The 120,569-nt window shown below is 37.0% G+C and overlaps 6 protein-coding genes across 10 annotated transcripts in view; 5 read left to right on the top strand and 1 right to left on the bottom strand.

Annotated features, from left to right (window-relative positions):
• inpp5l (inositol polyphosphate-5-phosphatase L) overlaps positions 1 to 12 on the top strand; it is a 26,279-nt gene extending 26,267 nt beyond the window's left edge. The window contains exon 16 of the mRNA XM_026244119.1: positions 1 to 12. This exon is cut by the window's left edge and continues 2,542 nt beyond it. The gene's annotated coding sequence lies outside the window, so the exon portion shown is untranslated.
• A 2,163-nt stretch (positions 13 to 2,175) lies between these two features.
• On the bottom strand, positions 2,176 to 4,537 carry nkx6.3 (NK6 homeobox 3). The gene is made up of 3 exons (XM_026244053.1): positions 3,931 to 4,537; positions 2,860 to 3,029; positions 2,176 to 2,633 (listed from the first exon to the last, which is right to left on the bottom strand). Exons 1-3 carry the CDS (start codon positions 4,346 to 4,348, stop codon positions 2,403 to 2,405), a joined length of 819 nt encoding a protein of 272 aa, XP_026099838.1. The 5' UTR covers positions 4,349 to 4,537; the 3' UTR covers positions 2,176 to 2,402.
• Positions 4,538 to 9,709: 5,172 nt separating this feature from the next.
• LOC113070715 (uncharacterized) lies at positions 9,710 to 13,442 on the top strand. Its single transcript, XM_026244120.1, has 10 exons — positions 9,710 to 10,175; positions 10,274 to 10,402; positions 10,523 to 10,645; positions 10,753 to 10,991; positions 11,159 to 11,302; positions 11,617 to 11,831; positions 11,939 to 12,206; positions 12,293 to 12,453; positions 12,648 to 12,886; positions 12,996 to 13,442. The coding sequence occupies exons 1-10, from the start codon at positions 9,716 to 9,718 to the stop codon at positions 13,259 to 13,261; spliced, it is 2,244 nt and encodes a 747-aa protein (XP_026099905.1). The 5' UTR covers positions 9,710 to 9,715; the 3' UTR covers positions 13,262 to 13,442.
• Positions 13,443 to 17,018: 3,576 nt separating this feature from the next.
• Positions 17,019 to 21,674, top strand: LOC113070716 (E3 ubiquitin-protein ligase NEURL3). Its single transcript, XM_026244121.1, has 4 exons — positions 17,019 to 17,100; positions 19,817 to 20,317; positions 21,051 to 21,203; positions 21,291 to 21,674. The coding sequence occupies exons 1-4, from the start codon at positions 17,082 to 17,084 to the stop codon at positions 21,494 to 21,496; spliced, it is 879 nt and encodes a 292-aa protein (XP_026099906.1). The 5' UTR covers positions 17,019 to 17,081; the 3' UTR covers positions 21,497 to 21,674.
• A 1,075-nt stretch (positions 21,675 to 22,749) lies between these two features.
• LOC113070717 (vinexin-like) lies at positions 22,750 to 64,075 on the top strand. 4 transcript variants are annotated; one of them, XM_026244125.1, is made up of 22 exons: positions 29,068 to 29,589; positions 45,155 to 45,217; positions 46,040 to 46,237; positions 46,853 to 46,928; positions 47,145 to 47,284; positions 47,991 to 48,054; positions 49,286 to 49,309; positions 49,506 to 49,587; positions 49,783 to 49,876; positions 52,645 to 52,719; positions 52,904 to 53,008; positions 55,159 to 55,214; positions 57,187 to 57,248; positions 58,023 to 58,075; positions 58,171 to 58,217; positions 58,459 to 58,573; positions 58,650 to 58,775; positions 60,407 to 60,508; positions 60,854 to 60,904; positions 61,804 to 61,898; positions 62,215 to 62,321; positions 62,698 to 64,075. In XM_026244125.1, the coding sequence occupies exons 2-22, from the start codon at positions 45,206 to 45,208 to the stop codon at positions 62,757 to 62,759; spliced, it is 1,746 nt and encodes a 581-aa protein (XP_026099910.1). In that variant the 5' UTR covers positions 29,068 to 29,589; positions 45,155 to 45,205; the 3' UTR covers positions 62,760 to 64,075. The 4 variants fall into 4 exon arrangements, with proteins under 4 accessions (XP_026099908.1, XP_026099909.1, XP_026099910.1 ...); XM_026244123.1 differs by lacking the exon at positions 29,068 to 29,589 and adding an exon at positions 22,750 to 22,868 and having other exon boundaries at positions 60,407 to 60,904; XM_026244124.1 differs by lacking the exon at positions 29,068 to 29,589 and adding an exon at positions 25,885 to 25,964 and having other exon boundaries at positions 60,407 to 60,904.
• A 360-nt stretch (positions 64,076 to 64,435) lies between these two features.
• LOC113070718 (PDZ and LIM domain protein 2-like) lies at positions 64,436 to 117,849 on the top strand. Of its 2 annotated transcripts, none has more exons than XM_026244126.1 (10): positions 64,436 to 64,734; positions 80,359 to 80,487; positions 84,344 to 84,495; positions 88,121 to 88,184; positions 89,671 to 89,819; positions 91,684 to 91,756; positions 111,739 to 111,857; positions 114,743 to 114,882; positions 115,144 to 115,255; positions 116,641 to 117,849. In XM_026244126.1, the coding sequence occupies exons 2-10, from the start codon at positions 80,392 to 80,394 to the stop codon at positions 116,831 to 116,833; spliced, it is 1,098 nt and encodes a 365-aa protein (XP_026099911.1). In that variant the 5' UTR covers positions 64,436 to 64,734; positions 80,359 to 80,391; the 3' UTR covers positions 116,834 to 117,849. The 2 variants fall into 2 exon arrangements, with proteins under 2 accessions (XP_026099911.1, XP_026099912.1); XM_026244127.1 differs by lacking the exon at positions 64,436 to 64,734 and adding an exon at positions 69,304 to 69,385.
• The last annotated feature ends 2,720 nt before the right edge of the window (positions 117,850 to 120,569 follow it).

Consider the following 120,569-nt stretch of genomic DNA (forward strand, 5'->3'; position numbering starts at 1 on the left):
TTCATCAACTGAGAAGTCGTGTTGTTTGTTAGCCTAACAGATACATTAATAGTGTGTAATATCTACTTATTAAAACTAAAATATTTAAATTATGTTATTGTGTATTTTAAGTCTGATATATAGACCATAAAAGCAATTTGAGTTCTGATTTTATTTATTGATATTTTAGTAAATGCATGAAAACATACACAACTGTTCAACACGTTTGGGGTCGGGAGTTGAAAAAACATTTCTGAAGGAAGATTTGTATATGATATTTTAAACGTTGCAACAGGTGTTAAAATTAGCATCACTGAGAGGATCCTGTTTGGTCAATTGTTTCACATTGACTCACATTAATTGATCAATCCAAAGTCATTATCATTATGAGTCCATTAAACTGAGGCGTTTAGTTAAGACATCCATAACACACACACACACACACACTCACAGCCGCCCACCATCTGCTCTCTGATTTTAATAAAAGGATCTGAGATCTGACTAATGTCTGTCTGTAGACATCTGATCTCAGAGGAGCCATTAGTTAAGAGAGATGCATCAAACTGACAAAGACTTTATACGGAGCGCTGCTGATTTGCTGAAGAATTATCAGATATGGTTTATTAAGCATTATCTTGACACGTAGCTTCCTATTAAATGTGATAAAGACAAAAATGTGGGTAGTGGCTTTATTTATTACTGTAAACTTCATTGAACATATGGACGATATTTTCACAAGTTTGGGTTCGGTAAGATTTAAAAAAATTTTTTGAAAGACATCTCTAATGCTAACCAAAGCTGCATTTATTGAATCAATAATACAATAAAAACAGTACTATCATGAAATATTATTCAAATTTTACTCTATTTAAATATATCTTAAAATGTAATCTTTATTTATTGCAGGTTAAACATTACAGACATTCGCTTAAAATAACAAACTATCCTTAAAATTTCATTTATTTATTTATGTATTTATATCTTAACTTTTTTTTTTTAAACAACTGTATGATGTTAAAAAGAGGGCAAACTCACAGACTCAACATTCAAAACAGTGATTTATTTTGAATTTTCAACATAATTCATTTACAGATCATATACATTAGATTATATGCCTTTAAGAAGTTAACATTTGACTGTATTTGCTATTTAAAACTGAATTTATTTAATTATTCTGGAGAATATCTACCCTGTATTCAAGAGTTGTTCAAAATCAATAAATAATATCTCTTTGCAGTGCACACGGCATAATTGAAAACATGCTGTTTTATTATTAAACCTGATCTGATTCTCAACCCCTACTTGATTCATGTGCTGAGAGAGCTTCAGGTTAGTTTACTTCACTCACACAACATGAGATGCTTGTTAACAACAGCTGACGTGATGCTAAACAAGACATGCCTGTCTGTGAACTCTGGCTGTGGATATTGCTGGACGAATTGTGCCATTGTAAGGACTAACAAACAGACATCATTTCATAACCAAATAGAAATGCTAATAATAGAAAACTTTGGAAGAAAAGGAGTGTACATCTACAGTATCAAATAAAATGACATAAAGAGAGTATGCAGATTGTTCACTATTGATGTATGTATGTATGTATCTGCTTGCATTTACGGCATCTGCTCGTTATTCCTAGTTTTATGAGCATTTCTGATGCATTTTATCCCTAAATAAGTTTGAACAATATTAAATTCAAAGACAAATGGGTAACACTTTTTATGAAGCCTTTAAATATTGCAACGTTTCCTTAAAATTGATTCATAATGCCTTGTAATACAATCTACTGTCAATTGTGTGTTCTTGTAAATAAGTGTTCCACAATAATAAATTAAAGGTTTATTGATAGTTATGTATTTAGAGAATATACTGCAATCCAATCATTATATATATATATATATATATATATATATATATATATATATATATATATATATTTAAATACAAATGAACACAACCAATAGTTCAATATTTAAAAAAATTACAATAATCATAATCTCTAAAATATGTGTTTTCTCTTTTTATTTTCTTATGGGGCAATTAGTCTCAATAAATGTAGGCTATAGCTTAGAATACGAATTGCATACATTTATTAATATCTTCATCCCAAACATTTTGTAGTTTGTAACCTTTTTATTTTGCCATTTCATAAATTGTATTGTAGCTCAATTTTTTCTTTCTTTTTTTTTTTTTACTGTTTACATTTGTACTAGTAAAACACCAGTGGGCTTTTTAATGGCATGGTTAACTTTTGTCATCCTTTCTGCATCTTCTTCCTATGCAAAAATGGTGGAAACGTGAAATCGACTTCATAGAAAGTGTTACCGAGATCGGTTCGCCTCTATATTACTGTGTGTGTAGTTCGAGGCCTCTCGTCTGTTTATGTAGCGCGTGTGTCGCTCGTGATTGAGCGCGAGCTCTCCTCAGATGTGATGCGGTCCCAGGCGCAGGACGGAGAAAGCTCTGCGGTGTTTGCGCAGCAGCTGTCGGATCTTCTCGTCGTCCGTGTCGGGGTCCAGCGGTTTGTTGTACTCCTCGTCCTCCACCTCGTTTTCCGAGCCGTCTCCTCCGCTCTCCCCGCGCGAGGCCTGTGTGGAGCTGGGCTCGGTCGCGCTCTTCTTCCGCCACTTTGTGCGCCGGTTCTGGAACCACACCTGAGAGGAAACACAAACACGCACGTGCTGTGAACACTCATCACAGATCATCAAAATAAACACATTCATTCTTATCATAAAGTGTTTAAATGTCAGTAATGTAGACAGAACCTGCTTGTGTTTAGCTTTCTAACTACTGTAGCAAAGTTAGGATGCTTCAATTAATAAGTTAACCTTGTATGTTTTATATTGAATAGTGCTCAAATGCATTAGTATGTTATCTTACTTTAACTTGTGACTCGGTCATGCCGAGTGAGTATGCCAGTCTGGCTCTCTCTGGTCCTGCCAGGTACTTGGTCTGCTCGAAGGTTTTCTCCAGAGCGAAGATCTGGTGTCCACTGAACGTGGGTCTGGTGTGCTTCTTCTTCCCCACAGTCTCAGTGTGATGCCCGCCGTCTACAGAGAACACACACACACACACACCTGGGCATCACAGATACACCTGCATCTGCTGACACTTTCATCTCAGCTTCTGTGCTTTATTTATAACTCTGTGAGAAATGACTCCAAGAACCAGTTTTTACAGTAGATGATGCATAAACTGGTCAAATGGAAACATAATTAAATATTATAATGTATATTGACATTTACATTTTATGTTGGAAACAGTTTGTTTAAAATGTGTCAGCTGAAACTAGATGAAAAAGAAGAATCACATGAAACTTTCTTATCATGAAAGAAACACCAGGAATTATACTGAATAATTTAAAGTTTTATTTTTCATAGTTATCAAATTTGTATGAAAAATGTTAAATTTTAGCATATTTATTATATTGTATACATATAATTATTTTAATATATTTAAAGATAATTTTAATATCATTTTTTTTTGCATTTAAAGCTTAAAATAATTAACTGTTCAAAAAGATTCATTGAATGATTAAACTCTTCTTTTCAAATGAATTTAAACCACAAACAGCCAATTTTATATAATAATATCACACTGATTTATTAATTTTAATATATATATTTTTTTTTACATTTTTGCTGAATGTAACAAATAACTAACTCTTTGGATTTTGTTATTATTAAATTATCACATTATATATTTTATTTACTGATAAACAGTAAACTTTCATTTAACTTTACATCATATACAGTCAATTTTATGTGCACTAATAATATCACACTGACTGTACTGATATTCTGATTTAAATACAATCTTAATTGGAAAACGTAATGTTTTTTCTTCTGTTTGCTATTCTTACTGATAAAAGATAAATGTACTAAATTAGTATAGTGAAAGTCAATGTGTTGGTGATGCTCCAAATCAAATGCACTTATTTCTCAGACTTACTGTTGGGACACTGTTGTCTGGCTCCTCTCCACTCGTACCCTCCGTCCACCCAGCAGCTGCTGCCTTTACCCTTCAGACCCGAACATTCGACTCCGGGTTTAGAGAAACTGTTCAGTCCCGATGGGGCGTAATCCCGGTTATAATACACCCCTGGACTGGGCACGGCTGTCCCGAAGCCACTCATGGAGGGGTACCCGGACAGCAGCGCAGGGGTTCCCGGGCCGCCCACCATGGACCGACTCAGGATGTCGCTGATGCCATGCGGCGTGCCGGCCTGGAGCTGAGAGCTGATGTGGGCCGGGCTGAGCTTGTAGAAGGAGTTGGGAATGGAGTACTGGCACACCGGGGCCTTGATGTCTGAGGGGAACTGGTTCAAGCTGTTGTTGAAGAGGAAGGACCCTGAAATATTGGACTCCATGGACACCAGTCTGCACTTCTTCTGCTTCAAAAGACGATGATGATGGTGATTCAAGACCAAAGTCCTGACATCAAGTACTCCGAAGGGTCTAGTCCGAGTTCACCCTAACCTGATAACTTTCTGTTTGATAATCTGGAGTATTTCCACATCACCCCCGAGATGTCTCAAAGATCAGGTAAGAGTCTGTGTTTTTATTTCCTCTTCTCGACTCTTTAACTAGTCCATAATGGATCTCCAAAGTGAACACTCTCACTTTCACAGACAAATGTCCCACCACTGGCTCTCTGGTTGCAGGTCATAAATAAGATGTACCTTAGACCGCTGTGGCACTTTCTTCATAATGATGGACAGAATTAGAATGGCCTGCCTTGATTGGTTGAGCACTCAATGTGCCCGTCTCTTCATTGGTCTGTTCGCAGCAGGACAGCGTTTGATTGGCTGTCAACAGATTAATAGTTTTTTAAAAAGTCTGGGTAATAAGTTGCTTTTTAATGGGGCGTCTGCCGTGGCTGTGCAGGGGCAGCTAGTAAGCTCAACACAAGGAAATGGGATTTTTGTCATCTTGTATGGTCAATGGGAATGTATTTACAATGTCTTTTCCTACATTATGATTGTAGCATTTTGGAAGATCAGCTTTGCCATTTATTAAAACCAGAAGAACAAGTGCAAGATCTCCATCTCTCTTGCCTAATTCCTCAAAATTGTCAACAAATAGCCAACAAAGGTCTGGGAAAACATCTAAGGTTTAATCTAATTTCATTAGAGGTGGTTGTTTGCCAATTTATTATCTGTGCACTTAAAAGTAACAAGTGCACAAAGATAATGTAATGATTAGAATAGTAGGATGCAATATGTCACGAAGGATCGACAGAAATGAAAAGTTATTGTGTCTGACCTTAGACATTGCCCTTGAGTCTCTGGTCTTAGATTGTTTGATATTCTGTCCAGCACATGAAGGGGTTTTACAATTGCAGGTTGTTCAGTGCTATCGATTATGTCTAGGTTCATGCATAATTTTTTTTTTTTTTTTTTTAAACAAGCATTCACCAGTGCTGTTGGGCAGATTTTTTTCTATGAGGAATGAAAAATATTAATGCATTAGAATATGTTTTCCTTAATAATAATAATAATAATAATAATCACAAAGACATGACTTGAAGGTGTTATTGAAATGTATGACCTTTACTTTGAAATGAAAAGTTGAAATCTTTATCTGATGTATAAATAGGTTTAAATGGTAAAATAAAAATATAGCCAAAAAAGAGATTTTTGTTATGCTTAGTAAAAATAACTAATTAATATATATATATATATATATATATATATATATATATATATATATATATATATATATATATATATATATATATATTTATATATATATATATATATATATATATATATATATTTAAACATATTTGATGGTTGCTGTGATGCATTAATTATTAATAACAATTTAACAACATTTACATGTTCATTGTTCTCTGATGTTGGTCAGGTGACATGAAAAACAGTCACATGCAGGAAAACAATTCAAATCTGCAATATGTTTTAGTAAGTGTTTTGTTTTAATTGTATTTAGTTTTTTTATTTTAATATTACATTTTTAAGATTTGATTCATTATTAGCTTTTCATCAGCTCACGAACCACTTGCAGTTACCTCACAAACCCAAGTTGGAGAAACCCTGCTATAATGCATTGAAATATATAGGTTTCATAAAGGAAACCACCAGCGTTAAATTACAAAGTTCCCTAATTGTGTTTTATTGTTTGGCCTGTTTTAACCTGATTCCCTCTGTAGAGGGCGATAGATGATAGTCTTGATGTCAGAGATCAACAATCTCCTTATTACAAACCTATTGACAATCCCTTATTCAGTGCAAGACACAAGGACCTAGCATGAGTAATGCAAGTGTGTAATTAAATAAACCACTACAGTTGTAAAGTAATGTGTCCTAACACCAGTAGGCTAATATGTGCTTTTATTTCATGTCTTGCTGTTCTGTTTCATCACTGGCAGATGCCATATGCAAAGATGAATCTAAAATCGGGTCGTCAATGCTTAATAAACAACTGCCAGTCTGTCATCAGCAGACAAATCAAGCTGCTAAACTTGTCTAAACTTGAATTTGTCTTTGTGTTAAGATACATTCATAGAAAGAGATGTAATCGAATCAAATGAAACCAGTCTCTCTGTTCACTTTTAGGCTTTATATCATAATAATATGTAGTTTTACATAAACTCAGGAGAAAGGGACATATAGTTAAAACAGTTACATTGTTGTTAACAGGTGACAGTATCTCTCATTTCTTCTGATCAGTGTGCTTCTTCAACTAAGCACTATCTATTCATCTGGGCTTTCTGTGGGGGATTTATAGTTTTGGAAAGTACTGGATTTTTACACACACACACACACACACACACTGACAAGTGTTTGTAGAAAGCTGTTGCAACTTCTGTCAAATGAATGACAGGGTTAAAGTTCCAGCAGAGCCTGGATTTCCACAGATTGTGTGTGAACATGTCCATTATTCTGCAGAAAGGAATGAAATGAGTGTTGAAAGTAGATGATAACTCTACACTTTTTGATATCCTTTGGTGGACATGTAGAAAGCACGGCAAGAATTCCACTTGTGTGTAAATCTGTTAAACACTGCAATTAGTGTCTGTGTAAGCTGACACTTGGTGACTGCATACTGCACAAAACCATATGCAATGATAAAGCTTTCTGCAAAAACGGCATTATGCACACACGGCATTTATTTCAGCTAGTGGTGCCTGAATATTTGACAATTTTAATGCAGTTTTGTGTAAATGTGTCTTAATGATTGACCGAATGCGTGCAAAAAACAAATATTTGAAAAATATTTATATCAAAAAAATATCACAAACAATTGTGACTTTATAATGTGACATCCTGTTCATCCTTCAAGCTTGAAATGGAGGTTCAGAAGCTCAATGCATTGTGGGTTAGTGTACCACAGTCTGCTCAGGTTGTATATTTTGGGTATTCCATGTATATTGAATTTTAAAATACAAAAATAAAATAGGTACTGAGCTTTTATGCTCATATTAAGTCCACAGCAATTATTTATATAGTAAAAATATAGTTAGCTATATTTGATTTGGTTTGTTGACAGCAGGTAGATCTTCTCCCTCATGCCAGGCATGTTTTATCTTTGTTGATCAGTTTCCGCGTGTTTCATCAGCCTTGTTGATCCATTGCATTGTTTCGCAGGAGAAAGAAGCGATTATGTGATAACAATGAAAACATTCTACAGAACCTATGCTACAGAACATGAATTAGTTTCTTATTCAGTTCAGATTTCTTTTCTTTTTTTTCTTTTAATTTTTTTTTATATATATATATATATATATATATATATATATATTTTTTTTACAGATTTTATTATTGTGTCAAGTTCTTGTGATTTATGCATATTATTGTCTAAAAGGTTATAAAACTAAACAGATGTTGAAAGAAAACAAGTCAAATTCTTTTGAGATGTCATCATACTTTTGCTTTCGTTATGACAGTATTCTTGCCACATACATTACACATACTGTTCAGAAAACAAAACAGGGATGGGCTCTGCATGGATCTCAGGAGGTTTTTAAATGACGACCTGCTATTTCTAGGTTTGTTATGATTTCAGAGAAAAGTAGTTGTTGCTTGAAACCCTGAAACATCAAAAGAATAATACAATGTTTGAGATCTTTGTTTTCTTAAAAACCAGTCATGGCACTATTCAGCACATGCCTTGTTCTCATCAGTAATCCAAAGTTTGTCTTTCTTTAAGCTATCAATTGTAGCTTTATTTAGAAATTGTTTTGATCTGCAAAACAAAAATGATCTTACTGGTTAATCAAAAGCTGACTGTCTTTGTTATTCTCAAGCATACATTGTATCTTGAAGCATTACAGCAAATAGCAAAAAATGGTCAGTAAAGTACATTTACAAGAATTTAACCCCTTTACACTTTTGTTCATTATTTGAAACTGTGTCCCAAACAATATTACACAAATAATATACCGCTGATATAACCAAAATCATGTTGTTTTAATAATTCATGCAATTAAAAAAGGTTTTAGAGCTGTAAGAAGTGCATTTATTAATAAATGACTAGGTTATAGTGTTGTATTATAGCCATAAATTGAATCATCAACTAGAAACAAGGTGCTTTCCAGTCAGAAGCAGATATGCATGTTTTCTCTAAAGATTTTGAGATTATAAAAAATATGCATGTCTGTCTACATTTCCCAGAAATGTACACAGATGAACTAGAGATTAATCTGAGTTCTTTAAAGTCAGTCCATATGTCTTCTGCATTCCATTCCAGCTTTTTCTTGAACTTTAAAATAGCATATTTACTAGTGTAAGGGAACGTTTGTGTTTATTTATTTATTTATCCATCCTTTATTTTTCAAGGAAGGTCCCATTGAGATTATAAAAAAATTTTTTGGCCAAGATGGCCATAACAAAATTTCCCAAAAACACACAGACACAAAACACATTATAAACAGACAATACAAAACAACAATCATAAATCCACAGATTAATTAAAATAATTACACGAGTCATTTCACACATTTCTAAAAAAAAAAAATATGGAAAGAAGGAATTATTTCCAAGGGAGTGATGGCTTGAACTTTGAAGATCTGGTGGTATAATTTCCCACATGAGAATAAAAGACTTAAAATTTAATTTTAAACAGTCATATATTTTGCTTCGTTTTGCATTTAAATCCAATTTCAGTATTCAAAAAATAAACGGAAGAAAAAGTAAAAAAAAAAAAAATTTTAGATTTATGTTTCAGATTTAAATATACAAATAATATTTAACATTTGGATTTAAATTGAAGATTTAAACAATAAATACATCTAAATTGAATCAGTTAAATGTGATGTGATGATCTCAAACGTTTTTAGGAGATTCTCTTGCTCCATCTAATTTCACACAGGCACATTTCTTAGAAAAAGAAACTTAAAGAAACCGCATTTGGGAAACAATTGTTGTAATGCAATTAGTTGTATGGAAAATCCAGAAACATCAGTCAGCCTGTAATTTCCCTCACTCTGCTCCACCTGCATGCAAGCTCATCCCCTTTTCCTTTCTCTGAACCTCACGAGTGCAACTAGTCAAACAGGCTTTTGTGCTCTGCGGCACTCTACTTGGATCTTAAAAGCCAGAGTCACAAATCAGTCTCAGCTGTGTTTACCATAGCAACTTTTGCTGGATTTCATGAAGCAAACCAACAATGAGTGAGTATAATCGGTCATACTAACATAAAGGTGCCTCATATAATGTAGGTTCATTGGTTTGTCAGACTCACTGTAATATTAATTTGTATATTGTCTTGGTCCGATGACTTTCAATAAGGACCTGACAGGCCGAAATGTGACCCTCAGCCAAGGAGGACAACTCGCGTCCAGAGACACCTCGTCCTTTCTGAACGGTTTGGTGTTTCTCAGCCGCACTGTTAAAGTGGAAGAAAAGCTGTGTGTGCATATTGAGGACTGCACCTCGCAGTGGGATGGAGCTCTTCGTGTGGGTTTCACCAACATCTGCCCACAAAGAAACAATTTACCAGCTACTTCAATACCAGACCTCAGGGACGCACAGGGATACTGTGTTGTGCCAGTACCTGAGGACTTGTCTAGGTGCGGTGTACAGATTCAGTTTTGGATAAACTATGCAGGCATGGTTATTGTGCAAGAGATAGGTGGGGAGAAATATTACCTCAAAGCAAAAGGACTTAACCTGAATAATCCGCTTTGGGTTTTCATTGATCTGTACGGGAGCACAAGCGCCGTCCGCCTTCTGAGTAAGTGTGAGAAAATAACTCATTTCAGTTGTCTGAACTGCTACTTGAATATGTTAAAATGCATAGAATCTTTTGTAAAACTGTTGAATGTGCTGTAGGATCAAGGAGGGGCAGTCGAACCTCATGCCCAGTTTGTCCTGAAGACAGTAGTTCTGGCATCAACTGGCCAGCAAGAGCGGTCGAGCGACAAACATCAGAGGAAGAGCATAGTAATAACCAAAAAGCAGGTGAGAATGGTTTCTTAAGACACTAACTTCAAAAAAGAATCATCTATTAAACGACTTTCATCTCTGTAGTTTTAGTATCTAGTGGAGTGTTATCATTGACCTTGATTCCATTATCCTTAGAATCCAGAAAGGTCCAGAAAACATCATCTTACTGGAAACCGAGTCTCTTTCTCGTACAATATGCCAATCAGACGACCATCCCAAGCCCCAGAAAAAGTTCAGAACTCACAAGAGCTGGTTTAGGTACATTATCAGGCTCCTTTCAGCCTAAAATACATCACCAGCAATGACAGTTCTCTATAGTATAATCAACACCAATTTGAACGTTTTTCTGTGTTTGCTTTTTTTAGGCATATCTGTTCAGGAGTCAAGAGGGGTGGATCTAAACTGGACTTGGCGAGAGCTGAATCTCTTCATTTGCTCCAGATATCCTTTGGTCGACCTGGATGCGATTGGTTTCCATTTTGCAAAGACTGATAAACGTGGACGACTTTGCAGATTACATTCAGACACTCTCAAGAAACTAAAAAAGGAGCTGGCTGACAACATACTTTATATAGTTCCTCAGACAGACATTATTCTAAATGAGGTAAAGTAGGAAATTCTCATTTAATTATTAACAAATAATTAATAAACTAAGGTGAATTTTTAAGCATGACTGTTCTTTGAAGGCACTTTTTTTTTGCACCTGAACCTGCTAGTTGACAATTACTTGACAAGACCAAACAATTAAACTGCGCTATTAATTGTTCACAGATGACCACCAACACAAGATCATCAGTCATGTATGCAAATGCTTTCTCACCATCACGTTCTCCTCCACCTGTTCCTGCACAACAGAGACACCGTCTGACTTCAACCAGCAGCTTTCTGTCAGATTCAAGCCGAAACTCTTCAATGGTAATGCTATTTATTATGATGTGCTTTCATATTATTTTACACAGAAATACACACAAGTTTTACATACACCTTAAACTGGTGTACAGCATTGACATTTAGATTGGTAAGAAAGCATAAGGCATTATTTATGTCTTGTCTAGTTACTGTTCCTGTAGCTCAAGTGGTAGAGCATTGCGGTAACAAGCGCAAGGTTACGGGTTTGAATCCCAGGGAACACATGTTAGGAAAATTGTTAGACTGAGTGTCATGTAAGTTACTTTGGATAAAAGCGTCTGCTAAATGCATAAATTTAATTTAGTTTATCTCTTCAACAGGAGGACATGGACTTTATCTCTTTGCTCAGAGAGTTTCAGCACATGCATCTCAGTGGCAGTGAGAATGTTTCAGTTTTGGTTTCTCGTAACAAGGTGCTGCAGAGTGCTAAAGATTCTGTTTCCAACTCTAATTTCCCTTGGACCAAAACCCCTCTCGTGACGTTTAATGGCGAGGGAGCTCTTGACTGTGGAGGTCCACGGAGAGAGTTTTTCAGGTATTCCTCATACAAAGACGAATACATATTCTTCTTTTCTGACATATGAAACATGCTCTGTATGTCACAGTTTGACATCTGTTGTTTCTCCTGTACCCCTGCCTCAGAATCCTGATGATGGAGGTGCAGAGCTCTCTGGGCATCTTTGAGGGGCAGCCTGGACACCTGTTCTTCACCTATGACCAGATGGCGCTGGAGGAACACAAGTATGAGTTGGCGGGGAAGCTGATTGCGTGGTCTGTGGCTCATGGCGGGCCAGGACTCAAATCTCTTGACCCCTGCCTGTACCAGCTGATGTGCACCCAGGAATGTCAACTGGTAGACTTTGACTGGCACCTTATACCAGATGCTGACATTCAGGACAAACTGCAAAAGGTTTCCATCCATTTCTTCATTAATCTATTCATCTCCACCGTTCTTTAACTGCAAGACCTCTAATCATTTTATCTTTCTTTCTTTAGATTACATCATGCAAAACAACGGCAGATCTCCAGAGGCTGCAGACAGAGCTGGGCGACTGGATCTGTGATTGTGGTTTCCTTGGAATATACAGACATGGAATTTCCATCCGAGATGTTCCGAAGATTTACTCCTTTGCAGTTCGACACTACATATATCTAAGGTATATATAACATAATTTTTTCTTATTTTCTAGATGAAATGATAAAAATAACTATGTTTTTGTCAAAGTAACACTCATTTGACAGTTAGTTCTTGTCCTCTAGACGATCTGATTGTTTGAGCTAATAGGCCTATTTAGTAATGTGTTATTTAAATTCAAGAATGGGCATTTAACAACATGTGTTATTTTTACAGAACATCAAATATGATTCATCAGTTCACACAGGGACTGAATGCTTATGGACAGTTCTGGGATATGGTGAGAACTCATTGGGTTGAGTTTCTACCCATCTTTACCAACATGCATGAGCCCCTTTCCAAAATCACATTCAGAGACTTATTCCAAATCCACTGGAGTAAATCAGGGACCAAGAACAAGGAGGCTGAGGAAGAGACTATACACTACTGGGAACTGGTGCTTCAGATGATTGAAGGTGAGGTAACTAGTGAATGAACTGTGAAATTAATTGTAAATATTTGTCCATAAGTGTGCTTGCAATTGACAGTTCATTTGGAGTTAAGCTTATCATTTTCCCTCAACAGATAAAAAACCAAAAGGTCCGGAAAATGACTTGCATTTTGAGGAAATATTGGCTTTCATAACCGGAGCAGATGAAGTCCCGCCACTTGGGTTCTCCCATAAGCCCAGCATTCACTTCTACCAGCCAGAGCAGCGTGGATGCCGTCTACCATATGCTAACACGTGCATGATGGGATTGTTCCTGCCCAGGGTCGTAAAAGATGAAGTGGAACTTTACAGGATGCTCCTGAGATCAATCAGAGACTCCGCTGTTTTTGGGAGAACATAAACCTATATATAATTCTCCATTATAATGGGCATGGTCACATCCATAATATATAGTTACATATGTTTATAAGCTTTATTTAATAATTTATTCTAATATTTCATTACATAAGAAACACTTACTTTCAGTTATTTGTATATTCTGTATATTTTGACATAAAGATGCCAGATAAATTTTTTTTATAGTTGAAAAAAAAACTATTACTTTTTTTATTATGATTTTCATACAACTAAGTCATCTTGAATAAACTGTGAAATAAATAAACTGAGTGTTTCTCTGGTATGGGTGGGGAGGAGATTAAAGATAAAAGAACGATTCAACAAATCAACATTGATTTCATACAGTGTTAACATAATAATATAATAACCATAAGTCTATAAAACATTTCAAGCAGAAAAAAACAATGTTCCGTCAAACTGTAAGATATGTACGTGTACGTGAACAAATCAACACGTGATTTACTGCATTTCGATCCTCAATAAACTTTCGACGTTCCTGATAACTTTCAGTTCGCTGCATACTAGTCACGTTGCATTTTACGACTATTTGCAGATCGAAGAGAATAGGACCTGTCAATCTTTATTCTGTAAACCAGTTTTACCCAACAAACCTGTGCAGTAACACTGTCTACCGTTTTTTGAGCAGTGGTTTTGCTTTTTTTTCTTACCATGTCTAAAGAGGAGATGCTTCAGTAGCCGAATAAACTACTTTTGCAAGGAAACGGCTTATTGCTCGCTAATCCTCAATGTGTTTCCCATTAAAAATCTTCATTTTGGAATTAACTACTTATGATATTTAAAAAAGTGTTTTGTTAGAGAAGTCGATGATGACTGTCAAGGCTGTAATGTGATTGGTTTACGTAGCACACGTGATCCATGTTGACGCTTATGTTTTCTGCGGCTACTGGGCATGCGCACATCGATATAGCTTATTTTTTGTAACACTGTACAACAATAATTATTATTTTTTGATCATTGTAAGGGGTAGGTTTAGGGTTTGGGTAGGTGTAGACGTTAATAAATCACAATCTAATAGGTAGAACATTAATTTCCTTGTTCGTCTCCGGTCGGAGCTGTATGCCTCCCAGCCTTAACAGTAACCCGCGGCGCTTTCTCTTAAAAGGCAGTCTATTCCATGAAGCTCATTCTGTAGGAAAATTACTGACTTGAGATCTAATGACTCACATAAATCCGTTTTCACTCTTTCAAGGGCTCACGAGATAAGTAAACTATTCATTTTGATAAACCATCACATGACTTCCCTGAAATGCCTGAAGAATTGCAATAAAAGAAAGACGAGCTTTTAGAAACTGATTTTATGTCAACCACAGCTCTAGACTAATTAAGAATAGAGTTAGTCTTATTAATATTTTGATATTTCAATAAGGCATATACTTATATGACAATTAGGCTATAGGTTTTAAATTAAAACAACATCCTATTCAACTGCAGAATGCACACTCAAAATGCATGAAACTTTTCTCACATTCGTGAACTGAGCTTCTGTTAATAGCCGAGTAAATTTATTTACTCATGGAGCTTATCTTTGTAGATAAGCTTCACAGATAAATACAATCTGTATATTTTATGGACAACATCAATAAATTTTAATAGGTAGGCTAATTTTCACAACATCATTCACATCTTCTGAAGTGAAACTAACACATGATTGCATATAATGATAAAGAAACATTAGAAGGCATCCATTCTGTTGACTCGCACGGCACAGTAGTTTTACTGACAGACGTGCCCTTGACCTGTAGCAACTTGATTGCAAAGCTCTAAAGCAGTTCTGTTCTCAATGAGCTAAATTAGAAATGCTTTGTGTGTGTGTGTGTGTGTTTGTTATATATATATATATATATATATATATATATATATATATATATATATATATATATATATATATATATATATATATATATAAAATCCCCCAAAAGCCAAGTCTTGTGAGATGTTCACGATAAGCATTGGTTATCAAAACTGGTGAACCAGTACCAGGGACATGGGTGCCCAAAGCAGGGAGTTAAGGCTAACCTGTCTACTCTGATCACACAGAAGATACTGTAGCTGTAGATAGCTGAAAAACAGGAATGGTTTGTGGAACATGACAAATAGTTCAAAGTATTGCCTTGGCCTCCAAATCCCTCAGATCTCAACCCGATTGAGCATCTATGGCAGGTGCTGGACCAAAACATCCAGTCCATGGATGTGTCACCTCTCAACTGGCAGGACCTGCTGCTAATGGTTTTGGTGCAAGGATGCAGTGCATCGACATATAAGAGCTGTTCTGGCAGCATGAGGGGGATGTACAACATATAACGCAGGTGGGTTTAATATTGTGACTGATCCATGTATGTGCACTGAGCTTTTAATAAAAAATAATAATAATATTGCTGTTAATACAGAACTGATCTTCTCTTTGTTGCTATAGTTTTTACTGTCCAGTAAAGGCTGCAGAGATCTGATGCATATATTTAGACACAACAGTATATCAGTGAAGTCTGATTTTGGCAGATGGAGTCTCTGCATCCCAAATGTGTTCAATAGGAGTTCAGGTTTGGGTTTGGGCAAGCTCTTTCCTACCAACTTCGGTCCACCTAAATTGTTATGCACAATTCTACACTTGGTTTTGTGCACCTGATAGTAAAGGGTGTAAATGGAATGTTCATTAAGTATTTAATTTATGCGTGACAGTTTCAAGTTTCTGCCCGAGGAAACTGATACCACATGACAAAAAAATTGCAATCATTTTTTGTGAGGAGGAACTTAAATAAAAATTAATTTAAACAAAACAAGTAGAAAGGCAAAATCACTGTTAATTATACACTACTAAACAATCTTTCATTTTATGAGCCTTCTCAATACCATGTTTTATTTGACTAGTTTTTATGTATTACCTGATAAATTCTTGTATTTAACAAATACTTTCAGAACTAACTTACTGTGAATACATCATAATGCAGCATAAACTTTAATGTAAGCTTGAATAAAAAAAAAAAATAGATATTTTAATAATTTCTAGATTTACCCTTTGAAATAATTACATAACAAATGGTTATAGTTGTCATAAAACGAGTGAATGACTGAATGAGCATATCATAAATGTACTTTATTAACTTTGACACAAACACTCAAACTGAAAGTGAAATAATAATACAGTGTGTTGACTGCTTATGCAAGCAGCTTTAAACCCAGCAATCATCAAAACACAAAGTGGCCTATCTTATTACCTTTAGACACAGCAAATATGCTTACTTTTACAAAACAGCTCGATAACTCATTGAAATCGAAAAAGTGAAAGTTCACACAGAATTTAAACAAAAAGAGTTTTACTCATTGCTTGACAAATGTAATGTTAACTGAGTATTCTTGAATTTCAAGAATTGACAGAATTTCTGCAATGATAGTAAGGAAAGCACAACAGTTTCTTAAATTACAAAAATCAAAGATGGATTAAACAAACAAACAAACAAAATAAATAAATAAATAAAAAGAGGAAAAGTGAAAGCACTAAATGAATCACCCAACTGCTTTCTTTTGTTTTCCAGTTTGTATGGACAAAAACATATGGCAAAAATTTTTTATGACTAGTAGAAAAGTCCAACAGCTGTCAATTGTCTTGCCGACGAACGGAGTCTTCCCCAAGGTAACTTCCTAGGCTCCGCCCCCAATCGTCCCCTCCTCTATCATCATCCTATCAGGAGAAATGTTCAGCATTAAACCACAACACCTGCTTATAAAACCAATATTCCTCTTCCACTTATATACAAAAAAACAGAGCTACAGAAGAAGACATATTAAGAGCTGTCTAAGAAAACAAGATGACAGAGAAGAAGAAAGGTAAGATGATGAAAGTTGCAAATGGAAACTTAATATATCTTATAGAAAAAGGAGATGTCAATTTGAAAGAGGGTTAAATTTGTATTTGAACATTTTAACTAGCAAGTTAAAATGTATTTTATAAAAAAAATATATATATATATATATATATATATATATATATATATATATATACAGTGGCGTAGCCAGGGGAGGGGCCATGGGGGCACTGGCCCCTCCTGAAAACTGATTGGCCCCCCAGTGTGCCCCCACCCTTCTACTTGTCTGTCACTCACAAATTCAAATTATAATCTTTCAGTTTAGTAAATAACTCATGATTGCGTCGCGATGCTTCTCAACGAGAACCAAGAATAGCGAGCTGCTGTTTTCCAACGAAAAAAGCACCTATTTTAAATAGCTTATGTTTTTCGATTAGTGAGTTATTGCAGTGCAAGAAGTGTTTGGTACTAACGTTAACGTCTTTCGGTGTTAGACAGACCAGGTTCGATGACGATGTTATCTCCTAGAGTAGACCAAGATGCTAATCATTATATTTACTATGCTCCTCTGATGCTGAATGTAAAAGGGGTTTACTGCGTTACGATTTAGCCTACTTTTTTTTTCGGCCGAACGCGCCGATATAGGCAACAACGCAATTTAAAGCAATGGTTTAAAAAAAACTATAATAGCAATTCTAATAAAGTCATTACTGAATCATGCAGTCGATTAGCGACTTTTTTCACTCAAGTGAGGTGACGAAACAAATCGTATGATGTTTATCTAACGCTCCACACTTGAGACTTTTTTTTTAAAGTCTATATGCGTGAGACACATGCAAAAACATCGTTTTTTTTTACTGGTCAATTTTGAGATTTGGGGCTGTTTGTCTTCAGTAACATGCCTTCTTTCAGACTTGTGGTGAAAAAAAGTCCAAAATAAACATATAGGTCTTTATTTTTCTACACCTTTAGTCTATTTGCGTCTGTAGATTCCTAATAAATTCAGTTGCCGTTCTAAATCACCATGGTGCTCCGCGATTGCTGTCTGCACCCTGGAAAGCTCTCTCTCCCTCCCTTCACAGAAGTTATTGACAAAACGTCATTTGATGACACCCAGAAACATTCTCAAAAAAATCATACATAATTATTTAATGCATGATTAAACAGCAAAATAAATAACTAATACTAAAATAACACTGGACTAATTAAGCTATTCTAAACTGTTTTATAAGATCCACATATTTTACATGTTAAATTAAAGCTACCTTTTTGAACAAGGAGCTTTCTAACAAAGTATGGATATATGATATTTTTAAATCAATATGCTCAAGATTAATTAGCCTTGACATAAGTAGATTTTGTTTATTCATCAATGCAAATTTACTGCAACTGCTGCTATGCAAATTGAATGGGATGTGGATAATAAACAAAAACATATAATGAAATTATATTAAATTTATATTAGTTATATTAATTAATTGTGTATTTATTTCTATGAATTATTAATGTTATTCTGCATTTATATAAATAAGGCTATTATATATATATTATATAAGGCTATTATAAATAAATTATATTATTATTATTTGTGAGTTGTACACTATTCATACATTGGATAATTTTATTTATTACAGTTTTTCTTTCACTTTTGTAAAGTGAAAAGTTAATACAAATTGTATTAGATTTTTTTTTAATTTAGAGCAGTGAATAACTGCTATTAAAATATAATAGGGTATCACTGTTTATTACTGATTTTAAAGGTTACTGAACTCTTGAAATGATTTGGATATACAGTTCAAACAACACAAGATTGGCCCCTCTGTATTAATCGTGGCCCCTCTTGTGCCCCCCAGTTGAAAAAATCCTAGAATCGCCCCTGTATATATATATATATATAACAATGTTAACAAACCAGAATTTAAAATAATGCATTCAATTTAATCTAATGCATTAATTTATATTATATATAAATTAATTATATTATTAATTAATTATTATTATATTATAGTGTAAATATCTAACTTTTATTTGCCGTGGAATTTTGGAGTGTATTTATTTAGGTAATATTTATTTTAGTTTAGTTTATTTTAAGTAAGTTTTGCGTTTATAATATTTCCGATTATACGTGTGATGTGATCTGAATGTGATGCAGAAGGTAACTTTCCGAATATAATGATTTAGACAGTAGGCGGCCTCTAGTGGCTATAAACATAGTGAGTTGGCCAGCAGCAAGTTCCACGAATCGGTTCGTTCGAACCATTCGTTTCAAAGAATCAACTCAATTAATATAATTAATATACCGTTATTGTATTAACAAGAGTATTTATTGACATTTTATGTGCCTTAGTTCAGGTCGTTCCAGACGTGATTCTTGTCAATAAGAACGTAAATATATTTAGCATTTACATCAAATAAACACTACAAAATGTGATTTTTAATCTTTTGGCTGACTCTATTTAATGTGTGTAAAACTGTCACTTCGTAAATATGTCAAATAAGTCTTAGACCGAATTTGTTGTAAATTCATTGTGGATTGACCATAGACTGTGGCATTGACGGATCTATTAGATTCTTGAGTCGTTTGAACCGCTTCAGCTCAAAAGATTGATTCCCGAATCAGACGCGCGGGAAAGTCCCGCGTTAACCACCGAAGTCCCAAAAGAGATGAATCAAAAGAGAGAGCCACGCCGCTTTAATGAATCTCTAATGCCAGATTTCTATCTTTACTTTTCTTCCAGAGAAAGAAAGGTGTGTGTGTCACACGCGGAGGAGCCTGGATGCGATTTCTTTCCACTCAGACGTGAGAGGTCGTCTGATAACGCTGAGTGACGGAGGCCGCCGGGTGACGAGGGACGTGACTTCATTCTGTCACGGACTGACGTTCAGCGCGCGGCCGGTGGAGAGAGCGGAGAAGGTGCGCCTGCGGGTCGAGCGCTCTGACGGAGTCTGGCACGGAGCACTGCGGGTGGGATTTGCTCATGTTCCCCCCGAGGACACACTTCTACCCCCTCTGGCCATCCCAGACCTGACCGACTCTCCTCTGTACGCGGCGGTGTTAGTTCCCGAGCACTTATGTCGCCCCGGCTCAGAGCTTCAGTTCTGGCTGAAGAAGAACGGCAGTCTGAGGATTCGATGTTCCAAGGGAAGAACACACACGGTACCGACAACCCTGAAGCCCGAGTGGCCCTTCTGGGCGATGATCGACGTGTACGGGCAGACCACGGCTGTCACGATGCTGGGTGAGGATTCAGATCTGTCCTGTTCTGAGGCGGTTAAAGGGATACTTCACCCAAAAATAAAAATTCGGTCAATATTTACCCAGCCTCAAGAGTTTCTTTCTTATGTTAAACTCAAAAGAAGATATTTTGAAGAATATCTGGGGAACCCAAACAGTTGACGGTAGCCATTGACTTCCAATTTATGAAAAAGAAAAGCAAAATAAACCCATACAGGTGTGAAACAACTTGTGAGCAAATAAATGACAGAAGTTTCTTTTTTGGATGAACTATCCCTTCAACACACACACACACACACACACACACACACACACACACACACACACAGACAGGTCTGGTTTTATTATCCTTGTGGGGTATATTCTATCTCCCCCAACACCTAAGTAGTACATAACAAATGGTTATAGTTGTCATAAAATTAGTGAATGACTGAATGAGCATATCATAAATGTATTAACCTTGACTCAAACACTCAAACTGAAAGTGAAATAATACAGTATGTTGACTGAAAAAAAAAAACCCACTGGTATCTTAAATGCACATTGACATTGATCTAAAAATAATTTTTTAGAATCATATTTTTCCTCTCAGTGATTTCATGGATACATTGTGGCCTCTATTTTGAAAACCCCCGACCTAAACTACACCTAAGCCTCATCATAAATATAAGCTTGGTTGTTGATTTTTTTTTGTTGTTTTTGCCTAACCGTATATGATCTGTTTATTTGTGTAATAGGCTCCAAAAAGAAGCGCTGGATCTTCACCAGTAAGTCCTGTCCTGCTCACACACACATCAAACTCACTGAAAATAAAGGAACGCAGGAAGGAGAGAGACACGTGAGCTTGCTGGAACAGAGAAACCTGAGAAACCATCAGCTTGATAACACGGGTAAGAATCAGACCAGCACACGGCAGCTATATTATGGTCTAACACACATACATGCAGCACCTAAACTCATCTCTTTCCCTGCTTTAGATCATGAAGCTTCAGACTGTGAGGAGTGTGTGGTGTGTTACAGTGATGTGGCAAACTGTCGTCTGAGCTGCGGTCATAAATGTGTCTGTACTCCGTGTGGGATGAGGGTTCACATGATGTTTGGGACCTGTCCTCTGTGCCGTCAGCCCTTGAGCAGTCCCATGAGTGTCCATCCCAGTTCAACTAACAGCCATATTGTTTGTTGAATGTATATTGAATGTATTTTAATTCCATAAGTGCAGCTGAAATGTACAGATCTGTCACTGCACTGTGTAGATGTTGTATTTTTTTGTACACTCATTTAAGTCTCTTACGATTAAATTCACAGAGCGATGATATATTTGTATTCAGAATCATATTGATTATCTATTTTTAAATGTATGTTTATACATATGCTGAGGTTTTCTAAATCTGTAATGTAAATAATATGCTGTATGTCATGTAAATGTGTATGTAAATGTTTTTAATTTTGTATTAAATACATTTTATGTGAACAGTTTCTTTGATTTATTTTAGGTCTTGCGCTACTGCACTTTTCCGCCAGGTGTCAGTATTGAAGAGGAAAACAAACTCAGCAGCAGCAAAACAACAACAACAACAACAAAAACTTAAGAAACTATCATTGATAGTTTGTTTATTAAATGTTTCCCGATGGTCATGCTCGGTGTTCATCTTACTGCAGGGCTGCAGAGAAAGTCTAAATTTAAAAGTGTTTGTGTTTTTCCTCTACAATATAGTTTAAATAGGAGAAGAAGAATCACGTATTTGGGCTTGAGAAATGCAGTGTGTACTAATAAGTGAAAGTGCTACATTTGGTTTAGTTGATTTGCGTAGATGGCTGCCTGTTTGATATTAAAGTCTAGATGTTAAGACCATAGTATACATAAGATTTCAGGGAATATTGAGAAATGCAGAAGAAAATAAATGCTTATTTTGATGCTAATTTCTGAAATGGTAATACATAATAATAAAACCATTCAAAATAGTACCGGGGCTAGTTGTCACAAAGGGTTTTTGAGTTAAAATTGAGTTAAAAGTTAAAATTTGTTGCATTTCTGTAGCCGTGGTTTTGTATATTTATTTGAAACAACTAGTTCAGAATTCTCTTAAATTAATGATATTTGTTAATTCTGTCCTCCAAATGTTTAACATTTTGTTGAGTTTAGACTGGAGCAGGTTAAATGATTAAATGCACAAAGTCTAATGCAGATCTTTGGTGTTTTTCTTCCTTGTATCTGCAGTGGGCAACAAGTCCAATGAGTTGGCCATCAGCATTTAATCATATACACTCCAGAAACTAAGTTATAAGGGTGGGAAAATAATAAAAACAGGGGGAGCAGAGAGGGAGAGTGAGTGGGACATGACCTTTGGTTGTTGATGACTGTTAAATATTTATTTTGGACAGCAGAACAGAGCCCGAGGAAGACAAAAAGAAGTGAGGGAGGGTTTACTTAGACACTGAGTCAAAGCAGAGTGCCTCAGGGAGAGGGACAGAGAATCACACACAGAGAGCTGAAGATTGCAGCTCAGTCTGATGAAGAAAACAAACATCCTGTTCAACAGCAGATGTGCAGCGCGGTACGTGTCCTCGGGTCACTATTAAACACTGTCTGGGCTGTTCTGTATGTCTTACAGTAGTTTATAATGTACTTTACTATTCAAAAGTTTGGAATCAGTTTGTACAGGTGCTTCTCAATAATTTAGAATGTCAAAAAAAGTTCATTTATTTCAGTAATTCATCTCAAATTCTGAAACACGTGTATTCAATACATTCAATGCACACAGACTGTAGGACCTTGGTTTCCAAATGAAATACAAAACATGCTCTTATCTAAAAAGAGTACTTTGGATCACCTGGCAACAGTCCAGTTCTTCTTCTCCTTAGCCCAGGTAAGACGCCTCTGACGTTGTCTGTGGTTCAGGAGTGGCTTAAAAAGAGGAATACGAAAACTGTAGCCAAATTCCTTGACACTTCTGTGTTTGGTGGCTCTTGATGCCTTGACCCCAGCCTCAGTCTATTCCTTGTGAAGTTCACTCAAATTCTTGAATTGCTTTTGCTCGACATTCCTCATAAAGCTTCGGTTCTCTCGGTTGGTTGTGTATCTTTTTCTTCCACACTTTTTCCTTCCACTCAACTTTCTGTTAACATGCTTGGATACAGCACTCTGTAAACAGCCAGCTTCTTTGGCAATGAATGTTTGTGGCTTAACCTCTTTGTGAAAGGTATAAATGATTGTCTTCTGGACATCTGTCAGATCAGCAGTCTTCCCCATGAGTGTGTAGCCTAGTGAACCAAACTGAGAGACCATTTTGAAGGCTCAGGAAACCTTTGCAGGTGTTTTGAGTTGATTAGCTGATTGCCATATCACCATATTCTAATTTGTTGAGGTGAATTGGTGGGTTTTTGTTAAATGTAAGCCAAAATCATCACAATAAAAAGAACCAAAGACTTAAACTACTTCAGTCTGTGTGCATTAAATTGATTTAATTCACGAGTTTCACAATTTGAGGTGAATTACTGAAATAAATGAACTTTTCCACAACATTCTAATTTATTGAGAAGCACCTGTAAGTGTGAAACATTTATTTGGTAATTTCATTATCCAAGCATGCATAAGATTTATCAAAATAAAAATATATATATATATATTTGTTTCAATGGCATCTGCCTGAGAGTCTTCTCTTGACTGTTACAAATGAAGCTGGTGTTTTTGGTTTGTGCTGTTCAATGAAGCGTCCAGCGCTGAGCACCAGTGGAGTCTGTTCCTCAAAATAAAGACCCTGACGTGCTCCCCATCTTCTTCTTGTGCATCTGGGCCATCCACAAGCTGGCTGGATTCAGTTTGCTTTCTTTCTCAAGACAGTCATGCAGCCTTTGTCTATGAAAGATGAAAAAACATATTGTTTGGTCATTTATAAAAATATAGTCAAAATCTAACAAGAACACATACAGTGACCTGCAAGAAATGCAAGTATAATCATAATTGATCACCTAAAAATGAGTTAATTAAGCAGTGCAATCAGTTTTATATGATAATAATAAGAAAAGTTTTTGAAGTACCAAATCAGCACATTGTTATTATAATATTGTTTTTGTATGATAATGTAAGAGGTTTTCCTAGTTGACTTGAATAATAGCTGCTCCATTCCAACTTTTGAATGGTAATGTATTTAAAGTAATTGAGCATCTTGAATGACTCTTCATTTATATGAATGATTGTTTTTTTGACCCAGTCAGCCGTTAATTGCCTGTTATTGGGAGATATGAGGAAGAGGGTGGTGTGTGTACATAGGGATAAATAATCTTGTTTACGTCAAACCACCTTTACCTGGAATTAAACTGATAAAGGATTCTTCAGCAGCGTGCAGTACTTTTTATAATAATGTTTTATCTAACAGATCACTGGACAAAAACGACTTAAAGAATTATTACCAACAAGTCCACGGGTTTCTCAGGAAGTGGCACGGTCTGTGTTTTAGCAGTTTGACCTCAATTTTAAAGTTAACCTCAACTCTGTCCTCGGTTTTTCAAAACTAGCTCTTCAACAGAGGCTTGTTTTAATATCTCTGTATGAGCTGATTACTTTTTTTACATAATTGTCTGTAGTATGTCAGTGCTGGTCTAAACAGTATATAGTCTTTAGTCAGGGTTATACCATATTTACACTCACCGGTCACTTTATTAAAGGGGACATCGGATGCCCATTTCCCACAAGTTCTTTAGGGTGTTCATGAAATGTCTGCAAAATACTTTGGTTAAAATTCCTCAGTGGTCATATAAAACAACACCCTTAAATATGCTTATATGGGACAGTCTGTCAGGCATTTTAAAATGCATTAAATTCATTGAATATATCTGACTCATTCATGAATCTAACATCACCACTTCAAGGAAAACAGGCGGATGCCAAGATTTGTCTTTGCAACCTTAGACAGTAATTTTAGGTTGATGTTGATGTGGAGTGCCCAATCTTTGCCGGTCAGCCCAGTTTGAGTATCCTTTCATTTAATGCACACAAGGGCCTCTGAACCTCATTGCCTGTGGAAACAGTCAGAATGTGTGCTGTGTTTGAGTGGGACATCTCATGCTCCAGCAGAGGGCACATCTCAAATTCAATGTACGTGTGTTGCTTTGTTACTGACAGTATGACTGGACCGAAGGAAGCAAGTTTCCAACCTGTGATTGTTTGAATGACCGGTAGAGCAGACATGAAGAATTGAGATGATAGAAGGTCAGACACAGAGAAAAAGAGCATCTGTCCTCTAATGAACAATGAACTGATGTATTTGCAGATCAAACAGGCCATCTGTGTGTGTGGGAAGGGAAATGCACTCATTTGTTCTTTTGATTTTAACACAAGAGGGTTTTTCTCCTCCGCCTGCATGGGACCGTCTATTATTTCCAGCTGTGCATGTGTGTGTGTGTGTGTGTGTGTGTGTGTGTGTGTGTGAGTATGGGATGGAAACTATTACAGAGCTTTGGACTCGTTAGGCACAGAGAGTTTTATGTATGATCCTGGCTTGCCCAGAATGGGATATTACACACAGCCAGAGTAACACACACACACACACACACACACACACAAAGGCTGAGTCACAGAATCACAGTACATTGCAAACGTCCTCCCAGCAGAAACAGAACCGCTGCTCATTCCAGAGAAAAGTCTCCTCACGGTAAATACCCATCTTGTAGATCTCTTCAAACTTCATGACTCTCTTTTACTTAACTGTATGCTTCTGTTCTCCACTGCTGCTCTCTTTCATGTTGGTTTGAAAAAGTGATTTTGAACATGAATATATATATATATATATATATATATATATATATATATATATATATATATATATATATTGCTGTAACATTTGTGGAGATGCATGCTGGGTCTCAGACTGTGAGGGTTTTTCAGGGTGTGAAATGCCAAATCCAGATACTTCAAGTTCAAGTCCACTTTCAGTGCTTGTGTGAATGAAAGAGAACTGATTTTTTTATTTATGTATCTTAGGCCTGAGCCTGATCTGCTAGATTCCTGTCAAACACTGTTTCCCATGTGCCTGCTTGACAATTTATTCCTAGTCATTTATTCCTACAGTAGACACAGTCAGTCAGTAGCTTTTAGTGCCATTTATTCTAGGAAAATCACAATAGTTGTTCAATATTTGAGTACTTTTAAAAATGGTTTGTTTGTGTGTGTGTGTGTGTGTGTGTGTGTGTGTTTACTACTACAAAGTTCAGAAATGATTTTATTTTTGCCTCTAAATTGGAAACTTTCAATTGAAGATAGTCAGTGGCAGAACGATAAAAGACGCAGAAAGAATCACACATCTTTATATGTGCATGTCGGCAGCTGAATTTACTGTTTAAAAGATAAAATCAAAATACGTAAATAAATAGTAATTAAATAAATATGTGCCAGCAAACAACTTTGCAGCAGAACCATTTGTTATATATACTGAAAATAGAGCATCTAGAGTTTGTTCTTTGTTCTTCTGGCAGTTCACACACACACACACACACACACACACACACACACACACACACACACACACACACACACACACACACACACACACACACACACACACACATGCATTTCTTGCTCTTGTGTTTTGTATGCTGCTATTTTATTTACAGAAGCTCATCTGTGTTTCAGAACCTTCAAGCGTTGAGGTCAAAGACTCTGCATCCCTATAAAAACTATTTTTTATTGAGTGTTATATATCAGATCTATAACAGTGCAGTCTGGGTCTTGTCAAGAGTAAATATTTACCATTGTGGTAAACCTAGCTTCCTCTTACGCAACACTGAGTCACGCCAGTCGTGTTCAGCAGTGCTTAGCTGCCATTCACAGTATCCATTGAGCCGCTGGTTACATTTAGTCAGGACTGGAGCAACTTGTTTATGCTATAATGCTATAAAAAGATTAAAAAACTGGCAACCCTCCAGCAGTAAAGACCCCTGGTTTAAAGAAACCTGTACATTTGATGTGCTTTCTTACTCTTTGTTTGGTCATAACGTATCTTTAGAACAGAACTGAACTTTGTCCAACAGAATAAAAAGAGAAAGAGAGAAATAATGAAGAGATTGATGAGGTTCTTTCAGTCCAGTAATCATCAAACTGGCAGACACAGATATCTGCTCGCTGCTGGAGACAGAAGTGCATGCCTCCACTCCTAGTTCATCATTCACTCTCCATTTATTTCTCTTTTCTCAGTCTCACACACTCCACTTTCAGAGCAGTGTAAGAACAGTGTGTTCTGCTCTCCTTTCGTCTGGTTGCACATCATGCTTTCACATCAAGCTGTAAATATATTTTCTCCTCTCCTCTGTTTTGCAATAGTCTGTTTGCTGTTTGGCAAAAATGCTTCATTGCAGACACACCAACACACACACACACACACACACACACAAACACAGGTATACTCATGAACTGTGACAAAAAGAGTTCATAAATCATAACATCAGCTCAAAATGAATAGCATAGTTTATCGTCTCATTGTTATTTCTGGTTGATCATGCCAAATTGTAGCTTACATAAAACTTAAGTCTTGTAAATCAGAGCATCAGTACTTTGCACTGTATAATGATCATCCATAATCACAACCTTTAGCACAGTTCATAAGACATGAAAGGACGTAACATTTGGATGTAGTCAATTCCAAATCGATAAGGTTAACAGCTGTAAAATTTTGATTATGAGCAACAACATGATTTTATCTGTTTTGAAATGATTTTATTGCTATGTTTATGTTAGAATCGTTTGCATTCTAAACTTTTGTAGATAGTGGTTTATCAAAGCTGACTTATCTGCAAGGTATATTCATGCATTATATATAATCATCACATAAAATGATTATTTTATACAATTATTTTTGATATATTTTTAAATAACGAATTATTTTTAGCATTCAGCAGGGAAGGTTATTTTTTTTTTAAGTCACAGTAAATACTTTGACATTGTCACAAAATATTTCTACTTCAAATAGACATAGATGTATTTTTATAGCCTTTTATTCAGCAAAGAATCTAATTTCTGTTTCAACACTTGATAATAATAATAGTTTTTTCCTGAGCAGTAAATCAGAATCAGAATATGAGAACGATTTCTGAAAGATCATGTGACACTGAAGACTGGAGAAAATACAGCTTTGCATCACTGGAATAAATTACAGTTTACAATATTTTCACATATATTTTCACTTATTTTAAATTGTAATAATATTTCACAGTTTTACTGATTTTACTGTATTTTTGGTCAAATAAATGTAGCCTAGGTGAGTGCATTCAGGCTATACAATTTTTTTTTTCTAACGTGCTCCCCTGGGAATTGAACCAACAACCTTTTGTGCTGCTAAAGCAATGCTAAATATATATATATGAATATATGAAAATACCCTAAAAATCACGGAATTTAAGCTTTATGGTACCTTTTTTCAATTAACAGTATATATTTATTAATTATACATAGGCAAGTAAATGATTGCAGAAATTTCATTTTTTGGGTGATCTGTCCCTTTAAGGATAAACACTTCAGGGGCTTTGTGAAATCTCAAGGGCCAGTAGTTTGAGACCCCTGCTTTAAATCTTACACTTTCTTGACAGATCTCAGAATAGGACCTTTCTCAATTCAAGTCCTCTGTTTATTAGTCAGTGATTTGTTGTTAAAGAAGTTCTCAAGCCTAAAGTCACGTTCAGTCCTTCTCTGCTTGCCCATGTAAAGCCAGACACGCATAAGCAGTGGCTCGTAGAAAAACAGTGGGGTGGGAACTCATGGAGGACAGAGTGAAATGAGAGGAGGGACGTCAGGAGGTAGATGAGGTTTAGTCTTTGAATTCGTCAGCCGTTAACCCTGTGCTGTGAAATATCACCTTATGGGCACAAAAGGCTGACTGCCTTTTCAAATGCCCTTTAGTTAAGGCAGCCAAAAGTGACAGTCTGCACACAGTCTGTACCTCACCATAGCAACCCTTGTCAAGCAGGAAGTCCTGCAGTGGTGGAGCGAGTAAGAGAGAGAGAGAGAGGGAGCGAGTGAGAGAGAGAGAGAGAGAGAGATAGAGAGAGTGCATGTGTCTGTCAGTAAGTGAGGGGGACTTAACAGAGGTGAAGCAGACGGGAGCTAAAACCAGTGTAGAGAGAAAAAACTGACTGAAAGCAGATAGAGAGAGGGAAGAAAGTACAGAAAGAACAGGCTAGACCTGAAAGGTTGTTTTATACAAAGCAGACCAAGGAGCACTTTGGGAATTGTGTGTGTTGTCTTGGGAAATCTGTGCGTGGCTGCGCTGTCACACACCACACAAACCGGTGAGTTGATTTTTTTCCCCATCTGAGAGACTATTACTGTAAAACAGTCAAATGTTCACGTAAACCGACTCATTTATTCATGCAGTTATTTAGTTTGGCAGGGTTGTGTTAAAGCGGTAGCCCACAGTCCGTCTGAAGCTGATTCTTAACTCTCTTTGAAGGATTAAGGGTCTTTGGTGGGATTTGGGGAGTTTTCAAAGCAGCGGGAAAGAGCATAAACACTGCAGAAAAGCCAAAATCTGGAGTCCCATGTGGTGTTCTGCTTTCTTATTTCTATGTTTACATTAAAGGTAATTTGGTTTTGAGTGTCAGGACTTCATTGAAACAGCTGGATGTTGTTTTGCCTGTACTAAATGTACCTGTTTAGAGTGATGAGTTTTGTTTGACATTTGATTATTATAGTCTGACCTCAAATTCATTTCATTCATGTACAGAGGGTGTTACTTTATGATTTAAGGCATTACATTTTAGGCCTTTTAAGTGATGTTGACTAGGGATGTATCAATAAGGAGGGCTAAAAGGGGAGCTTATAAAATATAGACTATACTATTTTGAAAAATAAAGTATTAAAATAAAAGGAATTACATTCTTATAATGTACACTTTAAAAACTGCATTATCATTCTGAGATGTATTTTAAAAATCAACCTTAAAGTGTCATGAAAAGGAAATTCACTGTAAATTCATCTTATCATGAAAGATTAATCTATGCATGTTTAATTACTTTTTTAAAACATTTATGAATTCAAATCAAAATTTCATAACTGGATCTTCCAGTGTAACAACAAACTTTTCTTCTTTAATAATGTAGTCTGCATAAGCCGCCCCTTTCCTTACAATTGACTGCAAAGTCACATCCGATGCAGAGTCCACACCCTAATTTTTTCTTCACTAATGCAATGTGTTTATGCTGTTTAAGAAAAAATATATATATATTTTCCACATAATGTACATTATTGTTGCTCCTCTATACCCCTACTTTCTGAAACGCGTTGATTTTTACAAAGCTCATCATTCTGAAAAGCGAGGTGTGCTGTGATTGGCCAGCTGTCCAGTGGATTGTGATTGGCCCGAATGCCTCAGGCGTGTAATGGAAATGTTACTCCCCTTAACATATTGTGATGCCATGTGTCCCAGTGCAACCAGACAAATTGTTTAAATATGAAAACATACTTACAGGTTGTGAGTCAGAACAGGAAACAACATCCAATATCGGCCGATACTGATAAACTAGAAAAAAACGTACATAACATAACATAACTGATATTATGGTACCAATATACTTTGTGTCCCATAGATTTATGAAATATGATATGATATCAAGATAGCAAGCTAATATTAAGACTATTTGGTATAATAAGAGGTCAAACTGCTCACATATTCCCATAGCTAATGCTAATTAGGTTTAGAGTTAGTGGTTTTCCCAGAGTGCTCTTCTAGGCAATGACAGACAGCTTAATCTCATTGAATATGACTTGCATTTTTACACGTCTGTCTGGGTGTTTCCCACCGTTGTAAGGCAAATGAGAGCAGACTTCATTGTCAGCTCCAATAGTGTGTGTTTCAGTGACAAAAGCATGGAGGAGGTCAGTGTGTGACAGACCAAAGGCTCTCCTGTCAGGACCATCAGAAAGACCTCAGCAGCACACACTGATCTCTCTGAGAACATCTCACATGGTACGTGTGTGCTTGAGTGCTTTAGTGCCCATTACATAAGCATGACATATTATGGGGACCCTCATGGTATGGTGCATTTTCCAGCTTCTTATCTACAATGCATATACATAAGGGTACAAAAAGGTCATTTTCTTTACACAGAGATGTCTTGCTGATTAAAATCCTCTTTAATAGGTTCATACAGGTGTTTCAATACCTCCACGCTTTGTAGAGTGTTGTTGATTTTTGAGGGTATATGTAGAGGAGCATATTTTGGCTCATGGATATCAAATTGTTTGTGGGATCCATACCCTCTGAGCGATGGACGACCATACATGGTGATCAGATGGACCTGCTGCTGATGTGTGTATCATGTAATAATGGGAAATTGTAAACAGATGCACAGCAGAGCCTTGTATGGGGACCGCTAGCATTCATCAAAAGGCTGAGCTCAACAGACATGTGAAAGAGAGAGGGAGAGATGAGAGAAGTTAGCAGTGGAACAGATGACAGGGATTTCGAAGGAATTATTGAACTTTGCTTTGCTGTTTTTGTTATTTTTAATTTAAAAATACATTCTCTTATTCCACTATAACATGCAGAGACAACTATAAGAAAGCCAGATTCCACTGTAAATTGGAGTTTAAGAAATCTTTCTCAAAAAATCACCTTAGCGTTTGATGCACAGGTGTTTGTCCTCCATCTGTGGTGTGGATTATCTCAGCTCAGCCAATGAATTGAGTTAGGGGCGGGGCTACCTATTTGTTCAACCAATGGTAGTGGGGGGTGTTCAGGAAACCAGTAAAAAAAAAAACAACATTATTTTTGCAAGTATTTTTCATTATTTTCATGCATATATCATATGATACTTTGTTTATATACTTCAATTTTGATGCAAATGCTAGTGAATGCGTGTAGATGAATGCTTTGCCTTACAAACTATAATTTGATAGCATGCATGAACACAGGAGCTTGACAAATGCGCTAGAAAGATACATTTCTGACCAGTGTCTGTGCTATTTCTCTCTAGAAGTTATGACTGATGAAATCTCTTTAAATCTCCTCAAACAAACACTCGTCAATCTGTTGTTGTTGCGTCTCCAGTAGTTTGTTGTAGCAGTTGTTCCAACGCTATCTCACGACCAATTCGTACGTATTTTACGAGGTGACTTATTCGTACGATTTTATAGGACCCCAGTGACGGTTAGGTTTAGGGGCGGGGTTAGGTGTAGGTGATTTGTACAAATTCATACGAATTGTGCAAATTGTAAAATACGTACGATTTGCCAACAATCGTATGGATTTGTACGAGTGTGGTCGTACGAATTTGTGCGAATAAGCCACCTTGTGAAAAATGTACGAATTGCCGTGAGATCGGGTTGGTTGTTCTGTATCATCTGTTTCTTTTTTTAAGTGTGAAACAAAAAGCTGGGCCAGTGTTTCCATCTTGTAGACAAACTAATTAGTGCAAAAAAGGTCAAGGCACACTTGGAAGCTGCATGAGTGTGCATGCATGATTAGAAAAATTCAATAGACAATTGGGACCAAAGACTTGGATGCTATGTTTTCATGCTGCTGTTTTCATCAGTGGTTGATGTCACACAGTGTGTGACTGTTTTTACCCAAGATCTCACTGGGATCACATCATCTAGTTAGACAAGCAAAAATGTTAAAGGACTGTAAAAACCATACAGTGTGGCCCTCGAGTAAGTGATGCTAACTAGACATGATTTCAAATCTTTTGGCTCAGTCTGAACTTATACTTAGTCTATCTACTCGCTTTTATCTCTTTTGTTTTTATATTTTTAATGCTTTAACAGCACAGAAACAGAAAGGTTTCTCAGCCATTTACCTTTATTTGAAAAACAAAATGGCAAAAGATGAATGTGATTCGTTCAGATGTTATCAGACAATGGAGAGATTTGCTATGTATGAGGATTAATGCAAAATATTCACATTTTCCTTTATGACATACAGTAAAAAAATATATTTTAATTAATATGTAATTCAATTGAATACATTGTTCATTCACCAAAACAACTTAGGGTGTTGAATTTAATTTGTTGCAGATAAAATATCAAACAAAATATCATCTGCAAATGGCTTTTAACCTTCTGTCCTAATGTTTTTCCTATAAAATGCAAAGACATTGATATCTATTTAAGTTTGTGTTAAGTGTCCAAATAGTTTTTGGGGCCATGTGTTCAAAATACTGATTATATAAAGGATGTGAATTTGTGTAAACATATACACTGAAGGAGGCACAGTTAATTACTTATCTTAAAAAGTATACTTACCCTATCTGCTGATATATTTATGTAAACTACATGATGGAGTGGTCATCTTCTCCAGAGCAACAAGAAAACTGCCCACGCTCAGGACATTTTCCAAATGCCTTTGTGAAAATAAATGGAGTTGCAGGACAGTCGTCTCGCTGGGGAATAGTGTGCAAATGCTCTTACTGGACAGTTGGGATTCACCAATATGGTAAAACATGTGTTGAGTTTGAGACACATGGCCTATACATGGCTTCATTGAGTCTGTTAATAATTGAACGGACACTTTTAAAGACTCCAAAGAGGTTATACATGTCTGCAAATTCAGTGTGATCCCTCACTTTCCCATAAAAACAATAAAGAATGGTGATTGTTTGGCCATAGTCACCATCACCTGGGTATTGAGGTGAAAATATGACCAAATGAAGAGTAAGATTTCAGGAATCCTATCTGGATCTTTTGAGTGTCATAGTCACAGCAGATTCATGAATCAAATCTGTTTATTCATTTCCGTGTGTTTTTCCCTCACTTGTATCTCATCTGATTCATTGAAGGGTTTCTCACACTGAAGAATGAATTTGCTATTGTTATAGAGGTCATCTGGCCAAATTTGACTATTATTGTCTGTGGATTTTGACACAGGAACAATGAAATCTTGACAGTACAGTTCTGTCTTCGGCTCAACTATTGTGGCTATTGATAAAAACTCTGTGCGTAGTTGAACCCATCCTGAAAAGAAGAACCGTTTAGCCTCAAACTGACCTGTGCCTCTTTTGACCTTTGATCTTTGGACAATGATGTCACGATCCAAACCGCTGTCAACAAGACAAATGAATCACCATTCCACTCCTTCCCTGATAATAATGCCGTGGCTTGCTTGCTCAACATGCTTTACTGAAAATAATAATATTCTTAATCAGTATTTCCCCAGTGAAATATATCTAAACATCCTCAAGAGATTTTAAGATGGCTTAACAAGCAAAATTATGCAAAGATTTTTTTGCTAATTATTACAGTGCAATTAAGTATAATGTGACTTTTAGACATTAATATTATATTATTTTAATGTACTTTTTTTTAAATATACGTTTATAATTTGAAATAAAGTTCTAAAATATTGTGCAACAGTATATATATACTGTAAATAGATATCATTAATAATCAGGATCAGGGTCTTTGCTAACCTATCAAGTATTCTCTTGTTCGTAGATGAGTTGAAACAAATAGTTTGAAACACGCAGGCCTTGGTGACTATAAACTAATAACAGATTGTCTTTATCTTATCGAATGCAGTCATGTGTATGTGTTCATGTGTGTGCTAAAACAAACTGTCACTTCACAGCTGTCACAAGCATCGTTGCTCTAGCAGTCATTATCTTTGAGGAATGATGTGTATCCTACAGTATATTCAGTTCACACTGCCCAAAAACTCATGATGTCTTGATAACAAATAAATTGGCATATTTAAAGGTGCCATATGCAGAAATTGAGGTAAAAATATCCATAACATGACCTACACGCATCAAAAGAATGAGAAGAAATAAAGGCGATGATGTCATTAAAAAAATGTCAAGTTATAGTGCTGCAGAGATATCAACCTTAATTAGCATTAGCATTACTAGCCCCGGCCCGGCAGGTGTTGTAATACCAGTTTCGGCCGTGGCAGGCGGTATGCGGGCAACATAACCACCAGCCAACCTGCAACGAATACACGAATAACTCGCAGGGCTTGTGGACGTGTACTTGAACCTGATGTCAATCGTTTGGAAAGTACAGCCCACTACTTTCAGTTCAGGGAATAGAGCGGAAGGATAGCTGAAGCCCTTGAAAAGAGACCAACACCCGCTACAGGGAAACAACCGCGCTCGGAAACACAAATCAAATCCGATAAGAATACCAGAGTAAACATCGGCACTGCTTTTAATCGCTGGAGACAACTGATTGACCTGAAAGACATGAGGCTCGACTCCGAACTTGCAAGTTAGATGCTGTTAGTATTTCGCTAGAAGTTTGTTTTATATGTTTGTGTATTTGTTTTCGGGAAGTTATACCATAGAAATGTATCGAAGGCTGTTCGATAAACGTGCTAATGTTAGTGATGGCTAACCGTAGCTGCGTTTGATAATTAGCTAGCTATAACTTAACTTTACCCATTTTATTATATAGGGCTGTGCATGTCTTTACTCATTTACATCTCATCAGTAAAGACGCTCCTGTAATTAGGAGTATATCTCCAGTACGTGTGTTCAGATCAGGATTGCCAGCTTTTCACAACAAATTCTGCCCAGTTGCTTCTCAAAACTAGCCCAATCCCGCTTCCAGAAGGTTCCCCGATAAAACATTGCTTCCCGGGGTTAAAATATAGGTTTTTTAGCAGGGTTGCCTTGGTATAATTCGCATTTTAGGGGCTAAATATCACGTTATTTGTATTGGGGTCATGGGGACATGAAAAACAACCTCCACAGACTTGGCAACACTGGTTGGCATTTACTACACAGAGCCGTAATTCACTGACAATCTACACAACATCGATGTTAAAATCGCAGGCGATTCTTTGTCGATTTTGAAAACGATTTTGTGTTAGTTGTCAGTAGACTAAGGCTCTGTGCAGTTACTGCCGCTCCACCTGAACCAGTGTTGCCAAGTCTGCGGTTGTTTTTCATGTCCCCGGTTTGAAGCAATCCCAATACCAATAACGTGATATTTAGCCCCTAAAATGCTAATTTTACCAGGGAAACCCTTCCCAAAAATTTATATTTTAACCCCGGGAAGCAATTTTTATCGGGAAACCTCCCGGAAACGCGATTGGGCTAGTTTTGGACTAACTTAGTTTTAAGAAGCAACTGGGCAGGATTTGTTGTGAAAACCTGGCAACCCTGATCTGAATGCACATGCTGGAGATATACTTCTAACTACAGGAGCGTCTTTACTGATGAGAGGTGCATGAAAATCGCATTCGATTTTTTGCACAGCCCTATTATCATAACTAACCTGCTCTGTCTAGTCTGTTGGTCTCCGTGTCCTCTTTGCTTCGTGGTTTTTCTGTGCGTGAAAAAATTGATGTGTGGCATGAAAGAGTGTGAAAAGAGTCAACTGCGTGTGTCTCACGGTGAATGCTTGAGAGTTGGCACATTAGTTCTCAAGCAGAATAAAGAACAGGTTGATTATTGCTGTTTAGCGTTTGTATTAATGTATGATGTGTCCCTGTTTGCCTACAGGGACATAAAAAATAAATTAAAAGTGATACGTGGACCAAGGTGTCTGAGATTGTTCATTTTAAGTAAAGGATCCTAATATTTCGTCCACAACAATATTTAATGAGGTTATAACTCCTTGTGGTTAGTCTGCACGAGATCAACAAGCTTGTTTGCTTTGCGGCCGCTTTAAATACAAAATAAGCATTCAATCTATCGTCGTGAGCAGAGCGGCAAGAACGATTTTTGACGCTCTAGACGCCGGCGGTGTGAACGCACAGTTAGGCTTCAGCTATGGCTGTAGTGTTGTTGTGAAAGTAGGGGCGGAGCATAGAGACTGTGCCGTTTCTCGTTTGTTACTCTAGAGTAGACCAATTCACTTTATTGAGGCATACTGCCCCCATCTGTTATGGAATGTGGAGTATGACTTGATTTTTTTTGCCAAACATTACAGATGGCACCTTTAAACACTTACAGCTAAAATTGTGGCCAAAGAGCATCTCTATTAACTTATAAAACCCAGCATAAAACATGTGACTCAGTGTTATGAAAGAGCTGTTCTCATTTGTTTGAGTTGTAGTGCACTCTTTCCGTTCTGAAGTCACTGGATCTGCTGAGTGGACAGGTGGAGCTCATTCACTAATGTTTCACAGGTCAATCACTCATGCCAGAGGCTACAGAACTGCTGACGGTGCCCTAAAAGAATTGGTTCAACCAGAAATGTCATCATTTACTCGTCCTCATGTTGTTCCAAACCTAAAGTATTGGTTTCTTTCATGAGACACAAAAGGAGAATATACTTCAACATGCAGTTACAATTAATGGGGTCTGAAGCTTCCGAGCACCATGAAAGCATCATAAATGTGGTCCATATAACTCATGCACTCTATTCCAAGTCAAACTATCGTTTTATGTGTTATGCATTGATAATCTTGTCCTCAGTGAGCTGTTAACAATGAAAAGATCCAACTCAAAAGAATGACTTGAACTTGTGATAGAATCATATTCCACCAGTAAACCTTATATATAGTGCGTGAGCCATATGAACTACTTTTATGGATATGCTATGGTCATTTTGGAGCTTGACAGCCCCCATTCTCATCACTTTTAAAATACTGAAAAAAAAGACAAGGATAATCATCAAAAAGTCACTGGGCCCTATTTTAACGATCTGAAACGCAAGTGTTAAAGCGCGAAGCGCAAGTAAGTTTGTGGGCGGGTCTCGGCGCTGTTGCTATTTTCCCGGCGGGATAAATGGCTCTTGCGCCCGGCGCAAATCTAAAGTGGGTTGGTCTGAAGTAGCTTCATTATTCATAGGTGTGGTTTGGGCGTATCGTGAAATAAACCAATCAGAGCGTCATCCAACATTCCCTTTAAAAGCAGGTGCGCAAGTTCCATTATGGATTGCTATTATTATGGCGTATTTACATTATGGCGGTTCACAGCCGAGGAGACTGATGTTCTTGTAAGAGCAGTGAAAGACAGAGAAGTTGTGTTGTATGGGGATGGGAGAATAATTAGCCTGAATAATTTGTAAGCTAGATTTATGCCTATTTTTTCACATCTTCGTGGCACACCACAATGATTTCCGTCATCTCATGTGTTAATATTTTTTTAGTGTAACAATTTATGATTTGCAAAAATAACTGTTGCATCTGTGTAGATTACATGAGCAAAGTGTATGCGCGTTGTGCACGCTATACATTATGGTCAAGCATGCGCCCTTAAAATAGCATAATGAACAACGCGCAACGCGCCACTGACTTTAGACTAGGTTTTTTCTGGTCAGTGGCGCAATTGTTTAATGGAACAGCAAAATAGCACCAGGGATTGTTTGCGCCGGAACACGCCTCCTTTTTTGCGCTGAACCGCCCAGGGAGCGCAAGTTCATTCACTAGTTTAGCGACGTGCTTCTGTGGAGGGAAAAGCGCGCTTTGCGCAGGTGCAAAATAGGAATGACACATGCGTCGGTGTACAAAGTCAATTGCGCTGGGTGCAAGATAGGGCCCACTTTTTGGCATGCGGGTGACAACATGAGATAACCTTTGTTTCTGTGTGAACTATCTCTGTATAGTTTATTGTGGAAAATATGATTTCACTTTTCTACAAGTCTTGGATTATGAGCATGTGGATAGTTTGCAGTGCTATTTAAAAAAAAAGAAAGGCCATAAAAGAAAGACATAATATTGTGATTGGGTTGTTAAATTGTTATCTCTAAAATAAAACCAGCTGACAGCAGATGGAAACATCAGTGGATGTGACACAGGAAACGTTTCAGCGATGGTGTCATTGGGAGTATGCACTGGAAAAAAATTGTAACAGCTAAATCAGAAATATCACTGAATCAACCTAAATACATTTATTGATGCCAACAAAACTACATTTTATGGGTTCAGTCAAGTAGAAATAGCTCTTTTAGGTAACAATCGCAAGTTAGCAGAAGTCAGAGGAGGATGTGAATGGATGCTGTTGTGTCAGAGCTCGTCATGGGTCAGAATGAACCCAGATTTGTTGTTATTACACAACATAGATGAATCATAACATTTCAGGGCTATTGCAGGCTGTGGGTTTAGCAGCACAAGTTTTTGATGAAACTAACTATTAAAAACAATCTGACTAAAGCAACACAAGCCTGAATAAGGCATCACTAGAGCTAGATTTATCATGGACATGTGCTAGCGATTCGACTGCAGTAATTAACTTACCGACCCCTGCAGTCTACCAGACATTCATTAAGCAGAGTTTGTGTCCTAATCAAACGGTTTACTCCTCACAGATGGTATGCGTGTTCTCTGCTTGGAGCTAAAGGCCGTAATGCTTTATAATGTTGGTGCCGGAACTCTTAGCGGCTTATAAAAAGCAGAACCCTGATTAAATGTTAATGTTTTTGCATTTACATCTTACAGATTTCCTGCATGCCTGTTCTTATAAAACCAGGTGAAATGCAGATAAGAACTAGATGCAGAGCAGAGTAACAGTGCTTTAACATTTTAGATTGCGCTTTTCCTATGAAGCATGCCAAAGTTTAGCCTGAGAGCAAAGCTTTGGTCTACTTATGTGTAGTTGCAGCCTAAAAGACGTATTTAATTCCCTTCAAGTTGTACCAAATTTGTTCTTGCTTCTGAAGAACACAAAAGACGATATTTAGAATGTTGCAGCTGTTTAAACAATGAGGTTCTAAAACATAACTGAACCCACTGAATTTTATTTGCTGGACAAAATAAATAAATAAATAAATGAATAAAATCACATCTTTTGTATTCAAAAAGTTAGTCGTACTGGTTTGGAATGATATAAGGGTGAGTAAATCATGACAGAATTGTCTTTTTTGGGTGAACTATGCCTATAAATAGACATTCACACACTGTTCAAAGAGTCTTGCACAGTACAGGCTTTCTGAAATCAGAAGCTCCATTCTGATTGGCTGATGTATAGTTTTCCTGGAAGGCAGAATGGAATAGTGTTTATGTAGCACTGAGATCCACTTTACTGTGTATTGTGATTTGATGGCCCTTTCCTGACTTAGTGGACGATTATGTCTGTTTATCTTTAATGGATAAAGGTTTTTTTAGACTTTGAATGCCCGAACTTTGAGTAGATCTTCCACAGTAAATTCTCTGCAGGTGACAAAGACATGGCGCAATAATGGAGGTTCAAAGACGTTCTCAGATATTGCAGGACAGGCCAGCTGTCCCATCTTGTGCATGCCAGTGACCTGTCGGATATCACTGCCAAGTTTACAGGGTCCTCCGCAGGGACATTCCTCATCCCACTCATCCACATCATCCCATTACCTCCCCCTTTCTCAGTTCATACCGGCTCTTCAGGCAAATACATTCCAGAATTGTGTATTGTATACAAATATGCATTGATATGCATGGTTTCTTGAGCAGCAAATCAGCATATCAGACTGATTTCTGAAGGATCATGTGACACTGAAGACCCTGATGTAGTACTGTAGGTGTTATCCTATAGAGCTTCTGATGCAATTTTAGGATGTAAACACCATCGAACACAGTACTGTGTGTCCCAGACAAAAACGGAGTGCAAATCAGGTCTGCTATCCTGCTGTCAGAAGAATGCAACATTTTTGAGTTTTGTAATCTGCAAAAATTGCTTGGAGCGCTCAAAACAAACAGCAGTAATGATGAATGTGTTCTGAGGAGGAATCCGAGCATATTTCACCATCCGATCTCTGAGAGAGACGCGACCGTATTAGGCTGTGTTTCAGGAGTCTTCTCTATTCCTGAGAGAATGCTGTCGGGTGCTGTGCTCTCTCTCTCTCTCTCTCTCTCTCTCTCTCTCTCTCTCTCTCTCTTTCACACTGCTCATTTAGATAATAATGGTCTAAGGAGCCAACAACATTGCCGTCCAGTCTACAATCTCTTCACTCGCACGTCAAGGCATAAATGTTTTGATTTAGAGATTTGTTGTTTCAGAATGCCATCTTTTAAGACAGTAAGTCAGTGGATTAATTAGTCTTTAGGAAACCCTGTATAATTAGAAGTTTTTTTATTGACCTGAACCTAATCAGATGTTTTTCTCAGGGGGAACGTAGATTAGAAATGTTCTTGTGTCCAAAAACAACTGGACCAGTGGTTCTCAACCTGGGAAATCATCAGTGAATCCTGAATTATTTTTCATCATGGTTTCCACAACAATATTAAGCAGCAAATCTGAATCCAACACTGATAAAAATGTGAAATGTTTCTTGTGCTTCAAATCAGCATATTAAAATGATTTCTGAAAGATCATGTGACATTGAAGACTGGGAAACTCAGCTTTGCATCACAGACCAATAAATCTACAATTCAAAAGAATGAGTCCGTAAGATAGTTTGACTTTAGTTCAGCAAGGATGCATTCAAATTATAAAAATGGACAATAATACAGTACATACATTTAAATTTAAATATTTAAAATAAACAATAAACGTACATTAATTTAATGCAAAAATAAATGTTTGAATAGTAGAGTTTTAGAGTGCAAACTGTCTGAATTAAAAATAATAACAAAAATGGCCACTGTGACCCATCCCTAGTTTTGAATGGTGCAGGATGTCCACTGACAGGTTTGTACACATGTATAATTACACACACACACCACTCTCTTTGTTTCCTTTATACATGTCGAGACATACAGTGCAGTAAATCAACACTCCTTCACTCTCAGTTGTACCATTTCCGAACTGGCTTTCGAGTATTATGGGTCTTTCTCTTATTTTGACTAAAGAACTCTTGATATATGACTTCACAAAGCATGCCAGTCTACAACAAAAGCTTTTCATATTTATGCATGCAAAAATAGGCTAAAGGTTGTGCGTGTGTTTCGTCATTGTAAAGTGAACGAATGAATGGCTTTAGTGTTTGATTCAAAGTACTGAAATCTTTACCGTTTTACAAACTGAATTAAATTGACTGCTGAATAGAATGAACATGAATGATTTGTTTGTAACATTTTGACATGTCAAATACATACTAAATGATTCTAAACATTTACAGATGATGAATGGTCTCAACTTTAGATTGGATACTGCAGAAAAATGAACAAATGATCAATAAATGATTTGTAAAGATGTGTAAGTAGGGTGAAGTCAGGTCATTCGGGACACTTTTTTTTCAGATGACTGCTCATAAAGTTACTTATGATTAATAAACGTTTATAAATATTTAGAAATGGTGAAAGTCTCAACTTTAGATTGGGTACTGCAAAAACATTAAAAAAATAATTAATAAATGCACTGTAAAAAATTTCTTGTTGTTTTTACAAAAACTTTTTGGCAGCTGTGGTTGCCAGAATAATTTTGTAAAAATACAGAAAACTGTAAACACATTTACGTCAAAAACTGTTAATTTTACAATATAAAGCTGTAATTTACAAACAAGAAAATGTGAATATAAACCAGTAAATTCAACAACACACAAAATTAAATCTGTTTTGTACCTTGAAAATACTGACAACCACCATAATAATAAAGATGGTACTGTATAAGAGAAAGCCACATGAAGTATCAAAGCTCATCACAAGTAGCTTCACCACAAGCAGAAGTATATATTAACATATAGACGGTGCACATTTATGGAAACACAAAACACCATCATGGTAACACACGTGATACTTAAATAATGCAAAAAACTTTCATTAAGCAACAGAAGATGTAACATAAAGCTCAAATGTACATAACTGATAACAAGAACTATTTAAAAACATGATTATTTAAACAAAATACTTTCAAACGTGGAGTGTCACGCAGGGAATTCTGGGAATATCAGTTTACAGTTTTAGACTGTAAATTATACATTGATTTGTTCTTTTTTTACTTCTAAAAGCTGTATAATTAACAGAATTTTACTGTAAATTTACATTAAATGCTTTGTTAGATCTTTTACAGTTTTTCCCTGTATATAGTACGGGAACTTACTGTTAACCTATTATCAGTTTTTTTCCGTAGCGTTTTTACAAAATTTTACAGTTAAAGTTACACTTATTTTTTACAGTGTGTTGATTTGGTTAAGATGTGTAAATAGCAGACAAATGCAGACCAAATGTATGATCTTTACAAACAGTGATAAAAATATTTTAACATTAAAAGTTTGTGAAGTGCTTAAAAGTGCTTAAAAAGTTATTTTTTTCCCAAACATTTGTAAATATCAAAAAATACAATAAAACATTTGTAAATATCAAAAACAGCATTAGGTTATATGTGAAATAAATTTAAAGACATTAAATGCTAATTTAGCATTCAAAAGTGCATGAACAAGTCAGCTTTTAATCATTGTCAAATTTCTGATATTTTTCATGGTGGAATAGATTTTTTTATTTTTTTTGCGAGAAATTGCAAAATGCAAGTCAGTGCAGGTTTTTTTTTTTTTTTTTTTTTTTTTTTTTTTTTTTTTTTGGGACTCAGAACCCAAAGTTTCTTGGAGGAGCACACTATTTTGCAAAAGAAGTGCAATATAACTTTTTTTTCTCCAATCTCATATATCTCTTTTTAAAATCACTATGTCTCTTTAGGTTCTCTGTAGGTTTAAATTGACATGAGAGTGAATAAATGAACTATTCCTCTAAAGCTGAGTCATATTTCACTTCTGTCAGTGAGTTCACCCTCACTAATTGATACAGTGCATGTAAATCCATGTACTGTATGTTAATAAACAGCACCACTCATGCACATACCACCGCCCACCCCCCGTGGGACCCTCACGTACTGAGAGATCATTTTGAAGCACACATACATAAACACACGCTCAGTTGTTGTTTTCTGTTATGTAATGGAGCTCATTCAAGACTGGTGAGTCATCTGGAGAATGAGAGAATGAGAGAAGAGAATAACCCAACATATAATAATCCCCCGTGTGAAAAGCAGAGGATACAGCATTTATCAAACTGACGGATATTATTATGGTCTCTGGTTCATAGTTAATCATCTCACATGGAAAACACAGCTCTAGGAGCGATTGCTTCACGGTTTCGCTCTGAGCGGGAAACACTGTGGTCAAATGGAAAGCTAAAGTCATACAGTATGAAACATTTCACGTTGGACAGCTCACCGTTTTTTTTTTTCTTTTGTAGAGCTATAGAAAAATATTCTTATATTTGAAACAGTTTTGCTTAAAAAAAAAATTGGTTCAAAGTCTAACATCACTGCGATGAGGAAAAACAACCACAGTTGGCCAATTACATTCAGTATTATTTTATGATTGACAAAATTAACATTTCACAAAAGAATGTTGTTTTTATTTAAAAAAAGCAATCACCTATTTACAAAAATTATTTTTGTATGTATATACTGTATGTATATACATATACTGTATATATATATTATGCACATATACACACAAAGAGCTTCTTAATACATTCACATGTTTAGTCCTGTGAGTTCTGTGGTTCAGAATAAAGCGCTGTTTAGTTCATTAAGATTTAACAGATGGATTGCATCTTGATTGAACACTGATGATTCACATCTGTGATGAGAACAGAAAATGGGCTTGGTATTGATTATTCCTTCAACAGAAAAAGATGCGTAATTAATAAATGAAACAAACATGTAAACGAGAACAGCTTTATTATGAATTTGGCTGTAATACATGTGAACACAGAGAGGAGAAGAGAAGCAAACAGATGTGCTGTTTAAAGGGCTCGAGACAGAATGGAAATGTGATTCAGTGACATCATGAATGTGCTTATTATCACATGATGTCATCTAGCAACTTTCCAACCAGGATTTAGCTACTTTCCATTGAGGATTGTTGGCAAGAGTGCTAGTGATTCAAGTATATGAACATTTATAATCAAATACTGTTGTCGGTTTCAGATTTTAATCAAATAGAAATAAACAATAAAGTAAGATTTCAAAAGTCCTCATGATTTAGCATTTAAAGTGCCTTCATGGGTTCTGCATTGTCAGGAAGTGACGGTATTTTGACTGCTGTTTCTTCCAGGCAGTGAGTCTGAGATCCGAGTGATTACTGACCAGGATCCCCGCAGATGACATGCAGTCTCAGGTAAAACAAACTCTCAAAGCATCTCATGACGTTTAAAACATGCTCTCTGTGTTTCTCAAACCTCTAAACCCGTGTTATTGTGAAGTACTTTGCACTTGCACTTACCTTGGCAGCTCCTGGGCCATTTAGCATCACCTCAAAAGACGCCCTGGCTCCACAGAAAGAAATAGCCCCTTACACAATGATAGGAGGAGAGAAAGACACAGCTATTTATGGACTAGACTTGGATATCCATGAAAAAGCCCCAGTCCCTGTTCCCCAGTTCACAAAGGCATCTCCGTGATTTAACAAGTTACAGTTTCCCCATCTGTGAGAACACAGGGATCTTCCCATGACCCCTAGAGTTCACATGGAGAGAGGGATCACTGTTCAGTTCACAGAGACAGCAGAAGGTGAGGGATGGTGGGGTTCGACTCAAGAGGAAGAGGAAAGGAGGTCAGGGAGATGTAATGTTAACATGCTCTGGTGAACTCTTCATGACCCTGTTGACTGAGAGTCACACCTGAGGGACCTTGCCAAAACAGGGCCCTAGTTTCTACAGTTGTGGTCCCTCAAACTAAGCTCACAAAGGGTCCTTTTAATGTAAGAGGGTTAAACATCTTCAATCTGAAAGGGTGAAGATGGCATGCAGCACTGGTGAATAGGACACTATAAATTGCTTGTAGGTATGAGTGAGTGTGTGTGTCTGTGTGTGAGCCCTGTTGTTCAGGATGTCCCCCTCCTGTGACCCAAAACACCCCCATTCCTGAAGAGGAAAAAGTGGTATGGAGAAGGGATGGATGGAAACTAGATAATGCTAGAAGATCTCTCTTTTTCTCTCAGAAAAGAGTGGAGGTGCATGAGCATCTCAATGGCTCCCGGATCATTTTCTCGGACGAGGCTCTTCCCGGCAGTGGATCCAGACAGCACTTCATGGCTCCGGATGTGACCCAGGAAGTAGTCGTGATCTCTCCTGGTCTTCCTACGCCTCCCTCAAGTCCGTTTCACAACAGTTCAGCCCCCGCGGCGTCACAGCACAAGGCAAGAGCACAGCTGTAACACATTATTCCACATGTGTGTCGATATTATTCATATGCTCTGGGATTCAAAGAGCTACAACCACATTAACAATCCAGGATTCCAAATCTAATTTAAACACGAAATGTTTCAGATTCTGCATCTTTCAAGGACAATATGAAAAAAAGAAAATGAAAATGGAACATATTAAATGTAAAACTTTTATATGTTTTATATATAATATATTATGGTAAATATTACTAAAATAACACTGACATTATTACACACTGATGTGACTGAATGCGTGCAGCTGCATAATTTATATTGTTCTGCCCCCTTGTGGCTTTAATTACAAAGGGCCTCTTAAAATACAGTATGTTGATCCTGTTTACAACAACTTGAATTTTTCTTCTTATTATTTATTATATAGTGTCCCCAAACTAAGTATTTGGACACTTTGAATGTGTTTGCACCAGATAACAAACTATCCCTCCAAGTGCCATGTTTTAGGGTCACTTTTTACAAAGTATAACTGATGTTATGTATGTGTAATATATAACTAACATTTCTTCTCTATAATTCACTATTAAAATGTGATTTTCATATACTGTGTCTCTGACTGCGCACTAATGTTTCCAGCAAGCCGCAGAGGTCAACGGAGGTGGATTCACAACACACAGTTTTGGATCCTACTATGGGCCGACTCAGACAAATGGTAATAAAACATTTGATTCGTTTTTTTTATAATACATTATAAGAATTCATATGTGTTTCTTATTTGTGATTATAAGTATATTTAATGGTTTCTGTGCTTGAATGGAAATAAATCGTAACATTTGAAATTAGAATTGAAAATATTGTATGTTAATATATTATATTATAATTTCGTGCAATTCCACATGTGTAAAGTTGTCATCTCTCTGCCTTTCAGTTGGATTATCCAATGGCGTGATACGGAGCGGAGGTCCTGCCACTTTACCCAGGACGTCTGGCACCCGAGAGGAGCACTTGATCAAGTTCTCTGGAATCGGTCCTGTAGATGAGACAGGCATGCCGATCGCATCCCGATCTGTGAGGCTCACACAAACACTGGAGTCATGTGTCACACCTTCAGTCAGCTGGATATCACAATCAAATACATGGATAACGTTCCTGTTATCTGTGAATTAGCTATGAATACACAGTGTGCTGGTTATCAGCAGAGTTATTATAGTTAACTAAACCGCTATAAACTAAAACCATAAAAAACAAACATTAACTGAAATAATATGTGTATATATATATATATATATATATATATATATATATATATATATATATATATATATATATATATATATATATATATATATATATATATATATATATATATATATATATATATATATATATATAAATATAAAATTAAATGTATTGCATTTTATCTAGAAGAAAATTCAAGGCAACTTTTCATTCTTATTTAAATTTGTATATTAAACTGCTTAAAAATGTAAAATATTAAAATATAAAAAATACAAGAATAAAATGTAATACATATTATATGAAAAAAAAACTCATAAAAATGTATATATATATATATATATATATATATATATATATATAATTACAAGACATTTAAGAATTTTGTTAGATTAATTGTTGAGCTTTTTATTCTGACATTTTAGTTGTAAACAAGACAAACATATTGATTAGAGGTATTTTTTTAAAGAGTTTGTGCAGTTATGCTTTGTGTGTATTTTGAACAATGCATTTTTGTCTTTCCCAACCCTTTCACCAGAGCGTAAATAAGCCCAAGGACTGGTATAAGAGCATGTTTAGACAAATCCACAAGAAACCAGAGGGTATGTGCTCTCCTATCTATCTCTCTCGCTCTGAAACAGTAAGGAAATTCTCCGTTATTGTCTGTCATATTCTGCACTGATCCAGAAAGAATCAAGCTAAAGTCTGGTGGGAATTGTTACTCCTCATTTCTTAAACATTGTTAAACCTTTCACACATGTGGAACTCAATGAGTAAGTCCACAAGTGAGCCTTTGAAAGTGGAACCAGATAAGATTCAAGATACTGCGCTGTGCCTTATACCTTCATCAGTGAGCTAGAAGATACAGATTTCAAACTCACAAAAATGTAAAGAGCACAAACTTCTTATTGTAAACAACAGTGAAACCGGTTTTAGCTGGTTTGGAACACACAGCAGCAGAAGTGTGGAAAAATGACATTCATACAGTGATTTACCTTAAAAACTTCACAAAATCCTCTAGGATATTTGGCTTGAATCCTGTGCTTGATTAATGCACTGAAGTTTGTAGTTTATTAACCAGAACAGCAGCTGAGGTAGTCGAGTAATTATGAACAACATAATGCAGTGTTACACAGCTTGCTCAATGTGTTTTTATAGACACCATGTTTGACTCCGACTCACTGAGCTTATAGAGATAAAGAAGTTAATAGCAGGCTGTCATGTGCTAATCTTACATGGTATCCGGTCTTTAAATAGTATAGTAGCCTAATTTAAATAACATTTTTATCCAAAGAGACTTTGATGAACAGAGAGCTCATTTAAAACAGAAGTGTTTTGTAACATTTAGGTTTTCCTTGTTATTCAGCACATGTACTAATTATAGTAATAACAGTTAATTAAGCCGAATTACAAGCAGCTATCAAACCTAACTCTAACATATAGTAAGTGAATGTTAATTGGAAATGTTCTAATTAATATTATACAATACTTAATTGTATAATAAGCATGAACACCTTAAAATAAAGTGTAACCAAAAACTCTTGCTGATGCCAAACTTACAATTCTACACTATACTTAAAAGATTAAAGCTTAACATAATTTTTTTTATTAGATCATTAGTGTTTTTAAAGATTAAGTTAATTTAAATGCAAATGTCATTTAAATGTAGAAACAGCACAAATAAGCATTTACATAAAAACAAAAAAAGTCTAAGAATTGCCCATAATCAATATGGTAGCAATATATAATGTATTTGTAAATAGTTAGTAAACCTAATATAGCTAATTAGTGTCATATCTTCTAATTTATGTTTTTATGTTTTTACTCCTGTAGAGTCAGAGTTTGACTGGAGAGAAAGTAAGCTTGCATTTTATATGAAGATATTGTAAAATATTGTAAAATATATGAATGTGCTTCAGTTACTGTATGTGTTTTACAGTTATTTGTGCCCGATGAAATTGTTCGATAGGAATAAGGACATTTTTGTCATTTTGAATAATAGTGTGAAACATCTATAAGCTCTCGTTAATATGTCTTTTCTCACTGGCAACAGGGAAGCTGTCATCATCTCCTCCCCCAGATTCTGTCCAGCAGGACCCCTTCACCCTCACCCCTCACGGAGCCCTGCCCGACTGGTGAGAGAGAGAGAGAGAGAGAGAGAGAGAGAGAGAGAGAGAGAGAGAGAGACAGAGAGAGAGAGAGAGAGAGAGAGAGAGAGAGCAAAGAGAGGAGTTACACAGGCACTGGGCAGGTTAAGATCTGTTTCTGCAAGAACCAGTAATGATTGCGTAGTAAAGTGTCCTCTCTCTGTGTGTGTGTGTGTGTTACAGGGCTGATCTGGGCGACACAGGAAAGCACCCAGAACCCAAGAGTATTTTTGACTTTGAGCCTGGAATGAGGGCAGCAGTAGAGGATCGTAGTCAGGTAAGAGACAGCCGTCATTAACCATTACCTGAGCTTTTGACAACCCCTCCATTCAGTTTGTTTAGAAATATATGTAAAACATGCAAAATGGTAAAAAAAATCTGTGAATTTAACGGTAAAAGGCTGTAAAAATGCTATAGTAAAAACCTGTTAAATTATTAACTATACTATATCATATACTATATTACTATATAAAGTGAAAACTGTATTGGTCATACATTTTATGGTAGATTACCATTTTTAAAAGTGAAAAAGACTGTATCATTTACAGTGAATAACCGTAAATTGACATTCCCAGAATGTAGTTTTTGTTGTTGAAATTTCGTCTTAGTTTTTTTCTTTCTAAAGTATTGTTGTGTCTGTTGAAAGCCTTTTTGTTATTGTCTATTGGCATTTTGTTCATGGGATAGACTGAGCTCTAGATGTGATGGGAGATCAGTACAGTACCTCAATAACAGTTACCTCATTCGTAGGTCAGGGTTCAGCATGCCCCCAAAGACGGAGTGATTTAGAAAGTGTTGGGAAGAGTGGTCCTTCTGGCCAGAATCTGAGGGAGGAGATGGTGACAGCTTCCTGTAGGCATTAAAGCCTACTGTATAAAGGCATATCAGTGAGAGCTCATGGATGTTTCATACTTAATAATGTCTTTATTTAAATACATCAAATAGAATTCTTTAATAAAACACATACAGTTTTATCACAGTGTTAAGGTGACCCCTTGATATACTCATATTTTAGTAAATTAGTTAAAATGTATAAACATAAAAAATAAATATTGAAATTAACATTGAACCTACTTCAAATGTGCAACATATAACTCTTTTTTATGTGAGGATGATATATCACGAGGTTAAATGGTGTGTGACTAAGTAAAAATACATAAATACATTTGAAATATCTTTAGACTTCAGTCACAATCACATTACTTCACGCAGAATAAATGTGCAGAAATTGCATCTTCAACAGCTGTGTACAACAGCTTGTCATCTTAGCCGTTCCCTTAAAGGGACATCTTTGTATCTTATTTACTCCTAAAAGGTTCATAGTACCTTAAAGGTACATATGATATGTTCTAAGGTGTACATTCTTTGCCAGCTGCTGCTTATTTTCTGTAATGTTATTTTTCTATATGATAATTAATGAGAAATTTTACGAGAAAAGCTTGTGTGTGCATACCATTTACTGCCACTGGCTTGACTTGACACTACTTTCCCCTGATGTCCTTTCATCCGTCTGTCTGTCCAAAAACAAGGTTTTTCCAACAAACTGTGTAATTTAGAGTATATGAATTTCTTAGAATTTCAATTTCTACTTTAAACTGCACTTCTGCCTTCGATTTACTATCAATATACCATCTAAAATTTCATTTTAAATATATATAAATATATACATATATCTATCTGTCTGTGTATATAATGTCAAATTAATTCAGATTGCACTGAATAACTGGCCATGAAAAGGCTTTCAGTTTGTTCTTGTATAATGATGCCGTGTTGATGGTTCAGATGTGTAGATCAGATCCTTTTAAGATAGAGGTGTTTTAGTCTCAAAGATTTAAAGGGATAGTGGAAATGTGGAATGTCAACAGACAGTAACTAAAAGGCTTTCAACAGACACAACTATGCTTTGGACTGGCAAAATAAAATAAAAAAATATTAAAATTAGAACCTTAAAAACTGTGACAGTCGCTGTTTCTACTTTCACTCTGTTTTTAGCTGATTTCCACATGATCCTACCTGTCTGGAGCGCTTGTAAAATCACAAATTGTGTAACAATTAAATGAGGCGGAACACATCAGGTTTATACTTACACTGGGTCTTAAGTTGGTTATGAAATGGTGTTCAGTTCAAACCTGTAACTTGTACTTGTAGTTCTTAAAAATAATTTTGCATTTACATGCAACTGATTATACTTAATAAGACGACGAGTATGGCCATGTTTGCATGTTACACCTTGTTTTCCTTTATTTGCCTAAAGTCATGATCATCTTATGCAAAAACCGATCAGCTAGAATTCTTCCCATTACCCTGTTTTCGCCTGAAACACCTTAATCTGCGAGATGTCCGATTATTGAAGTGCACATGTGTAATATGTGACAGGAAAGCTTTAAGCACATCCATCCACAGAGGTAGGCGAGGAGAATACTGTATATTGTTAAAAAAATAAAAAATAAAAAAATATAAAAAGTGTTTTCATCTCATGCAACTCAAGCAAATATGAGAGAAGCCTGAGTCTGTGCAAGACCATTTGAAAGACTCTGGGGTTTTTAACGCTTTACTTAACATCACAACTCACATAACAAATGCAATTCTACAAGGAGAAGACATGGATGCTTATGTTCTCACATAACCAGCAGGAAACAACCTGATTTTTGATGCAGTACAGTGAACACAGTTTACATGCATTGTCAGGTTATTCATTTACATGTAAACCAATAAATCGGGTTATTTCAATAAAATGCGTTTTGGTACGTGTCAGTGTATCTGTATGCATTTAAACATGCTCAGTGAGATTACAGTTAGTATTAATATTTAGAATTGTATTTTGTTATATTCCATTTTCGTTTTCATTTTAGTTAATATTGTCGAGTTTTTGTCATTTTAATAGTTTTTTTTTTTTTTTTTTGTAATTTTCTATTTCAGTTTCAGCTTATTTTAGTTCATCAAGTTAAACTAAATGAAAATGAGAAATGTAACCTTGGCAGCTAGCTGAATTACAGTATGGTTTTGAATGTGGCCTGATAATATTGTACTGTTGTTGTTTTTCAGCCTCTGAGGTCTGAGTCACAGATGGCTTCATATCTCAGCCCAGTGAAACCTCAGTCCCAGTCTCCGTCCATAGAGGTGAGAGTCCGTCGAACCTCCACATCAGACATCCATCAGCAGTCTCACTTTCTGACAATCTGCTTCTGGATTCTGGATTCTTTTAGAAATAATTGCAATAGCCTACTTTTACATTTGTTACAGTGTACAATCATTTTCTGATTAAAAGCCTTCAGTCTGAAGATATTTTAATGCTGTTGTTCAGGCGACGCTGGTGTCAGAGCTGAACCGGTTTGAGGCCGAGCTGGACTCAGACATTCGTGGTCTGGAGAGGAGACTGTCCCAGAAGCAGCGGCGAGGCAGGGGTGAGGTACTGACCCGTCCATCTACACATCACACTCTTCATCTAGACTCATTAAACCTCAGCCACCTCCCTGAAACCAGTCTCTAATCATCTATGATCTGCTATCTCCAGTTCAGTACATAAACTACCATTCAGAAGTTTGGGGATAGAGTTTAATGCTTTTGAAAGTTTTATGTTCACCAATGCTGCTTTTATTTGATAAACATAAAATAAAAACAGTAATATTAATAACAATTTTAATGTATTTCAAATAAATGAAAATATAATTAATATATTTTAGATTAATTATTTAAATAAGAATGGTATTGTATTGTAGCAGAACTGGTTTGAAAGTCTTCCTGTCATTCCAGTTCAACTCATTGTGATTTTTGGCCGGTTCATTTCAAACACACACACACTCCTAATACTTCAATTCTGAATTTTGCCCAACAAATATTAAACAAATATCTACTTCAAAGCATTAGAGAGTGAGGGTCATGAAAACAGAGACACGGCATTTAGATAAGACTGGGAGATCATTTGTGAAGTTGTATTTGGCATACTGTAACTGGATCAATCTAAAGCTCTTAATGGCTTTTAAATCTTTTGGACTTCTAGCTAGACTTTAGTCATCGCTTATAAATGAACTGATTTCTTAAAAATTCCCACACCCTTCAGACAAGGTATTAGTCTTAAGCTCCCACTTGTTGTGGCAAAAAAAAAGTCAAATAGTTTTTGTGTGTTTGTGGCCACTGCTGTTATCTTCAGGTTGCTGGATGTTGGGCCTGATCTGACAGCTGTGCATGCTTATCCTCTCTGTCACTTCCTGTCAGACCGAACAGCCAAAGTCTGCAGCCGCCCACTGCTGAGCTTTCGTTTGAGTCACGCCAATCTGTGCAGTGTCTGCTCTTTATATCCCGGCTCTGTTTATTTGATCCATTTCTAGCCATGTCTCTCTTTTTGTGATTCTTAAAGGGGCAGTTCACCCAAATATGAGCAATTTGCCCTTCATTCTTTCCAAATTCCAAGGCATTAATTTGATCAAAATAGAATAAAAACAGCAATATTATGAAATATTATTACAAAATTCAAGTTTTCTATTTGAATATATTTTAAACTATAATTTATTTCTGTGTTGCAAAGCTGAATTGTCTTCAGTGTCACATGATCCTTCAGAAATCACTGTAATATGCTGATGCTCAAGAATTATTTCTAAATATGATTATAAATTGTATTTAATCAATTTGAATCTTATTTATTTCTTTATTCATTCTTTGATTAATTACAATTTCAAAAAACAGAATTTATTTGAAATAGAAATATTTTGTAATATGATGTCTTTACTTTCACTTTTGACTGATAAAAGTATTAATTCCTTTCTCAGCTTGGAATTAATTCCAAATCTCAGTTTTGCCATCACTGATATATATATATATATATATATATATATATATATATATATATATATATATATATATATATATATATATATATATATATATATATATATATATATATATATATATATATATATATATACATATATTGTAATAATATTTTTTGTATTTTAAAAAAATTAATAATATATACTATAACAATGTTGTTTTTACTTTACATTGATTAAATAAATGCTGCCATGGTGAGCATATGAGATTATACATTAAGAAAAATCTTATTTGAATTTTTTTTTAAACAAAAGCAGAAGTTTAGCAGAATGTTCTTGCTACTCTATTCAATACAATAAAAGTGAAAAAGTGCCTTAAATCAGTCTCAGCTCCAAAATTAGCCAAATAAATAAAGCCAAATAAGCAAAAACAGACTCATATTCAAATTGCTGTTCGCTGAAAATCTAATTATTCCTTTAATCTAAAATTAGCTTTGGGGTCAGTGAATACTGTGACTCTAATTGTGTAAGGTTTTATGGCACTCCCTGTGCTTGTGAAATAAACTGTGGAAATCTTAACTGATTACATCATCACTTCTAGCTCATTCACTTTTACAATGTACCCAAAATAAGGAGTGTAGGACCCAGGGGAGTGTTCAGTGCGGCTCTCAGAGCAGGAATGGTCACCGCCTCTTGAGATTACCTCCGAGCTGCTCCCAAACACTCGTTTAACTGTGTCTTCAGAGAGTTCATCTGTTTTGCAGCTGAATGAAACTGTGATTTCTATTTACAGGGATCTAAAGTCAACACAGCAACCACAAGAACAGAAGTGAACAGACAAGAAAACAGGTAAGCTTTTTAGTAGGTTTACTTAACTATACCTCGGAAACAGATGTGTCCCTAAACTAGCCAAATATGACAATACCTAAAAAAAAAGTTTTATTTATTTATTTTTTTTAAATAAAAATTCACTTTTAGATTAGAGTTAGTCTTATTTTTTTATTTTTTTTACACTTTTATAAATGTTTTGTAGTTATAAATTGCTGTATCATTTGGATTGAAGTTTGGATACATGAAACAGGTGGGCAGAGTAGTTTCTTTGGATTGTTTTGCAGAAGTAGTATCTGATAATGAATCAGTAATGATGATGAAATGTGACACATGCGGGAGTAGATTCTCTGGTGTTTCTCTGTCTTATTGAGGTCATATGACATGCCTGGCCTGTCTCCTCGTCTGATTGGTTAATTGTTGACTCTTTGGCCAGTGGCCCACATACTCGACCCCATGCTGAGCTCTTTGTGTGCCTGTACATGTGATTTTCTCGTTCTTTACTCACAAGCTTGACCTTGTTCATCGTGTTACTAAAGAGTTACAGCATTGGTTCAGTTCAGACTGTATTCGACACAGTTTAGATGTGTGTGCATGTCCACAGTTTTTCTGCCTGCATCACTGCTCCTCAAGCAGTTATCCCTCTCTTTATGTGTTTTTGACACAGCAGAGCTATAAAAGGCAACGTTTGGTCCTCCCAGGCCTGTACTTCAGATGTTCATGCCCGTTCTGACACCTTTAACTTCAGTATTTGCTCGCCAGGGGCCCGTATCTCACTGGATCTGACACATTCTTGAGTTCTCGCTCTGTTTTTCTGTGGCATGTTGATGGTTTCTGCCCCCTTCAGCCCCCCGCTGATTACCTCCCCACCCACGAAATGCCATAAATGCCCCTGCTGCTACAAAAAAGGATACAGAGTGAGGACAGTTTTATAGCTTCTCTCTTTCTGGAACGATTAATAACCCCGGGGCTGAAAACCTGTTCACATGGTAACTGTTCCTTGAGTTCAAGAATCGGTATGTTAGCCATTATATCAGATATTTTTTATTAAGATATTTTTATGTATGCAGTATTATCTTGAACAGTATTACGTTTTAAAGATCTCTGGTCTGTCACATTCATAAATATCCCCATTTTGATCCTCATGGCTGAGACAGACCGTCTGTTGTGTCTTCCTTGAGTCTTTATTTTTATGATGTTATTTTTTCTGAGCTCTCTGTTCTTCATGTGCGTATAAACGAGGAAATCCTTCACAGTATTTATTGATTTATGTATTAGTTAAATGTAGAGCTGTTAAATTAATGTGAATAGCTTAAATCATTTGGGCTTGGAAGATAATGACGAGTGTTTGAGTTCCTTTTAATTGCATATTTTGGTGTTTTAGTAAATTTGTGACATTGTTGAGATCTCCTCTGAAACTCTGTAGACACATGAGCTTTTTTGGGGAGTTTTATTTGGAAGAAAAACCTGAGAATTCATAAAAATTCTAAAAAATTATAATTGGAAACTAATAACAGTCATTTTGAGGAATCATGTTAATATATTAGGGCCTAATAATAAAACCTTGTATGTGTTTTGGCTGTCCATTTAAATGACAACGTCATTTTGGGGGCCTGAAAATGCTAACTTTTGAAAACAAGTTTTAAAGTGCTGTGTTGGATCTGTGTTTACTACAAAAAAATGTATTTGTGAAAACAGTTATGTGCATGTGTATTATGTGTTCAGTCTATAGGGACAGTAAGCGTGCAAGTGCAAAGTGTTTCTTCACAAAGTGACATCCCCATCTACTGGCCTGGCATGAATATTACAATATCAAACTTTTCAGAAACACAAAAGAAAAACTTTCCTCTTTCCTCTTTTTTTGTACAATCATTGTCGTGTAAACATATCATATAATTTCAGCTTCACCCTTTACTGTTTTTTTTACAGTGCTTTGCTTCTGCAGTATTTAGCATAGATTTGTCACATGATTATTTTTGTTTTTCTTTTCCAGCTATCCCATAATCCCCTGCTCTGTAAAGCAGGGCACAACAGCGGGCTTCGTGCATTCTGATGGTAAGATATAGCCACCTTCCTATTTCTTCTCTTTCTTCTCATTTCCCAAGGCTGCTTCACATTTTGCACGGTTAATACGAAGTAAACACATTTCTGTGAAATTAGAAAAACAAATGAACTAAGTCACTGTTCAGCAAGACTTGAAGCGTGGAACAAGCAGCAGGATGGAGGTCGTGATTGCAGATTAGATTGATCCAGTAGTTTTTCCTGGAGATTAATTGAGTAAGACTCTGCCACTGTAAACACAATAACATGTGCAGAGCTGGAGTCCAACTGTCTTGAGCCAAAGAATAAAAAAGAAGTTAAATTTGATTAAATATCTAAATTATTTTACTAATATACATTCAAAAGTTTGTGGTTAGTAAGATTTCAACATTATTTGTTATGTTAGGTCACACTTCACTAGTAAGTTTCATCTGTGTGTGACGACGCTGCAGACCGTGGTGCAGTGCAAATCCGTGAATTAATGTTCCAAAGTTAAGTAAACTTCAGTGAGTAGGGAGCAATGGACACTGTGTAGGGAGCATGTCAACTGGAACACAATTGATGCACAGAGCTCTCTTCTAAAGAGCTTGTTATCTGAATCAGGTGTGTTAAATAAGAAAGACATGCTGCTGCAGAGAGTTGAGAACCACTGACCTATAGGGCATAAACGTGCTTGAAGTTGAGGAAACACCCAATAATTGCAAGCAAACATGGACAATGGATACAATTCAGATTTTTGTTATATTATGAGCCACTATCTCATATCTGATCTTTTTTTTTCCACTACAGATCCCATAACATCATCAGACATGGATTTCCCTCCTAAGAAAGAAGAGAGAAAGGTACAGTGTTTGATCTTTTTTTTCTCAGCTGTGTTTGAATGCAAAGTACGTATTTTACACAGACTTTGAAAAAGAAAGCATGTTTGTCTACACAGATGAAAGCAGCGCGAGTGAAATTTAACTTCCAAGCACAGTTGCCAAAGTAAGTAGAAACCAAAGACCCCGCCGCACACATTTCATTTTTCCTAATTATTTGCCGAATTGGCATCCGTCTATGAAGGATATGGGAAAGTCTGATCCAAGATGAAAGCATTGCAAATGCCACTGTGATTAAAATAAATGAAAACAAAATAATAAATGGTTCCCTGATTTATTTATTATAGTTCATTTAATAATGTTTGAAGACATAGCCATTATTATTATTCTTGACCTCTCATCCATAGGGAGCTGACCTTACAAAAAGGTGATGTAGTGTACATACACCGGCAGGTGGACGCCAACTGGTATGAAGGAGAGCATCATGGGAGAGTGGGGATCTTTCCCACCAGCTATGTGGAGGTATGTCCATGTGTATGCAAATGAAACCCTTCACCCCATCTTTTCACTTACACACATTTCTATGTTTTCTTTCCAGATTATTCCTCCAACAGAGAAGCCTACGCCAATAAAGTCTCCCACCGTCCAGGTGCTGGAGTACGGAGAGGCCGTGGCCCTGTTCAACTTCAACGCTGATCTGCCCGTGGAGCTGTCCTTCAGAAAGGTGCCAGAAACACTGCACATCTGCACCATACACTACAACTAATTAGTCGAAAATATTTGTGACCTCTTTCATTTGTTTTAATTGTGTGCTTGTTCGTGGTTTTACAAATTGCATTGATCAGTTAAGTAAAGGCCTTGATATACTCATGCCAAAGTCCTTTTTTGTTAATTTAGCGGTAAAAAGAAATTAAAAAATGCCTTTGCAGTGGTTTACTGTTTGTGAACATCCGGACCGCAACCACTTTGAGGAGAGCGGTGTGTGCTGCACACTTCCCACTCAGTAACAAAATAATGCCGTGAGAAAGCAGCAGTTAAGAAAGCATCTGATCATAGTGATGTGTATGCTTGCATGAGCAGTCACATTTCTTTATCTAGCACTCAAATTTAACAATTTATTTAATTTAGATTAAACATGAACTAGATAAAAGCGGGCCGTTTGTTTGCATGCTTTAATATTTAAATCCAAAAGCAACTATGTTTTACTATAATAAATGATACATTAATCATAATGAACTTATTAGGATTGAAAATTTGTCACAAAGAAATAAAACATTATGAACATAGCCTGCTTATTCAGCCGAGTCTGTTTATTTGTAGTTCTTTTACACTTTTTGTGCCTTGATGATCGTAAAGAAATCTGCTTTGTAAATTATCTGTATTGTTCTCATCATTACTCATAATACTTGAAAATACTCATTGGTTTCCCCCTGCTGGTGGAATGATGTAACCTAACAAAAGAGTCATGAAATTAAGAAGTGAATGAAACTGAATGAAACTTTTAGTCAAAATGAGTCCCTGGAATAAATCAAAACGAACATTGCTAGATGTTGAAGAGAAGGTTTTTCCAAAATTACTGTCATAATACATCCTGTCATAACTCCTTTCATTCCAAACCTGTATGATTGTACTTCTATTCAAGAGAAGATATTTTGAAGAATACTTCAATTGTTGGGAAACTTTCCCTTTAAGGCATTGGTACTCAATCAGGAAGTCAACAAAAGTCAATTTAAACAAAATTGACAACATCTAAAAATCAAGATTTCTTATTGTAATTCATCCCATAAACGACATTTATTTTTATTTAGAAAGGCAAGGATTCCTACAGTATTGGGGTAAAAAAAAAAACTTGGATATAAATTATCCTTATTTTAAAACTCTATCTAGAAATAGAAAAGTCATGTACATAAATACAACCTTAATATATAAATTATATTCCTTTTTTTTTTTTTTATCCTTACTGTGAACTATTGTTCCGTAAACCTTGAACAACTGAAAGTCATGGAGCTTTCGAATATTTCTGTAGACCGTATGGTGGTCTTGGAGTCAATTATTATAATTTTCTTTTTTTTTTGGGGGGGGGGGGGACCACTGTTTTGAGTCTAGAGTAATTGGGTAATGAGTCTTAATCATCTCGTGTAAATCAACTCTTTTTGGGATCGACTCCGTCCTAACCAACACTGATATGTAGGATAATGGCTGCCTGGAACAATTATAGTCAATTTCCATAAATGATACTTGTTAACATCAATATACACAAATATTTGACCACAGAATGTTAAAGTATCTCAGAGACCAGTGCTATCTGACACCCAGCAGCTTCAGCAGCTTTCTTCTCTCTGATGTCTGTCTCAGGGCGAGGTGATCTCCATCACTAGACGTGTTGATGATCAGTGGCTGGAAGGTCGTATCGCCGGCACCACCCGCAGTGGAATCTTCCCCATCAACTACGTCCAGGTCAACAAAATGCCCCGCACTAAAAGCAGTGATGACTTTCCATCTTCTCCCACTCTTACCCCAGAACCTCCCAGTCCCAGCCGACCACAGCACTCCCCTCTGTCTCCCTCGTCACGCTCCCCCGAACCCCAGCTTTCTCCTCACAAACACTACAGCCAATCACGCTCCCCTCTGACACACGCACAGCCCACCTCAACACAACAGCCTTCAAAGCACTTCCAGTTCTCTCCTGGCCTCACTTCACTCATGAGCAACCAGACCGGATCTCTGCACGCACACCGTCCACAGGAAAAGGACACCAGACCACCCGTGTCACCCTCCAATCATGTGCTGACATCTTCACAGGGTCCGGGACTGCCAGCCAACACCAGCTCGCACCCTCCGTACATCACCCAGGTTTGTGTAACAACACCATCTATTCATGGATGGCCTCAGGTTTTTACTAAATATTTTGTGGTAAATAAGTGTTTTATTAAAGCTGCGGTAGGGAACTTTTGACGCTCTAGCGGTTAATAAACAGAACTGCTTGCTTCTTGTGGAAGAACATCGTAGCCGGAACTACTTCTCTCTGTTTATGTCTATGAAGAATCACAAAGGTACTGGGTTACTCCGCCGCGGTACGTCCGAAGCAATCTAAAATAGTCCGAATATAAACACTTATTATAGGTGCACCCTAGTGATTCAGGACAAGCCAAAAACACGGTTTGGAAAATGGATTCATGGTGTACTCGCTTATTATATACATTTTTCTACATGTTGAACACAAACAAAGTTACAGACCGCAGCTCTGATTGGTTGTTTCTTAATGGGAGCGCATGACTTTCTGCAAATGGCAATAGGACCACTGGGAGGAGCCAGAGGAGCTTGATTTTTTCACAGATTATCTGTTTCATATTCTACTGTCAGGACATAATGACATGTTTAACAAATATGTAAAAAATATATTTTTTTACAAAAGTTACCTACTGCAGCTTTAAATTTGAGTTTTTGTGCATTAGGTTTTTTTTTTAAAAAAAGTTGTGGTTGGTAAGTTTATATATATATATATATATATATATATATATATATATATATATATATATATATATATATATATATATATATATATAATATTGTCACAAATGTTTATTTGTAGATTTCATGCATTTTCAAAGTAAAGTCAATATTAGCTGAACACAAGTAACATTATAAATATGTGGGGAAAAAAAATGTGGACATGAATGAGTGTGAATACTTGAGACTTGTTGCATATTTTTTTTGTGGGAAAAAAATCTAACTTTAACAATTATGTTTAGGATCGGACCAGATCACAATCACCGAAGCCCAATGCAGATGTAAAGTTTCCTTCCACATCACGGTCTCCTGTGAACATGGGTTATTCACCACAACCGTGAGTACACAACATCGATCATTAATACTGACCGAATTCAAACAGACAGAAATATCATTTATTAGTTTTATGACTGTTTAAAGGGATATTTTAGTAAAAATAAAATTTAAACCTCTCTGTTTACTTGCCATCTTGCTGTGAATCTGCAAGTCATGAGGTTAAGAATGACACGGAGAGTAAAATATGACAAAATGTACTATTGTGTGAACTGTCCCTTTAAGAATGTAGAAACTATCCTGGGATAATCCAGCTACTGATTTCACTCTTCACCCTTTGTCATTATTCTTTATTTTTATTTTTCTCTCTTTGCATTCAGCTATAAAGCAGTTTACAACTATAAACCCCAGAACAGAGACGAGCTGGAGCTGAGAGAGGGAGACCTCGTTCAGGTCATGGAGAAGTGTGATGACGGCTGGTTTGTAGGTAAGCTTGCTTCACTTTTCAGTTTATTCCGGCCAAGAACTTCTGACTTGAACGAGATGTAATGCGATCAACCATAACAATGCATTATATATTGGTACCCTATTGATTTCATTTTATATTTGATAATATTATTGCAATGCCTAAATTGACTTCAAGCATCAAACTTTTTGTGTTATTTTTAGTGTAGTTGTACTGAATGCATCTTTTTAAAGATTTTAAGAGCAGTGTCAGTGCCAGAACTGTGCTGCCTTCTATTGGCCAAGTCTGATATTACAACAGTTTAATTTACCATAATGTGCTAGCAAAATGGTTGGTAGCTGTTTTGTACCAGAGGTTTTCTTGCTTAAATGACATGGCATTTTTCTTTTCCTGTCAGGTATGTCTGAGAGGACCCAAGCTTTTGGAACATTCCCTGGAAACTATGTGGCACCAGTTTAAGAGCTTCCACCAATCCTCACGGACACTACAGACTCAACCACTAATCAATGCCAAGTACTGTCTGTCTGCACTGCCTCTGTACACGAAACACAAAACCACTGCCCCCTTCACACACAACAACTTCCTTGACAAAGCATGTGCACTGCTCTCCTCACAGACGCTGGACACCGCTGGGTTTGACCACTCACGTGATGAAGCCACACTGCATTACGCTTTGAAGATCCTTACATTTATTTACAGTTGTCCACAATTCTATTCACGTTATCGAAGATGACTTCATTTTAACTTCTTTGTAAAGTTTACCTCCATTTTGGTTTCAGATTTGTAGCAACATTGCCCTTGAACACTACATATCCTGAGGATCTGGATGGGACACCTAGATAAACTACTTTATTTTATTTTTTCATTCTCATCTCAGTTATTATTACCCTTTTTGCACTGGCTTAGCTGATTGCCACATCATAATAGAAACACAACCGCAGTTTTCACAATCATTATCAAGTGTCTGTAAGCGCTAATGCAGTTGTCTTAAAGTGTTTTTGTAACAAACCAAGCATGCCATTCTCTTAAACTTTAGGAAAGGGAACGTGTTGCCAGTTTCAAACTCTTTTATACAAGTAAAAGTCTTCTGTTTAGTGAAAAAACAACAACAGTATATGATATGAGATATATATAAATGACTTAAAACCATATTCAGCTGAAAATGTTAATGCAGGCTCAGTCTTCAGGATCAGAAGAACATCATGATTTGCATGTTTGTATGTTTCACTCACACACACACACAAAACCTTAAGCAGTATTTTGTCTTGTCTTCAAGTAAACATTACTAAACAAGAGTCATTTACTTTAAGGGACAAAATTGTATAACGTAAGATTTCAGAGAATACAGTATATCTTAACTTAAGCATATGTATCTATATATATATATATAGTGCTTACAACAAGAACTAAACATATATACATAAGTCATGAGCTCTTATGATTATGCAGGATGCAAATGACACTTTAAAATGAAGTCAGTGTGTGTTTTTTATGTCAAAGAACATGTGCACAGGTTTTAAGACAGGAGCCAGAGTTTACTGATGGTTTATGTTGGCTTTAAAACTGGTTGTGGAAGATGCCATCATTAACTCACTTTGTCTTTGTTTTTAATTTTCTGGGAACTGAAGTAGCTGACTGCATCTTGATGTACAGATCATTGAATCGTTATCAGACAGTTATCAAATAATGGAAAAAAAGATAATATATTTTTATTGACACAATATATTGGTACTCACAGATTTTGATATTGATCAAATAAATAATGAAAAACATCAGTGTGCTTGTTACTTTCACTCTTCGAATCAATTATTTATTTTCTTCATAGTCCAGTCTGAAGAGTAATTGTCTTGCAGCACCTGCTTCAGTAAAGACTTCTGCTGCTGTCTCTCATTAGTCAACGCATCTATTTTTATGAAACTAATTAAATAACCAGTCTTGAGAACATGATTATTTTATTTTAATGCGAATTTAGAGTCTTATATTTAAACTTCAATAAATAAGGCTTTCTCGTCACCTCCAGCAGGTGGCGCACTGGCACAGAGTGTTATAAATATTCGCTTTTAAAATCATATTTCTATTTCATCCCACCTACTCGGACACGCCCCGCGTCCCCCCCCCCTCGCGCACCCCTCGCCTTTATTTTGACAGCAACACGTGGCGTGTGAGTGGAGAGCATCATCATACAGCAAAAACATTCTCGGGGTAAGGTCGAAAAAAAACAAAAAACTGGGCGGTGTGGGAATTTGGTCACATGGAGCGCGCAGCCTAAAAACTGACGCACTGAAAGTGTCTGAGTCAGGTTTGCTTTAGAAAGCGGACAGAGCAACTCTCTCCGCGCTCACACAGGACGCGTGCGTGTTTTTGACGTCACCCGCACAGGTGCCACACGCACTGTTGTGATTACTCCTAACCGCGCGCGCCAACGTTTTACCAGGTAAGTGCTTATTTTCCTTAATATTATAACCAAATATGCAGTGTTACTGGGCTGTATTTGTTCAGAGGTGATATCAATATCATCATCGCGTAAGAAGCATGGCATCAGTTCAGCATCCTTTAGTCTTTCACTCTTACTCATGCACTGGATCCAAGTCTTCACTGAAAAGCCTGACTCCGGGTGACTGCCCCACGCAGAAATGAGAGAACAAATGACTGTTTCAGCGTGTTTAAGTGATGGAAATGATCTAAAGTGTCATCTGCTGTAACCCTGCAGCTCAATTCAGAGGAGCGTCTATTCCAACATCACACACTTTCAGTGTGATACTACTGTTTACTGTTTTCAAAGCACATTTTAAGCAAGACGAAAGGAACCAAACCACTGTAGATTAAGGAAAGTTAACTAGACAAAAAGTAAAATTAAAAAAGGTTCAGACATTGTATTTATCATACTGCCACAAAGACCAAAGAGAACAAACTAGGTGGAATTTAACTCTTTGGTGCTCTTCACATGGCAGTCAAAAATGACAGATTTATTTGACTTATGTATTTTATTTTTATATATTTTATTTTATATTTTAATGTTATATTTTATTGCCTGTTAACCACTTTTTGAGCATAGACCTTAAATGGAAATTTCCAGCTTAAACTGTCATAAGCCTTGAATGCTTTCGAGCACAGCCTTTTTATTTTACTTTACTTGGCTAATTATTGCTGAAGCTAAAGTGAAAAATAAATAAATAATAGAAGTTAAATTATGAAAGATTAACAAAAACACTATTTTAATGTTTCATTGTCTTCATTTGTAAGTTGCTTTGGATAAAAGTGTCTGCTAATTAAATGAATAAATGTAAATGTGACGTTTTATATGAAATATATTTTCCAAAATATGTTTTATTCTAAAACTGCGAGAAAATCTGAGTCATAAACCTAAACAAGTTGTGTTCCAAATTTGAGGTTGATATCTCTGAAAACAAGCTTTCAGTAAGATCTCGTAAGGGTGCTGTACCAAAAGTTTTTCTTTCGGGACCATTTAACCTTTTTTGAACCAAGCTCTTTGTTTTCTCTTAGCACACGGCAAAACCTTTACTAGGTTTCATACCATTCTGCTTAAAAAATCCAAAAAACCCCGATAATGTTTCTGGATGAAAAATGACCAAAGAGCACTAGAAAGAGCACTACTCCAAATAAAACTTTTTAAATTGGAATGAAATCAGATTTGAACAGATGAGAGACCAGAATACATTAGTGTAATTTACATCATTAAGAGATTAAGTAACTGGAAACACTTGAGTTTGTGTGCTTATGATGCTCAAAAATGTTGTCTAGGCAGGGCAGCTCATTTAGTTTTAAGATGCATACTTCTGCTTGATAGTAGCCTTTAAATAGACTGGGATTCATAAGTGCATGTACAGTACATGGTTGTTTTTGAAATTTTTAGGGTATGCAATGGATTTCATTGCATGCAAGTTGGGGTTTTTTGCCCCGGGACGGACTGGAATGTTTTGGATTCAGTTATGCAGAATAATGTGAAAAGTTACAGATTAAGGCGTCAACACTGTCCAGACACAAATGGCCAGACTCAGAAATTAGTAAATGTCTGACTTATCATAAGTTACTTTAAAAAATGCCCAGGTTCTACCAGTTGCTCCTTTATTGCTGCTGTAGCACAGCTCTCTGCAGCTCTGAAGTGAGCAGACTGCAGTTTCGAGGCTGGGCACTGAATGTGAATGATGACTGAGCAGTACTTTTGAATTGATGTTTCTGTCCTCACGTGTCTGTGCATTGACCAAACCCATTGAGAGAGCTTTTGTACTTCTCTATTGTCTCCACCTGTGCAATCCTTCTCATCTCATCCCCCAATGCTTTACGTCCATCACTCCAAAACACACATTCTTCTCATTCATGTTTACTTTTTGTTTGTTATAAGATTTACTGGCACTGTAAACAATAGTGTGAATGTTAGTAACTGGGTTATTGTAAACAAAACTATTAGATAACTGAAGATTTGTTTGTTAATTTAAATAAAGCTAAAATAAATGAAAAAAAAAAACCTAGATGATGATAATAATAATTAGAGTAAACCTTATGATTATTAAACATTTTACCCTATAGCACTAAAATGACTAACTGAAAATGATAAAAAACTTGTTCTGAAAAATTAATAAAAATGTCAAAAGCACATAACAAAAATGAAAACTGAAAAAAAAAACAAGCTCATTCAAACTAATAATTAAAAATATAAGAGTATAATTCTAAAATAACACTGGTCAGAAGTGCGAAATTAAAAGAAAAATAGCAGCATAGTCTTTTACATGTTTTTTTTCATCAATGTATTTTACAACAATTCAAAGAACAATGTGTAACATTTTACCAGCTTTTAGACTTATTCACTTTTATTAGTAAATCAAATATTGCACTAGATTTTATAAAATTATTGTGCACCTGTGATTTTTCTAGAATCTAGAGTATCTTTTGCTGCTGAATTATCCACTAACCTAGTTCATAATAGTATTTTTTTGTCATGGATTATGATTATATATTTTTTCATTTGTTATTTTTCATTAAAATAAAGTTGTTCATATGTGGTAGATTGTGTTTTACACACAAAAGACTGATGATAAACACAGAAGTATAGAAAGAAGTATAGAAATTCTACGGTGATTCAAAAAGAAAACTGCATCGGTATCGGCAGATACTCAGAATTTTCTGTATCGTTTCTGAAAAAGTTGTATTGTTCAGGGGTGCGCGATAAATATTGTTCGATAATTAATGCGCATCTCGTCAGTAAAGCCGGTTCTCTAATCAGCGGTAAATTCCATCAGGTGGGTGATTTCACATAGAGCCGCTGTTACTACACAGAGCCATTGTTAACTGACTAGACGCGCAAATCCACGTTCATTATCAGCGTTTATTTGCGCATCTAGTCAGTTAACAACAGCTCTGTGTTGTAACAGCGGCTCTTATGAAACCATGCACCTGATGGAATTTACCGCTGATTAGAAAACCGGCTTTACTGAAGAGATGCGCATTAATTATCACATGATATTTATCGCGCACCCCTAGTATTGTTGGATCCCTAATAACGGTATTGTTTTCAAAAACTTGCACTTTAAAACCCATTTTCCAAAGTTTGTGTTTTTAGGGCCCCAAAACGCATTCGAAGTTCAGCTCGTGTAAACATCCCCTGAGAATGAAGCTTTCTTTCTCTCTGTATTCAGATATACCCAGAGTGCTAATAGGCCATGGAATACATAACATCCACAAACATGTCTTATAATTGCACATGTCTCTCCACTAAAACCCTGTCAGCTGCATTTATGGTTTTGATCATAAATGTTCATCTAGACCACAAAATAACATCCCATACAAAGCAGCTATTCCATACCGTTCTATATTCTGATGGTTACTTCATAGTGGGAACCAAGCAGAAATTCTTTTTTTTCTAAAACCACATTTTTGTATGCTTTCAGGATATGCAAAGTTTCTAGTCTTTCTCTGGTTTAGCAAGAATTTGCACAACATGCTCAGATACACAGGAAATTGCCTGCTCTGATATGATCTGTTGTCAGCTGTTGATGATGAAAGAGACTGACTGTCTCTTTCAATTCATAATTGTGTGCACATATTTTCTTTTATCTGCAGAAGAGGTTCCCAGGCAGAAGTATCCACCGGCGGTGCACAGGCACGCATTTGTTTTGGTTCTGAAGGTCAATAATCCATTTCATACAAAAGTGTGTTCACAGTACGCATGAAGCGTGCAAGTAATTTGGCAGCTGGATATGATGTCATGCTGCAGGACTTATATTTTTAGATCAATCACAAATAATTAATTACGAATGTGAAAATATGCCATCTACTCCATCTACTTTCCCTTTGAACAAACCAGTTTATCAAGTAAATGTTTGACGTTTATGTTCTCTTAACGTCACCTTTCTGTATGAATTCGCAAGTTGCATTAAGTGCATTAAACTTGATCTTCCGAAGGCGAGACACTTCTTTGCACAAGCTCATTTTTTTACTTAACTGTGAAGTTTAATGTGACTGCATCATAATGTGGGTTATTAGCATAATAAATGCACAAACCATCTCCTTATAAGGTATAAGGGCATCACATAGTGACTGTCACTCTGTGCAAAAAGCTGCACCCTCTCATTGAGGATGAGGAGGAGTGGTTGTGTTTCTCATTTCTAGTACTTTCAGTTGTTTGTTCATCTCATTGTTGGATTTCTGTCTCTTACCACATTTCCTGTATGCTGTCTTTCTGTTTTGTAGCAGTTAAAGGCTGTCTGCGTTCTTATTTAAAGTCAGTGAACAGGATAATATGGTAGTCGTAATGATGGCGTATGTCTGTCTGCACCACAGTTTCTCTGTTCAGGGCAAAATCTACCCCATGTTTTCTGTTGAAATTAAGGCCTAAAACTTATGCTCGATTGCAGCCATACTTCTGACCAAAAACTGGGTCTTCTCTAACCACTTCCTTTGCAAAAAGTCACGGCAGAGTTTAACCACTGCTTCTCGTTGCTATTGAGTCGGTTCAGATGAGTCCGTTCTGAAATACAGATAAGTGCACTGTTTCGGTGACTGTGTCTGGAAAGCTCAAAGGAGAAGCCTGCACACTGGCTCTGGACTGAGACTTCATCTCTATTGTGGTGAGCTCATGTCACTGTTACTTTTCAAGAGGTTTGGATTTATAACCCTACATATTAAACTTTAAATTACAATTTGATTCAAATGTAACTTTTAATGTTATTTAATTGAATTTGACCGTTTTAACTTGATTTAAATCAAACATTTTAAGTTAGGTTTAAATGTAATTTTGAATTGAACTTTCAATGTAATATAATCTTTCATTTGACTTAACTTGGAATTTAATTTAATGTTTTAATTTGATTTAAATTTAATCTTTAATTGTTATACATTTTTTATTTGGATTTAGCATTAAATTGAAATTTTAATGTAATTGAATTTAATAAATTGATTTATATTTTAACTTAAGTTTAATTAAATTTTTTTTAACTTGGTGTTATATTTATTCTATAATTTGGTCATGTTGAATCTACCTTTTAATGTAATATAATGAATCTTTTAATTTGATTTAAATTCAAACTTTAATTGTATTTAATCTTTATTTGGATTTAGCATTAAATTGACCTTTTTAATTCAGTTTAATGAATTTAATATCAATTAATTTCATTTAGATTTATATTTTAACTTTTAATTTGGTTTTATTTAACATTTTTTAACTTTTAGTATAATTTAATCTATAATTTGATTTAAATGTCACATTCTGTTTAACATAAAGCAAATGAACTATATGTAAATCAAATAAAATAGATTTTAAACTTAATGCGGTTTACTCATTTCTGAAAACATCTTAATGACATTACTAGTATTGGTATGAACTGCTGAAACGTTGCTATCGTGACAGTCCTGTGTTATTCTATGACTTGTAAACCAGAGGACCACCATATGAGCCTATTAACTAATAGTTTTCCATTTAGTTTTTTCCAAGCTTTCTGTGGCCCGTGGGTAAGAACGTATCATACTTGTCAGAACGCAGAGCTTGTGAATACCTCCTGCTCTTGAGTCACGATTGTAATATCTTGTTCTGTTTCTATGACAGCCAAACATATCATACATAACATGTTGAGATGTTGAGCTGCTTCACATAACTCCCATCATAAAGCTATAAATACCAAATAATATTGAAAACTGACGGTAATTAGCCACCACTGGAATGCACAATTGTATTGATCCATTCAGTGAAATTTTCTAATAACACGCTGTCCATTATTCAGACTGAGCTCATGTCTTGTATTGTTCGTCTCCACCCGGTATCTTTTGCGTACTTTTCTTCTCGTCGTGAGGTGTTGTTTGGTGTTTCTTCATCAGCAATGGGATGGAAGGTATCAATGATGACTCCCTGTCACTGAATGTGATAAGAATGTGAGGAATGTTTTATTCTGGCGTGTGTTAACCAGAATGGGGAGGAGTTGTGTTGCTGTCCGGACTGGGTGTGTGTTGGGCAGGTGCGACACTGTTAAGATCACACATGGGAGTGGATCATGGGAGAAAAAGCATAGTATGTTCTGTAGGCATGGCGTGTGCAGCAACACTGTAGGCTCAGTGTACTGATTTATGACTGTCGGCTCATACTTTGAATCCTTTTGATTGTAATCCTGAAGCGTTATTTAAACTCCGAACACACCCTGGTTACTTTATTTGTGGCGTAGACAGTTAAAGACATTAGCCGTGCCAAGGTCATCTCCTTTTGAACCATTTCACTGTTTTTGATACAAATTTTTAACTTCCTTAGCAAAAGTTAATGTTACTGATCCCTCTTTTGTTAAATGCTAATAAATAATGGTTTGTGGTCATCTAATAATTCTCAAGTAAACGTTGCTTCGTGTTTTTTCCAGTAATAATAATAATAAAAACAAAACAAAGAAATTACAAACAACAGAACAATTCATGCAATATGAGCAAAAACATGAATTGAAAAAAAATTGCTCTGCAAAATAAAACTTTTTATTGACATGGTCTTAATTTCCCATTGCATGATTGTCAAGTGTATAAAATAAAGTAAATATGAAATGACGTCATATTGCTCAGGTTCTCCCACAACCGCTGACGCACTGTTCCGTATTACCCAACTATATACTTAGATTTATATGTTAGTGACTTAATTTATCTTACATCTACCCACATTCCCTTGCATAATTTGTCAATGGCACTGTACATACAAAATACTGTTTAATGTCACTTGTCTATTGTGTATTGTTTTTACATATTTATTCGTATTTGCTCATTTTTTTAAATTTTTTTTGCTACTGTATCTTGTCACTTGTCAACCTGTCTGTGTACTGGAAGCTTCTGTCATTCCTTGGCAATAAAGATTCTTGTACACAGTGTAATTTTCTCCATGCTCGAGCAGCTGTAATGACAACAATGTCTCTCAAGCAGTGCTGCTGTTTTGTAGTTGGATGTAATAGTAAACATAATGCCGTTTTCACACCACAAGTGTAAGTGGTGTTTGAGCAGTGCATATCTTTTAACAAATGAGCGCATTCACACCGGGAGCAGCGTCACTGAGTATACAAAAAACAGAAGAGAGGGGAGGGGGGGGCAGTAGCTCATTATCATTTAAAGAGACATGCACCGAAACGGCTCACTGTGCTCAGTTGTTTTTGATGAAGTAAAAAGTTGTTTTATACAACCTTTGAGGAATGTTCGGGCATTCGATGCCCCCTATAATGTTCATTGAGTTGTAGACCACTCACTAAAGGCTTAAATTAAATTTTTTTTTATTATTCTTGTCCATATTTTCAGTATTACTAGAATAAGAAACTGTCCACTTCCTGAGATGTTTGAGTGTATTTATTTATTATTAGAACGGTTGGAATTCATTTAAATCCAAAATGCTAAAATAAAAACGGCTATAAAAGTTGTCAATTGTGAACATGGGTGAAATGAATGTGTGTGCGTAATATCTGATTCCTCTGTATTTCAGGAAGACTGAGCTGTGGAAACATCCTGGCTATTTTAGAGCTGTTGGATGACGTTGAAGAGTGTGTGTGTGTGTGTGTGTGTGTGTGTGTGTGTGTGTGTGTGTGTGAGAGAGTGTTCAATATGCCAATATTCCAGCCACATCTGCAGTTTTGATCATGTCCTGTAGAAATCTTCATTCACATCTTCCACCAGTTTTGTTTAGATGCAATGCAAAAAAAACAAAAACAATGCCTGTCAAATGATGGCAAAGTTTGGGAATATAGCGTTGCACAGGCGCACAAACACCCACTGAATACATTTGCTTCATTCAAAACTGTTTTATATCTGCTTCTGATATAATAACTTCCCACATATCTGAATACTGGAATTGGCGTCTTCTCCCACATTACTTTTGGAGAACAACTTTTTAGTACATGATGAGTCATTCAAGGTGTTTTCTATGTGGAAATAAAATAATTATTCAACCTTATTAAAGGTTTCACAATTATTCCAGAGACTAACCTCAGGGTAAAATTGCGCACAGTACATTTGCTTTGGCTAAACTCAACTCAACACTAACTAAACCTGTTTGTTTAAACAGGATGATCATACTGTGTTTTGATATTAGAGAGCTTTTTGATAATAACACGAGAAACCCTTGCAAAATAGGAGACAATCCTTAAGTTTGAGCCTGGAATGCTTTCTGATTTCTATATGCCATGGAGAAGTTTGAGTGGTTGCAGGAACAGTGATTGCTGCACAACCAGACGTCCTGACATTTCTCAAAGTACTGGATGTGATGCTTATAGTGAATATCTAGGGTTCATTTCAGTTTCAGTATCCTCATTTGCATGCTATTTCAGTCAGAGAGCTTCCTGGCTGATCTTACCGTCTGGTCACACAGTTTTTACTCTGAAGGAAGCAGAATTATTTTCTGCATTATTTTCATGACAGTTATGCAAAATGAGCAGCATTTTTGCATCCGGTTTTCTCAGTCATGGAATGCAATGCACTGCAAAAATAAAAATATATTAGTGTTGTCAAAAGTACCGACCGCAATACCAGTCAGTACTGTAATTTTAAACGGTCAATTTCCTGTTTAAATTTGGGCACTGTTGAGGGGATTCTTAAAGACCACTGATTGGCCAGCCATTGTGTTCACGTGCTCAACAGATATGACTGTGATTGGCTCTCCATGCTCTTTCACGAGCGATCACACAGATGCACACCTGAAGTGAGTGTTTGAAAGCCTTCAGTGGATCCCGAATATATCTGCACATAGAAAGATCCACTGGATTTACAAAATGTGTTTCAGCATTGCATCAACTACTGATGAACATATATTTTTATATGAATCATCACTCAGTGAGGTTACATAGTTATGTTTCAATGTCTATGAAAGGCATTACAATTTTCATGTAATCTACCCAGAGAGCAAATCTCAACTGCTTGTTTAAATCATCACAAAAAAAGGAAGCTTTAATTTGCTAAATGCAATGGTACGCTGTGAAGATATAAAGTATAAACAACACAAACATTGTGATTTTTCCCGTAAAGTTGCTTTTTCACAATGTGTATTGTGAACGGTGCAGTACAAAAATGTTTTACTTGATGATTGTTTGATTCATGGTTCACTGGGATTCGATTCAAGCATTTTTGCAAAACTTGAAATGATTCAGTACACAATTTGATTCAAATTTGAATGATTGTTTTATTCATTACACCGTTGGATTTAAATCAATTAACTGATTCAATACAGTATTCCAATTAGGATTACTTAGATTCCTCCATCCTGTATATCTTCTGTAGCCTTAATTATTCTGGATGTGAAATTCAAGATGCTAAAACATATTATTAGTACTAAAATAGGCTTAATTTTTTTAAAATAAGTAAACGAAGACTTCTTAATGGGTTTAGTGAGTTTGTACTGTTTCACTCTCCTCTTTGTAGTGATAGGTGCTAAAACCTTATGTTTGGCACGTCAGGCTTCACTGGCTCAGAAATCCTTTGACCTTCTCAAGACTAAACTGAGTGCCAATGTACCATACAAAAAAGACCGCTTTATGCATTCTCTTTCACAGACACCAACACCCATTCACTTGGACGTGAAACTGCTGTAACTACGCAAATGTTTTTTGACAGTCTCTCAGCCCTGGCCAATTCCTGCCCAGAATATTTTGGGTATGTGAGTGTAAAAGGTCATTTTCCTCATGATGTAGCTCACAATACAGACCTAGAGGCATTGCTTTATTGTAGGGTTGATTTTGATTTGGGATGCACTAAAATAACCATTGCAATTTAAGTCAAAATGCCATTAAACTGTACTAAGAAAGACAAAATGGGTTGAAAATATAAGCAGAAACCGATCTAAAAACAGAAACCTAGACTTTGAAAAGACATTCATTTCTTGTTCTCACCATTGTTACAAATATTCTTGAATATTCTGACATACTACCTTAAAATGGTGCAAGCTAAATATTTTCATATAAATTTGAACTTTGTTTACATATTTCCATACATATCTACATATTTGTATTGACTTTCTGCATTCCTGCAACGGAATCAATTTATTCAGACACTTTTGTAAATTGCATTTAGTTTAGACTAGTGTTCAGGATTTGTCTGAATAACTTGATGTTTTCGTGAGCGTTTTTAAACTGAGGAAAATAAATCATAATATTCAATTTATTCAGAATCATGCAGCTCTAGTTTCAGTTTTCATTTTAAATTCTGTATTTCAGTGCATCACTGATCCAACACTTTTCTAAAGCCGTGACTCATTCACATCAACACCACGCGTTCCATTCAGATCCTGGATTACTGGCTTTTCATCTGAAACTAGTTGACCAAATAGTTTACATGCCATTTTTACAGTTCTGAGGTAGAACGCTCTCACTGTGAGTTGTCTGTGAAAAAATGCAAGGTGAGGGAAAGTTGGCCAGTTTGAACCAGTAAAACTAGTCCCTGTCAGCCCTAACCTGTGAGCTGTCATGGACTGATGCTGACTGGAACAAAAAGTTAATAGCTATAGGTCATGCGTGTTGTTAGGAAACATTTGTGCAGAGCAGACAGTTTTCTTTCATTTTGTTAATAAGGACAGCAAGCGGATCAATTTATCCAATGTTTCTATGCAGTTAGCACAGCTACTATATATCTAAATGTGTATAACCAGTTAATGGGTTTGCCAGTTTTCCGTTCTGCCATCTCCTTTAGTTTCCTCTTGCTGAAGGAAAAGGAACTCACGCTAATGGTCTTTTGGCAAACGCCAACAAATGTCAATATGGACCCCTAAACCTTCCTTTTATTTTTGAGATGCAAATACTTTCACTTTCCCAGTCAGCCGAACAATGTCTATTTTTATCTTGCAGAGCTACAGTACCCTCCCTGCCTTTCCTTCCCTTAATTATAAAAAAAAAAAATCACTGAAAAAGGTTCAAAACCAGGTCCAAACTCTTGATCGTTTGTTGTGGATGAGACAAGTGCCAAAATCCTCTCCTGTTAAGAAATTAAAATACGTGGGTAACACTTTATAATAACATTAATTGATAAATGATTCATTTTATATAATGCTTAACAGATCATTAGTTAATATAATCAAATAGACATGAGAATAAGGTGCTTGGTAATGTTTACTAATAAACATATTAAATATTCCCCGACGATTAACAGATCATTATTTCATGTCAGTTAAAGTGCTTACATTAAGCTTGACATTAATTCACATGATCATGCACATATTGTGTGAGGTTAGGGACAGGTTTGCTGCTCTGGGTATGTTTATGTGTTGATTTAAGGGGTCTGAAGTGTACTCTTACAGTTTGATTATTATAAGTCAGTATTTCCCAATCCTAGTCCTGGAGAACCGCCAACACTGAACATTTTGGATGTCTCTGTAATCAAACACACAAGATTCAACTCATCAGTTCATTAGTAAAGACTCTAAGTCCAACATTTTTGCATGTTAAAAAATAAAGGCGACCTCATGTTATGTCAATCACGTTTATACACTGCCTCTGAAAAAGAATAAAATTCAGATCTGTTTTTTTTTTTTTATTATAATTTTTTATTTTTATTTTTTTAGTTTTTGCATCTGAAGCAGAATGGCGAATAGTTATTGTGAAGTATTACCAGTCATTCTAATACGCTGATTTGCCACTCAAGAAACATTATTCATTTTCAGTATTTACATTCACAGTAGTATTATATCAGTATTAAAAACTGTTGTGCTGCCAAATTTGTTAGTTGAAATTTATTTACGTAAAATAGAAATCTTTTGATAACATTAGAATTGTCTTTGTCACTTTTATAAAAATTAATAATTAATTTTTTTTAAAAGCACAAATTTCTTCTTTGATCATTTATTGAATAGTTATAGAAAATAACAAAATTGTTTTGTGATAAGCTTTATTTAACGCATAACTGAAATCAATATTTTTTTTTTTTGGGAATCTGATTAGTCAATAAAGTGTTCAAACTGTATAACCGTAATGGCTATGATGTCCCATTATCAGGGGCCATGTGTTGCAGCAGGATGGCACCTAATTTATTTGTTTTTTTCAAGTAAAATATGGAACGGCATCGAAGCACTTTTCTTATGGCTTAATTAATATATTCAAATCAATTAAGCAGAATTTCTCTTCTACAATCAGAGCAGAAAAGTTCAGTGATTCTTTGTGAATCTAGTAAGGTTCTGTTGTGTTCAGCCGATGCTAATAAAAGCAGCAAGGACTCCTCACTAGCATGTTGGATTAATTGAGGTTCTGAGGGGAGGGAAATGTGGCTGCAGCCTCCTCTGTGATTACATAAAAACTCAACGACTCTAGTCTCTAGAGCCCACTGTAATTAAGAGAGATCCTCCCGAACAGAGACATCGTTAAGGCTGCTAATTGCCTGGAGAGCTAATGATGGGGTAGATTTGCATTCCCTCCGACCAAACTCTCCAAGAATGCAGTGACATCCGTAGCCTCAACTGGGTCACGCTGGGTAGGGGAGACAAACGGGTGTGCGGGTTTGTTTGTCCCGTGTATGGAGCCAATTTCAGGCTTTCACACACGTTCTCCTGTTGATATTAAATTCAGGACAGCGTGACACAGACGCTGACCTATCTACAGTGTTTACATGGCCAGATTCTCTAAATTCTTTCTTTAATTACATCATTATCAGGGCTGTATGAGCCATACGGCCTTTTCAAAACACAGTTGGTATACTGTAGACGTACAATAAGTCTGGGTGGTATGACACTATATGCTGTGTGAATGGTAGAGATCATAGTCAAATGTTTGTATTTCAGTAGATTTATGTTATTATTAGTCCTGGATGAGTCCTTTACATGTGAGAGTGAGTAAGAAAGAAACCGAGGTGTGCTTGAAATGTTTTAGAAAGTTATATTTTTCTGCTGATAAGATGTTTTCATTGCTGATATTAAATTCTCATTCTAGCGCGAGTTTAAGCACTCTCATTTAACATTTTGTGTTAAGTTTGTGTAGTGTATGACTGAAAATAGTTCTGATAATTTAAGCGTTTGGTGGATCGGCTCTTGAATGACTGAATTTTTTTGATGTATACATTGACTTTATTTTTATCATTGTTGCGTAAGAGACTATCAAAAGGTCATTGCATTGAGACTATCAAAGGTCAAATCAGGGTAAGCAAGCAGACCGACAGGGAGAGATAAAGGCTGGAAACCTAATTTCAGTATCGGAGGGAAAACAAACTGTCCACACCTGAGAACAGTAGTTTTACAGTGCATTTCCAATCTGAGATATTTACAGTAGCTATAAAACATCACAGATCATGTGCTGACTGACATCAAAGGCATTTTCAGACGACACTTCATGCTGACAGCAAATAGTGTTCATTTTTGAAGCTTTCCATCAGAGAGTCCAGGCATGTTTAGCTGCCAGTTAAGTAGTTCATCATCACCTTGGTGAGATCTTTTACAAGGCTGCTGCAAGCCAGTGCTTAAAGGGATAAAGATACATTTAAGCCACATTTGCACCCACATATCCTCCTGTATCAGGCAGCAGATCACGGTCTGCACTCCCACTGATAGTCGTAGTGTTGCTGCTCATTTGCATCCCCAGTTGAATAATGTACCAGTTCCTCTTTAAAGGTGTGTGTGTGTGTGTGTGTGTGTGTGAATTCAAAGAATTTAAAGTAGTTTTGACCTATGTCTGGTACATGGCTAATTTCTTCCCCAGTTTTCTTTAAGTAGATTTAAGGAACATTATTTCACAGATAGACTCAAACTTAACTTGTATTCATATTTTATTTTTTAAAGCATTTATTTATTTACAGTGACCGAGCAAAAGGGAAATGATTGTGGACTTGGTGGCTGGTATTACTTATTGCTATAAGGCTGCACGTGAGTAGATGAGTGTTGCTATCAGTCAAATATTCTGACGAATAGTGCTCGGAGCTGACTCAGAGCTGGTTCCACCCTTTAGATGGGTTGAAGCACATTGCTTCATGAATGTGTACAAATCAGGCTTCAGGGTCGAAGTAAACAGAACTTTCCCATAAGCTTAATGCAACACTTGTTCCCTTATCTCAGGGAGTGTTTTTTTGCTATTAAAGTACCAGCATTGTGAATGTTGTAATGATTTAATTCACTTTTATTTTGGCACCTTAAAGGCAGGCGTACACGGTGCGATTTTTGCTGTCGTACAAGTTTTTTTTTTTTTTTTTATCGTGTAGAAATCGTATATGGTCGCGGCTCGTATTATGTGCAGGGAATTGCGAGTCGAGCAGTCGAAATGCTATCTGAAGTTGACCAATCACGAACTAGGAAAACCACAGAAGAAGAAAGATGAAGATGGCAGCGCCACGGCGAATGTGGACTTTTGACCAGGAGGAGTAACTCTAATAACTCTAGTAAACTCTATAAACTCTGACAGGAACATCGAGCTCTTTATGAGGTTTTTAGCAGCGTGCACCATGCTTTTTAATTCTCACTCTCTCTATCTCTCTCACACACACACACACCCGTGCATATGTAATTTACGGGGACTCTCCATAGAAGTAACGGTTTTCTATACTGTACAAACTGTATATTCTACACTACCTCTATCCATCACGGAAAAATGCATTTTTAAAATTTCAATGAATCACTGTTAATTTATTTTTTAAGCCATTTGGTTTGCGAGGGCACAGGAAGTGTCCTCATAAACCATGTTTATGTTGTAATATGTCATTATAGATATTTGTGTCCCCATAAACCATATACAAGAACACACACACACACACACACACACACAGACGTCTCGGTTTCCTGTTGCAGAAAAAGAACCTGTATGTGTAGGAAACAGTCACGAGTCGCATCAATAATTTTTATGCAGTTATCAGAGGGAGAGCAGTTATATTAGGCGTGTTCAACTTGAAGCAGCGCTGCATAGAATGATCGCTGTATGACATCAAAGTACCGTGAGAGCGATTCGAATGCATTGGATATGTGTGCTCTCTTATCACTCTCATGGTACTATGATGTCATACAGTGTCCTTCTGTGCAGCGCTGCTTCAAGTCGAACGCACCTATCAACTTCGTGCGACTGCATCAGAAATTGACTGGTCGTAAAATCGTATCGTATATCCCCTCGTCCGTACGATTTTCAGATAAACTCACTGGTGACGTGTGCGTGGACATACGATCTTCCGACCATCCGAATTCGCACCCTGTACGCCCGCGTTTTTGAGTTTCTGATCACAATGATGGCACATTTCTTTCAAAAATATAACCCTTTTAACCAAAATATTAAACTGGTGTTTTTTTTAAGAATCTCAAACTGACTCTAAAGTTGTTTCTCGCATTTCTTATGGGTGCTTCAGCTTTAAAACACACTCCAGGACTGTCAGTCATGTGGCACCTGTCTATGATTCCTGATTGCTACAGTGTCTGGGTGTCAGTGGATTTGAGCTGCAGTTATGTGGAATAGGATGAAAGGTTTTCTGAAGACCAGGTGAAAGCAGTTTACCTTTCAACAGCAGCCAGTGGCTCTGAGATTTGGAAACTATGAAACACATCTGTGGCATTTCAGCTTGATGTCAAATTAAACTTGACCGATGCTCTCTTCACCTGGGGGGTTTCCATCTTTTTTGCCCCTCTTCTCACACTCCTTTTTTTTTTTCCCTCCCACAGCACTGAGAGCATTGGGCAGCAGCCTGTAGTCACATGATGCCTTTTACAGTGAACCTGATTGGCCCGTCCCCCTGGGGATTCAGAATTTCTGGAGGGCGAGACTTCAAGAAGCCCATAACAGTTTCCAAGGTAATTTTCATCTCTGTTGACCAATCTAGAACATGCTTCACATCCTTGTTTTGTTTTGGGTTTTTTGCATCAGTGATTAAAGCAATGATGCCTCATACCTAAACGCTTGATGTCTTTCTTCTCACATTAATCACTGTTGTCTACCTGTTTTGCCCTCTGTCACCTTGACTACTTCAACCAAACAAGACCCGTATAATTAGAGGAAGTTCCTGGTCATTGTGTTGCATTGCAAATGGTCAAGCTATTGTGTTTTTTTTTGTGTGTTGTTTTTTAACTACTATTTTTTCCGTACAGGTATTCTCCATTCTCTTTTCAGAATAATAGAAAATATGCTGAACTTATGCAAGGGTGTGCAAGAGTTAGATTTAGGCCAAGCATGAATCATTGGGTTCCCCTTGGAATAAAAAAAAAAAAAAAAAAATATATATATATATATATATATATAACAATGTATCTACAGTAACAAGAAACAAAAACTCAGATGCATCCAAATGATTATTGTAAAATCGAGCATCGCGTTAGTTAAGTCAGGCCACGTTAGTCACGCTTGCATCAGCTGACAGTCAGCTGTTCCTGACGTGTATCAATCCAGTCTTGACACCTATCACCTGTGGTCTATTTAAATTCCCATTATTCAGTGTCTCTCAATCACATTGCTGCTTGCAATTAACTCCCTCCTCCAACCACAACTCCACCGACTGAACCTGTAATCCGATCTAACTTTGTTCCTTCTTACAGTCTCTTCATTGGAAGCAGTCTCTATCACATTTTGTTTACAACTCATGTAATTGTGAATTGTAATTAGGTATGATTATAATTGTTCTGTACTGTACCCCAGTGGGGTTTGTCTTGCTGCTCTCCCCGCTCTGTCCAAGCATGGCTGCATGGACAGGCGTGTGGAGTGTTGCCCAGAACATAACCATACCGCCAACACTAACTGTATGCAATTATAATTCTAATAAATATACTTGACGGAAGTGGTCCTGATTGAACCATTTTTAATTAGGGTTGGGTATCGATTGGGTTTGATATGATACCGGTGCCATTTCGATACTCTTAAAACTGTACCAGTGCCTAAACGTTGCCTGAACCAATACTTCTATAAAAATAAATAAATAAAAAAAAGCCAAAAAACATTAAATTAACATTAAAGAACATAGAATTTAAAGATTTAAAATAAATACGTAGCATTCACACGCTCCTTGGATGCTCTCATTTCCCTAGCTTCCCTTGCTCTAAAGGCGGGTGTACATGGTGCGATTTTTGCTGTCGTATGAGTTCGCATGCAATTTTATTTTTTTCCTCCAATCGCGTGGAAATCGCGTATGCTCGTACAGTATGGTCGCGGCTCATATCATTTGCGATGAATTACAAGCCGAGCAAAGTGGCTTACGAGCACTTCCCGAACTCCCGATCATTTTTAAACATGTCTAAAAAGTTCGTGAGCTATCGGTTTGAATTCATGACATGTGTGCTGTTGAACGAGCCGATTTGTTGATTTATCTGAAGTTGACCAATCACGAACTAGGAAAACCACAGAAGAAGAAAGACGAAGACGGCAGCGCCACGGTGAATGTGGACTATTGACCAGGAGGATAAACTCGCTGGAGTCTGAGAGGAACAGCGAGCGCTGTATGATGTTTCTAGCAACGTGTTCCAATGCCTTTTTAGTTCTCTCGCTCTCTCTCTCACACACACGCATATGTAGTTTACAGGGACTCTCCAGAAACGTAACGGTATTCTATATCCCCATACACTACCTCAATCCATCACGGAAAATCAATGTTTAAAATTTCTATAAACCATATACAAGAACACACACACACACAGGGTGACCAAACTTCCCGGTTTCCTATTGCTGAAAAATAACCTGTACGTGTAGGAAACAGTCACGGCTTATATCAATATTTTATATGCAGTTATGAGAGAGAGGGAGAGCAATTATATTAGGTGCGTTCCATTTGAAGCAGTGCTGCATGGAATGATCACCTGTATGACATCAAAGTACCGAGAGCGATTCGAATGCATTGGATATGTGTGCTCTAGTTTTAGAATTTTTATCAAAGATAAAGAAAAAAACAATTTTTTCATGAAAATAGTTGAGGTAGGTGGCATGACCTTAAACTATAAACAAAAAAACTAAAATGTTGGGTTCACACTTATTTAACATGAATCTGGTCTCTCTGAACAGGTTAATCGGTTGGCTTTTTTGAGTTCAGTCTTTCAACACTCAGGCATTCGTGAAAGAATCTGTTGTACTTCTGCCACCTAGTCTGGAACCCATTTATTTTTGTTTTTCATGGGCTTTGGGACAATTTTCAGACTGAACCAAAACAGTTCCTCTCAAATAAAATAGTTCATTTCATGAAAACGAATTCCATGTTGTGATCCAGAAATACACCACAGTGTTTCTAATTAAAGGCATCTAATTGAACCTTCCCTTTCAGATCCTGGTCATGTCTGCATTATAACCCAGAATTCCACTGAATTTAAACCTAAACCACTTTAAAACACTGAGACTTTAAAATTTATGGCACTCATTATCCTTCTCGTTTCCCATTACCACACTGATTTAAATGCCCTATATTAAGGGATAGTTCAGCAGAAAATGAGAATCATCATTTACTCATCCTCATGTTGTTCCAAACCTGTAAGACTTTCATTTAGATTTGATACACAGTTGAAGATTATCTTTATGAAACCTAAGAGAGATTACTGTCCCTACGTTGAAATTCAATGCAGTCAAAACCTTTATGCTTCACTGTCTAGGTCTAGTGTCCTCAACAACCAATATGTGAAGAAAATGAGAGCTTAATAGTGTCCATGCGGTGCAGGAGACCTTTGGCATTGAGAGGGGTTGTAAAAAACACAGAATAGAACAGCACGGGGTGTTTTTTTAAGAGGGCTCCAAAGGGCCTCATGGAGAGACAGGTCAAAGTGTAGTAGCAGAAGTTTGGCATGGGCACAAATCTTATGCTCCCCTCTTGTTATTGCCTTTGTCTTGCCTTTCTGACTGATCCCTCAAGCCTTTCACGTACTTAGTTTCAAAGTGTTTCAAACAGTGTCAAACTGTCTCCCCAAAATATTCCTATAAAAATTGATGCAACCGAGTTACTGCATAATTCAAATTCTGGAGTGAAGTACGAGGGTACGCGCTCGTAGCATGGTCACGCTCCACGTGAAGTGAGGCATACTCTGATTACATGAGACATGCTCCATTGTGTGTCTCTGTAGCAACAGTTAATTGGCACTCGAACAGGTCCTCATACATGGCACCTCTGCCCCTCTGCTTTAAGCTAACATCAACAACAAAAGCTGACTGGCACTCTGCAGGGCCTCTTTTTTTGGGTGTTTTGATTCAAGCTGAGGTGTTGCTTTCCTCTTCTACTAATGAGGTTGTGGTCTTATTAACTACGGAGTCTTGAGGGGATTCTAAGCTTTGCTCAATTAACAGCAACACTTGTCTTGTTGTTTTTAAGATTTCTGCCAACTTTAACACCACTATAAGTAAGCCATTGGTTGGTTGATGCTGTAAAAGTTAAAGGTCTGTGAAACATTGCTCTGTTTGACACAGCAACATTGACTCAACCAGTATAGTCATATTTTTTTGCCAATTAAATTTGCACACTGTAAAACACAAAAAATCACAAAGAAATTTTAATAAACCTTATCTACACTAAGAAGGTACAAAACGAGCAAAAAGTAGATTAAGCACAAAACAAAAATTTACCCCAATTTATTGTTTTTTTTATTAGGCCAAAGACTTTGACTCTACAGTATATGAACCGTTATTGTATGTGGCTGAGTTCTGATTTGTTGAATGTTGTTTTTTTGTTTTGTTTTTTTTTGCAAAAAGGTGAATGCTGGCAGTAAGGCAGAGACAGCCTGTCTTCAGCCTGGCGACATCATCGTGCAGATTAATGGACTCAATACTGGCGATATGCTGAATGTAGAGGCACAAAACAAAATCAAGAGCTGCACAACACAGCTGCAACTTCTCGTAGAAAGGTGAGGGTGCCTCTTTTATTTATCTACATAGTTTTTTTTTCAGAGATGTACACAAGTGCATTAGTACTTAGGGCTGTGCAAAGAATCGAATGCGATTTGTATATCTCCAGCACGTGCGTTCAGATCATGGTTGCCAGGTTTTCGCAACAAATCCTGTCGTGTTGCTGGACTAGTTTTGAGAAGCAACAGGGCAGGATTTGTTGTGAAAACCTGGCAACCCTGATCTGAACACAGGTGCTGGAGATAATACTTAATAATACTAGATGTGCATGAATATCGCATTCGATTTTTGCACAGCCCTATTATTACTGGTCTAAAATGAAAGTGGCCATATTTGCAACACCTTCTGGCAGCCATATTTGCAAAACCATTTTCTATCTACTTGTGGTGAAATAATGAAATCTTTTTTTGACAAACTCACATTTAAATAACATCTTTCAAACTAACAATAATATCTGACATGCACTTTCCAATAAATATGGTTTATTGTGCTGAAATACAGTAAAAACAAAAGTGGTTAAGTCATAGCGCATGTGCATTCCAAAGCGCACGTCTCAAGACGCTTGACTGTTTCTTTGGCATCCAGAGCTTTGAACGGCAGCTGCGGTGACTCAATGACTCTATCAATTGACAGTTGGCTCTTTAGATATTTAGAAGGTGGACTTCTCCCACCATATTATTTCACTTTCTCGGATCCGTAGTAACATGAGTGAAATGTCTTGATATATAAGCCTATAGTCTTTGTTGAAATTCGGTAATGGCTAAATATGTTCAAAGGAGTTAAAGTTTTATTCCACGTGGTTGTGCTGCCATGTGAATGAAAGAACTTTTCATAAACACTTTCTAAAAGGCATTGAGGTCCAATGAACCCAAAACCGGTGTGAACGAGTGAATTACAAAACCATGTTTACATATTGAACAATAGTTTTGCAACCAAATGTTACATGGCTATAATGGAAACTTGTCGAATGAGAGAGGCTCATGATCCCAGTGCCGTTTCAGTTTCGCTTTAAATTCATTTTTAGCTTGACTTGACTTCCTCTAGCCTAATTTGTTTTATTTTAAAGTTTAGTATCTAATATAGTTTAAGATCAATTTCTCTCTCATACAATTACTTCCTCTTTCTGCCCAGGTTACTTTTCTCCATGTCAACTCTAGGGTCAAGGATTCTTCAAATGACAGTTGTTTTCAGTCGATACATTTATCAATGTACAATCATTCGTACGATTAGATTGACGGCATATGGATGTTTCAAGAATCACACATGAAACGTCTTAAGTTGACTTAAGTGCACAGATCTGCGCTCATTTCTACATTAGATGAGGCCCACAGTTCTGGCCAGAAACTGTACCTTTGCTCTCTCACAGACGTGCACTTTGAGCTCGGTGTCCATTTGAGTACATTTTTCCCTTCTGACCTCATTTCTCTGATCAGGCCAGAAACAACACTGGGCACACAATGGCACTCTATTTGTGTGTGTGTCTGTGTGTGTGTGTGTGTTTGTGTGTACTGGAGGAAGAGGGTGTGTGCCTGCCCTCTTCTAAGTTCATAAGTATCCTGTTATCTACTTGACCCTTTAGTTTTCAGGACAATCAATCTACAAATAGAAGTGCCTACAGTATGTACATGTAGTTGAGGAGGGAAGTTGGCTTGTGTGTAATTCAGTTTGAAGAATTGGAAGAATTATTGGCATGAACGAGAGTTTCCTTAAGCTGTTTTGTAAAGTGTTTCCACTTTTAGTGATTTGAAAATATGGCTGGAATGCCGCAGTACATGTGGTGCATTAAGACACTCTGATGCAACATCTGAAGAATTCAAGTGTAAAGTCACAAGACGAGAAGTCACTCTGGAAGTCATGTTGTAATGCAGAAGTCGTTGCAGTGAATTTTGCTAGGAATGTATTCATTTCGCTTTTAAAACAGCGTTTCCTCAAGTTTTTTGAGTGAGGTATTGAGTATCGACCAGAGTGAAAGCAATTTGGGGCAGGATTTTTATTCTCTGGTTTGATCTTATCTAGCAACTCAACAGTTGCTTTGACAGATCTCTAGGGCTAGCGTCACTTTGTATATTTCTGTAGTGTAGATGTGCATCAACAAGCAAAAAGTCTGCCATGTTATTTTTAACACATTATGTCTGTGATGCAAGTTTCAGAAAACCTGTTCGAAAACAATCTTCATCAGAAATAACACACGCTTTGAAACACTTAAGTGATGAAAATCTACTTTTTTTCTTCTCCCCAACACAAGTTGTAATCCATAATGCCATCCCAAACAAAACTGGGTGGGTTCTAGAACCTAAATCATGTCAGTACTTGTGCAAAAAGCATCAAGTGTTTCAAAGCAACTGCTAATTTATGCCTATTCTGCTAGAGCTCTGTGAACACGCAACCTGTTCTCATTTTAATTGTCTGTTTAATTGCCCATCCAATTAGAAAAATAAGGAGCCAGAAGTCAAAGGATTACATACTGTAGATAAGCTTGACATCAGGTTGTGTGTATTCTGTGGAAGTTGCCTCTTGAATTTGTTTTTATTTTTGTGTGTATATTATATGTGCACCAATGAATTTGGCTCAGACATTTGTAACTGCTGACTCTATCCCCTTCCAAAAAGCATAATTTCAGTCATAGGCAGTGGTAGGAGGATGCTTTGCTTAAGCGTCGCAGTAAAACAGCTCATTAACAGCAGTGAAAGAGCTTATTTGGAAAGACCATCCAATTCTCAGACCTCCATCAAACTCACTGACTGTTTAAAGTGCTCTTAATGAAGTGTGTGTTTCAAAGGTCTACGATGAATTTAGTTTGAAGCAGAAATGGTTCAACAAATAAACCAGATCACATTAATGGCAAGAGTGAATCCATTTCCTTAATTGGTGAGCTTTTTCTTTTCCTATACAAATGAAAGCCTACAGGCACAGTGGGTGTTTATATAACCCAATATTCAAGAAATAAAATGATAATAGTTTCCCGAAGAGATCTTGGCACACTGAGGAATAAGGAAAGCTAGTCTGACTGAAGTATCGTGAAGACGTCGAGTACCGGCTCTGAATCAGGCCCTTGTGTGGCATTCCTTCCTCATGAAGCTATAAAGAGCTTTCTGTACCAAACATATGCCAGGGATTAATTTTAAGATAAATAAACGTTTTCAGACATGTGGCGCTTCCTGGTCAGGGGTTCTGCTGATGTCTTTAAACAAGACCGTGTTGTCTTTTCTCTGCCAGATTTCATCGATTTACATTAACGCTCGGTCAGCCTTCTGCATTTTGTTCAATGTATTGCTGTCCGCAGTTCCAACAGAGGAAATAAATGGCAGTATTGAGGGGATTCCAGTCTGCTTGGGTCAGACTGTCAGATTTACTTTTGAGTTTCATAATAATTTGAGGAATTATTTTCTTTTAGTTTATCCAGCTCCCTTATCTAATCAACATACTGTATCTGACGTCTAAAACCTGCTTGTGTCCACTGTTTTATGCCAGATGTATCCAGAAACGAACTTATAAAGCCATGCTCAAAGAAAGCGACCCAAATAAACTGCAGTTTTGAGGAAGTTTTTAATAATGCATTTTAGTTTGCTAAAATGCATTGTAAAATAAAATCCCTTGAAATTATGTTTGTCTCTTTCCACACAGACCTGCTCCTCCCACTCCTGGTCAGACCAATGGAATCACAGAGCAACTGGTTGGCCGCTTCCAGGTCAGTAAAACCAAAAAAGCAAGTATTATAGGAAAAGTTCATCCAAAAATGAAAATTGTCATTGACTCACCCTCATTTCATTCCAAAATGACTTAACATCTGTGGAAAAAAACCCTTTTTTTTGGGTCCATATAGTGGAAGTGCAGAGAAAAAGTTATGTTATGCAGGTTTAAAATTGTACAAAGGTGAATGATGACAAAATCATTTACTTTTTTTGGGGGGGGGGGGGTTAACTGTCCCTTTTAACAGCAGATGTTTGGTAAATGAAAAGAGACCGTGCTTATGATCAGTAGCTGAAACAATTATATTAAAAATAAAATATTTAGTTTTTCAGGCATAATTTCATATAGATGTGTTATTTATCTATAGGTTTGTTTCCCTTGATTCTGAATGTTTGCTTACATTCTTGTATATTATATGTTACATTATACGATATTTCACACTAGACCGCAAAAGTTTGGTGTCAAAATAGAAGTATAAATATATTTACATTTATAAATAATAATAATGATTGATATTAGAACATTTATAATGAGATGTTTCTTCGGCAGCCAATCAGAATATTAGAATGATTTCTGAAGGATCATGTGACACTGAAGAATGGAGTTATGATGCTGTAAAGTCAGCTTTGCATCACAGGAATAAATTAAATTAAAAAATATATTAAAATAGAAAGCAGTAATTTTCAATTGTTATAATATCTCACTATATTACGGTTTTACTTTTGATCAAATAAATGCAGGCTTGGTGAGAATGAGAGACTTCTTTCAAAAACATAAAAATGTCATAGAAAGTAGAAGCATATCCTTATTTACAAACTGTTGCTGCAAGAAGCGACACCACCTCAGTGCATCACTGTTGCAAGCCTGTGGTGAGTGTGCTGCCCTGTACTGCTGGCCCGAGGCTTAGTGTTAAGTTCTCTTCTCAGATTGCAGTCGAGCACGCCTGGTATCCATTAAGAGAAGATGAACATCAATCTGCTTATCAGAGATTTATAGTTTGTCAGGCTGAGCTCAAATAAGACATCCGAGTCCGTGTTTCCCACTTTTTCATTTTCTTTACAACAATAATTCTGCACGTCTTTAGCCATGACATGTGAAAGGAACTTGGGAGTGTTATAAATCAGACAGAGTTCCTGGCTTTTAAATGCTAAAGGGACTGCTGACTTGTAACAGATACTATGATTGGAAGGATTGTGAGCCCCACAGGTCTCGTAGTCCTTCCTTACAAATCGTGTGAGAACTTGTGAAGGCGACACACATGAGAGTTTAACAATAAGTTACCACATAAGAAAAAAGTATTTAACGTTTAATGACAGAATTTGTGTTGTTTTAGATTTTATATTCTTTTTTTATGTTTAAATAAAATAAATAAAATAAAATATGTACTTGTTGTGGTAAGTGAAAAAGACTATTTAATCCAAAGTGCTCTTTTGGTCAGATCAAACTCCAGTATCTGTTATTGAATTGTGGCTCTGGTTGTGCAGGAGGCTGTGCAGGTGAGTCGAGATGAGAACCAGAACTACCGAGAGTACACCATCTCCAGCCCAGCGTCTCTGTCCCCTGGCCCGTATTCACCTGAGCTGCCGTCCAGCCCCGACTACAGAGGGGGCAGAATCACACCCACCAGTAAGAGGTACGACTGCACAACTGTACTGCTGCTGGATTGATGCAAGGACATGGATTCTGTTTGTACAATGGGATTGCATGCTTTACATAATTGCATAGATGTTTGGTTTGGCACCTTGACACAGTAATGCTTTAAATAAGCAGCCTATGATCTCTCTGTGGTCTGTTAGGGTTATTGATGATGTAAAGAAAAGATTCCATGAAGATTCTGTGAAATTGTGTTCCAGCACGCAGCGGATGTCTTCAGAACACAGATACTTCATACTGTACCTTTAATGACTTTATTACCTCCGATGTTCAGCTGTACAAACAGAGAAAGTATTTCTGTAGAAGTGTTTAAGAAAATATTCTGCATTCATTTAGAGAAGATTGTATGTGTTGGATGACTGAAATGATTTGATATTAAGCCTATCAGCAAACGTTTATTTTTATTATTTTTTTGGAACAAAAATAGATATTTAGCAGAATGTACAAGCTTCTAGGTTATATGTGATGAAAGTGGATGGGGAGCACAACGTTTGAGCTCCAGAAACCCCATAAAAGTCCTTATGATTTCTATTTGTATGACAAGTCTTATGCAACCAAGTTTTTAAAGTCATTATTGACTATTCATTCTTTGGAAGCTTTGCTTGACAAATTTGTTCATTCTTCACTTTGGTTTTATGGAAAAGAACAGCACTTTTAGGTGAACATTTTTAAGGTGTAAGTTACTATAAAATAGATGCAGTTTCAGACTGACGAAGGGAACTTTGATTAGAGCTGTCAGTTATGGTACAGGATGCCTTGGGACTCCTCATGAAGTTCATAATGTTCATAGTGATGATCTTTTTCTTTCAACTGGGGGGTTTCCTGTAGGGGAATCTGCACAAGGTTGATTCAGAGGGAATAGATCATAGTTCAGCACTTATCTACAGTCTGTGTCCTGAGGCCCTACACACACACACACACACACACACACACACACACACACACACACACACACACAGATGCAAATCTCTACCTGTTCTTCTCAAATTTAACTGTGCATGTCTGACCTCTGCCCGACTGCAGCACATTCCACATGTCACTGCTGGTGAAGCTCATTTGATTAGATTTAGTGATGGATTATGACCAGATTCATAAATTATGGATTAATCAGGCAGAACTTGGCAGATGCTTGCATTACAGCACAGCATGATGCTGAGAAACTTGTTTCTTTTGATGTCTCCTGCCCAAACAATACGTAAACTGTACAGTATAGGATTATCACTCTATGATTGCTTTTTGAAGAGGAGGTATTTGATTATATTGATAAAATGCTACAATTAAAGGGATAGTCACCCAAAAATGAACATTCTGTCATTTGGTATTGTTGACTAGTGAGGCATATACTTTAAGATTAATAAAGAAACATTTCTTATGATGACAACAGTTGTGCCCCTTCATATTTTTGTGAAAAAATCCAGATTTCTCAGATGAATAGAAATGTCAGTATTTATTTGAAATAAATATTTTAATCTTTTGTAAAATTGTAATTGTATTAACTGTCACTTTTGATCAATTTATTGTGTCCTTGCTGAATAAGTGTTATTATTATTATAAAAAAAAAAATCTTAACTCATTGGATGTTACGTATTTTCATCTTAACACATCTGTATAGTTTCACATTCATGTTTGCTTCTGTTGAATTTCTTGGTCCATTTCTAATTGCCACCAGGATCTGTACAAATAAATAGATAAAAATAAAAACTCCAACTGCTTGGCTTAGATTCATGTAGCTGCAACCCATTTCTTATCAGTAGTTTGCTTCAAAACTTGTTTAAATTCAATATGAATTCAGAAATGTCCCATGATCTGCACTTATTACGACTACATGTTTCTGTGTTTTTCAGCCTCCAGCTTCATTCTTGGTCCTCAGAGGAGAAGAACATACAGAGTCACAGACTGTCCCGACCCCTCTCTCAGGTACAGAGTCACTACCATACAGTCTAAACCCCAAGAACACATAACAGATCTGAAGCAATAAATCCTGCATGGACTGGTTTGACAGGGGATCTTTTGTGTTGATGTATGACCCATTGAAACAGAAGTCAGGGCGGCACATTCTGAAGAGCTCGCTCTTATTTTAAATAGCAAGTAGCCTTTACACACATGAGATCTGGAGCACTGATTGCTGGACGTCTTTTGTTGTGGAAACCCGAGGGTACGACTTGTCCCGGTTTCAATTAGTCATGAAAAAGACAATAACACCATGTCCTAACCAATTGTGATGTGGCTAGATATAACCATATTTGTCTGAACCAGCCGAGACACAACAAGCAACAACCCCCAGAACATTTTGTTGTTTGCTTGATTAGCCCTCACGTTGTGTTTTGGTCATTTTGACCCCGAGGGGATTTACTTTTTTAACTACAAAATGCTAGCTAGATATCACATTGGACTTAAACCTACAGACTTTGCTCACATGAGGTTTAACAACTTCCCAAAAAATCTATAATTTGTGTACTTTTGGGGATTTCTTTTCTCCCTCTTTATTGCACTTGTGGTCCAAAATAATCTCGAAAACTTGTTTTTTCAATTAGCACAGGAATGTATTTCTTTTTGGAACTTGATAGATTGTATGCCTCATTGATCTGAGCTTATGCGCCTCAGTTTTTTGAGTGAACATTGCCAAAATTGTCCACAAATAATGCTTGTTTTTCACTCAAAAACTTAGGTAATACCATTAATCAGTTCAAAAATAACATGCAAAACCTGTGCTAACTGAAAGAAAACAAGCCAGTGGCATTTATAATTAAGGACGATGGGACATTCTCATTCTGAAAACTATTTTTTGGACAAAAATTAGCATATGCACATACAAACAAGATGACTGGTCTATTTTTGGTATGTTTTCTTGGAAGATAACTTGTGAAGGTATAGTTACAAGAAGGTACAGTTTTATACTCCATGTGGATCAGTACTGAACATATTACAGGTTGTCAAAAACGAGCAAGAGAAGTTGGAGAGATGAGGGCTGGTAAATCTCAATGTTGATGGGATCTGCAGCGGAACATTGATGTTAGTTCTGCCTAATGCATCTGAGAAGCTTCCATATGTGTTCATGTTCGGCGGACATGCTACATTGAGTCTTCGCACGGAAGATGATTGCTTTGCTCGGCTCCTGAAATGCGGCTCATAAATCTCTTTAGTCTCTGCTTGTATATGACTTCATGGGAAAAGCAGGTTCTCAGTGGCACAAATGAACTCCGATGCCGCTTATGGATCGCACTCTCAGGAAATGAGATCATGATTTCCATCCGATATTATACCGTTCGCAATAAAAGGGTTAGCATTTCATTTTCATAGTAGGCGGTGAGTACATAAACTTTGAAAAGGTCACCTTGCCATGCTTGATGTTCATGGGAGCGCAGCCTGGAAATGGTTAATTTAGAGCATTATTGAAACAGTACGGTTGACCTTTCTTGTAGCTTATTTTAACCTTCATTATTGTATGAGTTATACAGCTTTTGTAGCATCTTGGAGGATAAAAACTGGAGAATGGGCAATAATCTGAAGGAAAAGTGCTCCAAAGCCAGTCCCAAAAGCTAAAATTGAGCAAAGTTGTGGGAAAGTTATTGCGAGATATGTCAGCTATTTAGCAACAGGCTCAGTCTCACAGAAGTTTCTACGAGGCAGATGTCAGAGCAGGAAAAAACAGGCAGGACCTTTGATGGCTGAAGACATTCCAGTCATTTTATCAGTGTTGTGGATGTTAAATAAACACACATTCATGACACAGCTTATTAAACTCAATAACATCCCAATTCCCCTGTCGGAAACGCTCGGCCCTTTTAAAGAGCAGCGTTTGAAGGCTTCTGAACGAAGCTCATAGGAGGTCTGGGAGAAGTCGGCATCATGACAGTGACACTGAGCACTGGCCTTGGTCAACAAAAAAATCTCAATATAGATGTATTAGGCTGTGAGAATGTCCATGCAAGACTAGGCGGGGAGAAAGAATGAGAAGAAAAGTTCATCCAAAAATGATAATTCGGTAATTTCCTTGTCCTCATGCAGTTCAGAAGGAAATTTATCTTGTTTGGACTTTTATAGCCCTGATAGCATGGATGTTTTAAAGACATCTAATCGATGGGAGGTTTCATCCGGACTTCAGTCGCTGTCACACATTAGAAAGACATTCAGCAGACGTTTGCAATATTTGTGATTTATAGAATGTATGTGAATCTGATTTTCCTAAGATGTTTTTATACAACACTTGGAATTAATCACAATAGAAGTAAAATTGTAATATGCCTTTCATAAGTTTTTCAAAATAACACTGTAACAGTATAATAATAACTGCAGTGTGGACTCCAGTCCAGAAAAGACATGGAAAGAAGACCCTCTCAAGACTAGAAAATGTGGTTCTGGACTAGGAATTGTGAGTTTAGGCCAGTCTGGTCCAGACTTTAGTTCTGTAACATTGAATATAAAAGGAAAAAAACGTTTTTTTTTTTCCCCTGCCTTTTTTCTGTCTTGTTTTGTTTTACATTTTATCTTGTGATGTTCTTTTTTCCCCCGTTGCTTGTGATATAGTTTTTTTTTTTTGTCTTGTTTGCTTTTTTTTTTTTGTTTCGTCTCTTGTTTTATAATGTTTTTTTTTTGTTTTTTTTTTGGTTTGGCTTGTTTTTGTTTTAGTCCTTTTGTCTCTATTTTGTTTTCTTTTAGTTTTTTTGTCTTGTGATGTTTTTTTCTTTTTTTTTTCTCATGTTTTGTTGTTTTGTGAAAAGTAGCTGTGTTGGCAGTGTGGGTTAAACATTGATATGGAGAAAAAAAAAGGCTTTCTTTTTTATTTTGCAGTTTTTGCTTTTTTGTGTGTTTGAGATATTACCCCCCCCCCCCCCTATTTTTCTTGAATATGAATATGTTTGTCTCTTCAGAGTTCATACCACATTATATGACAAAATAATTGCAATATGATTTTTGTTGGCCCAATCTTGCAGTCATAATCATATATTTTCTCACAGACATCCCACCAATGCACAAGTGCGTACAAGGAGAGTGTGGTGTAGACGGAGCCTTAGACTCACGTAGGCATGGAGTCCATGGCAGCTTTCATTCACGGTTCGCTTTGTTCAGCGTCACGTCCCTTTACTGCCGACACCAATCTAGTCCGAATTAGGGTTGTCACCTTCTGTTCTCAATCTCTCTCTGCACAATCTAAACATACTTCTTATTCTTTATTCTTTCTCAGGCTCTCTCATAACACATTATATTATGGGGTTCAGCGGTATCTGTTTTTTAGATTGTTTTAGTTGTGGAGTTAGTGATGCCAAACAATGGATTAGAAATATAAGGGAGAGTTCTGGATCTAATGATGCTTAAAGGCAGGAACAAGGAAGTAGCCAATGAGGTGTAGCAGTAGGGTTGATTAGCTGCCACGTCTGTGGTCAGAAATGCTGGACACACAAACATGCACATAAACAGTCGGTTTGCTCTTTACTGTCAATGGCCTCCGAGTCTTTCATGTTCCTCTGTCATGAGGGTCTGTAATGGGGGACTTTGGTTTAATTGTGGTGTTTGTTAGATCCCAGAAAACCACTTTGGTGCCAGAGATGGTTAGGATCTTTCCCTCACATATTTCTACTGGAATTTTAAGATCCGTTCAAGCTCTCTCCTCGTTTTTTATTCTTAAATTGGTATCCCTTCAGCCCTGCTCCTTCCGCTCTTCTTCTTCAGGGAGCACTTGCATTCTTTTACTCTTAGTTGTCTCCAGCACTTAACAGAGCGTCTTGGCAAGGATGTGTGTGTGTGTGTGTGTGTGTATGTGTGGTGCCTTTTATAACCGCTTTATTTTGGAATTGTGTGGCACGATTGCTAAAATGTTTGATTCTTTTTGTGTGGTTTGGCTGTGGAGGTTAATGGAAAGCACAGTGTGTTCTCAAAAATGAGTTTTCTTTCTTTGTACTCAGTGCAAGTACTTGCATGTTCCCAGAAGTCATCAGGTGTTGTTTGGATGGACATACTGTAAACCAATGCATCTGACACTGAAACCATAGTTTAAACATTTATTTGTTGTAGTTACTTTAATGTACTTAAATACAGTAGCTTAGGTGATGGTTTTATTTAATTATTACATTTTAAATGTAAATTTACAGTAAATGCAATAAAACATTTATTTTAATGAGTTTATAAACCAATAAAAAACTGTATTTGAGAGGATGGTTAGACAAAACCTAGTTGTCCTCTTTTTCTACTATGGGATTTAAATACACGATTCTGATTTATTTTGATTTGTTTTGTAATATTAATAAATTATTAATTTCAAATTTTGCTATGTTTTCTCCAGGTGCCAGTTGCATAAACATAGTTACCACATTAAGACTAACTAGCAGTTAAACAAGGGGTTATTAGCAATGTTTTCAGATTCAAATATCCATTTTTAATACTGTGCATTTATGATGTTGCCATACCTGAATACACTTTAAACAACTGAGCTACTGTCACGCTACTGAAAAACTTGCTGGTATTGTATATTGTAGGATGGTTGCGTCTCTACTTTTAGTGAGTTACTCCACTACACTGTCTGTCACACTCATACTCATGTATACACACATCTATACACCCGTTGTACCTAGTACAGGGGGTCTTTTTCCCCCAATGGTCCTCTGTGATCTTTGTAAAGTGTGGTTCAGGTAGAGGTATAGTCTCCAGAGAGTGAGTTAAGAGAGGAAAAGATAGCAGGAATATCCATTAGTCCTGCATCATGGGGTGTAGGGTATCCTGGGAAAAGTGGCGTGTACAATAAGGGCTCTGATGCAGAGCGCTCAAGGTGTGTGGTGTTGGTTTTCTCGCCCTTCTGAGGCACAGGCCCGTCCTTGTACAGCCGAGCCTGGTGGAGATAGGCTGACGAGGGTTTATTCATCACGCATGCTGTCTTTAATTTTTACTTTCTCGCTCTCTCTTTCTCACTTTTGCCTTTTCACACCGCTCTGTTTGGTCAGACACTCCACTCCTCCCTCCTTGCTTCCTGGCAGCCGTTCAGGCACAGAGACGGCCATTGAACCACTCTCCTCCTCTTCTCTCTCTTTTGCTCTTTCCCTCTTCGTCTTCTCCTTGGTTCTGTGAGAAGGGTGATAGACGATGAGAAGGTGACATGAGACACATAGAAAAGGGTTATAAGGAAGGAGGAAGTCTGATCATGTTTCTGTTGAAAGACTGCACAAAGTGTTTTTAAATCCACTTCCTGTGCTATCTGAAAAATGTTTTCTAGGAGCTTGAACATAATGGTTACAGCACAGGTCCTGTGTATTTATTTTGGCACCCATATTGCCAGGTTACAGTGTTCACACTGGCCACATGAGCAGAGCGGTGCTGGAATTTGAGTTTTTGCAAAATAAACCTTTATAAAACGTATTAGTAAAGGCGAAAGTTCACAATTAATAAAGGTATTGTTCTCTCAAAAGAAAGAATTGCTTAAACAAGTCATCAGTAATTCAAATCCCACTTCTGTGACAGCTACACATTATGGGCCGACACATTTGCATAATGCAGTATTTCCCATATATTGATTTATTTTTGGCAGCTTGCCACAATATCAAAACTGACCGTCACAAATAGATTTTCCAAAAATCTATGCTGGCAGAGAACGAATTTGCATTTTCAATCAACCCATCTGCTGTTTTCTTTCAGACCATTGTGAAAATTGACTGATGGTTTTGCACCAAAAACACGCAGAGCAGAGTTGTAAATGGTGAGTGTAAGTCTGTGGGAAACACTTTAATGCCTGCTTATGTTCTAGGTTTGCTAGCTACAATCCATTTGACCCTGCACCAGACAGCCAGCAACTTAAAGGGTTAGTTCACCCAAGAATGAAAATTTGTCCATCTTCTACTCATCCTTTTAGCATTCTAGGTATATGTGACTTTTTTTCTTTCTGAATATTCCAATCTGAGTTATATTAAAAATTGTCCTTGCTCTTCCAAAGTGTTTTTATGAGATAACTATCCAGATTTCAAACTTAACAAACACATTTTTTCTAACATCTGCTGATTGTGGGATGTGGAAGATGTACAGGCGAAAGATGGAAGATGTATGCGTCGTGCGCCTCTGGAAAATATAGGAGCAAAGGAAAACCAGTCTCCTCTTGGCTTATTTCAAAATCCTCCAACGTTTTCTTTACAAGTCCTTGTTTTGTGCTTCTTATTTGTGACCAGCGTTTTGTTTTGTTCTCTCTCCATGCTCGTCACTTACCATGGAGCGCTGACGTTAATGGTTTAAAATCTGGATATTTATCTTACAAAAATGCATGGATTCGCTACAGTGTGCCTTTATTCAATTCACCCCCTGGAGCCGTGTGAGGGACGTTTTATTACAGATGTGTGCACTTTATTTCATGTCTTCTGAACTGTTGACAACTAACACCCGCTTAGCCTGATTGAGAGGCTTGGAAGAGCAAGGACAATATTTAATATAACTCTGATTGGATAATTCTGTAAGAAGAAAGTCACTTACACCTTGGTTGCTTCGAGGGTGAGAAGATGATGGATGTATTTTCATTTTCGGGTGAACTAACCTTTTAACCTCCTGTCTGTAAGTAGACTCGCCACAGTCCTGAATGAGGCAGATGAGTGTGGTGTGAGTTGTCTGCAAACCTCAGGAGCTTGACAGATGGGTCTTTTAGATGTACAGTTGTTGATGTAGAGGGAGAAGAGCAGTGGGGAGAGAACAGAACCCTGAGGAGCTCCAGTGCTGATCATACATATGCTGGATGTGAGCTTTCCCAGCCTCACTAGCAGCTGCCTTTCTGTCAGGAAGCTGCTGATCCGCTTACATCGGAGGTGGGCACGGAGAGCTGCATTAGTTTGGGCAGGAGAAGGTTTGGGATAATGGTGTTAAAGGCCAAGATGAAGTCCTCAAACAGGATCCTCACAAAAGTCCCTAGTCTGTCTAGATGTTGCAGAACATATTGCAGTCCCATGTTGACAGCACTGTCCACCGACTTGTTTGCTCTGTAACCAAACTGCAGGGGGTCCATGCAAGTGTCCAGTAATGTCCTTCAGGTGGTCCGGCACCAGTTTTTCAAACAGTGATCCAGTATATTACTGTCAATGCTGTCTCATGTGTGATCTGATCAGCGAGTTTCTGTAATGCTGAGCTCTCGCGTGTTGCGGCGGAATGCAAATACTCACGACAATGAACAAGCAAAACTCCAGCGGCGAATAGAATGGCTTACATTTAATGAATATCGCTTCTAGATCTGAACAGCACATCTTCTTTAACACTATTACATCTGTACACTACCTTTCGTTGATGTAAAAACATGTCCCACTGCCGTGCGATTTCCCAATTGATTCTGTGTCACGATCTGCTCTGAAACATTTGTCTGGGAGAGCAGGAGGAGTTCATCTGTTTGGTTGGGTAGAGAGCGGAGATTCATCAGATGGATGCTAGGCAGCGGCGTTCGAAATCTACGCTGCCTGAGCTTCACGAGTGTACCGGCTGTGAAGTGTCTGAACAGCGCTGCTGCTCCACCAACTACAATGTCCAGCAAAACGTCTGAATAAGCGCAAACTGGTGAAATATCGGGTGCTGTGTACTGCCGAATGTCCAGCAATTTGTCTCTTGTGAAACTGATTGCAAGGATATAACTAAAGACAGGACAAACTAACAAAAACATAAAAACAACTGCGGACGACACCACGGAGGCTTGCCATGCTTGGCGCCATCTTGGAACTTACAAACACATTATTGCATATTATACACACATTTATATATTAAACAATACGACATGTAGATGTTTATGTCTTAGAAACTGGTTAGTGGAGGACACTGGATATTTACTAAATGTTTGCTAGAAAAGCACTTACGACAGCTTTGTTTTTAGATGTCACCAAGGCATAAACAACATAATACTCACAGTAGCTCAGGTGATATTATTGTGCTAGCTTTCTCGATATGTATGTAAAATATACAGTAAATATGTAACTTTGAAAGTTTAGGGTTCATTTATTGTAAACGCAACTTTCAGAATCTGAAATCTGATTGGATTCATTGCAATGTATTTATCAGTGTGAAAGCCTGCTTTTGTATAATGCTGTAATTTTGCAAATGTGAAGTTAAGCTTTTTTTCTACTAAACTGTGAAGTTATTTAGTTCAGCACACTAGGTTTTGAAACAGCAAGAAAACTGACCGAGTCTGTTGAATTTGTGTAACATTTTGGGGTAAATCTGAAATGTCACTGCAACTGAAAACCAGCAGAGAATGCAGTTGTACTTAAAAAAAAAAAAAAAAAAAAAAAAAAAAAGTACTTTCTCCTATAGAATAGAGTCAGTGCCATGAACCTTGTAACCATTAGCTGTCATTTGGGAATATCCATCTTTATTGCACACACATCTTGAGGACAAGAACAGTAGTAAAGATAGAGGAGTGTTCAGTCTATTAGGATTTGCCCATGCTTTATCGTGCTGCTCTTGGGAGAGAGATGTGCAGCCAAACCTAAGAGTGGTTTGGCAATGGATCACTCCTAGTGCCTGATCGCCTAGCTGGGTTGCCTGTGATGACTGTTTTATGGTTGCCATTGTGGCAAGCCTCATCCTGTGAAAGGTTTAAGGGTTCAGATATAAATAAGCAATGCAGTACCTGTACACAAACAGTGTTTAGGAAGATGCTCTGAAACTGCTTTCCAAGCTTCAAGCAAATTTGATGTGGTTAAAAATGGATATAGTTATGTTCAAAAATAGCTGCAATATAAGCTACTGTGTAAAGAAGAGCATTTAACTAACTTGACTGAAGTCATCTAATCACAGTATATTTTATCTTTTAAATTCGTTTCTTTACACTCTTAAAAATAAAGCTTCCAAAAGGGACTTTTCACTGCAACGCCATAGAAGAACTGATGATTTAAGGTCATGACTAATGTGTATTGTGCATCTTTCAGCAAAACGTGTCTTTCTGTGGCTTAATTAATGTATGTACGATTTAATATAATAATAGAGAGCTATTATAGATCATGCTTTCCCTTTACATTTTCTCTATTTTGTCAAACACAGTGTACTTCAAACTCATAGGAGCCACTTTGTTTCTTTATTGAAGTAACCTTTTGCCTGTTTGGTGATTTAGATGAATTGTTTTGGACTGCTGTGTCTTGAACTGAACGCGACATATCTGGTGTGTGATTCCTGAGTTGTTCTAGACTCCAGCAAGTGCTGCGCTTCTCGTCTGGTGTGTCCGCTTTCAGTCTAAAGAACATTTTTCTACTGTAAAGAACCTATAGTGGTTTAATGGATGTTAAAGGTTCTTTATGGGACCATATGTGCCAATAAACAATCTTATTTGCATCTAACTGCAGCTGTGGTGATGCAATGACTTTATCAGTTGGTATTCGCCTCTTTTATTTAGAAGGGGGACTTAATTCATCATATTGCACGTTTGCTGTGGAGGGGAGATATAATGCATGTTTATAGTGCATATTCAACAATGCAGTTTTGATCTGGAGCAACTTAAAGTCAGATGCGACTTATTTCTTTCTGCGAAAGAAAGTATCAAAATACCAGAAGAATATTAAAGTTTACGTTCATATCACACTCATTTCCGTTGTTAAGGCCTTGTCTCTCATTTGTTTTCACTCCCTGTGGTTCAGTGGCAGAATACTGGCATGCTCATTTTCTTTTCTCTCAATAAGTTGAGCTGGGTGGAGCGGCCCTGCTCTTATAAATGTGGGCTCCCCTCCATTTAGTGCTTGGTGATGGCAGACCGTCCGCTGTGTTTGCGGGTGCATTCGTGTTTGTGCATGCTGGAGTTCATTCACTGGGAGGTGTGTCTCACTGGAGCACTCGCTTGCTGTCTCTTCCTCAGAACACAAATAAAGGCTTGGCTCGCAGCGGACGATCGATCAGTTGCTGTTCCAGCCTCAAAACAAGTCTCTTTCCCGTCAGCTTCCTCTCTTCCTTAGACTGCTCGTCAAGGAAGATTTAAGATTTGCTCTTCCTCAGCACAGATTAAAATCATTTTTGGCTAGGTTTGTCACCCCCCCCCACACACCTCTCTTCCTTTTTCTCGCTTCCTCAGATGTTCCAGAGAGACAAGGTGCTATTTCAAGTTGGACTTTAAAAACATAGGGGCTCTGTGTTGAACCCCGTTTAAAAGTCTGTTAGACACAATTAGTCTGATTTTGATAAGTATAGAGGTTTATCACCAAATCAGAGTTTCCATGCAGGCCCATGGCAATAGATCTTGAAAGACCCAAACCTGCCAGGGTTTGTGGTGCTGCTTTTGCCTGTGCAGAGATGAGGCCTTTTTTAGAACAGTTTTACTGAATAGAACTGAAAGGCGTGGCAACATTCCACAAGGCGTCATGGTAACCAAGAATCACATCAGACTCTAAATATTGTTCAACCTCACCAAAAGTGAACATTTAAAGAGGCACTTCACAAAACAAAAACAAAAAGTGAATTCACTCTTTTCTCTAAAACATAAATATTTTATTTTTATATAGATGTTATATATTTTTTTTTTCTTAAATTGTGTTGTTTGATCCCCAACATTCTTCAAAAAATATTCTATCTGTGGGAAAACATCAGGCCTCACTTAAGGCCCTTTTTTATTGTCATTTAAAGAGCCCAAATTTCTCATGATGGCTTACAAACAGTCTGCATTACATCATTTGTGGCAGGAGAACAGTCCAAAATGTCAGTTCACACCATCTGTGTGTAGCCAGATTATTGTCTGCGCATCTGGTTTGCTAGGTAGTGTGCACCTCCAACACATCCGTCTACACTCATGGTCAATAAAGAGACTTTGAATGCCTTGTGCACTGAACTACACTAGAAAACATTGTGAGCTCAAGCGGTTTCCTCAAAACAGTGACTGACCAGAACAGACCATCTTCAATCAGAATGACAGTTAATGAATATAATGACAAGAAACAGCATCAGTAATTCTAAATCAGAATGGAAGAAAACAAGGTTCAGGGCTCAGAAAAAATATATATTTGTGACGTTAACATCTAAAGCCCACCCCTAGAAACAGAATTTCTGAAGTAAAGAAAGTTAAAGAAAAAAAACCCAGAAGGCAGGCAGACACAAAGAAAGTGATACTGAGACCAGAGGCAGAGAACAGGAGACAGGGTTCATCCAGGTGTTTCCTATCTAGCAGTGGTTTATAAAGCTCACTAATTACTCCATAAACTCCATCATCTCTGTCAGGCAGCAGGGCCCACGATGGTTTGGATGGAGATCATTATCACTGTTAGCATGAGTGATACAGAGACTTTCTCAGCCGCTGGGCCAGACTTTATGCTTTAATTCAATGACTCAGTGTTTTTCTTTAGTCGTTTCTTTCACGTTCATCCTTCATGCTGCAGACCACACATCAGATCTTGCCTCTGTTTGGACGCATGCCCTCTTTTCACTTGGATAAAAGCATGGTTATGGACAATTACCATTTATATCATTCAAAATGTATATTATTTCAACCTTTAGGACCATTTCAGGTCCCTCTGTTCTGAACGTACACGTGTTAATATACATGTCATGACATTGTACTGACATTTAACATGCTTCAAGCTCCTATGACTTGCATGAAAGTCCTTAAAACAAGGAAAAATGGCTGGAAAAAATATTAACTCCCCAGTTAAGGACAGCCAAACCGGTAACCAGTTTTTGTCACTCAGTTTCCCACTTTCTGGGGTTGGATTCGTATGTGGGAAGGGGGTTGGGGCCGTAATAATCTTCATGATGAGGTCCACAGCTTTAACAAGGTTCTAATGAATGCCAGATGCCTAATGAGTTTGATTCCCGGCTACAGTTGGACCACTTTAACACTCTTCATTAGAAGTGTGTGCTAGTATTGTCCAGCATGCTATGCACTCTGAGGCTACTTTATTAGGGAGCACTGCACCGTATGTACAAGAACAGCCTGAATTCCTTGTGGCGTTCTCAGAGGAGTTGAAATTGTTCTCGTGTCAATTTTCCATGTAACCATTTCTGGCCACACAAACTCAAACATCTCGGTTCACCTCGTTTACAGCATGATGCTTTAGTCTGCTGGCAGTATTTATTTCTGAAAGTGTAAACCGTAAAACAGGCTTCACATTAGGGAAAAACTTAGCTTTAAGTGTGGTCTACTTTTGGAGTGTTTTGAACCCTACATTTAATTCATCACTTTATGTTAAACATTGTATCAACCAGAGAAGTTCTGGCACTTTTTATTCTGGGTAAAATTATTCCTTACCCAGATCTGCACAGGACCACTTTGCTTGAACCAAGACCCCTCAACCTTTTTAACTCCAAGTTCCCTCATAGTCCAAGACAATATTCAAAGACCCCCGAAGATATTTCTGGTAATTCTGCTGCAAATTTTTATTTTGTTTTCTTCTTTGCAGATAATAAAATTCCATAAAGACATTTTAATTACTGATTTTTTACATTTTACCAATACAATTACATGAATTTTGAAGTAACACATGATTTTAAAATGTTTTTACAAAAAAAAAAAAAAAAAAAAAAAAAAACATTTTACACATGTAAAATGTGTATTCATTAAAAAATTCTTCCAGGTCTAAAAATCCCACTTTTAAAATTCACTTACACATCCAGATTTTTAGAGACTGTAATAACCCAGAGGCTGGATTCACTAAAAAATTTAAGAATAAAATTCATCAATTTAATTTGTATTCCAAGAAATACTTAATAACTCTTAAAGACAATCTTTAAGACAAAACCTAATAAGATTTCAAATAGCATAACCTCCAACTGTAGATGCTTTAATTTAGAATAGTGTGATGATTATTATGGTGATATGGATACAGTCTAAAAAAGCTGTGTGAGATCTACAGAACCCAGTATAGCTGCCATCAATTTCTGTATCATCACAGATAAAAAAAAAATTTTTCTGCATGTGTTTGTTGCAGATGTATGACGCTGCATATCTTTTGGTTTATTTTTGAGTTGATATAATATTTGTTTCAGCTGATCAAACTTAGCATTGTGCTGTGACACTTGGGTCAGGACTGTGTCATGGTGTCTGGAGTGGCATCACGCAAACACATGCTAAGAATTTCTCTCTCGTTGTCTCTGCTTAAGTATTTGTCTACACATGCTGAACATCTGCGTCTGATGTACTTTTAGTAAATTTGTGTGTACGTACACCACACTCACACACACATCACACACATCTGAATGAGATCGGTCACATGGTTTGTATCTGCCGATTTTCATAAGGTACACTTTTGTACCTTTTAAGTACTAATATATGTACACATTAGATACTGGATAGTTATAAGTACATTTACAGTACCAATATGGAGTCTTTGGGTACAAAGGTGTGGCTTTCGATTAAATATTTGAGAACCATTGATCTAGGGACTTTATTTTTTAAGAAACGTATATCTTCTAAACAAATTTTACAAGCTTAATGAAACTCTGGTACATCAGGTTGATCCGAGGACACAAGAAAATATAGTAATACATTTACAGAAGAGGTGGATCGATTAAATAACAAGGAAATCCTCATAACGCCCATTTTCCCATCTGTTTTGACCAGTGATTAATGAATATTTTTTTCTCCACTAAAAATGCTAAACATGGTCAGTAGAGGATATTCCTGTTCCCACAGGGAGCACTGATTAATAAAAGCTGACATTCTCTTTACATCAGAATCAGTTTCTCCATTCGTCTTGCGATGATCCTCCCTTGAGTTAAACAAACGTTACTTGCAGCCGGTGATGATGTCATGCTCTCAAAGGCCTTGTTTTCTTCCTTTTCATGTTTTTTATATCATTGTGATGCAGCTTAGTGGTTAAAGATCTGGGTGGGTGAAGCCAAGTCTGTAGGTTTAAACCCCACAGAGGTTCTGAAGAGCTTTTGAGAAACGCCCACCATGCATTGCTCCAATCAAACCATTCAGTATTTTAAAATAAAAAATGCTGACTACATCGTCTATAAATCCTGATCGCAGTAATAGATCTTCTCTTCTCAGAACAAACTCTTTACATCTCCACAAATCTCAGCTGAAGGCTTGGCTGCGGCGAGCGTATTAGACCCCGGTGCCAAAATTCAAAGTGCACAGTGTTTATTTTTCCCCCTGCGTGTGCCGCACTGCGTCCTCTGATGCATATTCATGCCATATGCACCATACAAAAATGAATCATGCGGCGGGAAACCCCAAAATGAAATGTTACGGCTTGCGTGTGGGAGGGAGTTGTCATGCACATGTGTGTGCCGCGAGGGTGCTAAATCAAAATCCTGGCAGCATAAGTGCGGTTTTTACATTATTATCCTAAACAAACCCGTGGCACGTCACTATATAAAAAAAAAAAAACAGTGCACAGTGTGTAGCTTTGGGTAGAGAAACCGTTATAAAAAGCAGGCTAGATCTAGTCACAGGCAATTGTGTGCCAATTTTAGCATGGAAAAAGCAGAGACTGTGTAAGAAGAAGGGGGAGATGGACCACTCACAGAAAAATGAACAAGAGAACTTGTAAAGCTCAAAATAGCATCTGTATGTTAGGAAGTACCACATTTCAGTGTAAAAAAAAAAAAGGGCCAAACACCTTTTTTATGGTGGTGAGGTCTGTACTTTTTTCCAATTACAATACACCGGCACAGCTAGACCAGCCTGAAATGTTTTGAAAAGCACCTCTGCATTGTCCTATAAGATGCTTAAATATATACTGAAATAGACCAATATTGGTGGTAGTTGGGGAATTAATCTGGTACAGACTGTTTGGAGAAAAGCAATCTTTTCATTTGTTGTTTAGTCGTAGTATAAGTAGGATGTGATGGTTGGTCGGTGTGGCATTTGTCCCGTTCCTCCTCCACTGTGATTGGACAGATAAATAGTGAAGATGAGCACTGTGTTTTACCAGAAGCTGAACATTTTTGAACTCTCGGCGCACAGGAAAAAATGCTAAGTAGATGTTAAGTGCTGCTGGTGTTTTAAAATACATAGAGACACAGAGCTCCCATTGAAAAGCATTGAAAATTGTTTTGCCCCCAGAAGAAAAATTTTGACAGACACAGCCTATAGGGGTTGTGAAGTACCACTGTTTTCGAAAATGTATTTGTCCATAACTAATAGTCATGAGCTGAGGGTCATCACAAGCAGCACCACCTTTGTGCTCCTTTACCATCTGTGCACTCACCACATTTTAAACCAAAGTGCCGCCTATGGTTTTGTCGAGAGTCTGGTGCGCGTGAATGTTTGTGTACGAGCAGTGCTGTCCTTGGGATGTTTCAGGTCTTGATTACAGTATACAGATGAAAGCTAATCAGCCGCAGTGACCTGTGCCAGCCAGAGGAAAGACGTGTGTGGATGTGTGTGTTTGGGCTGTAAGGAAAAGCCTGTGATTGCACATGGACTTCCTTTCCTTTTCTTCTCATAACCTCAGTCCAACACAAACACAGCTTACATCCTCACACACACAGGGCAAGAAGGGAATGCACCCCTTCCCAGTAAAACAACACTTCACCAACACTATAAATGGTCAAGCACAAAAGCGATTGACCTGTTTGGATCTCAACTGCATTTCATTGCTCACTGGACAGACAAGATTGATTTTAAGTCAATTAATGGAATGGCTAAAGCAGTTTACCTTCTCTTCCCTCCACCCCCAAGTCTGAGTCTGTTATTTTCTCCCGTTTTGCTCTTGTTTGGGTTCGATAGCATTCCTGGCGAGCTTCTCTAGATCTTAACGGTGTGCTGTTGTGCTGCATCTAGAAGCAGATGAGAGTTGTGCCAGCTCGGTGTGTTACAGCTGCAGGCACCGAGCGCCTCATTTGAGTCTTAACGCTGTGTTTGGGGGGTTATCTTGTCATCTACATCTACCTGGGGCCTGGAAAATGCTTGCTTTTTTTCACCAGATCCAAGTTTTGTTCAGCTTTCCTCTGTCAATCGGTGACGGTGGGCTCTTGTGAAGTCTCCCATCACTGGATCTTAACAGCGTTCCGTAGTACAGACTGTTATTGTAACCATTTTGCAAGATGTTTAAGGTTTTAGGGTGTGAAGATTTTAAAGTTAAAAAGGTCAGTCTTGTGCACTTTGAGAATTCAAAATTAAGAGCTCCAACCCATTTACAGTTAACAAACTGAATGGAATAAAAAGTCTTTGCATTGGATTTTAATGGACTCAAACAAGTTTTTAGTTACTACTAGTAGTAGTACTACTACTAATAATAATGCATTGATTATTTAATAACAAAATACTTGGCCATCATTGTTCATTATTGTCTGTATGATTTTTGTCATTAACATTGTCAGATTAGACTTAATTTATTTATATACTATTTTTGACATGAAACGTAAGAGTCGGTTTATTTAGGATTAAGCATTTGTATAAAATTAAATTGTGCTGTTTTAATATATTTACAGTTATAGTTTTCATGCATGTTGTTTCAGAGTGTACTTTTATTTATTTATTAAATTTAAAATGATCACTTGGCTGATGATAAAATTGGAAGAAAAAAACACACTTTGTACATTGAAGAACAGCCATATAGCCATCACTAAAGCTTAGAAACAGTCTAAAGATCTTCTACATACTGTATGCTTAGGAACATGCTACAAACCCATTCATAACTGCTTGACAACTACATAGCAACACTAAAAGTGGTGTATTTTGCACAGGAAAATGAGCACCCCACTCACTTCCATTTTCTTCTTTTCTCTTAAATTGTTTTCCATTTCCTCTTGGCAACGCTACATCAAAACTCAAACCAGTTCACACTTGGCCTGCATAGGTTTGTGATGGAGAAGTCTTTGGCATTGCCCATGGCTGGATGTGTGTGAGGGGAAAGCTTGATTTCATTTAAGCTGACTCATTTAATTCAGGGTTTGGTCAGTTGAATGATGCATCAAGGAAGAATTCAACGGATAGGGTCGATAAGCATTAACACTGAGAACTAGACTTGGAAAATATGTGACTGGTGTTTGCACCATGATGTTAGATGATTCAGACTCTTTTATCATCTTTTTGTGATCTCAGTTGTTGCACTAGATGTGGTTCAAGTCGACTCTGTTCAGAACTATACAATCTGATTTTGTTTCTGGTTCTGCTGCTGTCAAAATTTTGTTTGTTTCTGGTTTTCGTTCCTATATAAATGATAATGATAAAATCCTGAGTAGAAAGCCTTACAGTATGAAAGCATTTCTCAACTATGGACATGCAAATGCAAGCACTTGTAAACTGTTCCATGAAGCTCTGTTGAAAGCCTGGATGCCTTCGATGCCATCCAGCAGAAGTTTAGACTGCAGGAAGCTTTTGTTTGGATCGAGGGATAATGGGCACTTTCCTTCTTACAGCTTATCCAAATAAACGGATCCATATTTTGTCTCTGTGAAAAGTTGAGAGCAAAGAGTGTGTGAACCGTAACAGTACTTCAGGAAATATTACAGGATGTCAGATTGTGTTCTCCTTCACAGACTGATGCTTTCCTTTTATACGACTCCTCCTAGTGGTCAATAAACATCTCTCTCTACTGCCCTATACTAACCTTATTAACCTTAACACTGAAGCACTGAGCTGGACGATGACATCACTGGATTCAATGATGAAATGCCTTTTTGCTTTATCGACAAACTATTTTCCTATTTATTGCTGTTCAGTTGCTTTGTCACAATCTGTCTTGTTAAAAGCACTATATAAATAAAGGTGACTTGAATTATTTATTAAACCATATTTAGAAAGGGTTCATCATATGCAGTTGCCTGTCAATTTTACATACACACACAAACACCAGAATGAATGCATGCATGTGTGTGTGTGTGTGTGTGTGTGTGTGTGTGTGTGTGTATACATTCACCCAAACAACATCATCAAAAATGATTCTTGTTTCTTTTGTGTAGTCATATTTAATAAAGTTTGTTTAAATTATATCTCATGTTTAACCGCCATAGAGACATCAGAGCTAGAGGCAAATATTTGCTCTAAGCGGGCGGAAATGCTCTTGGCTGTACTTTTGTGAAATTTGATTGATTGAAGCCAAAAAGCCCCAGGTGGAAGTTGTCATTTGAAGCTGGAGGACAGACTCTGTTTAGTTGAGCTGGTGTCAGAAGAGCTGCCCAAGACAACATCCATCAGCAGTAGGGCCAAACATCTGTCACTCTCATCTGTTTCCAGCAGACATGCACGGCCATCAGGAACTCCCAAGACTGGCACGAAACCCTCTCCGCACAGCTGCTCCTCATGTAAATGTAGAATGAATGTGAAATTGATTGTATTCGGAGTCTCTGTGGCCAAGATTCCTGCTAAGATCACAGCTGAGATGATGACAGATCTGCATACTTCCAGCTTTAGTCACAATTCGGTTTTTCATCGATTCGTACTGATGTATGGGAAAAGCCATAAAGTGTTTATGAGTGTCTCTCAGTGTCTAAGCATCTGACAATCCTTTTCTCCTCATCTGTTTAGTTGTCTTGGTCTCCCTGTCTTTGTTCTGTGTCCACATTTATTATTTTTGGAAGTTATTTAGAAGTTCCTCAGAGTTTATCAAATCATGTTATCCTGAGGAATTTGTCTGTTCGAAGTCTGTCTCTAGAACTGAATGCATACACCCTTGTATTTCATTATTTTTTTCTTATCAGCTAATGCAGCTATTTCCAGAGTATTCTATACTAAGTGTTGTGTGTCATATGTGTGGGATCTGCTCATTTTCCAGTCAGGAGCACTTTTGTCCTGGAATAGGAATATCATGATCAAACATTGTAGATTTTGGTAAAGTGTGATTCATGGTGTGGACTTTTAGTATTATGGGTTTGGATTTGGTATTGAAGGAAAAACGTTAATGTTATTAGTAATATGATATAGAATATTATAGATCTAAAATAAAATGATTATATATGAATTTGTTAATGGCACATGTCAACATGACTTGAAAATTCACCTATTTTTGTTAAATGTCATTGATTTTATTATGGATTTTCCATGTGTTTTTTAAATCTTATAATATTTACTGTATTTTTAAGTCTATATGACTATATATAATTCAAATCCGGTCACACATTTAAGTTGCATCGGTGTATCAATTATGTGAAATACAGATAAATTAAGCACTTAAAACATTACAAATGCTATAAACATGTATTCTAGTTCTCATTCCACAACAAATCATATACAGGAATGAGAAGTAACATTAATTATAAATGCCAAACATTAGAAACATTAATTATAAATGCCAAGGCTTAACATATTTATTTGAAGTGAAGCTGAAACTACCAGCATGAGGGAAATGTGCTATACAAATAAACCTGGACTGACTTACCTCTTTCATTCATTACAAATACATATATTTGAACTCCGCGCATGACTTGCATGCTCGATATTAATTGCAAATATTTAAGTCAGGCATATTTTAGATGATAAAAATGCTTCTTGTATTCTTGGAAAATGTGGCCATCAACAATTCATAATCTTCTGTTAATATACAAAAACTATGCTGGATTTCTCCAATCATTTATTCCACTTAAACCCCGCCCCATTCCTTACGGACGCATCTGCCTCAATCCAGTCAACAACCAACAGATAAAACCAAGATCCCACTCTACATTTTTTCTTTCAGTAATCTGTTACTCTTGGATGTATGTCACAAAACAGAAGAAAAGATCAGGCGCTTTTTCATCATGACTTTAAATGACAATTCCTGATGTTTAAACTCTCACTCTGTTCTGGAGTGAATTTCACCGTTCTCACACAGATATATATGGCAGCTTTTCTGGCCTCTGGACTGTGCTCACACACACACACACACACACACACACACAAGTTTGCTCAACCCCAGACATCTGTAAGCAGCTGCAGGTGCCTCAGCAGGGGGTATGAGACAGAGGGAAGATCCTGGGATTTTTCAGACATCTGTTAAACACACACACACACACACACACACACATTAAGGTTTGATACGGCAGACACAGCAGACAGACTGCATTATCCTGACACTCAGAAACTGATGTGCTGTGATTTGTGTGTTCTGCAGGAGATCTGTTCTGTGGATTTCCGCAGTAACTCGGTGTCCAGCCGGACTCCAACTCCTCCTGGACGATACTCCCCACACAGCCCCATCGAACGAGAGGTGCCCATGTCCCCTCGACGCAGGTACATATATACACACATCTGCCTTGAGCAGATGCTGCTTCTCCTGTCAGATCACACACAAAATATTTTAAATCAATTGACAATCTAAATATATTTCTTATAAATAATTTGCATATGCCAACAAACAACTTGCAGCATTTATTATTTTAAGAAAGGCTCCAAAATGGAAATATTTTTCGACATTTGACTTAACCTTGTAAACAGAGTAAATGGTTGAATAGAAATGACAAAAAGTGTCTTTAGAGAACAGACACACATAAGAAAGTTAAGTCTGGTAACATGATTAATTCCAATTTTTTTGTTGCGTTTTTAAAAACCATTAGAAGCACTAAATTAGTGCATTTAAAGTAACAGCCCTGCAGTTTATTTTTATCTTCCGCTGATAGATTTTACATGAACATTTCTGTACAGCTGCGTGATTCTGCAGTGTGATGTCTTTTTGATTCTGTTTTTTGAACAGATTTATTTTGGCTCTTTATGTCCGCTGTCTAAATGAGTCACAACATGGCTGGTGTCCCAAAAATTTTCTTTTTCTTTTTTCTCTTCTTTTCCACTTTGTCTTGCTTTCTACAAAAAGGATTATATCATTTCTGCAACCTTCTCCCTCTTCTGCACACCCATGATCCCACCTCCATTTTGTTCAACCAATAAGAACATGTCAAAAACGAGTAGCCACACCCCTTTTCTACTCTAAACCAATACGAGGCAGCCTGAACTCACACCTTTCAGACAGAAACTCTCAACTTTCTTATGTCTCGTCAATACTCGACAAAGAGCTGTGTGTGTGTGTTTGCTGTAGATTTGGATGTGTGTGTGTGTGTGTGTGTGAGCAGTTGTCACCGTAGGCTCTGTTCTTGTTCCAACAAGAGTTGAATTAGTTGGATAGGAATTTATCTTTGTTTGCTCTTGAGGTAAGTCCAAACTACTCAGGCATCTTCCTCGAACTTACAAAGCAATGACAGTCTAGTTTGCAGGGGGAGAAGAAATATTGTAATGTGAGTCTAGCGCGGCGCTCTGTAATGTAATGATGCTGTGTCGACTGTTTCACTGCTCCAGCTGAAGCCTGTTTAGCAAGACTGTAATAACTCAGCTGTGGGGGGTAAAGATGGATGGAAGGTTTTTTTTTTTTTTTAAAAGCATGTTTTGAAGCTTTATATTGTACTGCCACAATAATCTTTACATTTACAGTACAGTACTTTGTTCCTCTATGGTATAACCCACTCTTTGGTATCAGTGGAAGCTGTGCACCTATAAAAATGTTGTTTTAGGTCCTGTGGATTGAGGTGACAACCCTGTGGGGGAACTGAGGGGTACTGGGAGAGTTTTCAGGGGTCTGGTTTCAATTTGAAGCATGTCTCATTGAGCAGCCAGCATCGGTGTTCCTAGATGTACACGTAGAAATGTACTTTTGTCCTGCACACACTCAAACAGTCATGTCAGCTTTGACATGTTTGCTGTTATGTGGCTTTCTGGTGACAACCACACCCAGAAACTCAGTTAAACATCATCTGATCAATCTCTGATTGTGTCATTTTCCACCCTTGTTTCACATTGCAGTAATGTGCAATCACTTCTTGTCAGGTTGAGAGTTTTGTCTGATAGTTTCGTCTGTTGGTTAATCATTTCTCAGCCCATGTCATGGCCTTTGTACACAGCAGAAATCCTGATAGCACTGGATTGACAACAAGCTGCACCAGCAAACTATCACCAGTCCACTGTGGGGGAAAAAAGGATCTGCATTCCTCATAACAAGCAGTTAAACTGGGTCAGAACAGTCCAGAGCAGCAATACCTGACACCTTAAATTCAGAATAAAATAATTATTCTTGGTTAGTTTAATTGTCAGTCCTGAACAAATGCACTCACTTCACCTCACCCTGCTCTAAGTTTAATATGTCATGCAGTTTCTAACAAACGTGATCCATTTGTTATACCTCCACTGATGTGCATTAAGAGTCTTTTTGTTTATTAAAAGTTAAAAGAGGGTATTAAGAATCATAACACTTAATGAACAAATCCTATGTACATTACTGTTCAGAAGTTTGGGGCCAGTAAAATTTTAATTAAAAAAAATAATTGTGCACAACTTGGCTGCATTTCTTCGATTAAAAAAATGCAATAAAACAGTAATATTGTGGAATGTAAAATAATTGTTTATATTAGAATATATTTCAAAATGTAATGTATTCCTGTGATGTCAAAGCTCTTCAGTGCTGCGTGATTCTTCAGAAATCATTGTAATATTATGATTTGCAGCTGAAGAAACATTTTCAACAGATTATCAAAAATGTGCCGATTCATATTTTTGTGGAAATAATTATTTCAGGGTTCTTTGATTAATAGAAGGTTTAAAAGGACATCATTTTGTAACAAATGACTTTTACAGTCACTTTTGAACAATTTAATGTATTAATGTGTAAAAAATAACATTACTGACCCCAGCTTTAGACCAGTAGTGTATGTGTGTGGTTAAAATGTGAATTACCCTCATATGTCTGTATTTTTTCCTTTAGGCTGTATGGCAGTCGCCCAATAGGTGTAAAGCAGTAATACTGTAGAATGCCAGTGTGTGAGAAAGCGCTGTGTTTATGACCGTGCATAAAAGTGCAGCTGTTAACCTCCCAATGGATACTACTGTAACTGAACTAATTTGTTTACTGGACTTGTCATTATAAGACGCACACGCACACACACAGTTTCTCAAAGCCCCACTCTCATATTCTACCTCCAGTCCTTTCCTTTCTTTATTTGTCATGACATCATAAAGCTATTCAAACATCAGACTTCATGAAGTGTTCTGTTATCATATCTCTTATTACACTACAAAAGCTAGTGTTGTGTTTTAAGGTGGTGTCAAATTGAATGAAATCTCTTTTTCTCTTTCAGTTCGGACTTTGCCATGCAGAGGTTTGACAGAGACTCGGAGGTGTTCAAGATGATTCAGGAGAACAAAGAATCCCGCTCGACTCCTCGCCAGTCCAACACTTTCAAGATGCTGCAGGAGGTGCTGGAGGCTGACGAGAAAGGTGAGACGTGTGCACTTTTTTTTCTTTCTCCATTCAGTTTGTCTAAAACAATGCTTGTAAGACAGCAAATACAGAGTACTTTGTGAAATTGTTGTCTTCAGCTATTCCATGAGCAGGTTTTAAGCACACACTAGCATCTTAAAGCCCATTAAAGGTGGGCTTTAGGCACAGACGATGAGGGCGGTGGTGGAAGATAACGGATGTTGCTCCAGGTGCTGGATGTTTTGTCTTTATGGTGCATGATTTATTTTGTTTTCACAGAGGGCACCATCCCGTTTCCAAGCAAGCTGTCGCCCAGCCCCTCCAAGACCACGTCTTCTGTTGCTGGTGTGCAGAAATACCACACCTGTGAAAAATGCGGCACCAGTATAGTGTAAGATAAAACGCTGGAATCCCTCAGTTTCTGCACACACTCCACTGAATGTCCTCTGCACAGGCATGCTGGGATTGCATAAGAGGTTGAGCCGGTAACTTAATGAAAGTGTTGTGTGACGTTTAGCCTTCAAGGAATTGTCATTCTCATCACCTCTTCGTATTTAAGTCGATGATTGAGTACGATTGAGACAAAATCATCTCAGTGGTTATTCATTCGTATTATATTACCCTGTGAGAATTCCACATCAACACCTTCATTAGGTGAGAGAAACACCTGGAGGTGGGCGTGTCTTGACAAACTCTTGACCAAACCAGCTGTTTCCAAACCTAATGAGCTGCAAACCTAGACAGTCCTTAAAAGTGCCTTATACACATTCCCAACAGGAAGACTGTTCCAGAAGGTACCAACTTTTGACCAAAATCTAATTTATTACTGTACAAGTACTCCAACAATGCACCTCATGAAGTTGGATGACAGATTTAATAGAAGCAGACAGAAAAGCTCAAGGATAAGAGTTTAGTTTTAGATGCGGAGAAGACAATCCCAGAATGTACTGAGGTGAGTGGGGAAAAAAAAAACATAATGGTACCTGATAAAAAGACAGCCATCAGTTAAACACGGACCATTGGCTGAAAGTCTTGATGCGTATAGCACGCAATATTGGAAACACTTCTGGAGTTTCAAAGTCTTCAGATTGGTTGAATTATACAGGATTTCTGGGAGATATGTGTCGTGTTCTTTAACATTCTGCCTAAAAACAAAAATTCTGTGATGCCGAACCCCCTCATGGAAGAAGAAAGCAGCTGTGACGATTAGCGCTTATCAGGGTCAACTAAACACTGGATTTTCAAAAGTGTGTGAAATGTCAAGTTTGCGGCATAGACTCTTTAAAATACATCCGAGAGTTTTACACACTGGTCTGTTATTGTGGCACATTTCCACACCCCTAAACATGATGCGGCACAATTAGTTGCGTTACCTGTCAGTCTTATGCCCTCTTGGGTGGTCCTTGGCCTTTCAAAGTGCCCAGGGTCCCAGACCTTCTGCTGTCAGTCTGAAGTTCTGGCTACGCGAGACTAGAATAAACTTTACACTAGGTTTTCAAGGTTTCCCCGAACACAACAACACAGTTAAACAGAAACATGCGCACTGTTGCTAGATGCGTGACAAATTAAAAACAATATGTTCTCAAATATTATTAAACTATATCAAAAAAGTGTGATGTCCTCCAGCTGGATGGAATCAAAGTCTAAAGAACTCATGATTTAGTTGCAAAAGTTGTTGTATTCCAGCATTTAGAAGATAAAGAAGCTAATTGGGTTTTGAAACCGAGCTGTTGTGTTCAGTGACTTAAACGGTTCTGTTTCTCCTTCCTCTTTCAGCACTCAAGCCGTGAGGATCACAGACGACCGCTTCCGTCACCCAGAGTGCTACACCTGTACAGAATGCGGGCTCAACCTAAAGATGCGCGGCCACTTCTGGGCGGAGGACAACATGTACTGCGAGAAACACGCCAGAGAAAGATACCAGGGTCCCGGCAGTAACTATCCCTCCGTCGTGTCCCCACACCACTGAGACGCCCGGTCCAGCGCCCTCCTGACACCACCTCCAGCTCCTCTGGTTGGCTGCGAGCATTGAGAGGAGAAGACGGTGATGTCATTGCAATGTTGTCCAATTGGAGCCAAATTGAGCGTTTGGCGTAATGTCACTTGAAGCTTTGGGAGCCAGCACTGTTGTGTCCTCTCCTCCAGTTATTATACACCCCTCAAATAGAGACTGTAAGCTTTGATCTGTTGGATTTGGAAGGGGCGTCTGTGTTAGTGCCTGCTATTTCGAAGTCAACATATTACAGTTGAATTTCTACATTTGCCTGCCAGTTCCACGTGTTGTATTATGCTTTGAAAACAGCTTGGTTTTCAATAGACATTTATCTTGGGTTTATCTTTAATAGTCTTTAATTTTTTTTTTTTTCTAATTTGTAGAGCTTTTCCATATACCGAGACTCAAATGGTGAGATGCATCAAGTGGGCATCAGCAGCGCTAATGCACACAGGACTGGTTTCCTTAATGTACTTGTGTGTGAATAGTTGCAAACAGCTTCATTTATTTCAGCTTGCACTTGTTAATGAAGGGTTTAATGATTACTTGGAAGTGATTCTTAGTTTGATATATATTTCTCCCTTCATAAAAATAAACTATTATCTACAACAAGTCCTCCATTCACACAGAAGCATGCATTTAGATCTCTGCATAGTTTATATGCCATTTGCATTGTATTAAATAAGGGATATCTAAGAAATATGTACATTTAATGTTTCTCCTTAAACTGTATGTGGACTAAGTGGAGGGTTTTGCACGCACTTGTTTGTGTTCAAGGTTGCATGTTTCATTTGGACTGTGTTGTGTATTTTCGGGTGCGAGATGATCAATCACACTCTGGTACACTACAAGAGAAAGGGTTTATTAGAGTGAAAAAAATTGAAACATTTGTGGATCAACTATGTCGGATGAATCATGAAGCCTCACATTGTGTTTGTAGGGTTGCCTCTCTTTAACTTTTCCATTTCAAATAAAAAACTTTCTGATTATCAGTGGATGTTTGAATTAATTGTCTGTTTAGCTGTATTAGGGTATTTTGGTCACATCACATTAATTAGCGAATTTTTTTTTTTTTTTCAATTCTTACCAAAGGAACTTATAGTTTAAGTTAACTCTGATATTTTTCTCATTAAAAAGACACCTCAAGCGTTTTTTGAGGTGCTTTCTATCATTCATTTACTCCCCATGAAGCTCGCTCTTCTGTTGAGCACAGAAGTGCAGCAATTATAGGATGCTTCGCTATTTAATTATCTAATTATCTTAAATGCTTTAAAATGTCAATAAAAAATCGAAACGTGAAATAAAATAAGCAAATACTATTAAAGCATATGAAAGAATAGTCAGAATGGTCAAAGGGATAGTTCACCCAAAAATCATAATTATGTCATTAATAACTCACCCTTATGTTGTTCCAAACCAGTGAGACCTCTGTTCGTCTTTCGGAACAGAGTTTAAGATATTTTAGATTTCGTCCGAGAGCTCTCAGTCCCTCCATTGAAGCTGTGTGTACGGTATACTGTACATGTCCAGAAAGGTAAGAAAAACATCAAAGTAGTCCATGTGACATCAGAGGGTCAGTCAGGATTTTTTAAAGAATCGAAAATATTCTGGTCTAAAAATAGCAAAAATTATGACTTTATTCAGCATTGTCTTCTCTTCCGTGTCTGTTGTGAGAGAGTTCAAAACAAAGCAGTTTGTGATATCCGGTTCACGAACGAATCATTCGATGTAACCGGATCTTTTTGAACCAGTTCACCAAATCGAACTGAATCATTTTAAATGGTTCGCGTCTCCAATAAGCATTAATCCACAAATGACTTAAGATGTTAACTTTTTTAATGTGGCTGACACTCCCTCTTTGTCGTTTTTACGGAGGTCTTACTGGTTTGGAACAACATGAAGGTGAGTTATTAATGACATGATTTTGATTTTTTGGGTGAACCATCCCTTTAAGTTCCAGCCAAACATCATCACCTCAGAAAGATCAAAGATGATCTCAAATGACCGGTAAGTGTACAGTCAGTAGATGATTGATTGAAGCTATCAGCAAGAAGACCCTGTGAAACATTGTTAAAAAAAACTTTAGTTGAAAACTTGTGGGATGCCATTAAAAACGCAGTTTCTGAAGAAAACCCCTAAAATTCACAGGAACTGTGGAATGTAGTTTGTTCATCCTGAGCCGAAATACCTGTTTCTGGGCTGGCCGTCAGAAGTTGGTTGACTCAATGCAATGTAGATGCACAGCACTTATCAAAACACATAGGCCTATATAAATATTTCATATTTAATGTTATCAGGTGATTTGTTAACTGCTTTTAATTGATTCAACTCTAAATTAAACATTTGAACTTGGTTTGTAAAGGGTATTCTATGAATGTCTGGCCGGAGTTTTCGTTGCATTCACACTGTAGCCTGCTGAGGGTGTGGTGAGTGACAAGCTTCGAAAAAGTGAACAATTCTGCGAAGCAGCTAGGTCAATTCAAGGTTAATTGAACATTCAAAATGTCTAAAACTTCCAAAAGAAGCAGCAAGACTCGAGCAGTCCTCCGTGAAGTTTTACCTCGCGAGAGAGAGCTCTTTGTCTGACGGGTTAACGCCGAAATCACGGTTACACCGCGTTGACGGGATCTGGAGAAAATATTAAAACAAATCTTTCAATTAAAATATTAATTAATTAATTCAATTATATATATATTATAATAATAATTTATTTATTAATTTATGTTGGGATATTGTAGAAACCATTTAAATTTGTAAATGTTTTACGTTGTATATTTTGCAACTCAGAAACTGTACAGAAAATTCGAAGTATTCTTATATTTTTAAGAAAAACGACAGAGGTCTATGGGACAGGGTGCAAAAGTTTATGTATGTATAAACAGGAGAACGTTTGACATCTCAAGTCACCAAAAAAAAAAAAAAGGAATTTTGTGATTTTGTCTTCAACCGCTAGATGGCAGTAGATGTTTTCTTGTGGGCTTCTTTGTCAATCATTACCAGCTATCTACAAACAATGAACCGAGCTAGATCATTAGAAGATAAAGCTAAACTTGCCTTGTAATACGTTTTGCAGTTTAGTAGTTGATTCCAGTTTAGTTTGTTACTCTTTCACTGGTAAAAACATCCAAAAGTATTGCAATGGAAACGAGTCAAACATGAAGGCAATCTCTCAGTCGTATGAACCATTTTAGTTTCATTAATAGAGATTTTAAATAAGCCTCTTCAGTTCATTTAAGTCTTACTCTCTCATTATAAAACTACCCAGCATATATAACCAGCGCCAGAACAATTAGCATTGTTTGTCGGAGATGAATAACCTGCCTGTGCTGTTTGATATTTTTGGACACAGGTTTCTCCCAATAATCAGTCAAGGTCACGGCTTGTTATCTCTGGTATTTTGTTCATGTGTGTGACGTCATGCTTGTTTCCAGACATCGCTGTAATTAATCTTTCCCCAAAATCCCATTAAACAGAATCAGCGGTTAACACTAAACACAGGATCTGTGCTATGGTGAACAGGGAAATGGAGCAATCAGACTTTTGTTGGACTGATTCCTAATGGGACACGCTGACGGAGTGGCTGATGTACATTCAAGTGGTCCACACTTAACTCCTGCTCTCTAACCTCATTTCTGAGGCCCAACTTTTTATGAGGTGTGTCAGATATTGGCCCACTTGCACATACTTGTCTTCATGGTGTTTAGTGTCACTG

This window comes from Carassius auratus, unplaced genomic scaffold, assembly GCF_003368295.1.
Source record: "Carassius auratus strain Wakin unplaced genomic scaffold, ASM336829v1 scaf_tig00005214, whole genome shotgun sequence".
Taxonomy (NCBI): domain Eukaryota; kingdom Metazoa; phylum Chordata; class Actinopteri; order Cypriniformes; family Cyprinidae; genus Carassius; species Carassius auratus.

Coding starts and splice junctions, on each gene's coding strand:
- nkx6.3 (XM_026244053.1), bottom strand. CDS start 4,348: ATGGAGTCCAATATTTCAGGGTCCTTCCTCTTCAACAACAGCTTGAAC. Junction 3,030..3,930: donor CAGACAACAGTGTCCCAACA/GTAAGTCTGAGA, acceptor TGTTCTCTGTAG/ACGGCGGGCATCACACTGAG. Junction 2,634..2,859: donor TGACCGAGTCACAAGTTAAA/GTAAGATAACAT, acceptor GTTTCCTCTCAG/GTGTGGTTCCAGAACCGGCG.
- LOC113070715 (XM_026244120.1), top strand. CDS start 9,716: ATGACTTTCAATAAGGACCTGACAGGCCGAAATGTGACCCTCAGCCAA. Junction 11,832..11,938: donor CCACGGAGAGAGTTTTTCAG/GTATTCCTCATA, acceptor CCCCTGCCTCAG/AATCCTGATGATGGAGGTGC. Junction 12,454..12,647: donor CGACACTACATATATCTAAG/GTATATATAACA, acceptor TTATTTTTACAG/AACATCAAATATGATTCATC.
- LOC113070716 (XM_026244121.1), top strand. Junction 20,318..21,050: donor CACGGCTGTCACGATGCTGG/GTGAGGATTCAG, acceptor TTTGTGTAATAG/GCTCCAAAAAGAAGCGCTGG. Junction 21,204..21,290: donor CCATCAGCTTGATAACACGG/GTAAGAATCAGA, acceptor TCCCTGCTTTAG/ATCATGAAGCTTCAGACTGT.
- LOC113070717 (XM_026244123.1), top strand. Junction 58,218..58,458: donor TTCCAAGCACAGTTGCCAAA/GTAAGTAGAAAC, acceptor TCTCATCCATAG/GGAGCTGACCTTACAAAAAG. Junction 60,905..61,803: donor ACCCTCCGTACATCACCCAG/GTTTGTGTAACA, acceptor AATTATGTTTAG/GATCGGACCAGATCACAATC.
- LOC113070718 (XM_026244126.1), top strand. CDS start 80,392: ATGATGCCTTTTACAGTGAACCTGATTGGCCCGTCCCCCTGGGGATTC. Junction 80,488..84,343: donor AGCCCATAACAGTTTCCAAG/GTAATTTTCATC, acceptor TTTTGCAAAAAG/GTGAATGCTGGCAGTAAGGC. Junction 114,883..115,143: donor GCTGGAGGCTGACGAGAAAG/GTGAGACGTGTG, acceptor TTGTTTTCACAG/AGGGCACCATCCCGTTTCCA.